Below are 144,179 nucleotides of genomic sequence, written 5' to 3'. Positions count from 1 at the left end.
TTTATCCCCAGAAAATGGGTTTTTCTTTTTTACCACATGGTCAGGCTGCACATTTTCCAAACCTTTAGACCCTGCTTCCATTTTAAAAATAAGTTCCAATTTCAAACCATCTCTCCGTGAGCATATATAACTATATGCTTTCAGGAAATGCCAGGTCACATCTTGAATGCTTTGCTGTTTAGAAATTTCTTCTGCCATATACCCTAAATGATCTCTCTCAAGTTGGAAGTTCCACAGATCTTTAGGGCAGCGGCAAGATGCCACCAGTCTTTTTGGTAAAGCATAGTAGCAGTGACCTTTGCTCCAGTTTGCAATAAGTTCCTCATGTCCATCTGAGACCACCTCAGCATGGACTTCATTGTCCGTATCACTATCAGCATTTTGGTCAAAACCATTCAACAAGTCTCTAGAAGTTCCAAACTTTCCCACATATTTCTATCTTCTTCTAAGCCCTCCAAATTTTTATGACCTGTGCCAGTTACCCAGTTACAAAGTCACTTCCACATTTTCAGGTTATCTTTATATTAATAGCAGTGCTCCAAACACATGGTACCAATTCTCTGTATTAGTTCGTTTTCACCTTGCTATAAAGATACTACCTGAGACTTGATAATTTATAAACAAAAGAGGTTTATTTGACTATTTGACTCACATTTCCACATTGCTGGGGAGGCCTCAGGAAACTTACAATCATGGCAGAAGGAAAAGGAGAAGCAAGCACCTTCTTCACAGGCAGCAGGAGGTAGAGAAGAGGAAAGCACCAGACACTTATCAAACAACCAGATTTCATAAGAACTCACTCCCTATCAGGAGAACAGCATGGAGGAAACTGCCCCCATGACCTAGTCACCTCCCACTGGGTCCCTCCCTCGACACTTGGGGATTACAATTCAGATTACAATTTGAGATGAGATTTGGGTGGGGACACAGCCAAACCATATCACCTAATCCGTACAAATTGATGGGTATAATGTGATCTTTGTTTTAGTGATTCTCCAAACTCAGCTGCATCCTAGAATCACCAGGAGTACTTATACAAAATGAGGACCTCATTGGTTTAAATTGAAGCCTGAGAAGCTGTATTTAATAATGCCTCTAGCAATTCTGATGTAGGTAACCATGCTTGGGAACTATTTGACTTTATATATACTATTCTCTCAAATATTGACTGTCTGAACCATTTTCATAATAGGACATTGGATGTTTTTTGCATAGATCCATCTGCCTTTGCCCTGCTCTTCTCTGGCTCTCATTGGTGTGTGTAGGAGGCTGGGGGAAGAGTTGACTCTGTAGGCTCTTTTTCCTAGGCTGCTGTTATCTGGCTTCCAGACGGGTTTAGTGAAGGGGAAGTACTAGTAGGATTTTTGATAGGAGGGAAAAAAGAAAGGCCAGGGTATTCCTACCATCACCACCACCACCACCATCCCTACACTTCTACCACGCTCCTGTACTCCCACCCATCACCCCTGCCTGGGGTTGCATTTGAAATGTTGGTCTTGTCTCTTTCATGGCTCCATCTCTATGATGGGCAGCCCTTAGTAGAGTGCCCTGACTTCTATGGTTTGGTAATTGTATCTCATTTCTTTTCCTGGACTTTGGAGAGCCCTGGGAATAGAAGTCATTTCCAGCTGCTGTTGAGCTCTTGGTTGTCTCACATTCCCCTGTTTGGCTTCCCAGTCTTCCATAATCCATGTGACTGATTCTCTGTATTAAATTATTTCAATTTAAAAACCTACAGTGAAGTTCAACCATATCATGCCTGATGCTATGTGATTAATTGAAAGGAGACCAGTATATTTCAGATAACAGCCACATATGTAATAAAATTGACATTTCAGATAACAGTTGAATAGGTAGCAAAGGTGCCTATAAATATATATAAAGATGACTTGTAATTTTCACCATTTAGAAGGCTACCATAGTGCTGTATTAGAGTGGAGATGAGTTTCGTTATTGCCTAGAGATATAGTAGACTATACTAAGAAAACAGCTTTGTATTGGCTCAAATGTTTTAACATGTTTGGTAAAAACCCATTTTCTACATGATAATATGTAGAAAAGTTAGTTTGGCCTAAAACTTCTGATAGCAGAAGTTATCAATTATTTTTATCATAAAAGAAGTTTCGTTTGGTTCCTCTGGGATAGAAAAGTTAGGATCTTCAAAACACACTCACAGATCACTGAAAGAGTTTTCCAGGATTATTTCATTTGGGCATAGTCGATATAGTTGCTATTACTGAGGAGTAATTATCCAATAAATTTGGTTAGGTCCTAAGTTACTCCCAGAATATGAAAAGCAGCACACTATTATTAAAACTGTACTGAAAAAATATTTTTATTTATATTGAATGCAGATATTTGAAAAAAACCTTTCATAAGAGAAGAAACAGAATACAGATAAGGACTTATTTGTGTGGCAATTCTAGGAGGTTATCTTTTCTCCAAATATTCTCGTGGTTGCCATCACTGGTTATTAGAGAAGATTGGGTGATACTGTTAGCTAATTACACTAAAAGATTGACTACATATATACTCATTAACAGCTAGAAACTTAACATAGAACTTTTCACCCAATTAGCAACATTAACTAGGTACAATAAGACTCTACTGGAGCATCTTCTCAAAAGAATGTTTATTACACGGCACTACACTCGTAAGTAACTGCTACTTTCCCTGTTAGAATGAAAACTCCATGAAGGCATAAACTATTGCTATTTTATCTCTAGTCACAGTATTTAGGACAGTCCTTGGCACAGAGCAATTGATGAGAAAATACTGGTAGTGTAGAAATTAATTAAACTGAACTGAATTGAATTGAGAGAATTGAGTTTTTAATTTATATTTTGTACTAAAATCTTTCTAGATCATAATGAAAGCTCTTAATATAAACAATATTCTCTCCTTCCTTGTCCTGGAGAAAAAGAGAGAGTATGAGACTCTCCAGCTTTCCCGTTGAGGTCAGGAGACCAGGAACGAAATGGTAGCCAGGCCGGCATGTGTGGCTTGCTCAGTGGTTACTGAATTGATTCTCTGCTATCCTTACCTTTGATTGCTGTGACCAAAAAGAAACACCATTTCTTAAAAATACCCCTTTTTAAAATACCAAATTATTTCTCACAAGTAAATGATGAATGAGAAAGAATACATTATTAGAAGTAGCCGTACACCTGACAGTTATACACACACAGATATCCTTTAAATTTAAAAGTACAACACATTATTTAAATAATTTGTAGCTACAGATATAGTTCACAAAATAAAATAATATGTAGGAGTGGGTGTGCTAGATCATCCCATTGTCAATTTCATAGAGCTGGGAACTATGTGATTCAGAATTCCCTTCCCTATATGGTTCCAGGTTCGAGTTGGACACAAGAGGAAGCTGTATCAGATTTGAGATGCAAAAAAATGGAGTAATGATGTCTAAGTCTGCTATAACAAAATATCATGGACTGGATGGCTCATAAACAATAGAAATTTGTTTCTCACATTTCTGGAAGCTTGGAAGGCCATGATCAAGCTACCAGCAGATCTGATATCTGGTAAAGACCTGCCCTTTCATAGATGGTCATCTTCTCCTTGTTTATTCACATGACAGAAGGGATGAGGGGTCTCTCTGGGGCTTCTTTTATGGCACTGCTCCCATTCATGAGGGCTCTACCCTCATGGCCTAATCACATCCCAAAGACCCCACTTCCTAGTACCATCACCTTGGGTTTTGGAATTTCACCATATGAATTTGAGGGGGATGCATATATTGTCTATTGCAAATAGCCATTATGCTCTGAAAGATCCCAACGTCTTAATACTATAATGGATAGACACAGAGGCACACACCTGGGTCCAGTGTGCCATCTCTTTCCTCCACTTTGTATCCAGCTTTTTATTCCCAACTGATGGCCAGGCTGAAAAACAGCAGCCTCAGCCCTCCCCGAGATGCTTACCTGTTCACCCGAGAGGTATTAACTGCATCGACACCAGAGCTATCCATAGCCCAGTGTCCCCTTGGCTGCACCCATACTGCAACTTGTTTGTCAGATATCTTGAAAGGTCCTACTTGTCCACCTGTGCCAGTGATCTTCCAGCTCCCTCATCTAGAACTTTGCTTTTTTAGCTCCCCCAACAATTGTATAATTAATCGTTTATCACACATCACCCCTAGTGCTTCTGCTTCCCTAACTGGACTCGACTGATACAATAGATTTTTGATGTCAAACATTATTGTTAGGATATCTTTCTTCTCCAGTTTCATCAAATTAGATATCAATACCTATTGACAACAGTAATCTTATCTTAATTTTAAAAGATTTGTGGAATAAAATGTGCTATTCTTTTACAAAGAGAACAACTGCATTTATATTCAGATACTATGTAACTTCTACAGAACCTTCATAATATTTTATATTAGTAATATCATAAGTAAATTGACACCAAGATAATTCTAATTATTTATATAACAATATCAGGACATTATTTGAAACTTTTTATTTTCATTTTTTTAGTATTTGTCATTAATATATATTAATATAACTGATATCAGGAGAAAAGTGCATGTTTTATCTCTTCCTCCTTTTAATGTCTCACTGCATAAAATTATGTCCAAAATTATAAAGAAGTGTTTAAGGAATCAGAGATTATTTGACCTAAAAGAGGCTCAAAAGCTAATTCCCCATACCTTTGTTCCTATTCTTGTGATTTCACTTAATCATTTTATATAGATACATATTATTGACTAGGCTGTGAGTTTGACAGCAAATTTTCTTGAGAAGAAGAATTGCATCCTATCGACATTGGAATACCCAGTGACTAGCATAGTATCTGACACAAGTTGGCATAACATTTTTGAATAAATGAATGAGTGAAATATTTGGCCACCCCTGCCTTCCGTCAGGTACCCTTTTCTACTTACTATAATTGCATAACAAATTATTGTAAAACTTATTGGTTAAAAACAAAAAGTCATTTAGTATATCTCATTGCTTCTGTGGTTCAGAAATTAATGAGCAGCTGAGCTAGCTGGTTGGCTCTGGCTTAGCGTTTCTCATGGTGTTATAAACAGATGGTAGCAGAGGCTGGGGTCATCTCAAAAGTTTCTTCATTCCTTTGTCTGGTGCAGTGTTAGGAATACTCAAACAGCTGGGACTGGAACACTCGGGGCTCTTTGCACATCTTCTCTCTGTGTCTTCATAGTGTCTCCATATGATCTCCATAACGTGGTGGCTTCGGTTGTAGCCAGACTTCTTGAGGATGGCTCAAGACTCCCAATGTCTCTAAAAGAGAGGCAAGCAGATGCTGTATTGCCTTTAATGATCCAGCTTAGAAGTCATGTGGTATGGTGCCATTTTCATCCCTTTCTATTCACTAGTGAGTGACTAAGGCCAATCTACATTCAAGGCAAGGAGAATTAAGCTCTTCCTTGTATGGCAGGAGCATCAAAGAACTTGCAGGCAGGCTTTAAAGCTTCCACATTCCTTATACAAATTCACACAAATGTTTGATGCTTTCTTAAGTCACACCGCTCAGCAGTTTTGATACTCTATTAAAAATACAAAAAAAAAAAAAAAAAAAGCCAGGAGTGGTGGCGTGCACCTGTAGTTCCTGCTACTTGGGAGGTTGAGGCAGAAGAATTGCTTGAACCTGGGTGATAGGGGGAGGCTCTGTCTCAAAAAAAGAAGAAAGAAAGGGTCTATGTTTTCTTAACAATAGCTTTCTAGTATATTTATAAGCTCATAAAATGGTTATCATGAATGTAACAGTGGATTTCACTTGCATCACGTTCTAACTTTCCCTTCAGACCACCAATATCCCCCTAAATGTCAAAGCTCTAACTTCTGTTTTGAGGGTGTTATAATACCCAGGGCCATCGAAAAGCGGAGTTTCCACAAGGGGCAGTTTATATAGGGCTCATCAAAGTTGTAAAGCACAGACACTTCTGCTGGATGGTTCATGAGAGTAATGCAGATGTCTGTTAAAAAAAAAAAAAAAAGCCTTCACCAGAGAGTAAAGAGGATATTCCAGCAAGCTTGGGAGCTTATTCCAATGGTTAAGATTAACTATCAGTCATTGGCTCCCCTCTGCGTGATTCCTCAAATTTGGCAACATATACTATGTTGGGTTGTCTCTCAAAACTTACTTCCTGTTTTTTATGTGGTCCTTCCCTGTGTCGTCTCTGCTTAGGCCCAATGGGCTTTCCATCTCATGCACATGAGCTCCTAAATACGCCTAGAAATTAAATTCCCACAGAGTGAAATAATATGACTCCAACATTGGAGTAATCCAACATTCTCTTTTCTGTCTGTTTTTGCAGCATAAACTCTATGCCCTTCTTATTTCAGTAGACTTTACTTTTGATAGCCAAGGGGCTTTTCATCCAATAAACAATTATATATTAATCACCTTTTATATACCACACACGATTTTACATATTTAGGATATATCAAATGAGCAAAACAAATAAATGTCTCTGCTCTTGTAACTCTACAATGAACATAACAAATGAATTATATAATGAGAAGTGCTGTGGATAAAATATAAAATAGAGCAGAGAAAGGCTGATCAGAGCACGAAAGGGGAAGGCAGGTTGCATACCAAAAGCTTTGCTTTCACCATCACTTTTTTTTTTTTTGATATATGCTTTAAGACAAGGATATTTCAGAAGTACAAAACTAAACTTCTTTCTTTTTCATTCCTGCAACTCCCCTAATGTCCCTCAAGGCAATGTATTATCTCTGCCTGCTAAAGGCAAAGCTGTTTTGCAGAAGTGTGGAAAAGAAAGGCACACAAATTAATATTTTAGAATGCTCTCTCACTATAGCAATATTAGAGCCTACACATTCCAGAGACAAGAATCTTCTTACAAGTATTAAATTCCTCACTCATTCTTACTAAGATATAACTATTATTTTTAAATAACTCTCTTCAAGGAAGAGAGAAAAACCATAAAATACGCATGACCAAAAATATGCGTGATTACCAATCCTCTGGAAATGAAAAAATGCCTTTTAATAAGCTGACTACGTGTTCCTATCAACCCAATCACTTAACATTGCAACAATGCATCATATAATGCCATCAACATAAATAACACCCTGTAGGAAAGATCTGAAATCTGCCTTGAACTTCTGTAATAAAATCATTCTGAAAAATAAGCAAAATAAAAATAAAAACACAGAAAAACTTGAGCAATATAAGAAATCAAAGATTAATTTTTAAATTTAGCACTTTCTTTGGAGATTATTGTAAGCTACAAATGCTGTGACTAAAAAAAAGTATTGAAATAATTAAACGTTTTTCCCTTACTTTCATACCTCACCCTATTTATACCTTGTAAGTCTTTGTCTTAGACACATGGAATGATAGAAAATTATAAAGAATCTGAAGTCAAAGGTACTTGCTGTGTTTTTAAAAAAAATCCATAGTCTTTTGACAAGATAAAATTAAGAGAGAGAGAAAGAGAGAGTGTGTGTGTGTGTGTATTGTGTCTGTGTGTGTGTGTATTGTGTTTGTGTGTGTCTGTGTGTCTGTGATTGGGCAAAGAAAGGCTTTTGGAGACAAAGAAAAATGATAGATTACTCCTGATGGGAAAGAGAAGAGAGATCAGTGGGTGGTGTTGTGAGAGTAAAAGTTTTGACGATATATGATAACAGCCCAGAAATCAGAAAGAATGGCTGTAGGATGCACGCTGGAACCAGATTTAAAGGAAAGGGTCTCAATATCACCAAAAATGTTATGCCATCAATGTAGAGTGTGTCAAAACATATGACAAAGCAGATTTAAAGAATGACAAAGAAACTCATACACATATAGGCAATGAAAAACAGAGAGAAAATTCTAGAATAAAATTGCTAAATTACAAAACCATTGCCCACAATGAAGGTCAAGCAGTCTTTTTTCCTTTCCTTACTTACAAATTTTTATTAATTTTTTCCACAGGTAGAAATTGTAGACCCATTCATACTAAGGGACCAGCTACAGGATGATATACCATGGGCAGGTCCACAGAAAGTATCTAATTAAAAATATCTAGATGGATACCTGGAATCATTGACACAATCCTAGGAGCAGGAGGAAAGGAAAATCCAAATGACTGCAGTTAATTTTTCCATCAGCTAAGCAGGATGGGGATTTGGACATAGACTTGGCAAAGAATAATAATAAATGTCATGTTTTTGCACAACATAACATGATATGTAGAATGTATTCTCAATAACAAATAGCACAATTAGATTATGAGATGCCAAAAGTTCATAAGAAGAACACAGGAACCCAAAAGAAAAGCAACATAAATGATCTATCCTTTGTCTCTCTTAAAAATAGCTATACTTACTATACGTTGTGGTGGTTACAGTAATAGCATGGATGGAATGGGAATGAATTGAAGAAAGCATCATAATATGATAAAAAGCTGTCAGCTTAATGAGATTGTGAAATGTTTGCATTTTTAATTTTGGCTTAAGAAATCATAGAGCCTGGCCCTATGATAGTGGAGAGCAATAGGCTGTTATGCATTCTTTATGTTTCCACTGACAAGATCAGCTTGATGCCCCTCTATCTGAATCTGAAGTCAGCGAGGGAGCACAGCCACAAATGATGTCCTGGTATGATAACAGCAAACTGTTACTCTGGTCTCTTTCTCTATTTCATCCTGTTGTGTTAATGGGCATGTTCAGAACTCCTTTTGCTCCTTTCCTACTTGCTCAACTATGAAACCTTAGCAAATCACTTTTCTCTCCAGACAGAGTGTATCCACCTATGAAGTGACAGATCAGATTCCAGCCTCTTTCCAGCTCTCACAGTCTATGCTTCAACATACCTACCCACCAAGCTCTTTATTAAAATACGGCTAGCCAGCATTTGAAACCTGGACTGCTGATGATCACAACCAAAACCTAAGGCAATACTGATAAATGTCCATTTTTTAAAAGAATTACTTAATTACCAACATAATTTAATCATTTAAAATTATTCAAAATGAAATTATATCCAAGTGCCCAAAATCCTACCTTTGTAGAAACCAAAGGTTAGTTGCAAAAAGAAAATTGTGCCAACAGTCTCAGAAAAAATTTGCTAGATTCAAAGGGAAGAGTGTTTCAAACAAACACACCACACATACAAACCTGAAAATTCACTTAAAGCCAAATACATCAACTAAATAAGTGGTTTAAAAAAAAAGAAAAGGAAAAAAAGAAACATTTGGATGGAACTCAGGAAATTCCAAATCAACTACAGACAAACAGGTAAACAGGGTGAATGACATTGTCTCCATCCAGCCTGACTTGAATCCCTCTTTTACAAGTCCCATGTGTTGTACACACATCCTTGTATTCTGGATACCTTGTTTACAACAGGCACAGACTTCTGTAGGGAGCACTTATATTTTTTCCCGATATTCATTTGCAGTAAATAAAAGTTCTCTTCCATTGGGGTTGAAAGGCAACAGATGAAACAGCCTGCTCACCTTTCAATATTCCTGACTGCAAAGGATCTTCTGTAAGCATCAAAAGAAAAGTCTTCCTGGAATTCAGTAGAAAATAAACAATGAAGCTCATATTTATTTTGCAACCCCTGGAGAGTTTCCAAGAACTGGGTAATCTCAGTCATTAAAGAAACTGCTGGCCTATGGGGCCAGGCCTCAGGAGTGCAGATCTTCCTTGAAGAAACGTGAGATTAAATGATAGCTCTCCATAGACAGAGGAGCTTAAAAAACAAAACACAAAACCCTACCAGTACTCATATTGACTCTCGGGGTATATTTTCAATGTAGTGTGCAAACAGTTTAGCTACCTGACTGCCACTGATGTCAATGGTGGCTGCAGAGTTAAATCCTAATCTGCCACTTTCGATAGGGACCCTACCGCTTTCTTCTCTTGCTACCACAGAGTTTATTTTGTTGCTGATAAGAGGAAAAAGAATAAAAGAAATCATTTGGCTTGTAGCATCAGGTATCAGTACACTCAACTAGTGTTCATTTGAAAACTTTGAGAAGTCAGTTGTCTGCAAATTTTGCCAAGACCAAACTACATGTAAGGTGATAGTCATAATAAGTATCATGATTTAATCATCATGTAATTCATATATGCATGCAAACATCAAACTGTACCCAACAAATATGTTTATATTAATCTATATTATTTATTTCAGTGCTTTTTCATTAATCCTTTTAGGGTTCTTTGCTTCTTATATGTCTACTAAGAGCAGTAAACTCTTTTCCCAGAAAGAGGTACATATATTCAAATTTGTTAACAAAGTTACACAGGGTTTGCAGAGTGCCTGATGCCCACTCATGGATATGACCCCCAATTCAAGAATCCCTAATCTAGCAGATGCACCTAAATACCATAAACCACTCTCTGTGTTTGCTGTATAGGAGCATTAAAAGGAAATTTTAGGTATTTGAAGGAATGGTTCCAAATAAAGCTACTGTGCTTTTCATTGCTATTGCTTTATTCATTTAATGAAGAGAACCTCTCAGTATCACCATGTTGCCTATGTTGTGGTATATGATACATACTTGAAACATGGCCATTCTAATGAGTACTCTGACAGCGAATTCAGTAACAACAACCAGCAACCAGTTAGCAACTATTTGTTTCATTCAGTTAACTCACAAAGGCTATCTGTTCTGCATACCTTATGTTTGGTGAAGCTAATTCATATTTTTGAGGAGCTCACTGCCAAAATCATTCTCAAGATTTTAATCTCTTAGGAAATAGTAAGGAAGCGGTACTTCCCTTCAAACTTTCTGGTAACAAACCAGTCCCTGAAATGACAATAGCAGTAACTTACATAATTCTCAGCTTGTATACTATGCTATGTCAAAGGCAAGCTCTTAATACCTCATTAACATTTGCCTTTGACTGAATTCCTACATTATTCAGGGTACTCCATGGAGATAGAAATGGAAGTAGAAAACTTGATTTCTTCCTCAAGGGTCTTTACAATCTGGTTAGCAGATAAAAGAGAGACGGACATGGCCAGTAGAAATATAAATACACATCTACAAACGTTTAAGTGCAGTCATTTCACAATCTACTACCACTGGACAGAGTATTGTCACACAAAGGTTAAGAAATTGAATTGGGAATCATGACAGGAAAAATGATACCATACTGAACAAGTATCAAGAGCTTTGAAGAGAATAAGAGACATGATTTGGAGAGGAGCAATTTTGAAAGCATTTCATTTAAACTTTTATCTGAAATTCCTCAAAGTTAGAGAAGTTTTTAAGTGGCTGAGCAATGTATATTTGAATAAAAATGAAAACATCGTTGAGGATGCCACTAGAAATTAGGACATTTAGAATCTATCAACCATAAAGGGTCGTATATCTGAACAGAAATTGTCCTATCCACGTACGATTTTTTGGATGCTGTTCTGTCCACACTGAGCACTCACATATTGAGAGAAAATATTGACTAGGTCTATTAGGTCAAACACCTCTACTGAAGTCAGAAAGCATTTTTACTTGAGACTTTCTATAATCAACTAAATAATTAGTAAATCAGAACTTAGTCCACATTGTTGATTATATTCATCAGTTTATTTTAATATATGTAAGTGCTAGGAAGGGAAGGCCGTGACCCCTGGCTAGGGCTCCACGCCTGGGCCTGTGCCCACAGACCTAGGTGAGGACAAGCATTTCTGTTTTCCTGCCCAAATGTTGCATTTCCCAAGACCACCCTGGCCCGCCACGGCCCCCATCCTGTGCCTATAAAACCCTACTTCAAGCCCCTAGCAGGCAGGCACACAAGCAGCTGGACATCAAGGAGAACACATCAGCAGAAGAAGACACAAGCAGCTGGACGTCGAGAGGAACACACTAGCCTAAGAACTCAATGGAAGACACCAGCAAGCTCGCAGGCCATCGACTGGTGGAATGACACAGAGTTTGGCCATGGCAGTCGGAGGAGAGCCCAGGCTGCTCAACTGACCGACTCCATGGAAAAACTACCTTCCCACTCCATCTCCCTTCTGGCTCCCCATTCTGCTGAAGAGCTGCTTTCACTGAATTAAACCTTGCACTCATTCTCCAAGCCCATGTGTGATCCGATTCTTCTGGTACAACAAGGCAAGAAACCCCGGGATACAGAAAGCCCTCTGTTTTAGCCATAAGGCAGGGAGCCTAATTGAGCTAACACAAACTGCCTACCAATGGCTAAACTGAAAGAGCATACTTTTGCCCCTGTGCTACCTCCTGCTCTGAATGTGGGTCACTTTATTTGCCCCTAAAGTCCACCAAAAGACCAAGGGAAGCCTGTCCAAAATCATGATCTGTGGTCCCAGGGAAGACATTCTGTGTGATAGAAGTGAGCTTCCTGCGAAGTAGCTGGGATACTTTCTTCATTCTTATGACAGTCAGGGCTGCATCCTCAGTGAGTAATAACCACTATGTAAATAAAGTTACTTCTAAGCAAAGAGTTTAAAATCTAGATAGCTAGGTGTTCTCAGTAGAAGTACTTACAGTAAGAAAGTCATTTTTCATTACTAAACCCTATGTGTAATAGGTTCTTTGCTATGCAGGAAACTTAATTCTTGGCTCTAAAAAGAATCTTAATAACAGCCCAAATGATATCAACACCAAAGGTATGTATTAATAATGTCATTACATGGAGCAGATGAGTAAATTACAGTTAGGCAATCTCCCAAATATTATTATGAAACACCCATAATAATTTTCCAAAGGTAACTGATTTTTCTTTTTACTAATAGTCATAAAATGTTTCATGGTATTTCAGATTTATATTATAAAAATGAAGTAATATCTCTATTACTGATTAAGAAGCAACGTACAGTTCATTCTCTTTTTAGGAATTTGCCCTGTCTGGTCTTTATTCAACAGAAGTAAAACATACAGAAATTCGACATATCAAATTCATTCATCAGAATATAAATTGCCTCACAAATGGTCTCACTGATCTTTTGATTGGCAGATAGTACCATGCAAGGAGGGCAGAACTGGTGATCATCAAATGTCAGGAAATTGAATGATATTTGAAAAAGACTAGATTCTTTAATTTTATTAAATTCCCAGAAGGTAGAGACCATATCTTATTCATCTCCTAAAAAACCCATTCCTGTGCTTTGTCCCTTAAATATTTGTTTGAGTTTTCTTCTCAAGGGAGACTAATGAGACTAATCAGTTTTTAGACCACATTTCCAATGAAAGTAGTGTCACTGCAGCCCAAGGAAGAAATGAAGCCTGCTATCCATTGTAAAATAAATACAATCAGAGAGTTATTAAAGTGATCATTTATAATAATAATGATGAAACATCTGCCACATGAGTCAAGATTTATTTGGATGTAGATAAATTAGAATCATAGAACAGTCTGAAACAAGAAAGAAAGGGTATAATGGGTAATCTGCTGATCATTAACAGAAACAAAATGTTAGGTTTTCACCTTGACCCAAATTTACTATCTATCATTTTTCCCATTGGAATTAGGGGATTAAGAATTATTAAAACCTAATGAGAATTTTTATCCTTTTTTGACTTGTGTTTTCATACTCATTTCCTGGTGGAGTATTGACTAAAGCTAATTGGGAAGTATTTCGATGAAAGACAAATCCTTTACAAACCCTAGTATCTATAAAAATCAACAAGTTTCCTGTTAAGAATATAGTTTGCTGAGCTCCACCTTCACAGATTCTAATTTGGTTGTCTAAAGGTATAGGTCTAGAAAATTTTTAAAGCAATTCCCTCTAAATAGATGTTTGTATCAAACACACTGAGAAACATGTCACAGAAAACAGCTCTTATATATTGGCTATGTGTAAATACAGAACTTTTTATTATATATTTTTAACTGACAAATACAACTGTATAGGACTTAATGCAAGTAAATGCAATACTCACTTTTAAAGATTTCCTAGGCTTAGACTGTCTCCCAACCTTCATAAACTCCTCAATAGGGAGAGAATAAACAATAAATTCCAATCTATGGAAAAATCAACATACAATTCTATTTCTTTACCTTCATGAAAAAGTTCCATTTTGAATTTTCCCTAATAGATATAGTACCCAAAAAGTGACAATATGATTGATGTCATCATGAAAACAAACACCTAAAAAGAAGTTGTAGCCATACACATATAGACATCACGTTGCTTTAAGAAACCTTTTCATCATTCTGTACCTATTCCCAATAAGAGAGAAGATATGATGTGAAGGGAAAAAAAAAGTGGGGACATAGGTTTTTTTAAAAAAAATCTAGGATTAGAATTTCCCCATGACATATACCACCCACATTCTTTTTAATAGAGTATAACAAGCATTAAAAGAAAAAGAATTGTTTCATTTAAGTTAGCATAAAACAGTAGGCAATAATAGCCTTGAAAGACTCAAAATAAAGGCAATAACAGTCTAGATGGACCTCCAAAGAATAAGAGCTATAAATAAAATTTGTACAGTGTATCTTATTATGCATGACCTCATTTGATTCTCACAATAATTCTGTGAGGATAGAAATATTTGTATTTTATCCTATTACAAAAACTGAAGTTCACAGAGATTGGGGGCTTTGCTCATTAGCACATAATTAGTAAATAGAAGAACAGAGAACTGAATCTACATTTCCTAGCTTCAAATTTTACAGCAAAAACCCAACTCCAGGTCTTGAAATTTCCAAAATTTCTAAAGCAATTTTTCTTAAGTACAGTATGGATGTATTTCACGAATTATTTGTTATTTATTTATTTATTTGAGACAGGCTCCTCAGCTTCCCAAGTAGCCAAGGACTACGAGGCACATGCCACTGTGCTCAGATAATTTTTTTTAAGTTTTTTGTAAAGATGGAGTCTTGCTATGCTGACCAGGCTGGTCTCCAACTTCTGGCCTCACCTTGGCTTCCCAAAGTGCTGAGATTACAGGCATGAGCCTCAGTATTACACACCTGGCCTCAATAATTTACTTTTTAAGATAATTATGTAAGATTAAATGTTTTCTCATTTATAAGGGTAGATTTAATTGCATACATGGTATGTTTTCATTATTGGTAGAAGAAATGCGGACATGCAGGTAGAGTGCAGGGAATTGCAGACATCCCAGATCAAACATCCTAATGTGTCACTATAAGGTACAGAACAGTTGCCCAAATATAGCCTGCCTCAGATGTCCAATTAATGTTTAGACTTCAGCACTTATAAAATTACCACAAAAATAGCTCAAAGCTCTAACTTTTGATTCAATGAATAACTGATTAAAATAATAATAATAGTAATAAGCCTAGTAAAACAGAAATAGGAGGTCTCGCCTCATTTTAGGTTACCTTCTGTCTTTAAAATCTTGGGCATGACTCTGGCAGCATTTCAAAATTTCTTCTCCTACATTTCCCATAAAACACTAGAGCATCTAGAAGAATGTTTGCCACATAGTAAGTGTTCATTAAATATGGGTTAAATTATTCAGAGAAAGATTTCATGGACATCTTAAGGGATAGAAAGAGGAGAAAGAAGATATGGGTGTTGTTATCTTCAATTTATGTATAAAGATGCTGAGCCTTGAGGAAGTTAAGGTCACATAGCTTTAAGGCATGGAGTAGGAATCTGAATCCACACCAGTGCCACACACCAGAGTCCACACTCTTAACCACTGCATCACATCATCTTTTTGTGTATTCTTCTCTTGCTCTCTGAATTCTTTAAACTGACATAATGCCCCCTAAGGGAAAATATGAGGGATAGCTCTACAAGATTTCAAGTGGTTTTCAAAGAACAGAGTCTAGTCAGAAAATTACGGAATATTACAAAGAACCTCAGATATCATCCAGTCTTGTCCCAAGAACATTCATTTTGGAGCCATTATATAAAAGAGCAAATATTCTTCAATAAGTTAATCTTCATGTTCAATATCCTAGACAAGTCCATGGCTGCACTGGAATTCAGAACTCAGGTCTCCTGATGATTTATTTCAAATCACTATCCTCTGCTCTTCACGGACCTTGATTTACATACTAGCAGCCATGGATCCAGTATGGTGCTTAGGTGTATATCAAGGACCTTCACGTTTCTAACCCCATCTTTAGTTGCTCCTACTGGCAGTGGTGTTGGCAGATGTGCTTACAATACAAAATCGTAATCCCTGTCTCCAGATTGTGAGGGATTCCTAAAAATATTAATATCTGTCTCTCTACTTCTAATAATCAAGACAAGTGTTGATCATTTTCTCCCAGAATATGCTTAGGAAACTGTTCTCAGCTTTCATCCTATTAAGGAGAAAGCAGAGACATCAACCCCTGACTCCTTCACCATACCTAACTGTCCTTCTTCCCACAATATCCTAGGACCACGCTACATGGGCATTCCATGAAGCAAAAATTACTAAGACATGTTCTCAGTTTTCTCCATCCTTGGCTCATTGTAGAATTTTATGATGATGTCTCTCAGGGGTAGTTCTTCATATACTCATGAAAGCCAAATGAATATAGAAAATTATCTTCTCTCTCAACACAGCTGATTTTCATGACCATGAACTTGAGGACTCAAAATACTACTCTGTATATTAAGAACTGAATATGAACTTTACTTGTCATCCCACTAATACAATCCCAATCAGCCCCCAAGTTGAATAGATGCCTCTGGGAGATCAGGAACAAATAAATTTTTAAAAGCAAAAGCAAATTTATGTATTTCAGAAATAGTATCTTTTTATGACAAGGAATTAGCTTAAATTTCAGGCTATAGTCAGTCACTATGAGGAGCAATCATGCCTCAAGCCAAATTTCATGTAGCTTGCTCTAAAAAGCCATGAACTGACTCAATAGCTGTTTCCTGTGATGAAGAATTTATGTGTAAATTTGGAGACGACCTAGACAATTCCTTGCTTCCTGACCTCATTGGCCCCTCAGCTAAAGAGGATGGAATCCTTACCTTGTACCTTTGCCAAATCTCTTAGACCTGAAGGAGGCTTTTACATCTGGGTCCCAGAAATGAATAATCTGCAGAAAACCTAATTTTACTCTTCAGCTCTTCAGATGAAATATAAAATTTCTACTCTTACTCTGCAAAATATAAAGATATGTAAGTCTCTGTATAAAAAAATCTCCATTACCCAGACTCTTTTTTTCTGTTTTTTTGTTTTGTTTTGTTTTGTTTTAGGTGGAGTTTCACTTTTGTTACCCAGGCTGGAGTGCAATGGCACAATCTCGGCTCACTGCAACCTCCGCCTCCTGGATTCAAGAGCGATTCTCCTGCCTCAGCCTCCCAAGCAGCTTAGATTACAGGCATAAGCCACCATGCCTAGCTAAATTTTTTGTATTTAGTAGAGACGGGGTTTCACTGTGTTGGTCAGGCTGGTCTCAAAGGCCTGACCTCAGGTGATCCACCCACCTCGGCCTCCAATAGTGCTGGGATTACAGGCGTGAGCCACCGTGCCCGGACTACCCAGATTTTCTTTGCTATCCATTAGCATGTTTCAAACACGGAAATTGGAGTTTAAATGAGTCAGAGCCCTCAAAATTCCATCATTTGATTTTTTTTAAAAACTGCCACATTTTGTTTTGTTACAAAAAGAGGAGTAAGTAGGATTTCCCTTGTGTTTTATATGAAAGAGAGCAGGTTATAGATTCCATTTTGCCTACTCTTTCCTTTGAGAATTATCATGGCAGTTCCCTTTCCTTTAATAAAAATAATTTAATTTTATAAAATAAACTTTTGAGGTAACAAATGAGCTATATGAATGTTTCCTGCATGAACACTTTTAGTAGGAAAGATTTACTTAAAACTTGTATACGGAAATTCTTCCATGTTTGAGCTCAAGGTTAGAATTTCCAGTACTGACAGCTATCATTGGTCTGCTGATCTAATATTTGAGGCCTGGTGTACATCCTCGCATTTAATGAAGGTAACACTAGGCCAATTTCAACATCAATGATCCTTCATAAATTCATAATAAACCATTTTGAAACAAACTTATTGTATTGTAATATCTGCTTTGTGACTATAACATCAATATCTGTTTATTATATGAAAGTCAGGACATATGGGAAAACATATAAAAGTAGACAAATTGAAATACTACTGCTCTACAACATAACTTTAATATTTTGATGTATTACCTTCCAAATTACATATATAGTCTGTGTTTATATACACATAGTGTATTAGTCTGTTTTCACGCTGCTAATAAAGACATACCCAAGACTGGCTAATTTATAACGTAAAAAAGGTTTAATGAACTCACAGTTTCACATGTCTGGGGAGGCCTCACAATCATGGTGGAAGGTAAAAGGAACGTCTTACGTGGCAGCAGGCAAGGGAGAATGAGAACCAAGTGAAAGGGGTTTCCTCTTATAAAACCATCAGCTCTCATGAAACTTATTCACTACCACAAGAACAGTATGGGGGAAACTGCCCCCATGATTCAAATACCTCCCACCAGCTTGCTCCTACAACAGATGGGAATTATGGGACATACAATTCAATATGAGATTTGGGTGGGGACACAACCAAACCATATCACATAGTTTTTAAATAACAAAAGATTATATAAATGTATTAGTTTTGGAGTGATCATAGATCACTTCCAACTGCACATGCCACCAAAACTGACAAAGAAGTCTGTATTTGTTATCACCAATGTTAAACTTCCCCAGCCTTCTCTGGACTTTCATGACACTGCACAGTTGGAAGAAAAAAGGTGATTTGCTTTAGAGAAGGCACAAGCACAAATCTGAGGCTAAAATGAGCTGGGAAACAGCCTCTACCTAGAATGGGTGACCAAGCACCAGACAGTTGGAAGACATTGACAATTGGGATATGTACGAATGAGATCTTGAAGATTTTTTTCTTTACATTCAGAATGTGCATTCCACATCAGTCTCGTCTTTGGAATTGAATTATAATTATTCTATTGGATCTCTGTACTTTCAACCAAGAAGGCTCAAAGTGGGATGAATGGGGCTCATCTATTCAGACTACATATCATTTTGTAATCTTATTTTTTCTAGTTAATATTTCGTGACCGCCTTTGTCAATAAGCATAATACTTATTATTTTATAAAGTTGCACAGTATATATGTAAATATATCAATAATTATTTTGACATATTTTAAGTTGTTTCTAATTTTTATAAAATACAATTTTATATACAAAAGTGTATAATTTTTTAATAATTCTGTTACAGTGACTTCTTAGAAGTATAATTTATGTGCCAATGGTAATACACTTACTTAGTGTTTTGGTATCTATTAGCTAATCAACCTCCAGAAAAACTGTATGTTCCTATAAAGTTTCCCGCACTGACACAATTAGTACTGACACCAGTACTAATTATCCTCAATTTTGTTTTTAATTTGTTTGTAGGATTGGAGAACAACAAAAGTGATATATATTTTTAAATCTTATTGATTGATAGTGACATAGGACATCTTATCATAAGTTCACTGATCAAAAATGTATCATTGACATTAGGATGCTCTGAAGAGGACAGTTATTCTCATTGCAAATCCAGGAATAATCTTATTGATTGCTTAAATTATTTAAATGAAAACCTGGTTAAAATAACTTAGAAAATATACCAAAGAGCACAATAAAATCTAATAGAATGCTAACCCTTCCAGATGAATAGCTGTATATTAAGTGAATGCTTCTTTTATATATACTTAATCAATTTTACCAGAATGATAAAAACCCTTTAAATGAATGTGTATGAAGAATAAATAGTATAATAATCAGTTTCAAAGTAAATTCCCTTGAAGGTCAGATAACTACTTTGAAAAGAACATACTTTTTTACAGGGGCACAAAATAAATGCTTTCAATATATCGCTTTAGCAAATGGTTCTACTTTACAGTTTTACAAAGTCCACTATTTTTTTTAACATGGCCATTACATAGAAGTAAATACTTTTCTAATAGTTTTATCTATAAAAATAATCCATCTAATTTTCCCTTTTCTAGAAATTTTAAGCCCTCATCTGGGTATGACACAGTTGGGGACCACATATTTTGACAATACTGTCTATATATGATGTCATCTCCTCAAATATATCATTATTTCAAGACGTGAAAACATTATGCTTCGCTTTCAAAGGCTCATTATTTGTTCTATTTTCCATTTTTAGAAGAAATGATAGTACTACGTGGAACATATACATTTTCTAGGAACTATAACATACAATTTTTAACAATTGCAGCTGTCCCATAATGTTGATATTATTTAGGATTCTATTCTTGATCCTCTGTTTCTTTCACTCCACAGTGACCTTACTTAAATTCTATTCAGCACAAGCTCAACATGTTCGAAATGAACTCATTATCTTTTTACCACTACCACCCCACAACACACACACATACAAATCTGCTCTTCTTCCAATATTTGTTGAACAGTTGCCCTGTTACAAAAAAAAAAAAGTCATTCTAGACTTTCTTTTTAACTTCCAACATCAAATCAGTCACCAAGTCCTATTGATTCCACTCCCTAAATAGCTCCCCCATTCCTATTGACACACCCTTAATTTAGGTCTTAATTATTATTATGACATTCTAAGTTTTTTTCTCTGCTTCTAACCTTATATAAACTTTAGCCATCTCCTAATCAATTGTCCTTAAGGCTATCAGAAGAATCATCCTAAAATGCTGATGTGATTATATCGCCAACATTCTAAAAAGTCTAACTATAGATTTTCAAAACCCCTTAGCTTCACACACAAATCTCTATATATTCTGATGCCTGCCTGCTCTGCAGTTTCACCACTGACTGCTCACTGCTCATTGGCACATATTCTATACAGTATGTCTGCAATTCAGAAGGGTATGATGTGCCCTGAATTTACCTCTCTCTTCCTTTTGTCCATTTCTCTACACACCTCTCTTCCTATTCTTCATGCCTCCTGATCAGAAAATGTGTATCTTTTAAGAAAATTAAAATTCACCTTTCCCAAACAAGTCTTTCCTAAAACATGATGCTGAATTGGATAGTCTTCTGTATAATTTCACAAAAAGTACCATTTTACTATGTTTTCTTGACTTAAGGGAGAGCTTCTTGATAAAAAGTCCTTCTCCTTCCACACATGTGACCCCAATACCTATCACACTGCCCAGTCAAAATAATGAATATGTAAGATAAGAAGCTCCTGTCTTACAGACATATAAACATGGACTGGATTTCCACCTACCAAGGATGCTTTAGAAAAGGTTGAATATGGTCATATCTATTTAGAACACATACAGTCTATTGTATATAAATTAATTAACAAAATTAATGAAACTGTGAATGTATTTACTTATTGTCAGTATATCCTTGTTTGTTTGTGTTGCTATAAAGGAAATCTGAAGCTGGGTAATTTATAAAGAAAAGAAGCATTTGGTCCATGGTTCTTCAGTCTGTATAAGAAGCATGGCACCAGCATCTGCATCTGATGAGGGCCTCAGGCTGCTTCCACTCATGGAGGAAGGAGAAAGAGAGCCGGTATGTGCAGTGATCACATAGGCAAGAGAGGAACCAAAAGGCAGAGAGGAAAGAGAGGTGCCAGGCTGTTTTAAACAATCAGCTCTCACAGGAACTAATAGAATGAGAACTCACTCATGAGCTCCCCACCCAGCGAGAGTACTTATCTGTTCATGACAGTTCCACTCCAATGACCCAAACACCTTTTATTAGGCCCCACCTCCAATATTGGACAACAAATTTTAACGTGAAATTTGGAGGAGACAATACCAAATTATAGCACAGTATCAAGCAGTTCCTTGGGGGTGGGCCACTTGAATCTCCCATCCATAACCTCCATTACCCTTCAAAAGCATCTTAAACTAAATATAGACCAAGTAAAAATATTATACTTTACAGATGATATAGCTATTGGAAGTCAATTCTCCATGGGTTTTCCATGTTTTTACACTTCTTGTGAGTAAGGGCACTGCCAATCTTTGCTCCAAACTATCTTTCCAAGGCTGTTTGTGTAGCGAGCAGTTATAAAGATAGACACAGTGTCTTCCTGTAAAACAAAGAGATGTTTTACTGCCAAGTATAATAAATATAATGTCCCCCTTTGAGACAAAGAGCTGGTTTTCTTGAAATCTATTATAAAATATCTGAGTTCCCTAAACTTGAGTTTCTTTAACTGTGATGAAACCAACCACATGTGCAGCATGTTCCCTATCCCTTTCCCATCACCTTCATGGGATTGAGAGACAAGGAGAAATGATACAAACATGTATTTCATGTGGCTTTGTTGCTTCTTTCAGTGTCCATGAAAGAGTAGGCTAACTTGTTAGCCTGCAAGTACAATTCATTTCAGGCCCATCAGAGTTGTTAAGAATAGCTGTAAGATAAATCCTATCCTTCAAACCAGATTGCCATTGCAAAACCCATCTTTTGAAAAAATTCTGGAAAAATTTCCATTCACAGATTACCATAGAGAACATTTAGTTAACTAGCAGTGTATTCAGACCTAACACCCTAAACATCCAAACACAGATAATAATCATGCCAAAACTAGTTATTTTTATCAAGAATGGTAGTCTTGCTCTACTGCCTCTTTGTAAATCAAAAACCATCCTTCTTATGCTTGATCCCATCCAAGTTATTCACATTCAGCCTCACTTAGTTCATTGCAAAAGGACTTCCTTTCTTCTGCTTTCCCAAGATTATTTATAAGAATAGGTAGCAGCCTGTGCTCTTGGAGGAGAATATAGCTGATTGGACATAAAAATTGTTAATCATATTCAGCATTCGTACCTCACACCTTCAACTCTGGCTTGATTAAATTTTTTGGAACATGCCTGCAGCCTCATTTATGCCAAAAGCATGAATTAGTACCTCTTTAGTTTCTGTAGTGCATAATAATGCCTTACCATTAGAAGGTACAAGTTGAGTGTCCCTACTCCAAAAATCTGAAATCCAAAACTTTTGAAGCATGAACACAACATTTAAAAAAAAAAATGCTCATTGGAGAATTTCAGATTTGTGATTGTTTTGATTGGGGATACTCACCAGTACGTACAATGCAAATATTCCAAAATCTGAAAAAAACCCAAAATACAAAAACTTTACAGCATTTTGGATAAGCGATATTTAAACTGTATTGAATAAGTATTTGTTCAAAATAACAAGCAAAATTAAACCAAAAGACATTTTATTTCACTAAGGAGTATATAAGCTTCTTTAGGAAAAAAAGTAAGTCTTCTTTGCAAACCATTTGGCTTCCGACAGATACTGAATACTTACTGATATGTTGATAAGCAAGCAGTCTACCACAGTGGATACCAAAACTAAGGACACATCAGAATCACTCAGGATGCTATACTTATTAAGTCATAATCTCTGGAGGCAGGGCAGGGTAATCTCTAGTTTGGAAAAGCTCTCCTAGCAGAGTCTGAGATGTGATAAGAATTTGAAAGAGGTTGATAGATGATTGTGACCATGAAATCTTTTGGAAATAATCATAATTATAGCCTATTTTCAGTTAGTGGCTTGCTAAACAAACAACAACAACAACAAAAAAAACGGATATTTTACATGGTCGTGATTAGTTTCCAAAGTAAAAATTAAATTTTAGAAAGATGATTCTCATATATAAATGCTCCTTCTTAATATCAACAGAATTTGACTGATCCTAATAGTTGTGGTTTTCTCTGACACTAATTGAATGATACATAATAACTTTTATTATTAATGTAGTAGATCCTTTTTAAAGTTTTATTTATTAATAGCTCAATGGTATCTACATATATTTGAAAAAGTATATGTGTATATGCGTGTATGTGAAAGAAAAGCGTGTCTATTCAATCTACAGATTATGCTTGTTCTACCTAGAAATTCTCTGACTACGTTGGATATTTCTTCCTGCTCCTTCTCAAGTTTCTGGATACCATACTCAGAGCCAGAGCAACTTTTTTGGAGGATACAGCCCAACTTTAAAAATTGAAACTTTGGGCAGTTAAAAATTACCAGGACATTAACTGAAAAGTCATTATATAATAGTATACTTTTCTTACCAAAATACCTAAGTATTGAAACTTTTCATACATTATCTTTTGATTTCTCATTATCATGCCCTCAAGATAGACACTATTTACCCTCATCTTTTAATGTGGATACTGCGATATGGAGAAGTTAAGTGATTTGCTTCAGGCTTCCAGAAGAGTTAGAATTCCAAATCTCCTGGCTGGCAGTTTCTTGTCTGATACATGAGACAGCACTGCCCCTCTAAGGCAGCTGAAGGTATATAGGAATCAAGCTTAGAGGCAGGATTTACTGTTATTTTCAGCCGAGGTTTATAAGAAGCTGAACAGTCTCTAGGCAGCTAAGAATTCAACTGCTGAGTCATTTTTTTTTCCAGCCATTCAAACAGTTTAACATGCCTTCCTCTCCATAAATCAGAACACAGAGTTCTAATTCCAGGATGATGAAAGCCTGTCGCTTGATGGTGGGGGGTGTGTTTGATGAATATCACAAGGTAATAGTACATATCTCTTGCTGATGAGATCAAATGAAATTGTAGATTTAAGAGGTAAGTGTGGTATAGAAAAAAAGAAGATTAAATCACATTCAGAAGAAAACAACGTTTGGGAGAAGAGGTCTAGAGACCAAAATTGTCAAAAGTTTATTGTAAGGCTGTGAAAAATGAACTTAAGAAAGCAAAACAGGTTATTACGATATATTGAAGGCTATTGTAATGTAATTATAACTGTAAACAGGTTATTACAATATACCATGAAGCTTACCCATTTGTAATGGGTTGAATTATGTCCCCCCAAAATCCGTATGTTGAATCCCTAAGCCCAGTATTTCAGAATGTGACTATGTGTTTAGAGATAGGACCTTTAAAATGACAATTAAGTTAAAATGAGGCTCTCAGTTGGGCCCTAATCCAGTCTGATTGGAGTTCTTATAAGAAGAGGAGCTCTGTACATACAGTCTATAGGCGAATGCGTGCACAGAGAGATGATTATGTGAAGAAGGAGCAGAGAGCAGTGATCTGCAAGACAAGGAGAGAGACCAGAGGAAACTCACCCTGACAACACCTTGATTTTGGACTTCAAGTCTCTAAAATTGTGAGAAAATAAGTTTCTGTTATGTAAGCCACCTAGTGCATGGTATTTTCTTATGGCAGCCTTAGTAAAATGAGACACCACTGATTTTGTGAATTAATCCAGAAAGGTCAAGGAATGTGCCTAAGACCACACAATGGTACACTTGTCCTTGGTCCACTGCTGCCCTTCTGGGGCCTTTTCCTGACCCACTCACCTGCAGCACAGGGTGTCAGTGCCTTACCCATTGACTCCTGTGATTTGCCTCTACACAGGATCACTGTCACCTATGACTGTCTGAGGCTCTGTTTCTGACTGAAGGTTCCTGCTCAGCCTTTACACAGGGTAGGCACACACAGAGTGCTGGACAGTTAATGCCCAAACAAAGGCTCTCCATACATAATGGAAAGGAATTTGGTGAATACATATCCCAGCTTCCTTACTCCTTGGTCAGGATAACTCTGGGGCCTCTTTCTATGCTGTCTCCCAGAGTTCTCCAGTGACGCTAACCTCCGATTGCTCACAGTAGTAACTGGTTTAACAATGTACCTCTTTAGGGGGTTCATTTCCTCTCCATTATATTTTCCCACTCCTCTCCCAATAATTCCTAGGATTACCTCCCAAATAAACTACTTCCACTCAAATTCTTGCTTGAGATCAGCTTCTAAACCCAAACTAAAATTCTGTCTCCATGTTCCTCTCATTTAAATCATCATTCCAGTTCATAGATTTGAGATTAGGCTACAGATTATTTGAGAAAGACCTAAAAAATTTCTAAAGCCTTTTTTAAGACAGATTAAAAAATACAAGAAAAGTGCATGCCTCCCAATTTTGTAATAGTTCTAGAATTTACATTAGTTTTCAAAGGGTCCCCCCTGAAATCACTTCTCTTTGAAGACATTTTACTCTTGCTCTATAAATATGCTTATATGTGTCCCCTTAAAAAATTAACACTTCCTTGACTCTGGTTTCCTCTAGTTTCTGTTGAAGTCACTGAAACATTTCTGGTGAAAAGACCCTGTAAGAACACTGCCGTATCTAATGAACACCTTTCAATTATTACCTTACATAGAAGTTTTAATGCAGTCTAATTTTTAAATTTTTTATAGCATAAGCTTTATAACATCTTTTCTTACCCCAATATCAGAAAACCATTCTCCTACATTTTCTGCTCAAGGGATTAAGCTTTGATTTTTACATTTAGATCCTATTCTACTTGGAATTTATCATTAAAAGACCCTCATCTATATGATATATTTTATCACTCACTTCTGAAATCCTTCCACACCAGCTTCTTTGACTCTTCTCGTCAACTGACCCTTTTAGATTTCTAATCATTCATTAATGGTTGGTTTATATATTCCTCCTCTTGTGCCTACTCTGGGAATTCTCCCAGAGCCTGCCTTCTGACCAGTCATTTTTTATTACATATTCTTCATAGTATTCATATCCCCAGCTTTATATTTATACTCTTGTTTTGTATTTATGCACTTCTTACTGAACCTTTAAATCAACAAATTCAAAAATTAATCTTATTTTTTATTCTACCAATTAAACATCCTGTTTTCCCAGTATTCTATTCTACTCTGATTAATTGTACTATCATCCATCCAACTGCTCATTTCGGAAACCCAAGGGTAGTCCTATATTCTCTTAATTATTGCCTCAACTCACATTTCAATAAATTGATCATCAAGTTCCAATAATTTTAATTCCCAAATATTTATCACATCATTGCTCTTTTCTTGGTCCCACCTACATCTTTACAAACTGGTCAATACATTCATCGTATTTTACCTAGTTAATTTAGATACCTTCTGTGTACTGTACTGTACCACTCAAACACATACTCCCCAAGGCCCCCAGAGAGGTGTGACAGCAACAGAAATTACTACTGCTCACCAATATTTCGAGGTCTTATCTCTTTTTGCATGTAGAAAAACTTCAACCTTTTCAGATCTCTTACACTTAAGTAGGACCATATGACTTCTTTGAGCAACGGTTTGTGTAGGGAAGCAATTATTTACAGGTGGAGGTGATGAAAAGTCTGTATGTGACTTTCCATTCTCTATTCCCCTGCATCATCCACCAAAAAGATGGTGCAAACCAGTTAGCCAGGGTTTGAGTGAATATTTAGGTCTGAAGACCCTACTTCTTCCAGCCAAATTGAAGATTTGTAGGTTAATTTGTTATCTCAACTTAAAAGCCTACCATTACTGATACAATATCTAAAACAAAATTTTGACTATGTCACATGCCTAAATAAATCCTCCAATAGTTTGCTTACCATTCTTGAAATATGGTCCAATAATTTTACACGGTAAAATAAGGACTTTTATAAGTTATCCTCCACTCATCTTCATCTCATGCTCAGTACTTTCATTTTATGCTCTAATAATATACTAAGTGCTTATTCTTTTTGTATATTCATATCTTCACACACTTTTTTTTCTGAAACAGAGTCTCACTCTGTCACCCATGCTGGAGTGCAGTGGTGTGATCATGGCTCACCGCAGCCTTGACCTCCTGGGCTCAGGTGATCTTCCCACCTCAGCCCCTGGGGTAGCTAGGACCACAGGCGCCCACCAACACATCAGCTAATTTTTGTTGAGGTGAGGTTTCACCATGTTGCCCAGACTGTTTCAAGTGATCTACCTGCCTAGGCCTCCTAAAGTGCTAGGATTACAGGTGTGAGCCACTGAGCCCAGCCGTATCTTCATACTTTTTTTCCTACTTTTATCTCTACCTTGAGTTCTTGTCCTCCTATTATTTAATTGGATAACTTCTACTCAAACTTTGAGACTCCATTTAGGTGTCAGCACCTCCAAGAAGGATTTCTTGAACTTCAAGCTGATTATAAACTTCTCCAGGGAATGTGTGATATTTATCTTTTTAATCCCCATCTTCTATCACATTGCCTTTTACTTAAAAGGCATCTCAATTGATGTTTCTTGAACTCTCTTCACAAAATAATTCCAAGACAAATAATCAAAAGACTTAATCAAAGATTTAATCATTTTAATCAACAAGGTTTTCTCCACAAGACTAGATACATCATTTTTAATTCACAAATGAATTGATCATCATTTTTAAATAAAATGAAATATAACTAACAACATAACACAACATGTTGTGTATTTGTGTCTCTGGTTTAACTATTTATTAAATATATATTTAGAAAGAAAAGATAACCTTTAAGGAATCTCACTAAGCATCGGGAAAAAGTCATCTCTTGGCTTGATAACTTGAAGAAAAAGTTATTTTCTTCAGTGAATTCTTTATTTGATCCCAATTTATATCTTTTCCCTCTTATTCTCTATCTTCCAAACAGCAGCCTGTTATTCTTTAAAAATAATTGACTACCTCTCTCCATGTTCAATGACTTTCAATCTTATCAGAAAGCCGAATCCAATATCCTTATTATATTGCATCATAACACACCTTATTTTAACCTCTGACTTCATCTCTTTCATTTTTCCCTTGCTCCCTCTGATTAATATCCTTTCCCTGACATCCCTCACACATACCGAGGTTACTGATACCTTTGTATTTGCTCTTTCCTCTGCCTTAAACAATGTTAACCAAAATATCTGCATGGTTCCCTATTTTTGTCTCTAATTTGGTCTGTGCTCAAACATTAATTTATCACATGGATGTTCTCTGACAAACATCTATAAGGTTATACCTTATTATTTTTATCTCCTTTAGACTGTTTTATTTTTCTTGATGGATCTTTTTACCTCTTTATATATGCCTATTTATTTATTTTTGGTATTTTGACACTAGAATATAAGGTCCTTTCCTACTGTATTATGTTTTTCTATGACAGGGGCTTTGTATCTTTGTTTATTACTGTATCTCCAGGGTGTAAAACAATATCTTGCATATAGTATAAACTGAAATATATTAGCAGACCAAATACACGAATTAATTAGACAATTTTATCAAAGGAATTTTAACCTAATGGATAGGTGCACAATTACAGTAAAATAAGTTTTATAAATATCCTATATGAATAAAAGCAATAGGCTATGCTGGAAAACAACCATAACCAATATAGTCTAACTCATAGATCTTATTACCTAATTGCTATCAACTGCATGGATGTAAATGGGAGTTCTTCTCACTTCTTTTTTCCTTTTTCATCTATTTTCTTTCTTGTAATCTGACAGTTATCTCTAATTTTGAATAATATCCAGCTGTTTTACCTGTTGCTTTTTTATTACACTACATTAATTTTACTCTGTAAGTTGGACAAACTATGCTCATAAGAACTGGAATGGAGAAAAATTCCTCTTTCAAAATTTCCATTATACTGAGTTGCAATTCTTAGCCTCTAAATATATGATAATACATATTATCATGACATTTGAGACCTAAATGAATCTTGAGATATAGCCACACCAATGCAAGGAAAGTTGGCACCAGTGAATTCCGACTCTGTACCAAGCACCATAATAAGGACCTTATATACAAACATTTCAATTATTAACCTTCATGACAACCATGTATATTATATACAAGTCCTTAGAGAAATATGTATGTTTGCCTTCTTGGTTATCAAAACAACATGCAAAGAAATAAGACATTTAAAGTAATAATCTTTATTTAGAAATATCCTTCTGCTTGGCTGCAGAAGTAGGTTTTACAGTAGTCCACAGTCAAGACAACTCTCACATCTAATGCCAAAATTTACCGGCCTTATCTCCCCTACTAAGTTGAAGTTGGGGGTATGGAATTGGGTGTAATGTGGAGACACAGAACTCTGGGCATTGGACTAGAGCAGACACTAAGATCCTTACCTGGGGTACAGTGTAGCCCATCTGCAGTTATGAGCCATATAATAGCATTCCAGTCAACTACAGACTGCATATACAACAGTGATCTCATAAGATTAGAATATCATATTTTTACTGTACCTTTTCTATGTTTAGATATATTCAGACACACAAATAATTCCCATTATGCTTACAGCTGTCTACTGTATTCAGTACAGCAAAATGCTGGGAGGTTTGTAGCCTAGGAGCAATAGGCTATACCACATAGCCTAGATGTGTAGTAGGTTATACTATCTGGATTTGTGTAAGTACATTCTGTGATGTTTGCACAACAAAATCGTCTAATGAGGTGTTTCTCCAAAGGTATCCCTGTCCTTAAGCAATGTATGACTGCACCTCCCTCACTCCCTTTATGAACAATGTCTGCAATTTCTTATGCTCTTAGATTTGGTTTATCCTTTGACCTTCTAATTAGATGTTTTTTGGCTTAATATAGTCCCACCCTGTTTTGCTATGCATTTTTTCTAAATATTATATATTATTAATTCCATGATGTTCCATTTCTGGGAAGAAACTAAGACTCTGAGGAGTTAAATAATATCCAAAGTAACCCAGTTCTTCAAGTAGCAGTTCTTTGACTCATGTCTGACTTCGCACTATTTTATTCTGCCTAAGATTAAAGATAAAATATAAACTATAGCCAATGTCTCTTGGATGCAAATCAGTGAAAAGAGGTTTGTACACCCACAAATGATTCACAACAAACTAAAAAGAACTCTATTTATCCACTCCAGCCTGTATCAATTTTACAAGGTTCTAAGCATTAGTGTTCATAACTAAAAATAAATCAAATTAAGAAATCTTTCTTTTCTGACTTTATAAAAGGATTATCTTTTAAATTATTAATATGCCAGCTTATAAATCTGGCTTTAACAATCAATCAGATGTCTGTCTATGTTGAAATATGCTATTTTTTATATAAAGCAAGATAATGAAAATTTGACTTTGTTATTTTACCGATGTGTTTTCCTTGGATCATATTCCAAGAATGTTGGGTTTCTCCATTAGAGGGGACTGTGAATAAGACATTTTATTAAGTGATCTATGTATATTCACCCATAATATCTAATTTATTGCCAAACTATGTTGATATTTTAAAGTATTGCTTAGGGAATCTTTTCATCTTTCTGCCATCACCCTGAATCAAGTTCTTATTATCTTGAGTACAAGTCACTGGGGTTGGAGTTGTTGCAGAAGTCAAGTATTGCTATGGGCCCCAAGCACAGACCAAAGAATAATAGAATATTGGAATATATCTTACATCAGAAAACAGGACTATTTTCAAATACATATAGCTATGACGAATAACAAAAAACTTACCTAAATATTACTTAATTTATAAAACTTCAACATTATGTATTTTAATGTATATTTAAAGATCAACTATAATCATACAGGGGCTATAAACTGTTTCTAAAAATAGAAGAGTACACACTGAAAATATTTGGAATGACTTATGAGAATTACAGTTAGTTCCAAAGTGAGCTCTTTACCATTTCTGTATTACAATTCCTAAATTGATAACAAGCAAAAGTTTAGCAACTGTAGGGTGAATAAATAAACTGTGGTATACTTATATAATTGGATACTATTATTCAGCAATGAGAATGAACTCCATGCACAACATAGGTAGATATCACAAATATAATACTGAGCAAAAGATGGAGACTCAGAGTACTTTTGCAAGATTCCAACTCTCTGGAGGTTTGGATAGTGGTCACCTTGATAGAAAACAGGGCTAGGAGAAAGCAAAGAGAGAGTTTCTAGAGTGCTGATAATATTTTAACCCCTGTTATTGGCAATAGTTACCTAGATGGGTCCACTTCCACAAGTTGTATTCTTATCTGTATAAACCTAGGTTTTAAGAATCAATTAAAAAGATTACTAACAAAAGTTACTGACTGCCCTAAGCTTAAAGTACCTCTTGGGTCATGTTATTTAATTAATATAAAAAGACTTACTAATTAATCTTCCAAATCAAGACATGTCTGAGAGTAAATAGGGATGCCATTAATAGTTACTCCAGTACCATCCCATACAAACCACCTCAGGACATGTGTTTACCCTGTTAAATTTCTTGAATGGTTCTTTCTTTTCTTTAGTTCTGCCATAACTATTTATGAACAGAATTTATCAACCTTTTACTCACCCATTTTAAGCTTTTTGAGATTTGAGGTGATGTCATAGCTACTCTAAATGCCCTAGAATAGCTAGAAGAGTAAAACTGATAGTGTCAAATTTAGAAATTTAAAACAGCAACATTTGCTCTATTAAGATTAAAGCAGGCTTTGACATTTAAGAATGTTCAGAACTGAGTCATCAAAAAATATTGATTGGGATTATTAAGAATATTGGTCATAATTCAAAGAGCAGGGTAAGACAGAAAGCAGAAGAACATGATGAAACCCATAGAGTAAGGGAGGCCCATAGCAGAAAGAAAAGGATGGTCCCATTGTAAGATGAAGCTGCTTCCAAAGGAAAGACAAAGCTATCTTTCTGCACATGATTTTCATATAATAAATGAGCCTGTGAAAAATTAGAAATCTCATAGGAGACCATTAATTCTTAGGGGTATGTAAGAATTACAGTTTACCTACTATCAATCTAAAGACAGTAGGATACGCAATGTCAGTGGAAAGAATAACTTTTGACCAATTTTTCAGTTATTAATTTCTCATGCATTTTTTAAAAACATGAGAAGTGATGATGGAAAGAAAAATAAATTCCTTTTTTGGTGGTCTAATAGGATCATTCCAAAAAATTCAAGGCAAACAATAGATTAAAATGTGTATAGTTCTCTATTATCTGGCTAATGTATGCTGTGGGGATTGAAGGATGATAAAGAGATAGGAAGTTCTCAAAAGTAGGTGACAGCATGTTAACTTACTATGACACACAAACAATTAACATATGAGAGGGAAAAGGCAGCATTAGAAGATCTGGCTGGGTAAGGTTTGAAGCTCTTGTTCTTCCTCATCAAAATATTGTGGTCCCCAGTGTCACCTCTCTGATACCAGTTCCCAGTCAGATGTGCCCCAGAGGGTGCTTCCCTCTCCAAATCCTCTCCTTCTGCCTCAACAGTCTCAGCATCTAACCCTCAGCACTGAGACTGCTCAAGTTCAATTTAAAAAAAATAATGGTTCAATTGATCTCTTCATAGTTGATGTGTTGTCTTCTGAAGTTACTTTAAATTATTATTACTCTGGACCCTTTTTCACCCCTGCCCTTCAGCATGCATCACTCTTCACATGATTTTCATCATTTCCAACGTAATTGGAACTAGAAAACGTCCAGCAGGAGCAAAAGTCCATCCACAATAGTAGCTTTTCAAATATCTATTTACTGCTCACCCATGCAAAGGGGAGATTTGAATCTGATTATGAAGAATCCAGAAAATCCCTTCATTTTTCACCACTTACACAAAGTAATACAAAAATCCCTCAGGGGAAACCTCCAACAGGCCTTATCTGTTTCCACAACTTTTATCTCTGTTGATCCCAGGCTCAGTTACATCAGAATATTTTACTTTTAGAGACATTGCTTATCAATTCTTTCCAGCATGAAAAGTATGTATTAAAGTGATCACCTGAGTTATGCCCCAAGGCAATATTAAACATTCCCTTTCCTACCAAGTGATTTTCTGTCAACTAGTGTATTTGGTACTCTTGGGAAAGGCAGAGATTCATTTATAAAGAATTATACTACACAGTCATAAATTTAATCCCCCAAATCAATAGCATTTAGATTTTTTAAGACGATAACCAACGTGCTATCAACAATAAAAAAGTCTCTGTTCTTTACAGTCAGATTATTTTCACAAACGTTATTTGACTATTGGAAAACCACAGTGTTATAATGCCTATCTAGTGGGAGACTTCCCCACTGGATATGTTACAGCAGGAGAATGTAAAGCTTCAGAATGTGTCAGTCAGAAAATTTCCAAGAATGATTCATCACCACTCTCATGATATGACGTTAAAGATAGTTTATCTCTACACACCAGACATGTAGAAAGTGGCCCTAAACTGGCTGAAGCGATGATCAGATAATATGGTACATTCACTCCTCTCTGTAATGAATCACAGAGTTTTATACTATCCACTTGACATCCCCCTGCATTTTACAGCCTAATGTAGGAATGTCAAACATTTTAATTCACCAAAGGACAAATGAATCATAAATGTTACAACCCAGACACAGATTTCACTGTTTATAGACATACTGAGGTGGCAGAGACATGACACCTTCATTTAAAACTAGGATTGGATTTCTGACTGATGCAGTTTTTGACAGAGAACTAATGTGTTTCGGTGCTAGAAATGAAAAATTTTCTCTGTCACAGGTGGTTGAGAATGGCCAGTTACAGAAGCCTATCTTAAAGCTGTTTCTTCATTCTCAAAGATTTCTTGGCCAGTTGGGTTCTCAATCTTAGGACTACTGTTTTAGATACATTATGGTACATTTGGGCACAATGACAAGGAGTGAGAAAAATTGTTTCTTAGCTATCAGTAAAGAAAGTTCTTCCTTCCGGGGCTCTGGTCCATAACTCTACACTGAGATTTGCAGTATCTGCAGCTACGCGTGGAGTTTGGGTGAGGAAGATGGATTGTGCCATTAGAAGAGTTTAGGCAGGAGTACACATTACAAATTAAGCTAAAGAAATTTCTGTGCAACTATCTCTAGGTGAAGAGTGATAGTAGCTGCTAGGTTCATAATTTACATCCTTTATTTGGAGTCAGATAGCTGCAGGTTTTCTCCTCAGTAAACTGGGGATAATACTAACATCCATTTCAAAATATCACTGAGAATTAAATAAGAAAATGTTTGAGTGTTTATTTAAAAGAAAATCTGACATACTTTTTCCTACAAGAAATGTAAGTTTCTACCACTGCTATCAATAAAGGCATTAACCAGCTCAGCTCTCAAGTATCCAATTTCTTATTTCTATAACATCTGTTGTTTTTTTCTCAAAATGCTATTTTAAGAGTACAAGTGCCAGCAGCAAACACGCAGCACTAAGACTCTGTCCAAGAACTTCCATTTCCATTGCAAGTGGATTTTGACAAACTATGATACAAGTGCAATTAAGAAAACTGTATTTACTTACTGAAAGTCCAGAGAGTCTGTCAAATCCATGTGAAGACATTATTTTACAGATAAAGTGAGTTCTCATCAAGTTCATATAATTTGAAAAGCAGAGATGAAAGTAGAACTTGAGCCTAGAGCATCAGACTGCAAACCCACATTTAATCTAAAGTAACGAAACTCTTCTAATCTATGTACTGTGATAAGCAGTTTGTGGGGGGAAAAGCATCCTACATGTTCAGTACTATAAAAAATTTAATTGGAATTGTTAAAAGAAAAGAGAGAAGAAATTCATATGAAACTTGAAAGTGCAGCTTCAAATGAATGATTGCTTGGAAGTGACAAAAGTGGGAGTCATCACGATGACACCAATTATTGATTTAATCATTCATCATTCACTGTGTTATATATGTGAACTGAGCATTTATAGGCTCCAGACTCTGCTAAGCTCTACTGCACAGTTAAGAAAGAGAGAGGGGGACAGGGGGAACTCTTGTGGCTAAGGAGCCCACTTTTTTTATTTTGGCAGGACAGAAATATTTAAACAAACAATCGTTACAAAGAATATAAGTTCTGAGATAAAAATGTAATGCTGGGAAAATGCCAGGTGGAACATATCACTATGTAATACATTCAAGGGGAATCAAGGAAAGCTGCTTAAAAGGAGGGAGGGTCTAGAAGGTAAAAAACTGAGCCAAAAAAAGAAAGAAATGAATATTAGGTCCAAACAGGTGCAAAAGAAGTGTGCCAAGCAGAACAGTGTGTGATTTAGGGAACCCGTACAGCATTTGGTATGAAAAAAAAAAAAAGAATGGAGTTATTCAAAGCAGAAAGGGGTGAAGTTGGAGGAGACAAAAAAAAAAGCAAATTTCAGCTAAGGATACAAACAAGTACATGCCTGGGGAAAGAAGAATGACAATAGCTGGAAAAGACTTAAAATTATCCAGCAATATCTCTCTCATTACGTGGCTCAGCTTCAATGAAGACATAAAAATCTCTCTGATCAATCAGCGTAAAAGAGCACACAATTATCTGTCTAATATTTAGATACAGGAAAGATGTGCAGTAATGAAAATATCACAAGCAAAATCCAGTTTGAGAGCAAAGATTGCTAAACTGAATATTATCTAAGTTTCTGTCAAACACCCAGACTTGGGCACAAGCACATTGCCTAATCTCCCCATATGTACACCATCGATCTCATAACACACTCCATCTGCCAAACTCCATCAGCACATTATTGAAAAAACACTGATTAAAGGAAAAAAGTAAACCTAAAGTTATCACTAAGAAAGTTTACATAAAATGAATACCTCTAAAGATAAAAATTGAATTTTTGTTCAAAGCATACAATTTTAAAGAAAGCTTCTGCCAGTAAATATTTAAATTACCTCTCCTGATTTCTGACTTCCCTTCTAACATGTAAAGCACTTGGAAGTCATCAGGTTCATTCTTTTTTATTATTATTATATTTTAAGTCCTGGGATACATGTGCAGAATGTGCAGGTTTGTTACATAGGTATACAGGTGCCATGGTGGTTTGCTGCACCCATCAACCCATCATCTACATTAGGTATTTCTCCTAATGCTATCCTTCCCCTAGCCACCCACCCCCGAATAGGCCCTCATGTGTGATGTTCCCCTCCCTGTGTCCATGTGTTCTCATTGTTCAACTCCCACTTATGAGTGAGAACATGTGGTGTTTGGTTTTCTGATCCTGTGTTAGTTTGCTGAGAATGATGGTTTCCAGCTTCATCCATGTCCCTGCAAAGGACATGAGCCCATTCATCCTTTTTTATGGCTGCATTGTATTCCATGGTGAATATTTGCCACATTTTCTTAATCCGGTCTATCACTGATGGGCATTTGGATTGGTTCCAAGTCTTTGCTATTGTAAACAGTGCCGCAATAAACATATGTGTGTGTGTGTCTTTATCGTAGAATGATTTATAATCCTTTGGGTATATACCCAGTAATGGGATTGCTGGGTCAAATGGCATTTCTAGTTCTAGATCCATGAGGAATCGCCACACTGACTTCCACAATGGTTAAATTACTTTACACTCCCACCAACAGTGTAAAAGTGTTCCTATTTCTCCACATCCTCTCCACCACCTGTTGTTTCCTGACTTTAATGATCGCCATTCTAACTGGTGTGAGTTGGTATCTCTTTGTGGTTTTGATTTGCATTTCTCTAATGACCAGTAATGATGAGCTTTTTTCCATATGTTCCTTGGCCACATAAATGTCTTCTTTTGAGAAGTGTCTGTTCATATCCCTCACCCACTTTTTGATGTTTTTTTTTTTCTTGTACATTTGTTTAAGTTCCTTTTAGATTCTGGATATTAGCCCTTTGTCAATAGATTGCAAAAATTTTCTCCCATTCTGTAGGATAACTGTTCACTCTGATGATAGTTTCTTTTTCTGTGCAGAAGCTCTTTAATTAGATCCAATTTGTCAATTTTGGCTTTTGTTGTCATTGCTTTTGGTGTTTTATTCATGAAGTCTTTCCTGATGCCTATGTCCTGAATGGTATTGCCTAGGTTTTCTTCTAGGGTTTTCATGGTTTTAGGTCTTGACATTTAAGTCTTTAATCCATCTTGAGTTAATTTTTTGTATAAGATGTAAGGAAGGGGTCCAGTTTCAGTTTTCTGCATATGGCTAGCCAGTTTTCCCAATATCATGTATTAAATAGGAAATCCTTTCCCCATTACTTGTTTTTGTCAGGTTTGTCAAAGATCAGATGGTTGTAGATGTATGGTGTTACTTCTGCAGCCTCTATTCTGTTCCATTGGTGTATATATTGGTTTTGGTACCAGTACCATGCTGTTTTGGTTACTGTAGCCTTGTAGTATAGTTTGAAGTCAGGTAGCATGATGCCTCCAGCTTTGTTCTTCTTGCCCAGGATTGTCTTGGTTATGCAGGCTCTTTTTTGGTTCCACATGAAATTTAACGTAGTTTTCTTGCAATTCTATGAAGAAAATCAATGGTAACTCAATGGGGATAGCACTGAATCTATAAATTACTTTGGGCAGTATGGTCATTTTCATGATATTGATTCTTCCTATCCATAAGAATGGAATATTTTTCCACTTGTTTGTGTCCTCTCTTATTTCCTTGAGCAGTGGTTTGTAGTTCTCCTTGAAGAGGTCCTTCACATCCCTTGTAAGTTGTATTCCTAGGTATTTTATTCTCTTAGTAGCAATTGTGAGTGGGAGTTCACCCATGATTTGGCTCTCTGTTGGTATGTAGGAATGGTTGTGATTGTTGCACATTGATTTTGTATCCTGAGACTTTGCTAAAGTTGCTTATCAGCTTAAAGAGATTTTGAGCTGAGACGGTGGGGTTTTCTAAATATACAATCATGTCATCTGCAAACAGAGACAATTTGACTTCCTCTTTTCCTATTTGAATACCCTTTATTTATTTCTCTTGCCTGATTGCCCTGGCCAGAACTTCCAATACTATGTTGAATAAACGTCCATTCTTAAAACAAGAAAAGCTGGGAAAACTGAAAATCAATGACTATGTAAACCTATCAGAAAACTGAGGTCACAGGACCAAAAAAAATAAAAAAAAATCCCCAATCTAGAGAGACAGGTGCATCCAGAGAGATACAGCAACAGTAATATGCTTTGAAATAGAAGCCCCTGGAAACATAAATTTAGAAGAACGCATTAATTTTAATGGATTCCAGGAGGCCAAATATGGATCAATGTAAAAGTAAAAAACTGCATATAATTGCAGTTTGAAAGGGATCCCCATACTTCTGTGGACCTTACCATCAAGAACCCACCAGATTCTCACGATGAAGATCCAAGAAAGAGTTCCTCTGGGTCTTAGCAAGGAAAAAGAATCTCGTTTATAAGACATGGCAAGAGCCTTTTTCATAATAAAAGCCTTCACTCCACAGAAAAGTATTTTGCCAGAATATAATTTTGACATCTTATCACGGCTGGGGGAAGGGAATTCCTCCCCGGTAGAGATCCCTGCAAAATCCTTTTACTCTTCAAAGGGAAAAAGTACATAGTTAACAGGGGATGGTGTTTCAAGGAAATAGATTAGGAACACTGAACCCACGAAAGAAATTAAGAGGCAGGGGTGGAGAGGGGAGGAAGTGCATCAGTGGAGAAAAACTGGTGAAGGTCACAGCCACAAGATGCAGGCCAGCTAAAAATCTGAAACATCATCAAAAGATTATAAAATGCTCCTCCTGCCCTATACCTTCACATTCCAGCAAAAAAAAAAAAAAAAAAAAGATAATGTAACACTGTAAGAGTGGAGTAGAGCTGAAAAAAACTGCAAGATCTATCAAAAAACTATAAAAAGAAAAAAAACTAGACTATCTCTAAATAGTATTTTCAAAAGCCCAAAGCCAAGAGGGGAGAAAAATATGACATTAGTGGTATTAAATACCTCTATCTGGCCAGGCACAGTGACTCACACCTGTAATCCCAGCACTTTGAGAGGCCGAGGTGGGTGGATCACCAGAGGTTGGCAGTTTGAGACCAGCCTGACCAACATGGAGAAACCCCGTCTCTACTAAAAATACAAAAAATTAGCCGGGCGTGGTGACACATGCCTATAATCCCAGCTACTCAGCAGGCTGAGGAAGGAGAATCGCTTGAACCTGGGAGGTGGAGGTTGCGGTGAGCCGAGCTCGTGCCATTGCACTCTAGCCTGGACAGCAAGAGTGAAACTCCATCTCAAAAAAAAAAAAAAAAAGCCTCTATCACCAACAGCTACAGCAAGCATTAAAAACAGCCCAACTCCTAATAGAATAACATATGATCTCACACTCAGGGTCTATTTACCTTACTTCCTATCTATATCCTGCTCTCCTCTTTCATTTCTAATTTTATTTATTTGAGCGGAATTATTCACAATAGCAGGTTACAGAAACATCCTAAAGGTTTATCAACAGATGATTAAAGAAGTTGCCATATATATATGTGTGTGTGTGTGTGTGTGTATACATATATACACACATACACAATGGAATATTATTTAGCCTTAAAAAAGAAGACTCTGATATTTGTGACAATATAAATGCACCCAGAATTATGCTAAATGTAACAAGCCAGACACATAAAAAATACTGTATAATCTAACTTATATATGAAATCTAAAAGACAGAGGAAAGATAAAAACTGAAATATATGGAATCAGAAATTATATAGGTAGTAACCAGTATTGAAGAGGTGGGGGAAATATACGCCAAAGGGTACAAAAATGCAGTTATTTGGATAAATAGGGCTAGAGATCTAGTTTACATCACAAGGTCTATCATTAAGAATATTATATTCTGTATTGGAAACTTGCTAAGAGAGTTGATTTTAGGTACTCCTACCCTTACCCCAAAACAAAACAGGTAGCTCTGTGAGATGATGGATATGTTAATTTACTTGACTATAGTAATCACTTCACCATGTATATGTCAAAACATGAAGACTTCTATGATCATGTGTTGGGGGGTGGTTTCTCTCCATCATCAAGTGAGCAATCAATTCTGCAGCAGACACCAGCTGGGTATCCTCCAATTCAATTCTGACATTATCTACCTAAAGACAGGATCAGATCACACAGATTAAGTGCCGATCCAATACTGCCTCCAACTTCAGACAATGGTCACAATTCTGAGCCTCTGAAACTTCTGACCCTCTAGTTTCACGTTGGGGTTCCCATCACTCCATCTTTTGGTTCAATTAATTTGCTAGGGAGGTCGCAAAACTAAGGGAAACACTTATGTTTACCGTTCAGTATAAAGGACATTACAAAAGACAGAGAAAAAGAGATGCATAAGGCAAAGTATGGGGAAAGGAACAGGGAGCTTCCATCCCCCCCAGGGTGTGCCACTCTCCAGGAAACTTATGTGTTCAACACCCAACTCTCAGTAATGCATAGATCATCCAGAGAGAAAATCAACGAAGAAATATTGGAGTTAAACTACACACTAGATCTAACTGACATTTACAAAACATTTCACCCATCTGCTATAGAATATCCATTCTTTCCATCAGCACATGGAACTTTCTCCAGAGTAGATCGTATCTTAGGCCACAAAACAAATCTGAAAAAATTCAAAAAAGTAGAAATTATATCAAGTATCGTTTCTGACCACAGTGGAATAAAACTAGAAATTTTTCTAGAATAAAAAGAGGAACCTCAGAAACTTTATAAACACATGTCAATTAAATAGCATGTTCCTCAATGATAAATGGGTAAATGAAGAAATTAGACAATAAATTTTAAAATTTATTGAAACAAATGAAAATGGAAACACAACATATCAAAATCTATGGGATACAGCAAAAGCAGTACTAAGAGAGATGTTTATAGCAATATACTTCAAAGAACTACAAAAACAAGGACAAACCAAACCCCAAATTAGTAGAAGTAAACAGTAAAGATCAGAGCAGGAAAAAATATAACTGAAACAACAAAACATACAAAAGATCAACAAAACAAAAATTTGGTTTTCTGAAAAGATAAAATCAGAAAACCTTCAGCTAGACTAATTAAAAAGAGAGAGAGAGAAGACCCAAATAAATAACATTTAAAGCAACAAAAAATGATAAAACAACTGAGACGTCAGAAATACAATGAATCGTTTCAGACTATTATGAACTTTACACCAACAAACTGGAAAACCTTGAAGAAATAAATAAATTTCTAGATACATAAAACCTACCAATACAGAGACATAAAAAAATAGAAAATCTCAATAAACCAATAATGAGTAATGTGATTGAGGCTATAATAAATAGCTTCCGATTAAAGAAAAGCCCAGGACCTGACGGCTTCACTGCTGAATTCTAACAAACATTTAAAGAGCTAATGCCAATTTTACTCAAACTCTTCAAAAAAATTTAAAAGCAGAAAATACTTCCAAACTCATTCTATGAGACCAGCATTACCCTAATACCAAAATTAGACAAGGGCACAACAATAAACACAATTACAGGCCAACATCACCAATGAATGTAGATGCAAAAATCCTACATTCAGATTGCTAGAATACTAGCAATCTGAATTCAACAACACATTAAAAAGACCATTCACCCTGATCAAATGGGATTCATCCTAGAGATGAAAGGATGATTCAACATATGCAACTCAATTAATATGCTACATCACATTAACAAATTTCAAGAAAAAAAGTATGATTCTTTAAAAAGATGCCAAAAAAAAGCATTTGATGAAATTCAGCATCCCTTTATTGTAAAAATCCTCATCAATCTGCATATAAAACAACTTACCTTAAAAATAACAAAATCTACATATGACAAACCCACAGCTAATATACTGACTAGGGAAAAAACTGAAGGTCATTTCTCTAAGCTCTGGAACAAGAGAAATATACCATATAAAAGACAAAGATTATCAGGATGGATTTAAATAAAGTGAAAAAAAAGAGACCTAAATACCTGTTGTGTAGAAAAAGAACTTTAAATACAAAGACTAAAGTAATTTAAAAGTAAAGGAATGAAGAAATATATACCATGCTAATCACAACAAAGCTGGAGTACCTATGTTAATTTTGAGACAAAGCAGATTTGACTAAAAGAAAACTAATCAGGGATAAAGAAAGACTAAAACATAGTAACAAAGAGATCAATTCTCCAAAGGACATAACAATTCTTAATGTATATTGACCTAACTATAGTGCATCAAAATATGTGAGGCCGAATAGTCATCAAAATATGTGAGGCCAAAAAATTATCAGCACTCCTCTTTAGTTTATAGAACGAACAGGCAGAAAGTCTGTAAGGACATAATTGACCTGAACAACACTACTAATCAACTTGATTTATTTGATATGTATTGTCATTGTTGTTGAATACTTCACCCAACAACAGCAGAATACATGTTATCCTCAAGATCACGAAGAACATTCATCAAGGTAGACTATTCTGGGCCATAAAACACACCATAACAAATTTAAAAGAGTGAAAAGATACACAAAGTGTATTGTCTGATCACAGTTAAATAAACAAGATATCAAAAACAGAATGATAGCTAGAAAATTTGTACATTTGGGAATTCAACAACATGCTTCAAATTTACGCACAGATCTGAGAAGAGTCCAGAAAACCTTTAAATGTTCTGAATTAAATAAAATGTCAATTCAACTTATCAAATTTTGTGGGATTCAGCAAAAGCAGTGCTTTGAGGGAAATTTATAGCATTGATGCATATATTTAAAAAAAGATTTAAACTAAATAATCTAGAATTTTACTTTAGGAAACTGGAGAAAGAAGAGCAATTTAAGCCAAAAACAAGCAAAAAAAAAAAGAAATAATAAAATTAGAGTAAAAATTATAAAATCAGAAACATAAAAATTAGAGAAAATCAACAAAATACAAGTCTGCTTCTTCAAAATATCAATAAAATTGGTAAGCCTCCACCTAGGCTAATCAAGAAATTTTAAAAATTCACACCTTATTAATATAGAAAATGAAAGACAGATTATGACTACTGATTCCATGGTCACTAAGGATAATCAGGGAATGCTGTGAACAATTCTCTGCCCACAAATTTAATAACTTAAATGAAATGGAGAAATTTATTGAAAGACACGAACTTCCAATACTCATCTAAGAAGAAATAGATAACCTGAATAGGTCTATATCTATTATTGAACTTTGAATCAATAATTAATAACTTATTTTAAAGAAGAAAGCACTAGGCCCAGATAGTTTCTCTAGTGAATTCTCCCAAACATTTAACAAAGAAATGATATCAATTCTCCATAATCTAGTCTAGAAAACAGAAGCTGAGGAAATGCTTTCTTACTCATTTTGTGGGGCCAGCACTACCCTAATACCAAAAACAGATAAATTTTCATTATGAAGAAGAGGAACTACAGATCAATATGTGCTATGAACATAGATGCAAAAATCTTTAACAAAATATTAGCAAATCACATCCAACAATATATACAAAGAATTATAGATCACAATGAAGTGGGATTTGTTTCAGGTATAAAAGGCTATATCTATTTTTAAAAATTAACCGATTCAATTATCTACCATGTCAATACACTAAAGAAAAAAAATGAACATATCAGTTGATACAGAAAACAAATCACACCCATTTAGGATAAAAAAGAAAACTCTCAACAAATTAGAAATAGAAGATTTCCTCAATTTCATAAAGAATATTCACAAAAAAACATTAGCTAATATTATACTTAGTGATGAGAAGGTGGGTACTTTTCCCTTAAGATCAGGAACAAGGCAAGGATGTACTCTCTCACTACTCCTACCCAACATTGTACTGAAAGTCAAGAAAAAGAGAAATAAAAAAATACAGAAGAAGAAAGAAAAAAGCTTTTGTTTACAGATATAACTGTATATGTAGAAAATCCTACATAATTGATAAAAAAAAATCGCCTGGTAGAAATCAGCAATTATAGCAAGTTGCAGGAAGGATATGAGTTAATACACAAAAGTCAATTGCTTTACTGTCTTGAATATGCAGAAATAAATAATTGGAATTTGAAATTCAAAAATCAATTTGAAATTACAGTTGTACTAGCAAAATAAAAACAGTATAAACCCAAAAAATATTTTAAAACATTTACAGACTCTAAGACCAAAAACTACAAAACTATGATAAAACATTTTAAATATCTAAATAAATAATCCATGTTCATAGAATGGAAAACTCAAGTTGTTCAGATATTAGTCCTTCCCTCTTGTTATATAGATTCGATGCAACCCCATTGAATCTATATAACCTATTATTCTATATCTCCAATTATCCTGTCTACCACACATATAGATATCCAGTTATTCCAATACCCTATGCATTGCCTGTACTCCTTTTTAATAGTAAGTTGAACATCTTCATGTGGGTCTATTTCTGGGCTCTTCTCATACCTATGTGCTTATTCTTTCACCAGCACCGTTCTGTCTTGATTACATAGCTTTATAGCAAGTCTTAAAATCATGTAATGTGAGTCCTTCAGCTTTGTTGTTTTGTTTTGTTTTGTTTTTCAGTATTGCATTCCCTATTCTAGGCTTTTTGCCTTTTGTATAAACTTTAAAATCAGTTTATTGATGTCTACAAAATAGCTTGCTGGTATTTTTTTGCCTTATGTGATAAAAGGGACCCTGTGGATGTGATTACATTGAAGATTCTGATATGGGATGTTATACAGGATTATCCCGGTCAAAGTAAGCAATCACAGTGTATTATGAAAGGGAAATAGGAGGGAAAGAATGAGAGAATAAGATGTGACAACAGAGGCAGAGATTTGAATATGTCACACTACTGCTTTGAGGATGGAGGGAGTGTCCATGAGCCAAGAAATTGAGGTGACCTCTAGAAGCTGAAAAGACAAGGAGACAAATTCTCTCTTAGAACCTCCAGAAGTAACACAGCTCCCAAAACCCATTTTGGATTTCCGATTTCAAGAACTGTAAAATAATAAATTTGTGTTGTTTTAGGCCAGCAAACTTGTAGTAATTTTTTACAGCAGTGATAAGGAACTAATACTTTTATAAAATAATGGATCCTAATGCAGACCTTATACTGTCATAAATATTAAGTCAAAATGAATCATTGAATCATAAGGCTAAATAGAACACAGCATATTGTAAAACTTATAGAAGAAAACACAGGAGAACATCTAGGTGATCTTTGGTTTGATTATTAATTTTTAGGTACCATACCAAAAGCAAAATCCATCAAAGAAAATTTATAAAATGACCTTTGTTAAAAGTTTTAAATCAACTTCTTTTGGAAATAGGCTACTAAGAGAATCAAAAGACAAGTGTCATATGTTGAATAATGGCCTCCAAAGATGTCCACATTCTAATCTCCAGATCCTATATGTCACTTTACATGCAAAAGGAATTTTGCGGATGTGATTAAGGATTTTGAGATAGAGAGATTATCCTGAATTATCTGGGTTATCCTAAAGTAAACACAAGGGTTCTTATAAAAGGAGGCAGCAGAGTAAGAGTCATAGAGAGAGACTGCAAAATACTGTACTGCTGGCTTTGAAGATGGAGGATGGGGCCATGAGCCAAGAAATGCAGGCAGCCTCTAGAAGCTGAAAGAGGGAAGGAAACGAATTCTCCCTTAATGCCTGTAAACAGAATACAGCCTGGCAATACCATGTTTCTGAGACTTCTGACCCCCAAGAAATGTTAGTGGATAAGTTTGCATTATTTAAGTCACTGACTTGTTATAGCAGCAATAGGAAACTGAAATCCCCAGCCACAGACTGGGAGGAAGTACTTGCAAACATATGGCTGAAAAAGGATTCGCATCCAAAATACGTCACGAACTTTGAAAACTCCACAGTAAGAAAACAAAAACTATTTTCAAAAATGGGCAAAAGGTCTGAACAGATACCTTACCAAAGAAGATAATCATATAATTTTTAAAGCATATGAGAAGAAACTCAGCACATTAGTCATCAGGCAATTGTAAATTGTATTATCACACAATCTGGCAGCTGTGCTCCTGGGTAATTATCCAACTAACTGAAAAAATGTATGCCCAAATAAAAACCTACATATAAGTGACCAGAGCAACTTTATGTAAAATAGCTAAAAACTGGAAGCAAAAAAGATGCCCTTCAATAGGATAACAACAGTAGTATAAACAAAAGAGATACAATCATACCGAAAATACCTGAACAAAATACCTTGAAATTACTCCTCAAAATTGACAAAAATCTTCAAAGATGAGGAAAATCTGAAAATGTCAATCTAGAGGAGCCAAAGGATACAAGACAACTAATTATAATGTGGTATCCTTGACATGAATATGTGTATATATATGTACATAGGTATACACACGTATATCAGATGGTCAGCATTACATTTTTAATAGAAAAATACTGAGTTAAAGCCACTAATAAGTTATAGACAAAACAGCAAAATTTTAAAACAAAATAAGAGGTGAAATAATACTTACCAAAAATACAAGAAATTAAAATAAAACCACTAAAATTATTCCACTGAAGTGTCTAGATATAAGAAAAAGTTATTTTCACATTATAGAGGGAATCAGAAAATATACATGGAAATATATTTTAGTCACATGAAAATATGTAACATAATCCTACAAAAAATTGTTTGATCTATGTAAATAAAATAAAGGGAGAGAGAGAAGAGGTTTATACATAAATTAAGTATGCCAAGCACTGCACTGGAATTTCACCTTCAAAATAATTCAGTAAGATAGGTATTATATAACCACTACTGATGTGGATAGTCAGGCTCTGAGTAACTAACTTGCACAAGGTCATAAAATTTGAAAGTGTTTGAACAAGAATTCAAATCTTGAACTGAAAAATGCCAAGGTCTATGTTGTCTCACAGCCTTGTGCTACAGAAGTTAAAGTTTTCTCATCGTCTGTTCATATTAAGCTATCCCAATGAATGAGAATTCATTTTATTTTTTTTTTACTATGTTGGTGGAAAACAAGGAGCTTGTTGCTTTTGTGAATGCCTACTTTCCAATCTTTGTGGATGTATTCTGCAGTTAAAATCCTAACATTTTCTTGACCTTTTTTCACATTATAAAACTTTAAGAAATTATTCTAATAATTAAGTGTGTATATTATATTCTTTCGATCCATTACTTCATTGTCCTAGTAGCTCTATTCTGTTAGGCATTCAAGAAGGTTTCTGAGATTTTTTTTTATTCTCTTTATAGAACATCTTCTGTTGACATCTTGTATTAATACATGGTTTAGAAATCTTGAGTTTTAATATTTAAAATGAAAAACAGCTGTATGTTCCTTTTCCCCCTAACATTTAATGTGGAGTAGTCAGACAGGAATCTGGTTTTTGTTCTTTTGTGTTTAAAGTGGACTTATTCTTGTGGGATTCATCTATGCAGTTTGAATATTTTTTGAGATTTCACATAATGGTGTTTTTTTATTTTAAGCTTTGCTTAAAATAACATGTACTCTATTTCAAAATTTAAAACTTTATTTAGATTTGGAAAAGTTTTATTAAGTGTTTTTGCATACTAGTTGCAGTGCAAGAAAAGTAAAAGCAAGAGGAAAAGAATAAAAATGAGAAAAATCAAAAACCAAAAGGTTTAGAACAAAAATAAGTGATTACTTGTAAGTTCCAGTTCTGCCCCGTTAGTTGTGTGTTTTAGAGAAAGTTGTGTAATTCCTAAACTTTATTTTCCATAGCTATGAGGATTATAATCCCTGCTCTATGAAATATGTGAATTAAATAGGAAACCAGATATGACAGTGTTTAGCATACTACCAGGTCTGAATGTCCAACCATTAGTGAAAAGGAGAAGAAACGACATTTTAAATATGACCTATAATGAAGAAAGAATTTTATATTGGGAAATTCAGTATTGTTAGAGGATTGCTGAGAAATCTGTGAGAAAAATTATATTAACAAATTGTTTAAAATCCAACCTTTATTCTGCTGTTTAAGACCAGATCTCATTTTGCTCTCTGAGATCTTATTTGGTGTATGACCATATTTTACCCTCACAATTCAATTATTATATAAGCATATTTTAAAAGAATTTCTGCCTTTTTTAGGGAACAATAGTTATTTTCTTCCCTGTGAAATATAAACTCAAGTGTCCTTCAAGCCTCAAACATAGTGCAATGATTTGGGTCCCACTGTCATTCTCACTTGTCTATACCTATAGGAGGCAAAGCTATTTTCATTCAAAACAACAGGAGTACAAATACACCAATCCCTGATATCTGGTGCTGTCATTTTACATTGCTGCAGTCTGAATGCACTGTCATTTAAAAGCACCAACTAAATTGATCTCTATTTTTTTTATAATTCAAAAAAATTATACTAACAGGGTTTGGATCCATGAAGAATTATAGTTCATAATGACCAATTTTAACATGCTTTACAATCCATCAAAATGGGAATAATACCTTAGGGTACAATTTATTTTTCCTTATCATAAAATTCTGCCATAGTTAGAATGGTCATACACATTTAAAGAAATGAGTCCCTTGCAGAGGTAATGAAAGGAAACCCATTCGATCTTCTTTCTGATGTTTTATTCTGGCTTTTTTGACAGCTGAAGATAACAAAGTGCAATCAAATGCCCTTAGCACGGTAATGAAAAACATAAGCTTTAAGCAAATTTGTCCACATGAAATAATTGACAGTGGTACAAAGTGATTCAGTTCAGTAGTTTATAAAATATAAGAATCTGATTTAAATTAATTTGGAATGGCAACCATGAGAAACATATGCTACACGGCAAATGAAGGAAATGGATTTATGTGCTTTGCCTATATTCGTTCCCATTTAAAAGAAATAAAAGCATAAAGCACGTTATGATTCTTAAAGAATGTTCTTAGTTCTTCTTCTCTGGTATTCTATAGAAGTATATAAACGATCCTGCTCTCTGAGAACAAACAACCTCATATATAAGAAGCAGGAGGCCAAAAAAGATATAAAATAGAAAGACATAGAATATTGATTGACTGAACCACTAGATTTAAATCAGCCTTTCCTGAACATTCTTTCATTATAATTCAACACAAATACTTATTTGTGCAAAAAAAAAAAGTTATTTGAATGTAGGCATGTTTATTTTAAAAGTTTGGTGTTTTTCTTTGAATAGCAATTTTTAATACACTGATATAACTCAGAATGAAGATTTAAAAAACAATTTTTAAATGATACACAGAATAACTACAGTATGCTAAGAAAATTAACTTTTTTAAGCCTAGGACTTTCAACAGGATGAAAACAACATAAGTCTGTTTGTACCATGGGATTTTAGGCACAATGAATATACATAGAATTTTATATATGTGCAGAATTATGTGCTGTGGATCAAGGTAACTAATTTCTCTGTCTGCCAAAAATTATACTCACTGTAAAAGCAGAAGAAATTTCTCAACCAAAATTGATAAAACACTATAAATGATTTCTGCTCATTTCAACAAGATAAAAGAAAAAGGCATAAATATTGAACATGATGCTTGAAAATATTTTAAAAGTCAAATTAATATTTTATTTGCAACATAAAATAAAACACCTGGTTATTTCATTGTTCACTGTTGAGACAATAGCAAGTGGCTGATATGGAAAATTTCAATGAGTTCTTCTAGTAACCCATCTGTCTGCAGTGTAGCTATTACACAGCTTTTCTTTATTGGCATTTTATGTCAATGTCAAATATGTTTGAGGACTATTTAAGGTTTCATTATTACAAAGTTTCCCAATATTTCTTTGATTTAAAATCTTCTATCATTTGCATGATTCATTTATATGTCAGTAAGATCCTAATTAATTTCATTATTTGACCTAGGGGTATAACAGATGGTTTTTGTTGTTTGTATTTATTTACTTGCTTTCCTGATAGTTCTTTTAGAAATTATTTAACAAAAATTAAATATTTTAAATACTTGCTTATTATTACACCCATCAGATTTTTTTTTTTTTTTTTTTGAGATGGAGTCTTGCTCTGTTGCCCAGGCTGGAGTGCTATACCCACCAGAATTTTTAACATAGCTTTTTACTTCAGCAGTTTGTAAGTCTTGAACAAAACACAAGGAAACATGAACTAATGTTTATTGAATAAAAATTTCTAAAAGTTAGAGATTTTATATGCATTGTAATTCATCACAGTAATACAGGACAGTTTTTATTTTATTCCTGATTCATAGATGATGAAACTGAGTATCAGAGAGGTTAAGAAACTTGCCCGGGATAGCATACAAGAAAAGGTAAGAACCAAGGCAATAGCCCAGATCTACTTAGCTTTAAAGATTACATACTTAATGTAGGCAATACCTTAGTCGATGAAAGAAGAAAAGCCATATTATTTTTTATTTCAATAGGTACAAAAAGATTTAATAAAAATGAATAGCTATTTTCGATTGTTTTAAGAAGAACTGTTAGGAAGACTAGAAATAGATTAAAATTTTCATAACCTGATAATGTACATTTATCATAAGCCTACAACAAACATTATATCAAATGGTAATGAATTCTATAAAATCAAGAACAAAATAAGGACTTCTATCACATTTCTATTAAATTTTGTCCATAAAATACCAGTCAGGGAAGTAAGAAAATAAAAATTTATAATAGATACAAAGATGGAAAAAGAACAAAAAGTGTCAAGGCTAAAAAGAACCTATAGACAAACGAAGAATTAGTAAGGGAGTTCATTAAGTTTACTAGACACGCAATCAAGAATCAGAACATTAGTGGCTATTCACAACAGCAAAGACACGGAATCAACCCAAATGCCTATCAATGATAGATTGGATAAAGAAAATGTGATACATACACACCATGGAATTCTATGCAGCCATAACAAAGAATGAGATCATGTCCTTTTCGGGGACATGAATGGAGCTAGAGGCCATTATCCTTAGCAAACTAACACAGAAACAGAAACCAAATACTGCAGATTCTCACTTATAAGTGGGAGCTAAATGATGAGAACACACAGACACATAGAGGGGAACAACACACGCGGGGCCTATCAGAGGGTGGAGGTAGTGGGTAGAAGGAGGGAGAGGATCAGGAAAAATAACCAGTGGCTACTAGGCTTAATAGCTGGGTGATAACATAATCTGTACGACAAACCCCTGTGACACAGTTTACCTATGTAACAAACTTGCACACATACCCCTGAACTTAAAAGTTAAAACAAAAACAAAAAAATCAGTGGCAGCTGTATATACTAGCTAAACACAAAATATAATGCTCAAATATATCATTTACTATGACAATATAAATATACACATTAATTACCTATGGAAAAATTGGCTAAAAATGTTCAACACTTTACACAGAAAATTATGGCACTGTACCAAAATATGTCAAAGAAAACTGGATGTGTTCATAAATAAATGGAGAAATATATCAAAATCATAGATTTAAAAAGTTGATCTCATATAAATGTCAATTCTCTCCAAATTAATCAGTATCATTCCAATAAAAATCCAATCAGATTTTTATAGAATTGTTAAGCTGATTTTAAAATCTATATGGAAATGCAATGACTCAAGAATAACAAGAGAATTTTTGGCCTAGGAAATGTCAAACATTATTAAAAAACAAAATAATTTGAGCATCTTGGCACTGGTGTAAAGATAGATAAATTGAACAGAATAGAGCACAGGTCTGCAAACTACAGCCTGGAGGGTAAAACATGTTTTTGTAAATAAATATTTTTTTAGAATATAGCCATACTCATTCATTTATATATTATCTATGGCTGCTTTCCCACTACAAAGGCGGTGTTGAATAGTTACAAGAGAGACCGTAGAATCACATAAATGTATAATAATTGCTATCTGGTCTTTTAACTTAAACATTTGGCATACTTCTAGGATACAGAGTCCAGAAGCAGACCCATGTACTCATCAACATAAGTGGGATAAATGTTATTGCAGATAGGTGGGGGGAAACAGACTTTTCTCAGACCATTTTTAATAGAAAATATAAAAAATTGGTTGTCTATGGACACATTAAATACAATTTTAAATGGATTAAAGACCTGTAATTTTTAATAGAAGAGTATCTTCATGAAGCCCGAATAGAAAACAATTCCAAACAAGACTTCAAATCACAAACCATAAAGGGAAAAATTTTGTTAATTTTGACTATATTAAAATTAGTAATCAGAAAGACTACAATGTGCCTTTGCACATGCTGTACTTGCAACTTGAAATTACCTTCTCCTAGATATCTAAAGGTCTAAACTCCTTGTATTAGGTTCTCTCTGAAGCAAACTCCAGAAGATAGAATTCAGAGCAAGTAGTTTATTTGGGAAGTGATCCCAAGTAGCACAAGTAGATTAGTTCCTTGAACAGGAAAGTGAAGGAAATCAATAAAGTTGTGTAAACGAACAGGTTGCTGCTATTGAAAACTGGGGCTCAAGCCTCTTGGAGACCTCTGAGAGACTGTGTGGAACAAAGAAACTGGGGACATTATCCACTAATCTCAGCCAGCATTACTTGAAGGCTATTTCTGGGGATGTTATCACTGCAACACTTCTGGTATAACCCTTATATAGACCAAGCACACTCTTGCAACAAGATAATGCTCACACTCAGAGAGTCCTAGTTGCAGTAAGAAGGTGCCAGATGTACATAAATGGTAATTGCTGAGGGGACATTGATGAGGCATGCTCAGTTGGAGCCTCTGCACAAATATCAGCTCATCAGAGTGGATTTGCCTGACTATCCCATATAAAATAGCATCCCAGTTCTATAGGCGCTATGCTCTTACTCTGCTTTGTATTTATACATCTCTGTTTATTTTTAGCCACTTCCACTAGAATACGAATTTCATAGAAACAGATGTTTTAGAAAGTGCTTTATAGGCAGGCGCGGTTGCTCACGCCTGTAATCCTAGCACTTTGGGAGGCTGAGGCGGGTGGATCATGAGGTCAGGAGATCGAGACCATCCTGGCTAACACGGTGAAACCCCGTCTCTACTAAAAATACAAAAAATTAGCTAGGCGTGGTGGCGAGCACAGGTAGTCCCAGCTACTCCGGAAGCTGAGGCGGGAGAATGGCATGAACCAGGGAGGTGGAGCTTGCAGTGAGCCCAGATTGTGGCACAGCACTCCAGCCTGGGCGACAGATTGAGACTTCATCTTAAAAAAAAAAAAAAAAAAAAAGAAAAGAAAAGAAAGAAAATGCTTTATCTCCCACATCTAGCATAATGTTTGAGACATAGTAGGTATTATGTGCTGAATGTTTATGTCCTCCCAAAATTCATATGTTGAAGCCCTAATCCTTAATAGATGGTACTTGGGGGTGGGGGCTTTTGGGAAGTGATTAGGTTTAGATGAGGTCATGAAAGTGAGGCTTCCATATCGATCTCTCTCTTCCTGTCTCTCCATACACCAAGGAAAGGCCTTGTGAGAACATCACAGGAAAAGGTCTCTCATTAAGAACCCACCCAGTCGGTGGTAATTTGTTATAGCAGCTGGAACTGACTAATAGGTGTTCAATTACTTTTTGTTAAGTGCATAAATTAGATGCCACTTCATACCCATACAAAGAGCAAAAAGTAAAATCTGAATATATCTGTTATTGTGAGGAGGTTAGGTAAAGAAAATTCTTATACATTGTAGTGTAAGTGTGAAATAATCTAAGAATTTTAAAGACCAATTTGGCAACTTTAAGCATAATGAAAAGTACACTTACCCTAAGACCCAGTTACATTAATGATGTAGCAAAACTCCCATTTCTGGCTTTAATTTGCAGCAATTTTTGCCCATGTGCAGAAGACATATAGAAGGATGTTAATCACAGAGAAATAGTATAAGTCTTTTTTTAATCTTGAAAGTCCTTTTATAAATACCAAGCACTATATTTTTGATGTCTTGAATTTACAAATTCTCCTTTCTCCTCCAACTAATGGAAATACTCTTGGCTCTTGAACAACATGGTTGTGAACTGAAAGGTCCAACTATATGAGAATTTTTTTCAACTGAACGTGGATCAAAAATACTGTATTTGTGGGATGCAAAACTTCCACACATGAAGGGCTAACTTTTCATATACGCAGGTTTCACAGGGCTGACTGAGGGACTTGAGTATAAGCAGATTTGGGTATACTTAGGGGTCCGGGAACCAATCCCCCAAGTATCCTGAGGGGCTGATATAGATATCATCACAAGAACAACAACTTAGATTTGTAAAATATTTCAGTTTGCAATGCACTATTCCACCGGATCCTCATAACAATTTAATGGCATTCTTGGTACGAAGGATAGACTGTAGACACAACCTAGCCTATGTTATCAAGAAGCTTACTCTGCAAGGGTTGAATAATCTAGGGAGGAAACTATGAGTCTATTTTACAGGTAAATAAATGCAATCTCAGAAAGATTAATTGCACTGTCCAATATTAGTGCCAGTAGATGGCATAGTCAGAATTTAAATATAATTTCTCCCACTCCAAATCCATGCTCTTCTCATTGTTGTAAATTAGCTATATTTTAGTAACAGTAAAATAAGTCCTCAAATAATAAAAATATTTAAGTAATGACGGAACTATTTAAAACTCGCTGGTGATTTCTATACAATTATGGCCAAGTGAGAATCAGAAATCTGTCTTTATAAAATATAAAAGGCTTGGACATTCATGTAAAATAAAGAGACAGAAGCCCAAGTTTTCCACTCATGAAATTGAAAATACATGTAAAAGTATTCTACACTCCAGAATGTGTGTGTGTGTGCATGTGTGTGTGTATGTGTGTGTGTGTTTATGCATAGTTTTTAGTTGGTAATATTTATGCAATATGACTTCCTTTTTCTTTATGTGATGATATCTGAGTAAGTACCAAATTTTTAAAAGGTTAAATTTAAAAAGTAATTACACCATTAAAGAAAACAGGTGTAGCCACTGCTTTTTTTTTTTTTTTTTTTTTTTTTTTTTAAGAATCTCTATTTAATTCTAAATGTGAGAGAAGGTAGTTTTATTTTTCTGTAAAGGTCAGTCAAGGATTAGAGGCTTGAGTTGAAATTCAAAAATTTCTTCCAAGATTGAATCTAAGATTTTTTATTTCTGGAGGCACTAGATAAAAACTTTGTTACAATAATTAGTCCAAGTTATCACAGCTAGAAATACTGTCTTGCATTTAATGCCACATAATGTAGTTGCTTTATTAGTACTCTTCAAGAAGGATCACTTGCTATTTCTAGAATGTTTTGAATCTTTTAGTCCTCTAAATGTGAAATGTGCTAAGTTGAAGCTACATTGCAGTAGACAAGCAAGGGTAAAGGAGAAGTAGAAAAAAATATAAAATATTTCTTTGGGCATCAAAAAACCTCATATTTTCATCCATATCTTTCTTCCACTAGTTCTGTGGCTCTGGATACATTTACTTAAATTTACTAAATTCTATTTTCTCATTTATAAAATTGAAATGACAATACCTAGTTTATCCATAAGCAAAGTCTCCTATTAGCATTGGACGAGTACTACATGTGAATGCATTCTTAATTTATACAAATCTTTCAATATTCATTGAAAATGTTATTATAATAATACAGAAAGCACACCTCATAGAACATCTTGTAAATTTTCAGTAAGCTAATGAGTATGAAATTCTGTCATTCATTCATGAATGCATTCAATCAACCAATGTTATTGAGCACCTGAAGTAAGTTGGATCTTATGTTAGACACCGGAAATTTATAAATCAGGAGAGTATGGCTTCTTGAACACAAAGTCTAGCATGAGAAAAGCAAGCAGATAATAATAAAAAGCTTGCTAAATGGACTGGTTGCTCTGGAAGCATTTAATGCAACTGCGAGATTTCACATAAGAGATGATGACTGAGCTGAATCTTAAGGAAGAGGTTTAGGCAGGCCAAGAAATAGAGAAAGGTCAGTTCACTTGCAGGAAACAACAAACACAAGATGACATGTGGCAAGAGAGATGTGGTATCTTCTAAAGAAACCACATAAAATTTAGTGGCACAAAAGGTATCTGTCGAGAAGGAAAAAGAAATAAGCAGGAACTAACTTGTATATCATCTTGCATGTTACGAAAATAATTTAAAGCTTTACCTTGAAATGATAAATTGTTACTGAATAATTCTAAAGAAAGAAATGATAATTTGATGTGTGATTCTAGTAATCGCCTCTGTGCAGTAGGAAGGATCAGCTGTGCAGGAAGAAACCCGGAGTTTTAAAACCAATTTAAAGACAACCGTAATAAAGCGAAACATAATGAACTTCTAAACCAAAGTGTTGGCATTGAGAGTAAAGAAAAGAGGTAAAATTATAGAAAAATCAGGAAGAAGAATCAGTAGGGACTAATTGGATTGAGGAAAGAAAAGAATCAAGGGTGACATAAAACCAACCATAAAAAGATAAATGAGTATGATTGAATCCATCTTGATAGAATGAACTATGTTTAATTCACTGATCACCTAAAACCTAAACTGAACTATACATATAATTATAATGACTGCATTTGGTTCCAGTGATAGCTACTACTTCCTTCTTACTGCAGATTAGTTTACTCAGATTCATGAAGATGTTCCTGCTCAGGACCTATGAGACTCACAGTAGTTGTTCCTTCCACTGACCTTTTTCTACCTCATTTCCTGATTGTTTTATTCCGTCAGTATGCAAGTCCCATGCTGGTTTACCTTAGAATGGTGACTTATAAAAATTTACTTACTACTATTTTTACAATTTATATTACATATATCCAAATAAAGTTTTAAAATAAATATTTTCTTCTCTGCAAAAAAAAGTTCTGAGAAATATTAACTCTACCACACTATTCCAGAAATGGCTCCTTTGCTACCCATGTAATCAGATTTGTTCTGTACCACTGTGACATATAGTTCTTCCTTAGAAGAAATTTTATTTTGCACCTTGACTCTTTGCAGAAGAAGGATTTCCAGTTTAAGTATGACCTTTAAAAGTCTCTACCACTACACAAACATCCTAGGCATCACAACTTAGCCAATGATGTGATTTTAAATGTTCTCCCCAGCTGCTGCCTCTTAGACTTTTAAAACTTAATAGGTTAACACTACAAGTTGAGGTAGCAATATTAATACTATTTTATTATGAGTAGTTTCTGACACAGAAGCACTTTACATAATCAACAGTACTAAATATACTTAAGGTAGTATTTTGGTTGCTATTTCAATCCAGTTTAATAGTGTGGTAAAATTACTAGCACATAATTGCATGATAAGTATACATTGAATAAATTCATTATTGAGTAAATGCCAACGTTGTAAAACAATTGGTCATTTTTATTCAGACAATTTAATATATGTCCAGTTGGCACCATGTAGACATGATTTTAAAATCATAATGGCATTTATCACAGTTCCTGCTGATGAGTAAAAGATACCAACTCTGATTATCTTAAGCGGTATTCACAGAATCAAAGGCAGGCTTAGCAAAGGAGATGGAACTAAGTCAGCTCTGGGGTGAGCCAGCAGGAGGAGTATTCCATCACTCTAGGTAACTCCTATACTGTGTGCCATTATCCTTGCTTAGCGCAACCACTGCTACTGGATACTACTGCTGTATCTCACACTGCCATCGCAGGCTATCCCAAGATTTTGTCCATTCTATTCTCTTTGTATCCTTCACCCAAGGAGATAGGAGAGAGGGAAAGTTCTCTGGGGAGAATTTGATTGGCTGAGAAGTCAAATGCTCAAATCCTGACTGGCAGGATTTCTCCTTTCATGTTCTATGGTGGAAGGTGAGGCATTGCATCCCTTCAGAACTACACACAATAGAGATGACTTCACAAATGGGAGAAAGATAGTATTGTAGGATGCAAGGAGATAGTATATAAGGAAGTAGTAGTTATACGGTGCCATGTATATATATGGGGCACAGGTGTTAGATCTGGTAGACATTAACAGGACCATAAATCATCCCTGAAGCTTATTGCTTTTGTTATAGTGGGGTATATTAAGGTATGTATCTGTCTCCTCAAGTGAGTTTCTTTAAATCAGGGAAGATGCATAGATACTTTAAAAAGTTATATTAATTAATACTAATATTAATTATCAATAAAATAACCTGTTTCTCCTGTACTTGATGTACAATATGTGCCCCATTTTATATAAGAATTCACAGTTACTTCCAAGACAGCTGAATAGGAACAGCTCCGGGCTACAGCTCCCAGCAAGATCAATGCAAAAGACAGGGGATTTCTGCATTTCCAACTGAGGTACCTGGTTCATCTCATTGGGATTGATTGGACAGTGGGTGCAGCCCACAGAGGACAAGCTGAAGCAGGGTGGGGTGACGCTTCACATGGGAAGTGCAAGGGGTCAGAGGATTTCCCTTTTCTAGCCAAGGGAAGCTGTGAGTGACTGTACTTGGAGGAATGGTATGCTCCTGCCCAAATACTGGGCTTTTCCCATGGTCTTTGCAACCAGCAAATGAGGAGATTCCCTCCCATACCTGGCTCGGTGGGTCCCACGCCCACGGAGCATTGCTCACTGCTAGCGCAGCAGTCTGAGATTGACCTGGGACACTGGAGCTTGGCAGGGGTAGGGGCGTCTGCCATTGCTGAGGCTTGAGTAGGCAGTTCTATGCTCACAGTGTAAACAGAGCTGCAGGGAGGCTCAAACTGGGCGGAGCACACCACAGCTCAGCAAGGCCTACTGCCTCTCTAGATTCCACCTCTGAGGTCAGGGAATATCTGAACAAAAGGCAGCAGACAGCTTCTACAAACTTAAACGTCCCTGCCTGACAGCTCTGAAGAGAGCAGTGGTTCTCCCAGCATGGCATCTGAGCTCCGATAATGGACAGACTGCCTCCTCAAGTGGGTCTCTGACCGCCGTGCAGCCTGATTGGGAGATGCCTCCAAGTAGGGGCGAAAAGACACTTCATACAGGTGGGTGCCCCTCTGGGACGAAGCTTCCAGAGGAAGGATCAGACAACAATATTTGCTGTTCTGCAGCCTCCACTGGTGATACCCAGACAAACAGCGTCTGGAGTGGACCTCCAGCAAACTCCAACAGACCTGCAGCTGAGGGACCTGTCTGTTAGAAGGAAAACTAACAAACAGAAAGGAATAGCATCAATATCAACAAAAAGGACATCCACACCAAAACCCCATCTGTAGGTCACCAACATCAAATACCAAAGGTAGATAAAACCACAAAGATGGGGAGAAACCAGAGCAAAAAGGCTGAAAATTCCAAAAACCAGAATGCCTCTTCTCCTGCAAAGGAACACAACTCGTCGCCAGCAAGGGAACAAAACTGGACGGAGAAAGAGTTTGATGAGTTGACAGAAGTAGGCTTCAGAAGGTCAGTAATAACAAACTTCTCTGAAGCTAAAGGAGCATATTCTAACCCATTGCAAGGAAGCCAAAACCTTGAGAAAAGTTTAGACTAACGGCTAACTAGAATAAAGTGTAGAGAAGAGCTTAAATGACCTGATGGAGCTGAAAATCATGGCACGAGAACTTTGTTAAGCATACACAAACTTCGATAGCCAATTTGATCAAGTGAAAGAAAGGGTATCAGTGATTGAAGATCATATTAACAAAATAAAGCTAGAAGACAAGATTAGAGAAGAAATGAACAAAGTCTCCAAGAAATATGGGACTATGTGAAAAGACCAAATCTACATTTGATTGGTGTACCTGAAAGTGATGGGGAAGAATGGAACCAAGTTAGAAAACACTCTTCAGGATATTATTGAGGAGAACTTCCCAATCTAGCAAGGCAGGCCAACATTCAAATTCAGGAAATACAGAGAACACCACAAAGATACTCCTTGAGAATAGCAACCCCAAGACACATAATTGTCAGACTCATCAAAGTTGAAATGAAGGAAAAAATGTTAAGGGCAACCAGAGAGAAAGATCGGGTTACCCAAAAAGGGAAGCCCATCAGACTAACAGCGGATCTCTCGGCAGAAACCTTACAAGCCAGAAGAGAATGGGGGCCAATATTCAACATTCTTAAAGAAAAGAATTTTTAACCAGAATTTCATATCCAGCCAAACTAAGCTTCATAAGTGAAGGAGAAATAAAATCCTTCACAGACAAGCAAATGCTGAGAGATTGTGTCACCACCAGGCCTGTCTTACAAGAGCTCCTGAATGAAGCACTAAACATGGAAAGGAACAACTGGTACCAGCCACTGCAAAAACATGCCAAATTGTAAAGACCATCGATGCTGTGAAGAAACTGCATCAATTAATGGACGAAATAAACAGCTAGCATCATAATGACAGGATCAAATTCACATATAACAATATTAACCTTAAATGTAAATGGGCTAAATGCTCCAATTAAAAGACACAGACTGCCAAATTGGATAAAGAGTCAAGACCCACCAGTGTGCTATATTCAGGAGACCTATCTCATGTGCAGAGACACACATAGGCGCAAAATAAAGGGATGGAGGAAGATCTACCAAGCAAATGGAAAGCAAAAAAAAGCAGGAGTTGCAATACTGGTCTCTGATAAAACAGAATTTAAACCAACAAAGATCAAAAGAGATAAAGAAGGCCATCACATAATGGTAAAAGGATCAATGCAACAAGAAGAACTAACTATCCTAAATATATACGCAGCTAACTATCCTAAATATATATGCACCCAATACGGGAGCACCCAGATTCATAAAGCAAGTGCTTAGAGATCTTCAAAGAGACTTAGACTCCCACACAATAATAATGGGAGACTTTAACACTCCACTGTCAATATTAGACAGATCAATGAGACAGAAAATTAACAAGGATATACAGGACTTCAACTCAGCTTTGGCACAACCAGACCTAATAGACATCTACAGAACTCTCCACCCCAAATCAACAGAATATACATTCTTCTCAGATTGCACTTATTCTAAAATTGACCACATAATTGGAAGTAAAACACTCCTCAGCAAATGTAAAAAAAAAAAAAAAACAGAAATCACAACAAACTGTCTCTCAGACCACAGTACAATCAAATTAGAACTCAGGAATAAGAATCTCACTCAAAATCGCACAACTACATAGACACTGAACAACCTGCTCCTGAATGACTACTGAGTAAATAATGAAAGGAAGGCAGAAATAAAGATGTTCTTTGAAACCAATGAGAACAAAGACACAACATACCAGAATCTCTGGGACACATTTAAAGTAGTGTGTAGAGGGAAATTTACAGCACTAAATGCCCACAAGAGAAAGTAGGAGAGATCTAAAATTGCCACCCTAACGTCATAGTAAAAAGAACTAGAGAAACAAGAGCAAACAAATTCAAAAGCTATCAGAAGACAAGAATAACTAAGATCAGAGCAGAATTGAAGGAGATAGGGACACAAAAAACCCTTCAAATAATCAATGAATCCAGGTGCTGGCTTTTTGAAAAGATCAACAAAATAGACCACTAGCAAGACTAATAAAGAAGAAAACAGAGAAGAATCAAATAGATGTACTAAAAAGTGATAAAGGGGATATCATCACTGATCCCACAGAAATACAAACTACCATCAGATAATACTATAAACACCTCTACACAAATAAACTAGAACATCTAGAAGAAATGGACAAATTTCTGAAGACATACCCCCTCCCAAGACTAAACCTAGAAGAAGCTGAATCTCTGAATAGAACAATAACAGGTTCTGAAAAGGAGACAATAATTAACAGCCTACCAACCAAAAAAAGTCCAGACCAGATGGATTCACAGCCAAATTCTACCAGAGGTACAAAGAGGAGTTGGTACCATTCCTTTTGAAACTATTCTGATAAATAGAAAAATAGGGAATCCTCTCTAACTCATTTTATGAGGCCAGCATCATCCTGATATCAAAGCCTGGCAGAGACACAACAAAAAATGAGAATTTTAGGGCAATATCCCTGATGAACATCAATGCAAAAATTCTCAATAAAGTACTGGCAAACCGAATCCAGCAGCACATCAAAAAGTTTATCTACCACGATCAAGTCGACTTCATCCCTGGGATGCAAGGCTGTTTCAACATATGCAAATCAATAAACATAATCCATCACCTAAACAGAACCAATGACAAAAACCATATGATTATCTCAATAGATGCAGAAAAGGCCTTCAACAAAATTCAACAGCCTTTCATGCTAAAAACTCTCAATAAACTAGGTATCGATGGAACATATCTCAAAATAATAAGAGCTATTTATGACAAACCCACAGCCAATATCATACTGAATGGGCAAAAACTGGAAGCATTTTCTTTGAAAACTAGCAAAACACAAGGATGCCCTCTCTCACCACTCCTATTCAAGATAGTATTGGAAGTTCTGGCCAGGGCAATCAGGCAAGAGAAAGCAATGAAGGATATTCAAATAGGAAGAGAGGAATTCAAATTGTCTCTTTTTGCCTATGACATAATTGTATATTTAGAAAACTCCATCATCTCAGTCCAAAATCTCCTTACACTGATAAACAACTTCAGCAACGTCTCAGGATACAAAATCAATGTGCAAAAATCACAACTATTCCTATCCACCAATAACAGACAGAGAGCCAGATCATGAGTGAACTCCCATTCACAATTGCTAGTAAGAGAATAAAATACCTAGGAATACCATTTACAAGGGATGTGAAGGATCTCCTCAGGGAGAACTACAAACCACTGCTCAACAAAATAATAGAGGACACAAACAAAAACATTCCATGCTCATGGATAGAAAGAAACAATATCGTGAAAATGGCCTAACTGCCCAAAGTAATTTACAGATTCAATGTTATCCCTGTCAAGCTACCACCGACTTTCTTCACAGAATTGGAAAAAACTACTCTAAACTTCATATGGAACCAAAAAAGAGCCCACATAGCCAAGACAATCCTGGGCAAGAAGAACAAACCTGGAGGTATCATGCTACCTGACTTCAAACTATAATACAAGGCTACAGTAAGCAAAACAGCATGGTATTGGTACCAAAACAGATATATAGATGAATGGAACAGAATAGAGGCCTCAGAAGTAACACCACACATCTACCACCAACTGATCTTTGACAAACCTGACACACACAAGCAATGGGGAAAAGATTCCCTATTTAATAAATGATGTTGGGAAAACTGGCTAGTCATATGCAGAAAACTGAAACTGGACCCCCTCCTTACACCTTATACAAAAATCTACTCAAGATGGATCAAAGACTTAAATGTAAGACCTAGGACCATAAAAATCCTAGAAGAAAAACTGGGCAATACCATTCAGGACATAGGCATGGGAAAGACTTCATGTCTAAAACACCAAAAGCAATGGAAACAAAAGCCAAAATTGACAAATGGGATCTAATTAAACTAAAGAGTTTCTGCACAGTGAAAGAAACTACCATCAGAGTGAACAGGCAACCTAGAGAATGGGAGAAAATTTTTGCAATCTAGCCATCTGACAAATGGCTAATATCCAGAATCTATAAATAACCTAAACAAATTTACAAGAATAAAGCAAACAACCCCATCAAAAAATGGGCAAAGGATATGAACAGATAATTCTCAAAAGAAGACATTTATGCAGCCAACAGACATACGAAAAAATGCTCATCATCACTGGTCATTAGAGATATGTAAATCAAAACCACAATGAGATATTATCTCACACCAGTTAGAATGGCAATCATTAAAAAGTCAGGAAACAACAGATACTGGAGAGGTTGTGGAAAAATAGGAACGCTTTTACATTGTTGGTGGGAGTACAAATTAGTTCAATCATTGTGGAAGACAGTGTGGCAATTCCTCAGGGATCTAGAACTAGAAATACCATTTGACCCAGCAATCCCATTACTGGGCATATACCCAAAGGATTATAAATCATTCTATGGGCCGGGCGCGGTGGCTCATGCCTGTAATCCCAGCACTTTGGGAGGCCGAGGCGGGTGGATCACGAGGTCAGGAGATCGAGATCATCCTGGCTAACATGGTGAAACCCCATCTCTACTAAAAGTACAAAAAATTAGCCGGGCGCAGTGGCGGACACCTGTAGTCCCAGCTACTGGGGAGGCTGAGGCAGGAGAATGGCATGAACCCGGGAGGCGGAGCTTGCAGTGAGCCGAGATTGCGCCACTGCACTCCAGCCTGGGTGACAGAGCGAGACTCCAACTCAAAAAAAAAAAAAAAATCATTCTATGATAAAGACACATGCACACATATGTTTATTGCAGCACTATTCACAATAGCAAAGACTTGGAACAAACCCAAATGTCCATCAATGATCGACTGGATAAAGAAAATGTGGCATATACACCTTGGAATACTATGCAGCAATAATAAAGGATGAGTTCATGTCCTTTGCAGGGACATGGATGAAGCTGGAAACCATCATTCTCAGCAAACTGTCACAAGATCAGAAAACCACATACCGCATGTTCTCACTCATAAATGGGAGATGAACAATGAGAACACATGGACAGAGGGACGGGATCATCACACACTGCGGCCAGTAGGGGTGGGTGGGTAGGTGAGGGATAACATTAGGAGAAACACCAAATGTAGGTGACGGGTTGATGGGTGCAGCAAACCACCAAGGCATGTGTATACCTATGTAACAAAACTGCACATTCTGCACATGTAACCCAGAACTTAAAGTATAATTTTTTAAAAAAGAATTCAGATATATATGATTTTAAGATGTTTTGGCATTTTCTATCCAATTAGCTTTATAAGATCCTACAATAACTCATCAAAAGAGGCTTAAGAAAATTGAATAATTTTATTTTATGAATTCCAAATAATTTACATCCCAAAATGTCTTTGCATCACAAACTTCCAGAAATCTCAATATATGAACCCCACATTAAAATTTTACCTGGCAATCATTTGAGTCTTAACATTGGAAGCTGATATTTTCATCCTTTAGCTCTGATGAGGCTTCACTGGGCTCTGTTTTTTAAATTTTTTTATTATTATACTTCAAGTTCTAGGGTACCTTTTATTGTTTGTTGTTGTTTTTAATTGAAATGCATCAACCTTACTTCTCAGTAGCACTCTTTATAAATTGTCTGTTGTTTTATATTTGTGGTCTGTTTAAAAGGAAACAGATTCAAATTATATTTGAGAGCTGAAAGTTCAGCCAAGAATTCAATTATGTAAATTAGAAAACAAATGCCAGTGAAAAGAAAACTAACCACTCCAGTGTTCCTTAACTCAGGTGGGGGCTAGAGGGAAGATGTAAATAAGGAGAGGGAAAGAGCTTTGCTCTAGCACTGAGAGGAAGATAAATATTTTTTCCATTCAGTCTTATAGCAAGTAAAGACCATCATCTACGGTATCTTCCATCCTAAACATATCTGCAGCCAATCACTTGAACCATTGAACTGCAAGTGTGCTTTATACTCTCAGGTGACTGCTTCACAAAGGGCGCTGTCCTCTCATTTGTATGGGCATAGATCTGTACTGCTGAACAAACAACACAAGGCAGTAAGCAGTCAATGTACCCTGGGGAGCGGGGAGGGTTTGAAACATAGACAACTGGATGCTTTGGCTTTGGTACACAGGCTGGAGGGTATATCTCAATGAATGCACACCTTCACATTGTAAAAGATCCTTGGAAAATTAGTTTTGGAAGGAACCTAGAGATACCTATTTTTTCTTTTCCTTTGTTTTAGTATTGGCTTCTACGGATTCTATGAGAGTGTATAAATGTGTCTCGGGCTGCTTCAGGGGATGGAAACAAAGTAAGCTGGACTCAGGGGTCTCTCAGGGGATGGAAACAAAGTAAGCTGGACTCAGGGGTCCTCATCACCTTACCTTAGCCAATACAGCTTTTCTTTTATCTGTTGATCACTTTTCCCACTTAATTTAAGAATGCATTTCTCTGTTAAGAAATTGTTTTTAAAATCACCAGTCTAGTTCAAGTGAATACTTCATTTTACACTTAAAGGAAGAGGCCAGAAAGATTAAGTGAGTAGACCAAGGTCACACAGAGGTATTAACAGAGCTGAGACTAAAATCCTATGCCCCTTTCCTAACGTGTGTGTTTACCACCAGGTCACATTATTGATCTTTTATTCAATTCACTAAATTCTAGACTTTCCATCCTTGATAGCCAGTCAAAGCACTCCCAGCACACAAAATTTCAAAAAGAGATTCTGAACTCAATGATTTTAATCCAAAGAAAATAACAGAAAAATTGATAAATGTATAATTATTAGTAATTTTCAAAGGATGTATCGATATGTATGAAACTCTTTTGTTAAAATAAGCCCCCAATGGCTCTCAAGTTTGCCTCAGTGATACTCTAGGGAGAGCTTTATAAAGAATGGGATATTTCTAAGAATAAAGAATGGGTAATTAAAAGAAAGGCAGTTGCCGACAGAGGAAAGAGCATACAAAGATAGGTAAGCATATTAAGTACATTGATGTATTTATAAATGAGAAAATAAATTATATTCAGTAACTCAGCAAGATAAATGTGTGTTCAGAGGACATGGACAGATGCTATGAAATACAGTACGTGATTCATATAAGATAAGATACTATCTTACTGAACTAATGCTGACATATAAGGAAATGGTAAACTCCCAGAACGCTTTTTTTGCATTCAGGTTAACAGCCGTGGTCTTGCTGTATAGGAAAATGTTTAAGTGAGCTTTTGGAGACTATGTTATTTCCTTAGTATAACCATAAGGACTATAAGCCATTTGCCACCCTAGAGGACAGTTTATGCCTCTGTCCTCTCTAAATAGCATGCATATTTTACTACTAGCTCCCGCCAGTCTGGTTCATCTCAATAACTGATGAACAGAAGTAACCATGCCACTCAATTTTAGTCAATCAGGCTCTATTTTCATCCCTTCAGGTCACATTTACTTTATTTAATGCAGCTGTGTTGAATCAGCTGCAATGCAAAACATTCAATGGAAGCCTTAAGCATGTGACTAGAGCTTCACATAAATATCTCTAACTCGAAGCTTTAATATTAAGCATTGCATGTATACACACATTCAATCAGTAAACAGGTTAGAAGCACTGCTCAAGTAGATAACAGTTGTCTGTGTGGTGAATTAACACTGCTCTTTATTCTGATTAAGGGCAATCCTAGAGAAATCATAGCATTTTATCACAGATTCTCCTTTTTTTAGGTAAATGATTACAAGCTAAAAAACAGTCCTGGCTAATAAAAATAAACCTAACTTTAGGGTCCTTCCATTTTTCCTCACTAGAACTATGCCAGATCCAACAACTAATCATCTAAAATAACTGAGGAGATAAGCAGAAAAAAAATCTAATGGCCTATAAGAATATTCCAGTAGTTTAACATATTGCAGTTGCTTAAATTATTAATACTTGTGTGTCCTGAGCCCATATACTGAAATTAAAAAGCATTGCCATGACATGGAGGGTGAAAAACAAAACCTAACATAGAAGATCCACATGAGACTTTTTTTGATCAAGCAGTTAGGATTATCAGCCCTCTGATATCAAACTGGGGCATGATGGTAGCACAGCCAAAAAGCCAACTCTAGCAGAGTGGAAGGTGGATCCAGGGTACAGGACTACGAGGAAACTAATTTAGCAGAAGCCAAGAAGAACAGCATCCAGAGATGGTGATAAATTTGATATATGCCTAAAAGACAGAGATAAGAGGGGACTTTGTGGTTTTTGTACTTTGTTATTGATCTGCTAGCTGGGCTATTTAATGCATCTGGTAATAATACATTATTTCTCCAGCTTCAGACTTAAAATGTGATAGTAAAAATTAATAAAGACTATCTTTCTCCTTTCTTGTGCATTTTTACTATACTACATTTGTCATGAGAATAGTAAGAAGTTACACACATTAAATAGCTCTCTTATGAGCTATGATGATTAGTAGTTTGAGCATCAGCAAAAGGGTGTGGATAATCCTAACAATTCAGTAGAGAGCCTTAGACTACTCTCTTGAATTCTAAGCACCCTTAACTCCATGAATTTGTGATGCGAACATAGGCTTTGGAGTCAGACAGAGAAAACTTAGGCAAGTTATTTAACCCCACTGAGCTCCTCATAAAATGGAAATAATGAGACAGAACTCATAGGGTCATTGGATGTATTATAAGAATGGAATGTTGCAGGGAAAGTCCTTAACAAGTACCTGACAAAAAATAGTATTCATCAATATTCCTTAAAGGAGCAGATCATAATGAATAAGTTTATATAAATCAGTGTTCTAAACCCTGGCTTGCATCAGAATCAACTGTGGAACAATTTTACAATAGAGATGCCAAACCCTATCTTAAGAGATATTTATTCAGTATGCACAGTACAGTCTCTCCTATTTAAGAACTCCATGGGTGATCCCTATGTCCAGCCAGCACTGATAGTCATCACTCTTATAAAAGTATTTTTCATAGACAAAGAACTTGAAAAGTTGAAAATGAAGAGGACTTTAAGAGTCAGCAACTCTTCTGCCTTTTTCCTATTGCCATCCACCATTGTTTACACCATATAGAAAAGTGTGTGTATATACAGACAGATGCTATGATTCTATAATTTACATATAATTGCATGACACAAAGGGATATCTCTAAGAATAAGATAAACTATTTGAAAAATCTTCCAGGGAACTAAGCAAGTTCATCTCTACATGACTCTGAGCATTGTTAGGTCTGGTTGGAATGCCGTCCAAGATGAAAAAAAAACCAGGAGCCTGAACTCAGACCGTCTGGCCTGTGCTTCTGCCTTGGATTCGAGAGTTGTAAAATATGATGGTGCAAATTATTCATGCATACCCAACACACGCTGCCTCTCTCCTCCTGCATGACCCTCCCATTATGTTTCAGAATAGCATCTGGAGCCTGACCAAGTTCATAACCATGATCCAGGTAAAGAGAAGCCAAAATTGAAAGGAATCCAACTGTGAATCAATATTAAGCTATATGCTGACAAGCCTCTTAGACTACAACAATGGAACCCATAAGAGCTGAGTTCAGGATAGTGGATCTGGACAGGAGAACTTGGAGCAGCTGAGACCAACTCTATGATTTAAATCTGAATCAAGAGATATTCAAACAGATTAGGGTAACACTTATATTTTTCTTCTGTGTATTATTTTACCACATGAAATGAAGGAAACATTTCAATTTGTTAAATATTACTTTTTGGATGCTATTACAAAAAACATTTGATGAAACCACTAACATAAACATGTCAAAACCAACCTGTCAGTGCCTTATTAATGTTCTCTATTCAATTATTAATAAGAAAAATAGCAGCAATAATTATACAATGTTTACTACGTGTCAGATGCTGTTTCAAGTGCTATTTACACATTGACTCAATCTTACTGACCACTTTATGAAGTAGGCAATTTTTTACACCCCTAGGTGGTATGTCACCTAGATTCTTCTTAAGGAAGGAGGACATTCCCCTGGCTCCTGGGAGTGCTGCTGGAAGTTGGCCTACAGCTTTCAGATGGATGGATCAGGCAGCCCTGATCAAATGATTAATCATCATGTGGGTGTCAAGTCTGACCCTCTTGCCCCACATTAGGAAAACTGCAAGGCTATCTCAGTTTTAGATCTCTTCATGGGGTTGTCTGAAGACTTCCTCGGAATTCCATCATAGCTCAACTTCTCCCTCTGCCCTATCCTGCTTCCCACCCTTCCTACCCACATTCTAAAGAGGACTCCATAATAAATGTCCGGCACCCTAATCTCTGTTTCAGAGTCTGCTTCCCACGGAGTGCAATCTGCAACAAGCCACTTATGCAATTTGATCATCTTGAAAATCTCTCAGAAACAGGTGTCATACTCTAATATGTCAGTAACACATTCTAACTCAGCGTTTCTCATCTACTTCTCACTCCATTTTAAGCATATCACTTCATCTTTTACTACCTCTGTGTTTATTGGTCTCACATTCAGAACTCTTAATATCTGACTAGTTACTTAGTTAGCATCCAACAAGGTTTTTCTCTATAAGTAGACTACATCTTAGAGAGTCCGGATTCCCTATTTCTAGCCTGTAAGTAATTGCTGATGCTTAGAATTCATATTTCTCAGTCCAGTGTATCCTGGCCAGGTTAACAGGAACATAAACAAGACAACTGAGAATTTATGCCTAAGTAACTATCCCTAGCTACTTAGTGCAAAGAAAAGACTTTAGATATAACAGGCATTGAGATTTTCATGAGTTCCCTATCTTTTTTTAATTTGGAGATTGTCATGTGATTTTTATTGTTTTCCACCAATCTTCCAAATTCCGAACAATTATAAAGTATAAAATTCTGCATAATCTCTTCCATTGACTCCTGTTGTTTCTCCACCCAGTTCCCTGCCTTCTGCTGAATCTTCTTTGGGTGAACTGCTTCTCACTCATTTGTCAGCCATATGGTAGTGGTTGGGCCACCATGTTATTATATTACCCCATCTCCCCGGCTACAATGATGACAAAGGGCTGATCTCTGGGAAGCCAATAAGATTCCTCTTCAGCATTCTCCTAGCTGGAACTGAGAAAGAACATTATTGCAGCTCTAACATAGAGCCATCAGCCAACAAATTCCTCAACTTGTGGAGCTTACTAGTTTGTTATGCGAGAGACTAGAACCCAAGAAAACAAGAGAAAGTATCAAAGATGATGACCCTAATTCCAGTTGTTTCTATGGTCCAACTCTGGCTCTCTTTTCAAAGTTTATTTATTCAACTTTGCTTTCATTAACACTCCCATTACCTGTAGGATTAATTCCAAGCTCCTTACTATGATATATACAAAGTCTTTCACAACATTAATCTAACCTACTACAGTCTAACTTCATCTTTACAAACTACATGTGCTCTATCCTTCCCTCCACCATACTCAGTGTTAGAGTGATATTATAAAGTGCCTGAATGGTGATTCAGGACATAACACACACTGTGCCTTTTTGGAAAAACACTCCCCAATTCCTCCTGTCAGGATTAGTCATTAATTCTTCATGTCCTAATGACCCTAGCATCATTCATTTGTAGTTCTGTGTCCTCTACTATTTTATGAGTCATAGAAAGTGTGAAGGTAATGTTAAATCTGAATGGAAGAAAAATCACAAGGAAAAGATGTCTTGTGTATATTATCTCACAGGCTCTAAGGATAAGCAAAAGATACATAGAGTTTTTTCAATTTGTGCAAAGGCACCAATAATAGAAAAATGCTTAAACTAACACTAAAAATAACACCTACAATAGTTCAAATGTTTTGTCATGCCAAAGAGCTGCTTCATATCTACTGTGACAACTCCAGTTTTTATCAAAGCAGTCACCTGGGACAACTGCTTATTGATATCATGCTTTCTCCCAAATGTTTTTGTTTTGTTTTCTTATGTTTACTTTATGCTTAATTTGTATTACTTTCTTTGGTCTCTTAAGGTGAAAGCTTAGGTTATTGAGTTTAGATTTCTTTTTCTAACATGCATTTAAAGCTACAACTTTTTCTGTAAGAACTTGATTTCTCAATTTCCACAAAATTTAAGTTGTATTTTCTTTTACATTTATTTTTAATTTCATTTGAGACATCTTATTTGACTCAGGTGTTTAGAAGTGTTCTGTTTAACCTCCAAGGATTTGTGAATTCTTCAAGTATCTTCTGTTTTGGTTTCTAATATAACTTTAATGTGGACTGAGATTATTTCCATTTTAAAAAATTTACTAAGGTGTATTTATAGCCCAGAATGTGCTCTATCTTTATGAATGTCCTACACAAGCTTCAGAAGTATGTGTATTCTACTGTTGTTGAGTGGAGTATTTTACAAATGCCAACTGAAGCAAGTTGACTGATGCTTTATGTCTCTATATGCTTCCTGACTTTCTGCCTGCCTGATCTATCAATCATTGACAATGGGGTGTTGAAATCTCCAACTATACTAGTGGGTTTGTCTATTTCTTCTTTTAGTCTACAGTTTTTGCCCCCACATATTTTGATGATGCATTGTTAGGTGCAAACAGCTAGGATTATTATGTCTTCTTGTAAAATTGACCGCTTATTATTATAATGCCTCTCTTCCTGATAATCTTTCTTTTTCTGAAATAGGCTTTGTCTGAAATTTATATAGCTACTCCAACTTTCTTTCGATTAGTGTTAGCATGATATACCTTTCTCCATCTCTTTTTTTTTAACCATCTGAATCGTTATATCTTAAGTAGGTTTCTTTTAAATAATATGTACTTGGTCTTTTCTTATATCCATGTTTAAAATCTGCCTTTAGACCATCCATACTGAAAGCGATTGTTGACATATTTGAATTAATATTTGTCATGTTTGTAACTATTTTCTACTGGTTGCATTTGTTCTTTTTTTTTCCTCTCTTATCCAATTTAGCTTGGTTTGATTGAACATTTAGTTGAATATTCAATTAGTATGTGTCTATGAATTATAATTCTTTTTGAAAATTTCTGAATAATTTCCTTACAGTTTACAATATGAATTTTTAATTCATCAAATTCACCTTCAACTAACATTATACCACTTTACTTGTAGCATAGATGCTCTCTCCCATCCCTTGTGACATTGCTGCCACTCATTTCACTTATTCACATGCTTTAGCACACAATACAACATTACTATGATTACTTTCAACAGTTTTCTTTAGAGCAGTTAAGAATAAGTGAAATGTTTTGTTTTGCCATTATTTATTCTTTCTCTGTCATGCTTCCTTCTTCTAGATCCATATCATTTTTCTTCTCCATGAATAACTTATTCTAACCTATCTTTCAGGGTTTTCTGCTAGGGATGAATTCCCTCAGATTTTGTTTGTCAAGGAAAAGTCTTTATTTCACTTCCATTTTGGAGGATAATTTCAGGAGATGCAGAATTTTAGGTGGGTGAACTTCTTCTTTCAAGACTTTAAATATTTCACTCCACTCTATTCTTCTTCATGATTTCTGATAAGAAATCCATGTTTTTCATAGATAAGATTCACCACCAACATTATGACATCATCAAGATTTCCTCCTTTTAACTTGGTTTTCTGTAGTTTGAATATGATATGTCCAGGTATGACTTTCTTTGGTATTTATCCTGTTTGGTGCTCTCTGAACTTCTAGAATCTTTAGTTTGGTATCTATTAGTCATTTTGGAAAGTTCTCAGGCATTATAGCTCCAAATATTTTTTGTCCTTCCTCTTCTCTTTTTCCTCCTTCTGATATTTCAATTATGATCATGCTATATCTTTTGATATTGCCCATTGTTCTTGATATTCTGCTCTGTTTTATTCATTCTATTTCTCGTGGCTTCACAGCTAGGGGTGTTTCTATTTGCCCTATCTTCAAGTTACTGATTATTCCCTTAATCATTTTCCAGACTATGATCAACCAACCAATGGGATTCTTCATTTTGTTTACCCTGTTTGTGGTTTGAAGCACTTCCTTTTGATTCTTTTTAGAGTTTCCCTCACTCTGTTTTCACTACCAACCTCTTCCTGCATGCTGTCTGCTTTTTCTATTAGAACCCTTAACATATTAAATACATCATTATTTTAAATTGCCTGTCTTCCAACATCTGTATCCTATCTATATCTGGTTCTGATGATGGCTTTGTCTCTTAAGGCTGTGTTTTTAATTGTCTTTTGGAATGCATTAAAATATTTTGCCGTTGTTGAAAACATACATGTTGGAATGAGTAATAGGAGCTGAAGTAAAGTGATCTTTCACATGAGGGATTATGTTAACCTGGTAGGAGTTGGGCTGTGTTTAATGTTTGCTATAGCTGTAAGTGCCAGAGTCTTCAAATTCCTCTAGTGCCTTTGTTTTGTCTCCGCTTGACTTCAGGCTTCCTTAAGTCACTCTCTTGTGGGAAAGTCTGTATTTCTCAGCTTTTTCAGATGTTATCCACTGTTGTAGTACATTGTTGTTGGTATGTAGTAGCAATCTTATACCCTTACATCAGTATTTTTGTGAATCTGTGCCTTGGAGCTTTGACCTTAACAATGTTTCCCCAGTAGAATAGATTTTCCACTTGCCTCCTACTTCTATCTCTGACTACAATGTTTCTAGGATTTTTTTTTTTAATTTCTAACTCCCGTTTACTACATTTCTTTCTTCCTGCCTCAGGTGAAAAAGGAAGGCTGGAAGTTCCTGGAATGGAAGGAAATCCCTCCCTAAACTGGGATAAATCTTTAGCAAAATCATTTTCCCTGGAGAGTGGGCATTTTTTATGGAGAAGTCTTCAGACATATTTTATAAGGATAATAGTTGTCCCTCAGTATCCATGAGTTCTGCATTCCTGGATTCAACCAATCATGGATTGAATATATTTGGGGAAAAAATAAGGATAATTATCTGTAGTAAACATGTACAGACTTTTCTCCTTGTCATTATTCCCTAAATGATACAGTATAACAAGTGTTTACATAGCATTTACATTATATTAGGTATTATATATAATCCAGAGATTAAGGTATATTGGAAGATGTGCATAGGTAATACACAAATACAACATTTTATATAAGGAACTTGAGCATCTGTAGATTTTGATATCCACAGGGGTTCCTGGAACCAATGCCCCATGGATACAGAGGGACAACTATACTATCCCTTCCCCTTCCCAGATTCATAGGGGATTTTTCTTCAACCTGGTATGGTTACCAGTTTTAAAGCCCACGAGAGTGTGAGAACTATTTTTAATAAATAAGAAAAGTTAATAAAAGTCTGCTTTTAAAAAACCCACAAAAGTTGATACCAGTGATAATACTTATTTTGTCTAAAAAGTCTCCTGATTCCAAAATAAGTATCAGAGAGGGTTTTGAAATCAACTGGCCATTAAAAGTTTCTGTAATGTCACAGATAATAGGAAATTAGGTGTGGTAATTTTCCTCGGGGTGATAATTTCATGTCCTTTAAATATCAAATTGCATCCTAAATTACACAACTTAATACAACAACGATGTGCTATCAAAGTTTGCACTTGTTATTTAATATAAAAATAAATTCCATTTGATATATTTTTGTGTACATGAATTCTGTTTTTCAAGTTTTTAGAAAACTTTGACAGTATATCTTATTTATTTATAATAAAATATCACCATCTGATCATATAAATTTCAAAATGCAGGTAAAAACCCTGTGGGGTCTTGCATTTAATAACTATTTCCTGAATGCCTCTGCATTCTTTCCTACAGACCCTGTGCTAAGAACTATTGCTATAAAAATAAATAAAGGTCTCTCCTGTTGAGTAATTTACACTGTAAAAATTAGACATGTAAAAATATTATACTACTATAAGTGCTATAATAAGAGCTTGTAATATAACCTGTTCATTAACTGGTTCAACTGATATCTTTTTAGCACCTACTATTTATCACGCATTGTTCTAAACACTGGGAATGCCTTATTGAATAAATAATAAATATGTATGTAGGAAAACATATAGGAAAATTATACAAGAAATGGGGATAGAGATTGCTAAAGATAAGAGTGAAAAATTAAATAGAGTGATGGTGGAAGACTATGTTGATAACTTTGGTAATATCTGAGCAAAGATCCAAAAGACATAAGAAAGTGAGACCTACAGCTATCTTGGAGAACATATGCCAGGAAGAGGAAACAGTAAATGCAAAAGCCCAAAAGAGAGAGCTTCCCTGGCATGTTTCAGGAAAACATTGACCCATTCAGCTAGAATGCAGTGAGCAAGAGGCAGAGAAAAAGAATGAAATTCAGAGAGGAAATAGGAAAGATGGAATATATAAATCATGAAGGTCATTTAAGGACTGGATTGTACTTTAAGTGAGATTTAAAACCATTGGGATATTTTGACGTGATCTACTACATGTTTTTAAAATGGCTGCTTAGACTGCTATAACAAGAATGAAATATCCAAGAGAATACATATTCTTCCCAAGCGTACATGGAACCATGGAACATTCTCCAGGGTAGACAACATATTAGGCCACAAAACAAGTCTTAAAAAATTTAAGAAGATTGAAATCATATTGAGTACTTTTTCTGACCACAATGGAATGAAACAGACATTAGCAATAGGAAAAATGTTGAAAAACTTGCAAATGTGGGGAAATTAAATAATGCTCCTGAACAACCATGGGCTCAAAGGAGAAATTACAAGAGAACTTTAAGAATATGTAGATACAAACAAAAATGGAAGCAAAACATACCAAAGCTTATGGGACGCAGCAAAAGAAATCCAAAAAGGGATATTTGTAGCAATACACACACCTACATTAAAAGAAAAAAAAACCTTGAAAAATAACTTTGCATTACACCTCAAGGAACAAAGTAAGCCCAAACTTAGCAGAAGAAATGCAATAACAAAGATCAGAGCAGAATTAAACAAAATAGAGCTAGAAAATATAGAAATATAGACAATATCAACAAAAACTGTTTTTTTGAAAAGACAAAACCAACAAATCTTTAGCTACACTAACAAAAAGAAAGAGAACACAAATAAGCAAAATTTAAAATAAAATGGAAAACATTACAACTGATACCACAGAAAAACAAGGTATCATAACAACTGATACCACAGAAAAATAAGGTATCATAAGAAACTATTATGAACAACTATACATCACCAAATTGGATAACCTAAAATAAATGGATGAATTCCTAGAAAATGCAACCTACCACTGAATCAGGAAGAAATAGAAAATCTGAACAGACAAATAATAAGTAAGGAGATTACATCAGTAATCAAAGTCTCCCTTCAAAGAAAAGCTCAGGACCTGATGGCTTTACTGCTGAAATCTACCAAATGTTTAATCCAAACTAATACCAATCCTTCTCAAATTCTTCCAAATATTGAAGAGAAGGGAATACTTCCAAACTCATTTTACGAAGCCAACATTACTTGAATACAAAAGCCAGACAAGGACACTACAAGAAAAGAATATTGAAAGCCAATATATCTAACAAACACAGATGTAAAAGTCCTCAACAAAATCCTAGCAGAACAAATTCAACAGCACATTAAAATGATCACTCACTGGGCCAGGTGCAGAGGCTCAGGCCTGTAATCCAAGGCCAAGGTGGGCGGATCACGAGATCAGGAAATTGAGATCATCCTGGCTAACACGGTGAAACCTCATCTCTACTAAAAATACAAAAAATTAGCTGGGCATGGTGGTACATACCTGTAGTCCCTACTACATGGGAGGCTGAGGCAGGAGAATAGCCTGACCCCAGGAGACAGAGGTTGCAGTGAGCCAAGAACATGCCACTGCACTCCAGCCTGGGCGACAGAGCAAGTCTCTATCTAAAAAAAAAAAAAAAAAAAAAAAAAAAAAAAATGATCATTCACTGTAATCAAGTGGGATTTTCTCCAGGGATGCAAGATGGTTCAACATATGCAAATCAATAAATGTGATACACCGTAGTAACAAAATGAAGGACTAAAACCACATGATCATCTCGAGAGATGCAAAAAAGTATTTGACAAAATTCAAAATGCATTCATGATCAAAACTCTTTAAAAAAAGGTAGAGAAGGAATTTACCTTAACATAATAAGGCTCTATAAGACAAGTCCACAACTAATATTCTCAATGTTGAAAGGTTGAAAACTTTTTCTCTAATATCAGAAATAAGAGAAAGATTCCCACTCACCACTTCCATTCAATGTAGTACTGGAGGTCCTAGAGAAAGCAACAAGGCAAAAAAAAAGAAAAGAAAAAAAAGAAATGAAAAATATCCAAAGTGGAAAAAAAAGAAGTGAAACGGTCTGTTGGTGATGATCTGATCTTATATATAGAAGACTGTAAGGACTCCTCAAAAACCTATTAAAACAGAAAACCAAATTCAGTAAATTTGTAGGTTATAAAATAAACATACAAAAATCAGTAGCACTTTTTATACACTAACAACAAATTATCTGAAAAGGAAATTTAAAAACAATTTAATTTACAATAGCATCAAAAATGAAATATTTAGGACTAACTTTAATAAAGTGAAAGATCTATACACTGAAAACTATAAAATATTGATAAAAGAAATTGAAAAAGACATAAATAAACAGAAAGCTATTCCATGTTCACAGATTGAAAGAATTGAAGTTGGTTAAGCGTCCATACTACCCCAAAGGATCCACAAATATAATTCAATTTCTATCAAAACTTTAATGTGAATTTTTATAGAAATTTTTAAAAGTCCTAAATTTGTAATGAACCAGAAAAGACTCCAAATAATCCAAGCAATTTTGAGCAAAAAGGACAAAGCTGGAGGCATCCCACTCCCTGATTTCAAAATATAGTATAAAGCTATTTTAAGCAAAACGGTATGGTATTAATGTATTAGTCTGTTCTCATACTGCTATAAGTACCTGAGACTGGGTAATTTATAAAGAAAAGAGGTTTAATTGGTTCATGGTTCTGAAGGCTGTACAGGAAGCATGGCAGCTTCTGCTTCTGGGGAGCCCTCAGGAAATCTACAATCATAGCCCAAGGCAAAGGGAAGCAGACACGTCTTACATGGTCAGAGCAGGAGCAAGACAGAGAGCAGGTAGGTGCTACACACTTTTAAACAACCAAATATCGTGAGAACTCACTATCATGAGAACAGCAGCTAGAAGGATGATGCTAAACCATTCATAAGAAACCACCCCCATGATCCAATCACCTCCCACCAGGCCCACCTCTGACATAAGGGACTACAGTTTGACATGAGATTTTGGCAGGGACATAGATCCAAATTATATCAATTGCCATGAAAACAGACACATCAATCAACAGTTTACTAAACAAAGTCTCTTTAATAAATGACATTGGGAAAGCTGGACATCCACATGCAAATAAAATACAATTAGACACATATCACATTATATACAAAAATTAACTAAAAATTTGACAAAAGACTACTATGTATGAACTGAAACTATAAAGCTACTAGAAGAAAATATAGGGAAAAATCTCCATGACATTGGTCTGGGCAATGTTTTTTGGATTTGACCCCAAAAGTACAGGCAACATAAGCAAGTATGGACAAATGGGATTGCATCACACCAAAAAGCCTCTGCACAGCAAAAGAAACAACAGAGTGAAGAGACAGCCCATGTATTGAGAGAACATATTTGTAAACCATACATCTAATAAGGGGATAATTTCCAAAATATGTAAGAAATGTAAGCAACCCAAATTAAAACTACAATGAAATATCACCTCATTCCACTTAGAATGGCTACTATCAAGAATACAAATGATAACAAGTATTGGCAGAGATGTGGAGAAAGGGGAACCCTTGTACACTGCTGGTGGGAATGTATATTGCTACAGCCATTTTGGAACATAATATAGAGGTTCTTCAAAATTACAGAATTACCATATGATTCTGTAATCCCACCTCTGGGTGTATATTCAAATAAACTGAAGTTGGTATGTTCATATCTTCACTCCCATGTTTATTTCAGCATTTTATTCACAATAGCAAAGATATGGAAACAATGTAAGTATTTACCAATTAAAAAAATAGATAAAGAGAATGTGGTATATAAACACAGTGAAATATTATACTGCCCTAAAAAGAAGGAAATCCTGTTATTTGTGACAATATGGATGGAACTGAAGGAGATTTTGCAATGCAAAATAAACCAGACAAAGAAAGACAAATAAATACTGTGTAATCTCACACATGGAATCTAAAAAGTCAATCTCATAAAAACAGAGAGTAGAAAGCTGGGTTGAGGAGGAGTTGGGAAAAGGGAAGGTGTTGATCAAAGTGTACAAAGTCTCAGACTGGAGGAATACATTTTATGGATCTACTGCACTATTGCCCTGCATGGTGACCAGAGTTGATATCAGGTATTGTATATTTCAAAATTACTAAAAGAATAGATTGTTAAATATTCTCACAGCAAAAAAAAATGGTAAGTTGGTGAGGTGATAGGTATATTAGCTTGATTGAGTCTTTCTACCCTATTCACAGAACAAAACATCACATTGTACTCCATAAATATATGCAATTATTTGTCAATTAAAAAATTTTTAAACAAAAATAAATAACAAAATAAAATTTGAAACTGTAAAAAAAAAAAAAAAGAATAAAATACGGGAAAGGCTATAAGTAGAAAGGACCTTTAGGACAGGAATACTCAAAATACTAGTTCACAAGTAAGATATTTATGTCAAAATGTAAACCAAAGCACCACTTCCTGTGTCAAGAAAGTCTTACAACAACAACAACAACAACAACAAACTCAACTGTATGTGTAGTAATAGAGTTCATTTAGATTACGGTATAACCTCTTTCTCTCCTGTGGACCATGAGGCCTTTGATGGGCCATAATTTATGAAGCATTGCTTTACAATATGACTGCAATGAGCCAAGTAAAATAAGATGGCATCTTAAATCCTGGTTGTGTTGTGGGTCAAGGAAAATGACACATTTCTATAACAGGTATATATATGCCCACATCCTCACAGGATTTGATGATGGATTTAATATGAGATATAAGATAACTACAACAAAATCAACAGCAACACCAGTTTCTGAGCCTGAGATACTGGAGTTGCATTTACTGAAATGAGGAATATAGGAGTTGAGGCAGATTTGGGGAAAAGATTGGGATTTTGCTTTTAAGCATATTAACTGTGAATGTCCAAACAGAGATACCAAGTAGGCAGTTAGATCCTGGAGTTCAGCAGGGCCTGAGCTAAGTATATACTACTTAGGTATACGCCATCATTAAATACATGAAATTTAAAGCCTTAAACTTGGATGATGTCACCAAGTGAATGAATGATCTTTATACATACCAGAGAAGTGATCCAAGGACTAATATCTGGGACCACTTGATAATTTAGAAGTCTAGAAGAGGAGTTGGCAAACTATGGCTAGTGGGCCCAATCTTGTCTGCTGTCTGTTTTTGTGCAGCCCACAAGCTAAGAATGTTGTTTTTACATATATTAAGTGTTGTGAAGAGAAAGAAAACAAAAGAATATGCAACAGCAACCATAGGTAGTCCAAAAAACCTAAATATTTTACTATGTAACTATTTACAGAAATAGTATGCTGACTACTGGTCTAGAAAATATGATAGGTGTGATCAATAAAACAAAAACCAGGGGAGTGTGGCATCCTGGAATTCAAGTGAAGTCAGCATTTCATAGAGAAGGGAATAATATTTTTGTCAAATAGGGATGATAGATCAAGAGCAATGAAAACGTAGAACTGACTACTGGATTTAGCAATATGGAGGATACTGATGGCCTTGACAAAAGAGTAGTGTTCAATAAGTTATGTCAATCAAGGCATAACTGGGAAAAGACAGACTGAGAACAAAAATAGAGACTACCCTTCCAAAGAGATTTTCTGTAAAGAGGATCTGAGAAAAGAGGCAGTGCATGGCAGGGTGAATGGGTTAAAAGGGGTTAAATGGTTAAAGTAGGCATAATGAAAACTTGTTTTTTATGCCTATAAGAAAGACATAAAATGAATGGGAGTTTTCATGATGCGATATTGGGAGGGGACTGTTACTGCAGAGATTCTCTTAAGTAGGTGAGAGCCAATAGGATCTAGTGACAAGTACACACTTAGATAGGGGCATGGGGCAGTCCCTCTACAGTAACATGAAGAAAGGGAGAGAACAATCTGGAGGCAAGGATACTGCCAAGTAGGAAAATGCTGTGACAGGAGCTTATGAAAATATATTCTGATAAATTCTATGTTTTTAGCAAGTGGAAGAAGGATCATTAACTGAGAATGAGGACTAGAGAAGAGATGTTGGAATTTTTAATAAACAGCTGAGAAAAATATTTGTTCCCAAGAGTAGGAAAGAGAATTTGGTGTTTTTGCCACCCAGCACTAAATGTTAATCTAAGGGAACTGGTCATGGATTGAAAGGTAATACAGTCATCAAGGTTTACTATGAAGGAGTAGGAATGGAGCATGATTTAATCAGAACTGGGGTTTTGCCAAGTGCACATAATAAATCTAGAGGGAGCAAATTAGTTGAATGTGATGAAAAAGAGTGATTATAATGATGGACCATGGACTCTAAGCCTAGTAAAGAAAAAGCAAGGACATGGTGGAGTCTATAAAAATCCATTGAGTTATAAATATATGCTATATGCAATTGTTCTACATGTTATACCTCAGTACATGTTTACCTAAGTCTTAAAAAAAAGAAGACTCTGGCAGGATAAAATATAAGTACAAAAGAGAAAACACTGATTGGAAGCATACTAGTTGAGTTATTAGAAACAGACCAAGTGAGGGACATTAAGCACAATGGGGAAATAGGTTCTACGGGAGAACGTTAAAATATAAGACTAGAAGACTGACTGCAGAGAGTAACTTAATAAAAAAAGTCTCCATTCATTATAGAAATTGTACATATAATATAGTCAGCAAAAGTATTTATATTATAATTCACATAATGACTTTGAACTAGTAGAATGGAAACTGATTATATTTCTTATATTTGCAGAATTCAGAATAATCATGGTAAGATACTTAAGAATTAGAATTCAAAATAATCATAAGATGCAGAGAAGTTATAAAACAGAAAATTTTGTATTATGCTAAGTATCCTTGGGAAGTAAAACCAAGTGCACAAATTAAAAGAAAGGAAAAGGTGGTTTTATGACCACATGGTGAAAATGGTCTAAAGGCCCAAAGTAGATGAAAGTTGAGTCTTGTCTCACACATAAGATGCCCTTGTACAAGGTAAGGTATAAATCTAAGAACACTCACATTGAGTTCAAAGTAGATCTGCAACCCCTGATTCAGTGCTATCTGGAGATTAATATGTGGTCATACAACAGGAAGAAATGAGTAAGTTCTATCTGCAGTGCATGCAGCATAGGCCATGGGTGTGATAAGGATATTATCCTTATCATGGATTTGTTTTTGGTACCACACAGTATGGAGGGAACACTGATGGGTTCACATTTGGCTACATAACAATAAGAGAGGGGTCATGAGCGAAAAGCTAAAGAAGCTGATTTATTCTTCTAGGAGACTTTTAAAAAGTATTACTGAATATTGATTATTTAATATGAAACATGCAGGCTCTTTTGAGCCTTTGTTTATTGATTGAGTGCCCTTTATAAAGATAAGAAAATAAATGAATTTGAGCTTCAGTTTGTAGAATTAAGTACAGATTTCAGAATAAGTAGAAAAGATAGAGAACAGCCACATCCTGATAGAACAAGAGCTGCCTCCCTTTGTGTCTTTCTACTTCAGCTTATAATACAGTTACCTATGACTAGAAATAAAAATGAGAAAACTATTGTGTCATCAACAAGCCAGAAATCAGTTCCTCCTGCCCTAGCCAAGTTCACAGGCTGTTCCAGAAACAATGGCTGCAGCGCTACTCATCAGGAGTTTTATTATGTGGGGCCTCATTTTCTTTCCTGCCAGGCAATGCTGAGCTTCTCCTGCCAGCATAGACTTCTCCCTGCTGCTGTTTCTCTGCTTTGGGCACCATTACATTGCTTTACTCTCCACTTCCACATGAATTTGGAGCTCTTCTTCTTCCTGTTTCCTATGGCTTGCTGGGTCCTCACACATATCCTTGAATACTTAGGACATAAACAACACAACAGAGGAGAATGATGAAGCCACCTAGAGAAGATCTATAGTCCAGCAGTTGCTGTGAGTAAAACTTCATTCAGCCTAGAGCTATGGAGAATATCACAAGTTTGTAAATCTTTCCTATAATAACTCATTTTTGAAAACCAGGAAAACCACAATCCAAGTTTTACAAAGTCAAAGATGTCTCCTAGATCCTTGCCAAGCTGAAGCTGGCACTAAAGAGGCCATTGTCTCGCTTCCACTTGCTTTCTATCTCCTCTAGTTAGAGTCATTCTGCACAATAAGTTTATAAACTGTACACTTCAAATCTACTTCCCTTCTTATCTAAGAATCTACAGGTGACAAATAAAAGTGAATTCATACACCTGATAATTTTTGTATTTCTTGACATTATTCCCAAAGACTTGTGGCATTCCCTTGCAATAAACACCTGATTAAGCCCTGACCTATAGCACATCTAACTCCCAAATAGTTGTAGAAGGGAATTTCCATTCTAACTCCCAAATAGTTTTCTCATTTTTTTATCTTCCAATCCCTGCAATCATCCCCCTAAATAATTCCCCTGGGCTTTTCATGTTAAATAGGCTCAGATTTCTAAAAAAATTTGTTGAATGCTTATTGTTTGCCAGATTTCATGCTAGCACTTCCCCACACATTATTTGATTTCATCTTTAAAATAACCTATGAAAAACAGCACATACCATTATAATCATGCCCTTTCAGATGAGAAAAACTGAGTCCTTCATAACGTTTAAGTGATTTTTATCAAGGACTCACAAGTACCAGAACCCGGGTCTTCCCAAAAAGGCACTCCTCTCTCCTATAAATTTATTTAAATTCTTTATAAATATATTTAAATTTTATGCATGTAACATCCCTTGAGAGAGTAGGTTCTTAATGTGTTTTTTTTTTCTTTTTATAAAAAAAGTTCTTTCATGTATTTATAGCTTGCCACCTTTAAGGTTCTATTGTTTTCCTGAAATTCTTTCAAACATATGCTCATTCTTTATGGTATTCTCAAAGCCACGAATGTCAGTATTACAGGTCTTCAATTGCTAAGAAATGTGAACTTCTTTGCTTCTTATGGTCAGGTCTGCATGAGTGAGAATCTGCAAAGAATAATAATTCTCTTCTGGAATACAAGAAAGATAACTGAGCACAATATTCAGTAAGAGGAAGATCATTTTACTAATGATATTAAAAACCAGAAGCTAGTCAATCCAGGGAGGATTGTACAGTTTTACATTGAGGTTTAAGCATTTTATATTATGTCTTACACCACTTCTAAATTTTATAAGGGATTTAGGATCAAATAGTTTAATAGTACTATTTATTAATCTTTTATGTACCCAAGAAAACTAACTAGAACAAGATTAAAGATATCAAAGTAATAAATAAAATAATACATTTTTTAAAAGAATGTAATTTATTTAACTGCTACAATGAGTAAGACATGGATACACCATTCTTTAGTAATATCCAGCAGGCTGTAGTTACTATGAAAATATTTTTCCCTTTGTTTTCCAAAATATTCTAAATGTAGTCAAAATGTTAAAGTATCTTAGTCCATTTTTGCTGCTATAACTAAATACCAAAGATTGGGTAATTTATAAGAAACAGATGATTACTGGCTCACAGTTCTGGAAGCTGGGAAGTCCAACATTAAGAGGCCAAGATCTGGTGAGGCTCTTCTTGCTGTCTCATCCCAAGGCAGAAGGGCAAAGGCAGGGGAAATAACTTGTGATAATGTCATTAATTCATTCATGAGGGCTCCACACTGATGACCTAAACACTTCTTTAAGGTGCCACCTTTTAATACTATTAGAATGGCAACTAAATTTCAGTATGAGTTTTGGAGGGGACAAACATTCAAAGCATAACAAAGTGGAATATTCAGTCTAAACTAGAATGATGTCTAGCAAATGAAAGATACTCTCTGAATCTAATATACTTATTATAGTTTAATAATGTGACTTTCTAGTAGAAAACTGTTATAAACTGTAACTTTTTTGGTAAAATGTGTTTCCACAGCCATCTAGACAAATCAAACCCAAAGTCATAGAATTAGGTACAATTTTAGTGATTTAGATTAACCCCCTTTTTCATAAGTGAGGAAAAATGAAGGTCTGAATCATTCAAGTCTTTTGTTCAAGGTCAATATTGGTTAGTAGTTAAGTACAGGTTAGAACAAGTTATCTAATGTAATGTCTAAGGGTGGCTCAGTTAAAGGCTATTCTTAACTCATTCACTTACAGATTCACTCAACAAATAATACATCAAAAAACCAATACATGCCGAATTCTGGCCTAAGGACTTGGTATCATAACAAATAAATAGACACAACACTGCTATAATAATAAATAAATAGACACAACCCTGCCTTCAAGTAATTTTTAATTTGGTGGGAATATAGACATTAAATAACTAATAATGTACACTTAAATAACAATTGTGAAAATTTATCCAAAGGAAATATGCAATGTGCAATGAGAGCAAATACTGCAAGAATCTTAGAAGGCTGCCCCTAAGAAGTGGCATTAGAATGATTAGTAATGTCCAGAAAGAAAGCAGGGTAGGGATGAAAGACAGAAGTCAGAAAGTGAGAAAACCCAGGCTCACAGAAATAAGAAAACAAGAGTTTGTCTGAGGAGTCTGAGCAAGGAAGGAGCTTAGTAAGTAAGAAAAATGAAAGAGGCTAACGTGACTGGAATCCCATGGGCAGGGGGACATGTAACATAAGATAAGGCTAAAGCGATGAGCAGTTATCCTTTTGACTGTGACCCCAGTTATGGACTTGGGAAATTATTCTAAGTGCTCTGGGGAATCCATTGAATAGTTATCAGCAGGGTAATAATAAGATTATATATTTTTTTAAGAAAAATTTGCCTATTTTCTTTTATGGGCAAGAGGTTATGGAGATTCCAAAATTTATGACGCAAAGCCAGTTACCAGAATCCAAAATTCAAGGAAGAATCCAAGAGTCCAAGGACAAAGTGATAGTGGCTTTGATTAGCAGAATGTTTGTAGGAATGAAGAGAGGTAAAAATCCAGGGAATTATTTGGAATTTACAATATTCCCTTCTAAAACTATCTGCAAGTTAGAATAAATATTGTTTGATTTTTAATTAGGGTCTAAGAAATATTAATGTGCCAATTCTGGCTTTCATGCCTGGAAGCACAATGTTACCAATTATTGGAGGTACAGAAAAATTGTTAAGTGATTTGTTGTTTGTTATATTTTGGGGGAGAATGCCAAATTTGAGCTAACTCGGAGACATGTACAAGGAAATATCAGTTGAATATATGGCTATGAAATTTAAAACAGGTCTGAACTGTAAATTTGGCATAGAGGTCACATTTCAAACATGGAAGTAGAAGAGATTTCCCCAGAAAGTAAATATAGTTAACAAAGATTGAGCCCTGAGAATGTCCAAAATTTAACATTCAATTAGAGGAAGTAGAGTTGAAAATGAGTCTAGAATGATCAGTTAAAGAGGAGGGAAACTAGAAGAGTGTAGTGTCATGAAAGTCAGTGGAAAAGAGTGTTTAAAGTGTTTCAGCAAGGAAACCATGAGCTAACAATGTTAAGTTATGCAAGTGAGATGAGCTCTCTAAGGTTCTTACCAAAAGACATTTCAGTGGCATGATGAGAGCAGTCAAATTGCAATGGATTGAAAAGTAAACAGGAGAAAGTTAAAATAACTCCAGAAAAATTGGTTGTGGCAGGAGGAAAGAAATAGGACAGTAACTACAGGAGGCTATGGAGGCCATAAAAGGCTGTTTTAGGTAAGTTCTAGAACATCTTAAATATAAGGGTTCTTCAAATAGATCACAGAAAATGCATATTATCAAAAAATTATAGGTGGATTTCAAGAACTTTTTGTACCAAAATAAACTTGTATTAACGTGTTACGGTATGTCTGAACAGGATCTAGTTTGAGGCATTAAGAAGGATACGACATCAGTTTGAAAAGAACCTCTATCAGAGCAACATAAATTTTATTAAAACTGAAGCAAGAACAAACATCAAATTTATGGTGAAGCTTGGGTAAAAGAACAATAAAATCATTGATGCTTTATGAAAAGTTTATAGGGACAATGCCCCAAAGAAAATAGCCATTTACAAATGGATAACTCATTTTAAAAAGGGATGAGATGATGTTGACGTTGAAGCCCATGGTGTCAAGCCATCCACATCAATTTGTGAGGAAAAAAAATTAATCTTGTTCATGCCTTAATTGAAGAAGACCTACAATTAACAGTAGAAACAATAGCCCACAACATAGAATATCTCTATTGTTTCAGCTTACAGAATTCTGACTGAACATGTTGAGCAACCCTTCCACTTGATGGGTGCAGAAACTATTGTGTCCAGATCAACTGCAGACAAGAGCAGAGCGTTCAGTGGAAATTTTAAACAAGTGGAATCAAGATCCTGAAGCATTTCTTCAAAGAATTGTAATGAGAGATGAAACACGACTTTACCAGTACTATCCTGAAGACAAAGTACAATTAAAGCAGTGGCTAGTGAGAGGTGGAAGTGGTCCAGTCAAAGCAAAGTGGTCCCGTCAAGAGCAAAGGTCATGGCAACAGTTTTTTGGGGAACACTTAAGACATTTTTCTACTTGACTTTCTGGGGCCAAAGAACAATAGTATCTTCTTAGTATGAGAGTGTTTTGAGAAAGCTAGCCAAAGATTCAGCAGAAAAAAATTCCTAGGAAATTTCACCAGAAGAGTCTTTCTCCACCATGACAATGCTCCCGCTCATTCCTCTCATCAAGCAAGGGTGATTTTGTGACACTTTAATTGAAAAATCATCAGGCATGTATCTTAGTGTCCTAATTTGGCTTCTCCTGACTCCTTTTTCTTTCCTAATCTTAATCTGTAAAGGGCACCCATTTTTCTTCAGCTAACAATAAAATAAAATATTTTTTAAAAGATTGCATCAAGGGTCCCAGGACCCTCAGTTCTTTAGGAATGAACTAAATGTCTGGTACGTTGCTTATAAAAGTATCTTGACCCTGACAGAGCCTATGTTGAGAAATAAAGGGGCTTTTTTCTTATTTTTATTTTTTAATTCCATTTTTCTATGAACTTTTTGAAGTCCCCTCCTATTCTTTCCCATTTTATCAGATTATTCAAAATCAAGCCAACATCATTTTTAGTTCTGATTTCTGGTTTCTCAGTTCTAATCTCTAGGCTCCTCCTTGTTCCTGGGATGAAAAATCACAACTTATTCCCCAGTTCTAAAAATTGGATATCATTTTGTTTCCAGATATCATGATAGTATCTTGTTTTATTATGTACTACTTTTAGTAACAGAATCTCCATTCACTTCAAATGAAGACCAATCTGTAAAAAAAGATATTCAACATGGTAATATACGAGTTTATGCTTATCCATCACTACATTCTGAAACCTCTTTCTTCCTCATTTGTCATCTCCATTCAAATTCCTTTAGCCTACGGGCCCAAGAAATTTCTTCATTGAACCTCTAGGATTCTATAAACACTTTTAAATAACTACTGCCTGACTCCATTAGCTTGAGACTTTTATTCAACTGTTCTGCAGTGGGAACTATATCTACAAAGTGGGGAAACATGAGGTGATCCGTTGGATTTAGGAATGAAATTATTAAACCTTTTATTTAGTTGTTTCATTTATCATATATTTTCAACAAAAGTAAAAGAGAAATGATAACTTAGGAAACAGAGGGCATTTTTAATTCCAAAGTGTCAACAATGGCATTTCCAGAAGTCTTAGCTTATGTAAGAATTTCTATTTTTTTTTTATTTCAGAGGCATAGAAGGAACAAAAGAAAAATAGTAACAATCTGTCTGTTTCAAAACCACTTCTTCAATATATTTATTTTGAAAGTTTTAAAAATATAGAAATGTACTCAAATTATAAGAATACAGCTCTGCGAATTTTTACAATGGAAACCCAGATCAAAAAATAAAACATTAACAACTAGAGAGAAAACCCCCCACTTGGCCTCTCCCAATCTCTATCGATACTTCCCAACAGGGTAATATCTAAACCAACTTATTATATATTAATTTGATGATTTGGGGATTTTTTTATTAATAAAATTAAATATATGTACTTTTTAAGTACTTGACTTTTTTTGCTAACATTTACGTTTGTGAGATTTATCCACATTATAGTTTATTGCTTGGTAATGTTATTACCAATGTTATATTAATTGGCACTATGAATTTATTCATTCTACTATTGATAGAAATTGGATTCCTTCCAGTTTTGACTATTATAAGTAATGCTTCTATGAGTATTCTTATGTCTTTTGATGCATATATGCCTGGATTTCTATTGAGTATAAAGTTGGGAGTTGGAATACTGGATCACTGATTATGTATATGTTCAGTAGAAGTTGCAAAATATTTCCCAATAATTAAAATAATTCATTCACCATCAACAGTGAGACTTTTAGCACTTTCTCAACAATTCGTATTAGCAGAACATTGTATTTTAGCAATATTGGAAGGTGTATAGAGGTATCTCACTGTGGTTTTAATTTTTATTTCCCAAGTGACTAATAAGATTGAACAAAATTTATATATTTACGGAAATTTGCTTTTTTATTGAGGTGGCCAAGATGGCCGAATAGAAGCAGCTGCAGTGAGTGACACACACGGACAGAAATGAAAGAGGTGAGTGAATACAGCACCTTCAACTGAAATATCCAGGTACTCGCATTGGGACTGATGAGGAAACAACTCAACCCAGGGAAAATGAATAAAAGCGGGGGCAGCAGGGAGCAATAGCCCACATGAGAAAGACAGAGAGCCAAGGGAACCCCCACTCCACTGCCAAAGAAGCAGTGAGTGAATGTGCAACACCAGCAAAAACCACGCTTTTCCCAAAAATCCTTGCAACCCTCAGATCAGAAGATCCCCTCATGAGTCCACACCACCAGGTCCTTGGGGCCAACACAGAGCTGTGTGGAGTCTCAGCAGAGCAGCGGCTTAGGCATGCACAGAGACCCGGGAGCTTTACATACTCCAGCCCCAGAATCCTGACAAAGTCACTGAAACTCAGGCAAGGCAGGAGGGTCCCTACACACCCCTAGGAAGGGAGCTAAAACCAGGGGGCTGAGACATGTGTCTGTAAGCTCCACTTCCACGGCACCTCGTGAGACCCACTGACTTTGAATTCTAGCCAGCCACTTCCAACAGGGTGGACCCTGCCCGAAACAGACAGAGCCCCCGAGGGGAGGGGCAGGCCACCATCTTTGCTGTTTGGAAGAATCCACCAAACCAGCCTGCGGACTTTGGAGATTCCAAGCTGACCAGGGCAGAGGTGATTCCCCAGCACAGCAGGGCTGTTTTCCTGAGGTGTGGCCGGAATGCTTCTTTAAACAGGACCCTGATCCACTCCTTCTCACAGGGAGGGACCTCCCAGCTGGGGTCTTCGGCCACCCCCACAAGTATTCTACAGAGTTCTGATTTCTATCTGGAACGGAGTGCCCGAGGGGCAGGGCGGGCCGCCACCTTTGTTGTTGGGGTGTCTCACCCAGTCCAGCCTGCGGGCCTTGGAGCAGGCTGTCTAGCAAATGAAAGATACTCTCTGAATCTAATATACTTATTATAGTTTAATAATGTGACTTTCTAGTAGAAAACTGTTATAAACTGTAACTTTTTTGGTAAAACTGATGGGGGCTGAAGGGATCCCCAGCACAGCACAGCTGCCCTACCAAAATGCAGCCAGACTGCTTATATAAGGGACCTCTGATCCCATTCCTCCTGATTGAGTCCCTGAATATACCAGTAATGAGTTCTGAAATTGAGGCATTAATAAATAGTCTACCAGCCAAAGTAAAGCCCCAGACCAGACAGATTCACAGCTGAATTCTACCAGAGGTCAAAATAATTGCTGGTATGATTCCTACTAAAACTATTTTTAAAAACTGAAAAGGAGGGACTCCTCCCTAATTCATTCTATGAGGCCAGCATCATCCCGATGCCAAAACGTGGCAGAAACACAACAAAAAAAGAAAACTTCAGGCCAATATCCTTGATGAACACCCATGCAAAAATCCTCAACAAAATACTGTCAAACCAAATCCAGCAGCACATCAAAAGGCTTATCCACCACGATCAAGCAGGCATATCCCTGGGATGTAAGGTTGATTCAACATATACAAATCAATAAATGCAATGCATCACGTAAACAGAACTAAAGGCAAAACCACATGATTATCTCAATACATGCAGAAAAAGCCTCCAATAAAATTCAACATCCCTTCATGTTAAAGGCTCTTAATAAACTAGGTACTGAAGGAACATACCTCAAAATAATAAGAGCCATCTGTGACAAACTGACAGTCAATATAATGCTGAATAGGCAAAAGCTGGAAGCATTCCCCTTGACAACTGGCACAAGACAAGGTTGTCCTTTCTCAACACTCCTATTCAACATAGTATTAGAATTTCTGGCCAGGGCAATCAGGCAAAAGAAGGAAATAAAGTGGCCCGGCATGGTGACTTACGCCTGTAATCCCAGCACTTTGGGAGGCTGAGGCAGGCGGATCATGAAGTCAGGAGATTGAGACCATTCTGGCTAACACAGTGAAACCCCATCTCTACTAAAAATACAAAAAATTAGCTGGGCATGGTGGCATGCACCTTAGTCCCATTAAAAAGAAGGCAAAGGATATGAACAGACACTTCTCAAAAGAAAACATACATGCAGCCAATAAACATATGAAAAAAAAGCTCATCACTGATCATTAGAGAAACACAAATCAAGGCCACAATAAAATACTATTTCACACCAGCCAGAATGGCTGTTATTAAAAAGTCAAAAAATAATAGATGCTGACGAGGTTGTGGAGAAAAAGGAATGCTTTTTCACTCTGGGTGGGAGTAAAAATTAGTTAAACCATTGTGGAAGGCAGTGTGGTGATTCCTCAAAGACCTAGAAGCAGAAATACCATTCAACCCAGCAATCCCATTACCAGGTATATGCCCAAAGGAATATAAATCATTCTATTATGAAGACACATGCATTTGTATGTTCATTGCAGCACTATTCACAATAGCAAAGATATGGAATCAACCTAAATCCCCATCAATGATAGACTGGATAAAGAAAATGTGGTAGATATATACCATGGATTACTATGCAGCTATACAAAGAAACAAGATCATGTCCTTTGCAGGGACATGAATGGAGCTGGAAGCCATTATCCTCAGCAAACTAATGAAGGAACGAAAAACCAAACACCACATATTCTCACTTATAATTGGGAGCTAAATGATAAGAACACATGGACACATGGTGGGGGAACAACACACACTGGGGTCTGTTAGAGGGCAGGAGGTGGGAGGAGGGAGAGGATCAGAAAGAATAGCTAATGGATGCTGGGCTCAATACCTAAGTGATGGGATGATGGGTGCAGCAAACCACCATGGCACATGTTTACCTTATGTAATAAACCTGCACATCCTGCACATGTACCCCTGAACTTAAAATAAAAGTTGGATATTTCAAAAATGAAGTTTGAATGTGGACAGTTAAATGAACTTACAGATTACATTATTTGGTTTAATGTAACCATTACAAAAAGGAATTTAAATCCAAATGAATGAAGAATTGAAAGTAATATTCATAAAGCATCAGAGAAAACTAAGAAAATGGCAAAGACAAATACAGGCTCTTCCTAAGCTACATATCAAATATGAAATAATGATTTCATCATATCTAACAAAAAATCTGCAAAAACAAACCATCAAGACTACCTAAAATGTGGATTAACTGTTACTATTTTTAATGACGAACTCCTACTTTAGTATACATTGTGCCATTGGATATTAACTAATTCCTATCATTAATATTTATATTACATAAACAAATATATACATATTGAATGTGAATGCTTGCTTTTGTTTTATTGTTAGTGGTATACATTCAAAAAATGTTTAAAGATCTCTGAACTATGGTGTTGTTGCACACCATACGATATAGATGGGGCTATCTCTGCTATCAAACCTCTTTGATGTTGATCGCAAAGCTGAGTCCACCTTTGCAAATTTCTTGCTTTTAGGCTCCTCAGTATGATGCTCATCCCTCCATGCCTTTCCCTGTTATTAACCTGTTCTCTGTCAAGGCTACCAAGCAGCCCCTAGCAGGTTTCTCTTCAGATGCCAGGCTCCACTGGCATGACTGCACTTTGTCCCCAAACCTGCCAATGAGTTTACCTCAACATCCATATTTCTCAAATGGACATGTCACATTTTTAGGTTAGTGTTCCCCTAATAGAGCCTATCTAACTCAGTTCCTCAAATGCCTGTTCCAAAACCCTAGAACTTAGATGACATTTACAAAATACAGTGAAAATAACTTATTGACTTCATGAGAGCAAAAGTATACCCATTATAGATATTTAACTCCATAAAATGAAGTGCTAAAATGAGGAACTGCATTAGCCTATTATTGTTTCTTCTTTTCAGTTGAAGTTATTTCTCACATCATCAAACGTTATAACTCAAAACATTAACTTTTAAATGGATCAGACCAAAACGTGTATTTTAGAAATCAAAACTTACTTGTCAAATTCCTATGTGCTTGCTAAATATTCTACTTTTTTGTTGGCCATTGTTTAATTTTAAATATTCTATGTTGTAAAGCTGCTATAATTATGACAATACTTTTAAAAATTTTTTTAAACCCTAATGTGTTTTTACCACTTGATTATACCCCCTTTTCTACTAGTGGCAATGTATGATTTCATCTCAGAGCACATTAAATAATCCCCATTTAGTCTAGCTTTTGAATTTAATCTTAATTGAAATACTTGCAAAAATACCTCACAGTTAATTTTGATTTTTCATTAATAATTGAATTTGAAACTGGCATTGGGTCAACAGAGGGAAAATGCTCTGCATTTGTCACTGAAATGAACACAAATAGAATACAGTCCAAATGCACTAATTTAGCTCTGTGCATAATATAATACTTTCCTAGTTTAATGTGATCCTCCATGTAGACACAGTTTATTTATAACTTTAACCCACAATTATGGAAAAATTAGACTTTCCTCTGAAACTATTCTTCCCCTAAAGTAGTTTCTGGTTGTGGTAGGAAAAACTATGATGAGTTCTAAAAGACTCGATTCCAAACATTCAGGGAATATACACTCAGATCTTCCTGTTAGGAATCTTTAAAAAAGTTTTGCTGAATTTTCATCGCAAATAAGAGATGAATCAGACATTGTTTCTTTATAAATAACAGAATAGGTTGCAATTCAGTAAATACGTTTATAATGTCCTTTATCACACACCAGAAAGCTGATATGTGCAGAGTTTGACTCCCTCTCCCATCCATTATCCACGAAAGACAGAATTGTTGAATTACACTTCTTTTTATCAGCCATAAACTCTTAGTTTTCAATTGGGGGCATAATTGGGAGTGTTATAAAAGATTTTTATGATCTTTTTCCCCCAGTCTCAGAGCCAATTATTGTGCTATTTGTATATGCAGCAAATTATTCAAGTATTAGTCATTTCCCTTGTTACTTTCTTCCTGCTCAAATTGTGTTACAATAAATTCAGGCTGCATTTGCAGTTAGAGTATTTACTTTTATTTTTCATAATATACCTATAAGTAGCCAAACTCAGTTGTTTAAACGGGTGGCAGTATGAGAGTGGAATATTATTCCTGAGAAAGGGTAGTCTTGGGCCTGATGTCAAAGTGTCCATGGTCAAGTTTGAATGGGGCAAAAGTTTCCTTTGGGGCAGTAACCAAAGACAGAGAAAAAAAACTGCTACATCAAATTTTAAATAACCTTAAATGCCAAAGATAAATGAATGCTAAAAGGCTTGGGATTACTGAAGTCGTCCCATATTTGCAGCCCAGGTAAGCATGTCTAATTTTGAGAGGCAGAGAGTTCAATTATGAATCTTTCAATTATCTAGGCTTGAAATATAGGTATCTAGGCCTGGGTGAAAGTAGTTGGAACAGAAAGGAAGAAATGGGTATAAGTGTATTAAGAAATTTTGGCAACTGATTCCAGTGGGGACTGTGATCAAATGTGGCTTCCAATTTTAGAGGTGTAGTGCCTAAAAAATTATGTACTAACATACATAAGGGAACCAGAAAAGAACAGAAATAGGAGGGAAGATGGTAAATTTGCCCTAAAAGTTAAATTTGAGGTAGCCCTAAGATATACAAATAGGAATATCAAACCAGGCATGTAAGGGAGTTGGAGAGGACAAAAAAATAACTAGGAAAATTTCCTCTTCCACCTTGATTTTCAGTACACAAAGAACAAAACTATAAAGTAGGAAAATGTGTTTATGCAAGGCTACCTTCCTTCGTCAAGCCTTTCAGTGAATGCTTGAATTAGGGTCACGATATTCTCTAACTGAGGGGAATCCAATCTTTTGCCTTCCCTAGGACACATTGGAAGAAGAATTGTCTTGGGCCACACATAAAATACACTAACATTAATGATACCTGACGAGCTAAAAAAAAAAAATTGCAAAACAAAACCCATAATGATTTAAGAAAGTTTACGAATTTGTGTTGGGCCACATTCAAAGCCATCCTGGGCTGCATGTGGCCTGCAGGTCGTGGGTTGGATGAGCTTTCTAATCCATTCATTCTTTGATTCAAAATGCATTTATTGACCACATGTTATAGATCAGGAATAAGAATGGTAAAAAAGAAACATACTTAAGAAGTAGTTAAGGGGTAGAAACAACAGAATTTGTTACCAAATCTATAGTAGGAAAGACTTTCTAAAAATTCTAGACTTCTTGATATATAGATTAAAATAAATTAGGAGGTGACAGAAAAATACATCAAAAAAAATATTATTTGAGTCCTGGGGAACAACCTTTCCAGAGCTCCTCTGGCTCTGGATAACAGAGGAATATCAGAGTTCCTCTGTTATCATGACACCCTGAGAGGAACAAATGACCTCTGGCAGCCCAATGCTTACCATGGAGACTTTAGGGAATTTCATGATATCAAAATAAAATGACTCCACTCCAGTCATTCATTTATTTATCCATTAACAAATGTTTATCTTATGCTCACTATGTGCGAAGTACTGTGCCAGGTACTAGATGTGGAGCAGTAGATGAACAGATAGGATCTCTTCTTAGTAGTGTTGACAATGTAGTATTGAAACGGGAAAAGTTCCCTCGTCCCCCTCGCAGGGCATGTTATGGGGGTGTGGCTCGCTTCTTCAGTGCCCCACCATTCAAACTTCTAGGGAGCATGCAGACAGGCAGGCTGTGGGGCTCCGACCCCATGGCAGCATCTAGGGGTGAATGTTTACAGCTGAAGCCCCAGTGGGCATGTGTTATAGTATGTTCTTTAAGTTTAGCCATCTGTAGACAGCTTGTGGTAGTCAGTTCAATTAGGCCCCCTGCCTTATCACTAGGAGAGAGGGCTTTCTGTATCCAGGGGTTTCTTGCCTTGGTGTACTGGAAAAATCACATCACACGTGGGCTTGGAGGAGTGCAAGCTTTTATTGAGTGGAAGTGGCTCTCAGCAGATGGGGGAGCCAGAAGGCAGATGGGGTGTGAAAGTGGTTTTCTCCCGGAGTTGGGCCGCCCAGCAGCCCAGGCTCTCCTCCAACTGCCCCCACTAAACTCCGCCTCATTCCACTGGTTGATGGCCTGCCAGCATCTATCGGTGGGTGTGCTCTTACACTGGTGCATTCCTGTCGAAGTCCAGCCGCTTGTGTGTGTGCCCGCTAGGGTCTCAGGGGGTTTTATAGGCACAGGATCGGGGCATGGTGGGCCACGGTGGTCTTGGGAAATGCAACATTGGGCAGGAAAACGGAAATGCCTGTCCTCACTAAGGTCCACGGGCACAAGCCTGGGGCTGGAACCCTAGACAGGGACCAGGCCTTTCTCTAGCCAGCACTTCCCTGACCCCTCCCATATCAGTATTTTCACCTACCGCAGATGTAACCCACTCTCAAGAGTCTTTCCAGACTCAGCTAGTCACTGGGCGCTGCCTGTTATTTCTTTCGACTATCTGTTTCCATCTTCATCACCTTAACCATTATTTAAATATTTGTAGATATGCCAACGCCCGATAGTTAATAATTATTTAAGTTCTCCAGAGGCTTGGAATTCAAGATACAGTACTCAACATACTTGAGATAGATGAGTATGCTCTGCTTAATGTATTTGTTAGAAATAGAAGAACATTGTAAATTTCATACTGTTAATCTGTTAATTTTTAAAAATATTTAAATAGTGTTTTGTTGATAAAAGATTAGTTTAAATGGACAAAATTGCTGTGTAAAATAAGTATTTTCAAAATACATTTCTATAGGTAGAGATTATCCCTTAGTAAAAGAGCAATTATCTATTATCAAAAGTATACATTTTGATTTGAGTAGCAAAACAAAAGAGGATTAGAAGTATAACAGTGGAGGCCCTCCTACCCTGCATAATTATTATTAGGTGACAGCTTGCCCTAAGTAGTACTTTTACTCAAACACACAAGCCTTACATTAACCACTTGCACATGCTTTTTTTCTTCTTTACAGATTTTGCTAGCAAAGTTAATTTTTATTAATTTGTTTCTCAACAGCACCTTTTACAGAGGTTACATGAGCTGAAATATTTTTGTTTAAAGCAGATTTAATTTTTAAGCTTTCAAAGTTTCAAAAAGGTAAGGACTTTGCAAAACATGCAGTTTTATTGCAGGGAGCTTTCTTTTCCTACCCAAATTGCTAGGAATGTATTTTTAGGTTTCCGAATGAAACTATACTATAGAAGTGTTCTTTTCCTCCTTTCTGAAAACTCACTTATGTATCAGAACTAATTGAAGACAACTGTCCACGGACATTCTGGCCAATGTCTTCTCTGTTTTTAGATTGGACCTAAAAATAACTAAAGAAAGTAATTTTTGCATGCCTGTAGGCAAAAGATCATCCTGTTCAGGAGAAAAGACCACTGGGTAAATTCCTTTATCTTTTAATTGATAAAATTCCCAACTGTTTAGATGTGGTATACCCTTTTTAAAGGTTGGAACTTCCATCTGTCTATCCTTTTACATGAGACTCTGGGAAGTCTCAGCTGCAGATGTGGCAGTCCCAGGGCAAAATGAGGGCAAGCTAAAAGTTGTGATCTTCCCAGTCAAAAAGAAGACAGCATTTTCTGTCCTTTTTTTTTCCAGGCTATTTTTTTCCAGCCAGTCTTTCACAAGCATCTCACTGGTTCCATAAATAAAGAGCAGCATCCTCTGTAGGCTGGGCTTTCCTGTAGATGACCTTGTAAGAATGTCTCAAAACAGCCCATTCTCTGATTTGTGCATTTCTTGAGACCAATCAAGATCTTTTTTCCCCTTCCATTTGAGAAAGTAATGCTTAAATGACATCTAGATCTTATTGCTGAAATATTTTTTTACTACTCCATTTTCAAATGTTAGAAACTGATTCATTTGATGCCCAACTATGCAACTGCAGAAAGTATGACTTCTAAACTCCAATAGGAGAGAGATGCTCCTTGGTTTAGAATTGTCAAATGACTAAGCCAGATCACATGGACTACAGATCTGGCTTAGACTTCCTCTTTGCTGAAGAGGAGAAAGATGAGATGGGGTTGATATTGAATAGAATTAATCAAGATTTTAAATACAGGAAGAAAACATATGAATAATTTACACTGAAATATTATTGGAATGGCATTTATCAGTTGTTAAGGACCTTGAAATTAGAGACTGTGTGTATTTATATTCTGTGTGGCTAGCACAATAGTAGGGATTACGGTAGTAGTGGCTTAATGTTAGTGAAAGAGCAAAAGGGACAGATTATAAGACCAAAAGGGACAGAGCAAAAGGGAGGGGATTATAAATGCCATTACTGTCTAGTGAAAACAAAAAAATGCCACCATGTAAAGGAACACAGACACTTTGCAATTATGGCTATAGAGAGAGGCTATCCTTACTAAGACTGAAGATCACAGAAAGCTAGTATTAGAAAAAAATGGACACATAAAATATTCCTGTGGTAGTGAGTGTTCCTTCCATAAAAAATAATAAATTTATGGTTGTTTTAAACAGTAGTTGCAATTGATACCTTTGCTTTCAGAAATGTCTAATAGGAAAAATAACCCCACAGAATTTGGAAAGATGGAACAATATCTTGGTAACAAAGTAGAAATTAGAATAAGAGAGATGATGTGTTTTGTAATAAGAATCACAAAGAGACATGGTATCCTCATTCAATAGTCCTAATACTTACTAAGGGATGTTGGTGATTTGAGAAAAACTGAAAATTTGGAAAAATTATATTCAGATTCAACTTATTTGGAATCAATTAAAGTGAATAATTCTGGGCACCCATGAAGAATCAGACGAAGTTAAATAACATAAGTATGTGCATATTCGTTAAGAAAAAAAAAAACTTTCAAAAGATATACAGACTAAGAAATTTTGACTAAAAGAAAGATAACAGCAGAAGTTGAAGAATTTCTAGGCACAGAAAGTCAAGAGTACAGGGGATTCAGTGGTACTTATTAGCAAGCACATTATGAAAATGGCTTACAAAGTGGAGAGAGACTGTTGAGTCCAGAGGAGTAATAAATTAAAACAATAGCCAAAAAGTGCTGTGAGTGTAGAACATCGCTATTCATTTGTACTGAGTAAGTAGTAGAAGTAAGAGGCATAGAAGTGGTCATAAAAAGAATGATAATAGAGCTTAAAGGTTGAGTGATTCTAAGGACTGAAAAATTTATGTACACATATTCTGAGTGCCAATATTTACTAAGGATTTATACAACATGCCAAGCTTTTTGCTATACTCTTACCAGATAATTTTTCACTTAGTTCTAACAACTATATTATGAACATACTCTAAGTAAATCCTACATATGTAGAAACTAAGGTTTATAAAGGGCAACTTTCCCAAGGCCATGTAGGTAGGAAGCAACATTTTCTAATTTATATCTATTAATTTCAGAGTCAATATTCTTTAACACTAAGCTTTGTTCCACTCTCTAGAGTTATAATTGTGAATGTCAAAAATGTAATTCTATAATTGTAAAATGGTAGAAAATATTATTGATTATGATAATTTTGAATACTTGCCCTGGCATAGATACATAAAGTATAAGGCTAGAGGGTTCAAACGGTCATCAACACACAAATGTTAAAGGCTAATAGCAGATAGAGAAAAAGTAGGAAATTGTGAAAAGGGAAAGAGGGAAAAGGCAAGATACGACAAAAACTAAAAATAGATGCCATAGGCGAGGAATAACAACTGAAAGATAATAATTAAGTCATATGGCAGAACAATGATCCAAAAGTAAACATAAAAAAATAACAATTATTGGCCAGGCACGGTGGCTCATGCCTGTAATCCCAGCACTTTGGGAGGCCGAGAAGGGCAAATCATGAGGTCAGGAGATCGAGACCATTCTGGCTAACATGGTGAAACCCCATCTCTACTAAAAATACAAAAAATTAGCCAGGTGTGGTGGCGGGCACCTGTAGTCGCAGCTACTCGGGAGGCTGAGGCAGGAGAATGGCATGAACCCAGGAGGCGGAGGTTGCAGTGAGCTGAGATTGCACCACTGCACTCCAGCCTGGGAAAATGAGCGAGACTCTGTCTCCAAAAAGGAAAAAAAAAAAAATTATCATGGGTTCCAGAAGGCATGGGGCAAGTGATCTTTTTTGGAGAAATAAACAAGATAAAAAGGAAATGGAGAACCTAAGAATTTCTTTCTTTTTTTTTTTTTTTTTTTTTTTTAAGATGGAGTCTCACTCTGTCACCCAGGATGGAGTGCAGTGACGTGATCTAGGCTCACTGCAACCTCCGCTTCCCAGATTCAAGCAATTCTCTTGCTTCAGCCTCCTGAGTAGCTAGGATTACAGGCGCCCACCACCATGCCTGCCTAAGTTTTTTGGATTTTTAGTAGAGAGGAGGTTTCGCCATGTTGGCCAGGCTGGTCTTGAACTCCTGACCTCAAGTGATCCTCCTGTCTCAGCCTCCCGAAGTGCTGGGATTACAGACATGAGGCACTGCACCCAGCTGAACCTAGGGATTTCAAAGAGGTCATACACCATAAAAGAGGGGATCTCAGGTACAAATAAAGAAGCAATGAGTGGGTGTGTGTGGGCTGAGGAGAGGAGTGAGGATGAGTGGGAGGATGGTGAAAGTGTGAGCTCATGGCTGATCTGTGAAGCCCTCTACACTACTTACAAGTCCTGTGACCTTGTGCCAGTTACTAACCCTCTCCTTTCTCCTGTATCCTCGTAGGTGACAATAAATAGTAATAGTACAATCCCACAGAGTTATTGTTTAATCTCTGACTCTGATCTCATAGCTATTAATCTATAACCACCACATTCTAGAAAGATGGAACATATAATATCAGAACCTATACCTTTGACCTTTTGATTTTCTCAGTGTCCCACCATTCAAATTGTAGTCCTCTAGCATCCAGTTTCAGGAGGATGGTGGCACCTAAGTTTTACTGTGCTATGGTCTCTACTTTAGCATATGTATGAAATTTTTCAGAACATTTAAAAGTTCTGAAAAAGTTTTAAAATACCTAATTTTCTGGAATTCTATAAACAGCAATATCCTCTGGAAGAAGCTGCCTAGCTCAGATTTTTCCCCTGTAAGAGAAAGAAAACCTAATTTTTTATTTTACAGTTTTCCAGAAGGGGTAGTTTTACAAATGTCCTTGCTAATGTATTTGCTCTCAGTGGATACCATTGTATGAATCATAATGAAAGAAAAATGCTGGGGGTGCCAAAAACCTGAAACCAACTGTCCACTGCTAAGATGCTAAGTAGGCAGGATTGCGAATTCATTCTGCTGCCTTTGCCTTTATAGAGGTCACCATTCAGGACAATCCAGAAAGAGGTGATACCTACTAGTGAGTAGTGATTATTCGGCGTCATAGTCAGCGCAAAAGAACACATACAGCATGTGAACGTGAGCCAAAAGTTGCTGATTAGAGGATAGTATAAAAATAAAATGGGTCACAGCCAAAAATATCTCAGCAACCTAAAGAATAAAAAGAACAAGACAGTGCCTCACTTTGATGGCATGGTCCCTTAGTTCTTTCAAAAGGAAAATGTTCTTTTATTCATTCATTCCACGAGTCAGTCCGATAATCACTGATGAAATGCCTTGACACCATTCTAAGTGCTACACTGAATTACACTGATGTGATGCCTGATATCGAAGAAAAGAAATTATCTTTTAGACATAAAGACAGACATTAAACAATATGCTGCTGTGATTTGAGGAAGCCCAATTACTAAAATGCTTTTCCCAGTGCTACTTATGAAATGGTAGAGAAGTAGATACGGAGTGAGACTGGTGGAGGTGGAAATGCCAGCTCTCTACCTGCTATTCCTGGTACATCGGAACAGATGACTTATTAATACTACATCCCAGAATCAGGCATGAACTTACCCTGGCATAGGTAAAGCAGACAACAATCACAGGCTTTCCTAGATGTCCTCCCTACAAGATCTGCCCCTGAAAAATTTGTGGCAAGGAGTAATAAACCATAATCCTGGAGCTTACTAGATAATGCAATAATTAATTGCCAAAATTATTAAATAAATTACATGAGTGCCAGCAGGATAGGAGAACTCCCACTACAGTTTATCCTCCCAAACACTGGGTATGATATACTGATTACAAAAATTGTGTTATTCAGCACCTTTCACTGCATCCATGTTCTGTGCCATATGACTTTGCAGCTCCACCTATCAAAATCTATTTCTCTCTTCCTTCCGTAAAGCCTGGATTTTTTTGTTTGTTTTTTGGTGTGTTTTTGTTTGTTTGTTTTTTGAGACGGAGTCTTGCTCTGTCGCCGGGCTGGAGTGCAGTGGCGCAATCTCGGCTCACTGCAACCTCTGTCTCCCAGGTTCAAGAGATTCTCCTGCCTCAGCCTCCCAAGTAGCTGGGATTACAGGTGTATGCCACCATGCCCAGCTAATTTTTGTATTTTTAGTAGAGATGGGGTTTCACCATGTTGGCCAGATGGTCTGGATCTCTTGACCTTGTGATCTACCCGCCTCGGCTTCTGAAAGTTCTGGGATTACAGGCATGAGCCACCATGCCCAGCTAAGGCTGGATTTTAGATTTACTTCGACCAAAAGAATTTTACAGAAGTGATTGTGTGCCTTTTCCAAGCCTAGACTTCAGAGGCCTTGTACGTTTCTGCCTTTTTTTTTCTTTTTTTTAGAAACGCTGATACTTCATGAGAACAAGCTCAAGCTAACCTGCTAGATGATGAAAGATGGTTCAGAGCAGACATGAATGTGTCCTGATGCAGCCAGTCCCAGCCAATTTATGAACTGTTAGCTGACATGTGATGAACTCAGGAGAGATCAGCTCAACTTGGGGCAGATTAGCACAAGAACTAAGCCAACCTCACAAGACTAGAGTTAAGCCACTAACATTTTCAGGTGTTTTGTTATACAGAAATATCAAATACCTTGATACCATGGTGTTGTCAGACTTACTCTCCTTGATTAATTAAAATCTGGTAGCTCTGAAATGGAACCACTGTACATGTGCACCAGAAAACATGAATAGAAACATTCATGCCATAATTGTTTCATAATAGCAAAAAACAATTTTTTAAGTGAAAACCAAATGTTAAAAACAAGGGACAAAAAATGTGTAGTATATTGCTACAATTGGAGCATTGCTCATCATTAGAAATGGATAACTACAGATACAGGTATCATCATGGATAATTTTCAAGTAAACATTAACCAAGTAGGACTCCTTTTATATAAAAATAATAAAATTTTAAAAATACTGTTAAGAGTATTTAAACTTTAAAAATACATGTTACCTACATGCATAGTAACATTATTATTTTATTACATAAAAATAACAAAACTTTAAAAATACCATTAAGAGTATTTAAACTTTAAAAATACATGTTACCTACACGTGTCGTAAACTATTTTGAAGAGGCAAAGAGATACTTAAGACAAAATTCAGGATAGTAGCTAACTTCTAGAGTGGTGGGAAGCAGAGACAAGATGGCCAACTAGATGTAACCAGGAAGCACTTCTCCCACCAAGAGAAACCAAAATATCCAGTGAACTAACATACTTTGAAAAATCTTTTGAGAGAAAACACCGAGAGCTGATAGAGAGGTGATGCAGACCGGGAGGCTGAAGAGGGAGAAAGCTGCGAACCCCACATGAACTTGCTAAATGCCAGGACTAGTTCCCAACCCTGAACAGCTCCTAAGGAAGGGGTGAGTGAAGTGACAGCAGGACAGGCAACCCACTCTCACTGCGGAGCTCTGGGATCTTAGCTGCAAGAGATCCCACCACTCCCCTGTGGTCTGGGAGCACTTCTGTTCCCCCAGCACAGCCAGTGCCCAACCCCAAGGGGCCAGAGGACAAAACAGCAGGCCCAGTTGCAGCACCTAAAGGGTTAGGGTATGCAGCTCTGGGGTGCAAAGCTGAGATGTGTGGCTGGAACTCAACACGGAAAGAGCCCTTACTCTCAGAATACTGAGAAGATTGTGAGGCACAGGTTCCTGGGCGGGTATGCCTTCCTGGAGCTGGGCATGCCTCCCTTTACAGGGCTGGTCCAGGAAAGATGTGGCCTGCCCACCAAGCTGCAGCCTGTACCTGAGGCAGCCCCACAGTGCCTGGAATGTCTAACAGGCCAACAATTTGTGTGCAGAAGACTGGGGACAAAACTCGCTGTGCAGGCCACATATTGGAGCAGCCACCAGAATGAGACTCGGTTGAGGGAGAGCAAGCTGGGTGGTCTGCACAGCTGCCTGCTGGGCAAAAAGAATACAAAAAAATAAAACATACAGCCCTAGCCCCAGGCTGTGGGCACCTCATTGGCTGCATACCCACAGCAACACTGCCCTACCAGGTGATACCCCACCTTTGACCTAATGCATCAACACACCACCAGCGGACATACCCAACAACCTGCTCCAACTTTGCCAAGTACAGAAGACCAGTGGGCCTCTGGAGTGCTGTGGGTCTCCTGGTAACCCCACAGCACTCCAGTAAGCTTGGGTAGCCCAAGTAAGCTTGGGTAGCCCCTAAGGGAGAGGAGAGCACAGCCCACCAGGGCACCCCTTGTGGCTAAGGAAGTGTGGGCTTGGCACCAGTGATTGGAGGGGGCTTCCCTGAGGCCCAATAATGGACCTGGCAAAGGGATCATCTTTTCCCCCCTTGCCCTCCCTCCCCATCTCCCCCATCAGAAAGCACTGTTATAAACACACTGAATTACAAAGAGCCATGTGGCTGAAATCCTATCTTCTGGCTCTTACTTATAAAAGTCACCTACTAGATCACATCCTGAACACCACCACCAAAAAAAGTCTAGCATATGTCACCTATGAAATCCAGCGCAAGAATCTAGCTACAAATGAAGATCCCATAAAGAGCCTTGGCCCTCTGAAAGCACCCAGAAATGAAGCCAAACAACTATACTCAATTTACACCACAGTCAAACCCTCAAAGGAAATAAAGAATATAAAAACAGAAAGCCCCATCCAAACAACAGCAAATTCAAAAAGATAAAGGAGTACCAGCCCTCTCAGATGAGAAAGAATCAGTGCAAGTACACTGGCAATTCAAACAGTCAAGAGTGTCTCCTTACCTCCAAATGACCAGACTAGCTTCCCAGCAATGGTTCTTAACTGGATTGAAATGGCTGAAATGACAGACATAGAATTCAGAACCTGAATGTCAAGGGAACATATCAAGATTCAGGATAAAGTTAAAACCCAATCCAAGAAATCCAGTAAAACTACCCAAGAGTTGAAAGACAACACAGCCATTTTAAGAAGGAGGCAAACTGAACTTTTGGAATTGAACAATTCACTACAAGAACTTTATAATACAATCGGAAGTCACTAAACAACAGAATAGAGCAAGTGGAGGAAAGAACCACAGAGCTTGAAGACTGACCCTTTGAATCAATTCAGTCAGATAAAAGTAAAAAAAAAAAAAAAAAAGTATTTTTAAAAATGAACAAAATCATGCAGAAATATGGGATGACATAAAGAAACCAAACGTATGACCCATTGGCATTCCTGAAAGACAAAGAGAGAGAGTAAGCAACTTGGAAAACATATTTGAGGATATAGTGCATTAAAATTTTCCCAATCTTGCTAAAAAGGACAACATGTAAATTCAAGAAATTCAGAGAACACCTGTGAGGTATTATGCAAGATGTCCATCCTCAACATACATAGTCATCGGATTCATCAAGGTCAAAGTAAAAGAAAAAAATCTCAAAGGCAGATAGAGAGAAGGGTCATCACTTATAAAGGGAACCCCATGAGGCTAGCAGTAGATTCTCATCAGAAAACATACATGCCAGAAGAGACTGGGGCCTATTTTTAGCACCCTTAAGAAAAAAAAAATCCAACCAAGAATTTCATATCCTGCCAAACTAAACTTCATAAGCAAAGGAGAAATAAAATCCTTTTCATACAAGTAATGGCTAAGGGAATTTGTAACCACTAGACCAGGCTTACAAGAAATCCTTAAGGGAGTGCTAAACATGGAAATGAAAGAACAATTACCATCTACCACAAAAATACACTTAAGTACATAGTCACAGACACTATAAAGCAATTACACAATCAAACCTGTATCAAAATGATGACAAGAGCAAAATCTCACATATCAATATTAAACTTGAATGTAAATCATCTAAACACCCTCTTAAAAGGAATAGATTGGCAAGTAGCATTAAAAAAAAAAAGACCCAACCATATTTTGTTACAGGCTCAAAGTAAAGGGATAGAGAATCATGTACCATGCAAAGGAAAACAAAAAAGAGCACAGGTCACTACTTTTCTATCAGATGAAACAGACTTAAAGCAGTAACAGTAAAAAAGGACAAAGAAGAGCATTACATAATGATAAAGCATTCAATTCAATAAGAACACTTAAATATCCTAAATATATATGCACACAGCATCGAAGCACTCAGATTTATAAAACTAGTTATTCTAGACCTACAAAAAGACTTAGACAGACACACGGTAATTGGCAGAGAGTTCAACACCCAACTGAGAGCATTCGATAGATTATGAGGCATAAAATTAACAAAAAAATTCTGGAATTAAACTTGAAACTTAACCAATTGGATCAAATAGATATCTACAGAATACTATCCCCAACCCACAAAATATACATTTTGCTCATCCACACACAAAACATACCCTAAGATAAACCACATGCTCAGCCAGAAAGCAAGTCTCAAAATATTTTTTTAAATTGAAATCATACCAGGCACACTCTTAAACCACAGTGCAAGAAAAACAGAAATCAATATCAAGATGACCTCTCAAAACTGCACAATTACATAAAAATTAGACAACCTGATCCTGAATGTTTCTTGGGCAAACAACAACAGTAAGGCAGAAATCAAAAATTTCTTCAACATTAAAACATACAAAAGTCTGTGGGATACAGCTAAAGCAGTGTTAAGAGGAGAGTTTATAATGTTGAATGCCAACACAAAGAAATTAGAAACATCTCAAATTAATACTCTAACATTCCACCTAGAGGAACAAGAAAGGCAAGAACAATACAAACCCAAAGCTAGCAGAAGAAAAAAAATAACTAAAATCAGTGAAGAACTGAATGAAACAGATGCAAAAGTCCATACAAAAGATAAATGAAACACAAAGCTGGTTCTATGAAAGAATAAACATGATTAATAGACGGCTAGCTAGATTAACAAAAGTGATAGAGAAGACACAAATAAGCAGAATCAGAAATGAAAAAGATGACATTACAACCAATCTCACAGAAGGACAAATGATCCTCAGAGACTACTATAAACACCTCTACAAACACAAACTAGAAAATCTAAAAGAAATAAATAAATTTCTGGAAACACACAACCTCCCAAGATAGAACCAGGAAGAAACTGAAAACCTGAACAAATCAATAATAAAAAATCCACCAACAAAAAAAAGTCCTGGACTAGACAGATTCACAGCCAAATTCTACAAGACATACAAAGAACTGGTACAAATCCCACTGAAACTATTCCTCAAAAAATCAAAGAAGAGGAACTCCTCCCTAACTCATTCGATGAAACCAGTATTGTCCTGATACCAAAATCTGGCACAGGCACAAAGAAAATTAAAAACTTCAGGCCAATATTCCTGATGAACATAGATGCAAAAATTCTCAACAAAACACTAGCAAATCAAATCAATTAGCATATCAAAAAGTTAATTCACCATGATCAAGTAGACTTTATTCCTGTGACACAAGGTTGTTTCAACATATGCAAATCAGTAAATGTGATTTGCCAAATAAACAGAATTAAAAACAAAAACCTTTGGTCATCTCAATAGTCGCAGAAAATGCTTTCAATAAAATCCAACATCTCTTTTTGATTAAAGAAAAAAACCTCAACAAACTAGGCATCAAAGTAACATACCTCAAAATAATAAGAGCCATTTATGACAAACCCACAGTCAACATCATACTAAATAGGCAAAAGCTGGAACCATTTTCTTTGAAAGCTGGAACACAAGGATACCTACTCACCATTCCTACTCAACACAATACTGAAAAGTCCTAGCCAGAGCAATCAGGTAAGAGAAAGACTTAAAAGGCATCCAGATAGGAAAAGAAGTCAAACTATCTCTTTTCACTGATAATATGATTCTATACCTAGAAACACCTAAAGACTCTGCCAAATGACTCCTGGAACTGATAAATGACTTCAGTAAAGTTTCAGGATACAAAATCAATGTACAAAAATCAGTTGCATTTCTAAATGCCAACAATCCTCAAGCTAAAAGTCAAATCAAGAATGTAGTAGCATTTACAATAGCCACAGAAAGAATTAAACACCTAGGAATACAGCTAACCAAAGAAGTAAAAGATCTCTGCAAGGGGAACTACAAAACACTTCTGAAAGAAATCAGAAATGACACAAAATAAAGAGAAAAACACTCCATGCTCATAAATTGGAAGAATCAACATAGTTAAAATAGCCATACTGCCCAAAGCAATTTACAGATACAGTGCTATTCCTTTCAAACTACTAACATTATTTTTTACCGAATTAGAAAAAAAAAACTATTCTAAAATTCATGTGGACCTAAAATAAAGAAATAGCCTATATAGCCAAAGCAATCCTAAGCAAAAGAAACAAATCCAGAAGCATCACATTACTTGACTTCAAAATATACTGTAAGGCTACAGTAATCAAAACAGCATGATACTGGTACAAAACAGACACTTAGACCAATGGGACAGAATAGAGAACCCAGACATAAAGCTGCACAGCTACGGCTATCTGATCTTTGACAAGGTCAACAAAAATAAGTCATGAGGAACAAAACTCCCAGTTCAATAAATGGTGTTGGAATAACTGGCTGTTTGTTTGCAGAATAATGAATGAACTCAAAACAGATTAAAGACTTAAATGTAAAACCTCAAAGTATAAAAATTCTAGAAGATAGCGTAGGAAATATCCTTCTTGATAAAAGCTTTTGCAAAGAATTTGTGGCCAAGTCCTCAAAAACAATTGCAACAAAACACAAACTTACAAATCGTATCTAATTAAACTATAGAGTTTCTGCACAGAAAGGGAAACCATCATGTTAGTAAATAGGCACCCTACAAAATCGGAGAAAACATTCAAAAACTAAGCATCCAACAAAGGTGTAATATCCAGAATCTATAAGGAACTTAATTCAATAATCAAAAAACAACCCCATTAAAAATAAGGCAAAGGACATTAACAGACATTTCTCAGATTAAGACATATGGCTGGGCTTGGTGGCTCACACCTGTAATCCCAGCACTTTGTAAGGCCAAGGCAGGCAGACCTCTTGAGGTCAGGAGTTCGAGACCAGCCTGGCCAACATGGCAAAACCCTGTCTCTACTAAAAATACAAAAACTTGCCAGGCACTGTGGTCCACGCCTGTAACCTCAGCTACTCGGGAGGCTGAGGAACGAGAATTGCTTGAACCCAGGTGTCAGAGGTTGCAGTGAGCCAAGATCACATCACTGCACTTGAGCCTGGGTGACAGAGTGAGATTGTCTCAAAAAAAAAAAAAAAAAAAAAAAAAGGCAAAAAGGCATACAAATACAAGTGGCCAAAACATATGAAAAAATGCTCATCATCACTAATCATCAGAGAAAAGCAAATTAAAACCACAATGAGGTACTATCTCACACCAATCAGAGTGGATTTTCTTAAAAAGTCAAAAAATGATAGATGTTGGTGACACTGTGAAAAAAAAGGAATGTTTATACACTGTTGGTGGAAATGTAAATTAGTTCAGACACTATGGAGAGCAGTTTAGAGATTTCTCAGAGAACTTAGAACTACCATTCAACCCAGCAATCCCATTACTATGTATACCCAAAGGAAAATAAATAGTTCTACCAAAAAAGAAACATGCATATGTATGTTCATTGCAGCACTATTCACAGTCACAAAGACATGGAATCAACCCAGGTACCTAGCAGTGGTGAACTGAATTTTTAAAATGTGGTACATATACACATAGAAAACTTTGCAGCTATAAAAAGGAATGAAATCATGCCCTTTGCAGCAACATGGATGTAGCTGGAGGCCGTTATTCTAAGCAAACTCATCCAGAAACAGAAAATCAAATACTGTATATTCTCACTTATAAGTGGGAGCTAAACATTGGGTACACTCAAACATAAAGATGGGAACAACAGACACTGGGGACTATTAGAGGGGGATAGAAGGAGAGGGTCAAGGGGTGATAAACTACCTATTGGTTACTACACTCATCACCTGGGTGACAGGCTCAATTGTACTCCAAATCTCAGCATCATGCAATATACCTTTGTAACAAACCTGCACATGTACCCACTGATTCTAAAATAAAATATGAAACAAAGAATAGAGAGGTGGGAGGAGGAAGAGATTGGGATGGAGCACACTAAGGCCTTCAAAGGTACTGAAAATGTTCTATGATGCAACGTACATATCCTATATTCATATGGAAGTAGTATTTTGGCATAGTTCTGGAAGGATAAATAAGAAGCTGAATACAGTAAGTACCTCCTGGGCAGGGAACAGTGACTGAAAGACAAAGGAAGGGGACATTTTGCTATATGTCATTTCAAATAATGAAAGAGAATGGATGTTCTATCATGAACCTATATTAACTACTTTAAATAAAATTAACATTAAAAGTTACAAAATCAAAATATTGGCATGTGATTTTGTATCTCTTGGCATTTTTCAAATTCTGTATAATGAACATGAACAGCTTAGCTTTGTATGTTTTAATATGGGACTGGATTTACAATGCCTACTTCACCTCTTAGAGGAAACTGTGTAATTTCTCTAAGTCTCAATTAGATCCCTTTGTAATATGCTCCAATAGTGTAGTTTTATTACCTTCACCACACCTGTAGATAATCAGTCTTCTCTGTATTGTCTATCAGACTACAAAAGCTTTAAGAAGGCAAGAATAGTGTCTGGCTTATTCATTGCTTGATCTCTAATGCCTAATACAGTGTTTGCCCACTATAACCATTGTTGGTAATTATTACATATTTACTATATTTAATACTAACTATATGTAATATATGGTAAATATGTAACGGAGTACATATAGTAAATATTAAATATAGTAAATTATATGATAGCATGTTATTATATTAAATTAAATTATATTAAATATTAAATATAACATGCATTACTGTATGTAATATAGTAAATATTAAATAAATCACTATATTACTATATTTACTATATATTTACTATATTTATACATATTTATTATATGTAATATAGTAAATATTAAATAGGTAATATAGTAAATATTGGTAAATATTTACTAATATTTGTAATACTAATAGTAATAGTAATATTACTATATGTAATATGGTAAATATATAGTTAATATTTACTATATGTAACATAGTAAATATGTAATAAATACCAACAATTATTTATATGTACATATTGCATGTAACTGGACAAAAACAAGTCAGGCAATTGAAAAATATTTATACTTATTACATCTTTAAAAATATTTCACTTCTAATATAAATATTTTAAAACACAAATTGAAAGTATTAGAAAGCTTTTTACAATTTTATCAGGTACTCATAGGGTAAACTTAAATTTGGGGTTTTTGTATAAAGGCTTCATAGATGTTGCATCTCTTTCAAGGATAGAGTAGACTAGTTAGGTAATGATTTTAGGGATTTATTAGTTTGTAAAATTATACCACAATTCTTTATTTTTAAAAAGTTAAAAAAGCAAATAAATTGAAATACATACTTCATGCTAGGAAATCTATTCCTGTGCATGCTTTTGGTTTATTGAGTGACATAATAAATCGGTTAGTAATAATTTATACTTGAATCATCTGAACTTTGTACATCACAAAATCAGTTTACCATAAAATTATATAATTGGTTACAAAGAGGCTTAAACCAAAAATAGACATCAGTCAAAAGCTACAGATAATTGAAGCATTTACTTCTTTCCCATGAAATAAGGTATTTTCCCCATGGCACTGTCATCTGAATTATTTAATAATTTTAAATCTAGGAGTAGATAAAGCATCAAACTTAAGATTAGGTATCCATGTTGCTTGCCTCTCAGTTTGACTTATCCCAGGTATGGAGTTTGGGACTAAATCAATCCCCTGTATCCTGTGATGACTACAGAGATTTCCTCCACCAAAAATCAGATTAAAGCCTTGTTTCTTCAGAGCTGTGAGCACACTACAGCTCTAAGAAGCATATTCTGTACTATTTTCTTCCCCTCTTCCAAATGTTATTGCAGTTATTTGGCTGCGGCTTCTGTCTTGCTTTCCAGTCCTTACTTTTCATCCATCACATTTCCCATTATCCCAGTTTCTAAATGACTAGTCCTGTACTCTAGGTTCCTGTTGGAGGCCCTGGCCCCTGCCTAAGTTTTATGTACACTTCTCGCTAAAGTTGAGTCTCTACTTGGACCTCTTGGACACTACACCGGACCCCACTGGGTGTGAACAGATGTCTCTTCTTCTTCCTACAACAGGATTATCACATGTTTATTTGGTTGTATCTTGAACCCTTTCAGCAACAGAAAGCTCAAAAGCAGGTCATTCCACTGTTAACTATCTCTAGCTCTTTGAAAGTTCTGCAAATGGACTCATATTCTGACTTGCAGTTCTACTCTTTAGGATTACATAAAAACTGAATGTGGAGATATTTAGAATAAGTAAGTTCAATTTTCGACTGATGTGATCTGTAGAGACACTGGTTATTGTTATTTGTCCATGCTTCAGGTTCTCAGTATTTTCAAAATGCGGTGCATGGGGCACATTCAGAAGTGGAACTGTTGATTCAAAGGGAAGATGCAATTTTTATTTAAAAAAAAAATAGTTTCATTGTTTTCAATACTCTTGCATCAGTTAATACTCCCACCAGCAATGCATAAGGTTTCTTAGTCTCCATACCCTTAATAACTTAGTGTATTCTCAGAATTTATAGTGTTTGCCATAAAAAATAAATAAATAAATGTTACCTTGTTTTTCTAATATTATGTATTAGGTTGAACTTTTTTTATTTGTTTAGAATGGAATTTATTTACATTGACTGATGAATCTTATGCCCATTTAAATATTGAGTTAAAGTTGTCATTCCTATTGGTTACAGAGAGCTTGAAATTAATCAGATAAAGTAGACATTTGTTTATGATATTAAGTAAAAATATGTTTTCTCAGACTTCTTTTTCTTTGGTAATGGGATTTCATGTAATGAGGAATTCTTTTTCAAATTTTTAAAGATTCATTTTTATCAATCTTTTCTGGCCTGTAACTTTTATCTTTTACTTAAATAAACCAGTCAGTTATCAGAATATTAAAAATGACTCACCTATTCTTTTTTCTAATACTTTGGTGATTTTTTTAAGTTTTTGAGCCATCTGATAATTTATGTGAAAAGTGAGAAGTAGAAATCTAACTAGTTTGTTAAAGAGGAGAATTATTAAAATATTATTTTTCTTTTTTTATTATACTTTATGTTCTAGGGTACATGTGTACAACGTGCAGGATTGTTACATAGGTATATATGTGCCATGTTGGTTTGCTGCACCCATCAACTCATCATTTCCATTAGCTATTTCTCCTAATGCTATCCCTCCCACCGCCCCCCACCCCACAACAGGCCCTGGTGTGTGATGTTCCCCTCCCTGTGTCTACATGTTCTCATTGTTCAACTCCCACTTATGAGTGAGAACATGCGGTGTTTGGTTTTCTCTCCTCGTGATAGTTTGCTGAGAATGATGGTTTCCAGCTTCATCCATGTCCCCACAAAGGACATGAACTCATCCTTTTTTATGGCTGCGTAGTATTCCATGTTGTATATGTGCCACATTTTCTTTATCCAGTCCATTACTGATGGACATTTGGGTTGGTTCCAAGTCTTTGCTATTGTGAATAGTGCTGCAGTAAACATATATGTGCATGTGTCTCTATAGTAGCATGATTTATAATCCTTTGGGAATATACCCAGTAATGGGATTGCTAGGTCAAATAGTATTTCTAGTGCTAGATCCTTGAGGATCTAGGAATAAGCCACACCATCTTCCACAATGGTTGAACTAATTTACACTCCCACCAACAGTGTAAAAGCATTCCTGTTTCTCCACATCCTCTCGAGCATCTGTTGTTTCCTGACTTTTTAATGATTGCCACTCTAACTGGCATGAGATGCTATCTCATTGTGGTTTTGATTTGCATTTCTCTAATAACCAGTGATGATAAGCATTTTTTCATATGTCTGTTGGCAGCATAAATGTCTTCTTTTGAGAAGTGTCTGTTCATATCCTTTGCCCACTTTTTGATTGGGTTGTTTGTTTTTTACTTGTAAATTTAAGTTCTTTGCAGATTCTGTATATTAGCCCATTGTCAGAGGGATAGATTGCAAAAATTTTCTCCCATTCTGTAGGATGCCTGTTCAGTCTGCTGATAGTTTCTTTTGCTGTGCAGAAGGTCTTTAGTTTAATCAGATCCCGTATGTCTATTTTTGGCTTTTGTTGCCATTGCTTTTGGTATTTTAGTTATAAAGTCTTTGCCCATGCCTATGTCCTGAATGGTATTGCCTAGGTTTTCTTCTAGGGTTTTTATGGTTTTAGGTCTTACACCCATGGAACCCAGCAAGCTAAGATCCATTGGCTTGAAATTCTAGCGCAGCAGTCTGAGATCAACCTGGGATGCTGGAGCTTGGCAGGGGGAGGGGTGTCTGCCACTGCTGAGGCTTGAGTAGGCGGTTTTATGCTCACAGTGTAAACAAGCTGCCGGGAAGCTTGAACTGGACGGGGCCCACTGCAGCTCAGCAAGGCCGACTGCCTCTCTAGATTCCACCTCTGTGGGCAGGGCATATCCGAAAAAAAGGCAGCAGCCCCAGTCAGGGACTTCTAGATAAAACCCTCATCCCCCTGGGACAGAGCACCTGGGGGAAGGGGCAGCTGTGGGCACAGTTTCTCCAGACTTAAACATCCCTGCCTGACAGCACCGAAGACAGCAGTGGTTCTCCAAGCACAGCGTTCAGGCTCTGATAATGGACTGACTGCCTCCTTAAGTGGGCCCCTGACCCCCGTATAGCATGAATGGGAGACATCTCCCAGTAGGGGCTGACAGAATCTCACACAGGAGAGCTCTGGCTGGCAGCTGGTGGGTGCCCCTCTGGGAAGAAGCTTCCAGAGGAAGGATCAGGAAGCAATATTTACTGTTCTGCAGCCTCCGCTGGTGATAGCCAGGCAAACAGCGTCTGGAGTGGACCTCCAGCAAACTCCAACACACCTGAAGCTGAGGGTTCTGACTGTTAGAAGGAAAACTAACAAACAGAAAGGAATAGCATTAACATCAACAAAAAGGACATCCACACCAAAACGCCATCTGTAGGTCACCAACATCAAAGACCAAAGGTAGATAAAACCACAAAGATGGGGAGAAACCAGAGGAGAAAGTCTGAAAATTCCAAAAACCAGAATGCCTCTTCTCCTCCAAAGAATCACAACTCCTCGCCGGCAAGGGAACAAAACTGGATGGAGAAAGAGTTTAACAACTTGACAGAAGTAGGCTTCAGAAGGTGGGTAATTACAAACTTCTCTGAGCTAAAGGAGCATGTTCTAACCCATCGAAGGAAACTAAAAACCTTGAAAAAAGGTTAGATGAATGGCTAACTAGAATAACCAGTGTAGAGAAGAACATAAATGACCTGATGGAGCTGAAAAACACAGCACGAGAACTTCATGAAGCATACACAAGAAGAAAACCTAGACAATACCATTCAGGACATAGGCATGGGCAAAGACTTTATGACTAAAATACCAAAAGCAATACACCAATTGAACAGAACAGAGCCCTCAGAAATAATGCCGCATATCTACAACTATCTAATCTTTGACAAACCTGACAAAAACAAGAAATGGGGAAATGATTCCCTATTTAATAAATGGTGCTGGGAAAACTGGCTAGCCATATATAGAAAGCTGAAACTGGATCCCTTCCTTACACCTTATACAAAAATCAATTCAAGATGGATTAAAGACTTAAATGTTAGACCTAAAACCATAAAAACCCTAGAAGAAAACCTAGGCAATACCATTCAGGACATAGGTGTGGACAAGGACTTCATGTCTAAAACACCAAAAGCAATGGCAACAAAAGCCAAAATTGACAAATGGGATCTAATTAAACTAAAGAGCTTCTGCACAGCAAAAGAAACTACCATCAGAGTGAACAGGCAATCTACAGAATGGGAGAAAATTTTTGCAATCTACTCATCTGACAAAGGGCTAATATCCAGAATCTACAATGAGCTCCAACAAATTTACAAGAAAAAAACAAACAACCCTATCAAAAAGTGGGCAAAGGATATGAACAGACACTTCTCAAAAGAAGACATTTATGCAGCCAAAAGACACATGAAAAAATGCTCATCATCACTGGCCATCAGAGAAATGCAAACCAAAACCACAATGAGATACCATCTCACACCAGTTAGAATGGTGATCATTAAAAAGTAAGGAAACAACAGGTGCTGGAGAGGATGTGGAGAAATAGGAACACTTTTACACTGTTGGTGGGACTGTAAACTAGTTCAACCATTGTGGAAGACAGTGTAGCGATTCCTCAGGGATCTAGAACTAGAAATACCATTTGACCCAGCAATCCCATTACTGGGTATACACCCAAAGGATTATAAATCATGCTGCTATAAAGACACATGCACATGTATGTTTATTGTCACACTATTCACAATAGCAAAGACTTGGAACCAACCCAAATGTCCAACAATGATAGACTGGATTAAGAAAATGTGGCACATATACACCATGGAATACTATGCAGCCATAAAAAAGGATGAGTTCATGTCCTTTGTGGGGACATGGATGAAGCTGGAAACAATCATTCTCAGCAAACTATAGCAAGGACAAAAAAACCAACAACTGCATGTTCTCACTCATAGGTGGGAACTGAACAATGAGAACACATGGACACAGGAAGGGGAACATCACACACCGGGGCCTGTTGTGGGGTGGGGGGAGGGGGGAGGGATAGCATTTGGAGATATACCTAATGTTAAATGACGAGTTAATGGGTGCAGCACACCAATATGGCACATGTATACATATGTAACTAACCTGCATGTTGTGCACATGTACCCTAAATCTTAAAGTATAATAAAATAAATAAATAAAAGAATTTTCAACCCAGAATTTCATATCCAGCCAAGCTAACCTTCATAAGTGAAGGAAAAATAAAATCCTTTACAGACAAGCAAATGCTGAGAGATTTTTGTCACCATCAGACCTGCCTTATAAGAGTGCCTGAAGGGAGCACTAAACATGGAAAGCAACAACCGGACCAGCCACTGCAAAAACATGCCAAATTGTAAAGACCATCAACGCTATGAAGAAACTGCATCAACTAACGGGCAAAATAACCAGCTAGCATCAGAATGACAGGATCAAATTCACACATAAAAATATTAACTGTAAATGTAAATGGGCTAAATGCTCCAATTAAAAGACACAAACTACCAAACTGGATAAAGAATCAAGACCCATCAGTATGCTGTATTCAGGAGACGCATCTCACTCGCAAAGACACACATAGGCTCAAAATAAAGGGATGGAGGAAGATCTACCAAGCAAATGGAAAGCCAAAATAAGCAGGGCTTGAAACCCTAATCTCTGATAAAACAGACTTTAAACCAACAAAGATCAAAAGAGACAAAGAAGGCCATTACATAATGGTAAAGGGATCAATGCAACGAGAAGAGCTAACTATCCTAAATATATATGCCCCCAATACAGGAGCACCCAGGTTCATAAAGCAAGTCCTTAGAGACCTACAAAGAGACTTAGACTCCCACACAATAATAACGGGAGACTTTAACACCCCACTGTCAATATTAGATCAACGAGACAGAAAATTAACAAGGATATCCAGGACTTGAACTCATCTCTGGCCCAAGCAGACATAATAGAAATCTACAGAACTCTCCACCCCAAATCAATGGAATACACTTTCTTCTCAGCACAACATCAAATTTATTCTAAAATTGACCACATAATTGGAAGTAAAACACTCCTCAGCAAAAGTAAAAGAACAGAAATCACAACAAACTGTCTCTAAGACCACAGTGCAATAAAATTAGAACTCCAGATTAAGAAACCCACTCAAAACCACACAACTACATGGAAACTGAACAACCTGCTCCTGAATGACTACTGGGTAAATAAGGAAAGGAAGGCAGAAATAAAGATGTTCTTTGAAACCAGTGAGAACAAAGACACAATGTACCAGAATCTCTGGGATACATTTAAAGCAGTATGTAGAGGGAAATTTATAGCACTAAATGCCCACAAGACAGAGCAGGAAAGATCTAAAATCAACACCCTAACATCACAATTAAAGGAACTAGAGAAGCAAGAGCAAACAAATTCAAAAGCTAGCAGAAGACAAGAAATAAGATCAGAGCAGAACTGAAGGAGATAGACACAAAAAAAACATTCAAAAAATCGATGAATCCAGGAGCTGGTTTTTTGAAAAGATCAACAAAATAGACCACTAGCAAGACTAATAAAGAAGAAAAGTGAAAAGAATCAAATAGAACCAATAAAAAATGATAAAGGGGATATCACTACCAATCTCACAGAAATACAAACTACCATCAGAGAATACTATAAACACCTCTATGCAAATAAACTAGAAAATCTGGAAGAAATGGATAAATTCCCGGACATATACACCCTCCCAAGACTAAACCAGGAAGAAGTTGAATCTCTGAATAGACCAATAACAGATTCTGAAATTGAGGCAATAATTAATAGCCTACCAACCAAAAAATGTCCAGGACCAGAAGTATTCACAGCCGAATTCTACCAAAGGTACAAAGAGGAGCTGTTACCATTCCTTCTGAAACTATTCCAAACAATAGAAGAAAAGGAAATCTTCCCTAACTCATTCTATGAGGCCAGCATTATCCTATTACCAAAGCCTGACACAGACACAAGAAAAAAAAGAGAATTTTAGGCCAATATCCCTGATGAACATCGATGCGAAAATCCTCAATAAAATACTGGCAAACCGAATCCAGCAGCACATCAAAAAGCTTATCCACCATGATCAAGTCAGCTTCATCCCTGTGATGCAACACTGGTTCAACATACACAAATCAATAAGTGTAATCTATCACATAAACAGAACCATCGACAAAAACCACATGATTATCTCAATAGATGCAGAAAAGGCCTTTGACAAAATTCAACTGCCCTTCATGCTAAAAACTCTCAATAAACTAGGTATTGATGGAATATATCTCAAAATAATAAGAGCTATTTATGACAAACCCACAGCCAATATCATACTGCATGAAAAACTGGAAGCATTCCCTTTGAAAACCGGCAGAAGACAAGGATGCTGTCTGTCATCACTCCTATTCAACATAGTATTGGAAGTTCTGGCCAGGGCAATCAGGCAAGAGAAAGAAATAAGGGGTATTCAGTTAGGAAAAGAGAAAGTCAAATTGTCTCTGTTTGCAGATGACATGATTTTATATTTAGAAAACTCAATCGTCTCAGCCCAAAATCTCCTCAAGCTGATAAGCACCTTCAGCAAAGTCTCAGGATACAAAATCAGTGTGTGAAAATCACAAGCATTCCCACACTCCAATAATAGACACACAGAGAGCCAAATCATGAGTGAACTCCCATTCACAATTGCTACTAAGAGAATAAAATACCTAGGAATCCAACTTACAAGGGATGTGAAGGACCTCTTCAAGGAGAACTACAAAGCACTGCTCAACGAAATAAAAGAGGACACAAGCAAATGGAAGAACATTCCACGCTCATGGATAGGAAGAATCAATATTGTGAAAATGGCCATACTACCCAAAGTAATTTATAGATTCAATGCTATCCCCATCAAGCTACCACTGACTTTCTTCACAGAACTGGAAAAAACTACTTTAAATTTCAGATGGAACCAAAAAAGAGCCCATATAGCCAAGACAATCCTGGGCAAGAAGAACAAACCTGACATCATGCTACCTGACTTCAAACTATACTACAAAGCTACAGTAACCAAAACAGCATGGTACTGATACCAAAACAGATATATAGACCAATGGAACAGAACAGAGGCCTCAGAAATAACACCACACATCTAAAACCATCTGATCTTTGACAAAGCTGACACAAACAAGCAATGGGGAAAGGATTCTCTGTTTCATAAACGGTACTGGGAAAACTGGCTAGCCATATGTAGAAAGTTGAAACTGGATCCTTTCCTTACACCTTATACAAAAATTAAATCACAATGCATTAAAGACTTAAATGTAAGACCTAAAATATTATTTCTCACACTGTTGTGAAACACACTGTACCAAATTTCCATATGTGTTTAGGTTTACTTATGAATTTTAAAATTTCATAAAACTAGTCTGTTTATTCCTATGCTGGTACAAATCTTTAATTATTATATCTTTATAATATGATTTAATATCTGAAATGCTAGTTTCCTCTAATTATTCCTTCTTTTTCTAAGGTTCTTCTGTCTATTCTTCTATGTAAACCTTAGAATTGTCTTTAGTTCAAAAAAAAGAAATCATGTTGGTATTTAGGTGTACTTATATGATTAGCAAATGTATAATAAGTCATAATGAAATTTTCATATGAATTTAAAATTCTAAAGTAAGGAGAATATATCTTTTTATAATATTGAGACTTTTTATCATACAAAATTTGTCTCTCCACTACATCATGTATGCTTTTATACCCTTCAATATCATTTTTACCTACATAGAGCTTCAAACACATTTTTCAGGTATTTTATATGTTGCTTACTTAAGTTGACCTTTGAATAATGCAGAGCCTGGGGGTACTGATTCCCACACAGTTGAAATCCTTTTTTTTTTTTTTTTTTTGAGATGGGGTCTCACTCTGTCTGCCAGGCTGGAAGTGCAGTAGCACAAACTCAGCTCAGTGCAACCTCTGCCTCCCAGGTTCAAGGGGGTCCTCCCAACTCAGGCTCCTGAGTAGCTGGGATTCCAGAAACACACCACCATATCTGGCTAATTTTTTTGTATCTTTGGAAGAGACGGGGTTTTGCCATGTTGCCCAGGGTGGTCTCAAACTCCTGAGCTCAGTAGATGCACCTGCCTCAGCCTCCCAAAGGGCTGGGATTGCAGGTGTGAGCCACACCATGCCAGCCACTATGTATAATTTTTGACTCACCCAATAACTGCTATTAACCTATTGTTGACCAAAAGCTTTACTGACAACACAAAGCCAATTAACACATATTCTGTATTTCATATGTATTATATATTGTATTCTTATATTAAAATAGAGAAAAGAATTGTTATTAAGAAAATCATAAGGAAGAGAAAATATACTTTTTATCAAGTGGAAATGGATCATCAAAGAGCTTCATTCTCTTCATTTTCACATTGAGTAGGCTAAGGAGGAACAAGAGGAGGGGTTGATCTTGCTGTCTTGGGGTGGCAGAGGCAGACGAGGTAGAGAAGTTGGGAGGGTAGGCAAGAGAGGCAAGCATACTCAGTGTAACTTTATGGAAATACATCATAATTTCTAACTTTTTTTCCTTTCTCTAAAAATGTTCCTATACTTTATAAATTTTTCTTTCACCATGAGAAAAACTGATTTAGTTTTTTCAGTGCCCATATCATGGAAGTGTCCATGTTGTAAAAGAAGTCAAAAGCAGTCTTGAATAATCAGAACCATTCTGCTAGACTGTCTAATGTCAATTTGTTTTCTGAAACTGCTTCATCTTCTCATTTCAGAAGCACTCATCTCCATCAAGTCATCATCTGTTAATTTCTCTGATGTGGTGTCTATTAGTTCATAAACTTCTCCAAGATCCACATAGTGAAATCCTTCACCTCCACTCCCCAACTTTTTTTTCTACAATATCTACAATCTGTTTCATGATATCCTTGACTGGCTCTGTTGTAAATCCTGTGAAGTCATGCACAACATCTGGACACAATTTTCTCCAGCAGCAATTTATTGTTTCAAGCTTAATGGCTTTCACAGCTTTTTCTATAATAATGACATCTTCAGTGGTGTAATCCTTCCAGCCTTTCCTAATGTTCTCTATATTCTCTGTACCAGGGTTTCTTTTTTTCATAGCATTGACAATCCTTTCCATAGAGTACCATGGGTAATGCACCTTAAGGTCCTATGAGCCCCTGATCTAGAAGTTAAATTAGAGATGATGTGTCTGCCGGTAATTAGATCACTTCAACACTGTTGGTGTTGAACTCATGGGGTTCTGGATGGCCACGGGCATTGTTCAATATCAAAAGAACTTTAAAAGGCAATCCCTTACTGGGCGAGGGACTTCCTTACTCCAGGGACAAAGCATCAATGCAAAGGACTCAGAAAAAGGGTTCTTATTGTCCAGGACTTATTGTGGTACAACCAAAAGACTGGCAGCTGGTGTTTATCACTTCCCTTCAAGGCTCAAGACTTGGCAAATTTATAGATAAAGGCAGTCCTAATCATAAACCTAACTGCATTCAGTCAAAACAGTACAGTTGGCCCATCCCTTCCTGCCTAAATCCTGGCACTCACTTCTTTTCCTTACACGAATAAATGTCCTGTGTGGCTTTTTTTTTTTTTTTTTTTTTTTTTTTTTTTTCCAGAATAGGGTACTTTTGTCTTCATTGAAAACCTGTTCAGGTGGATATCCCTTCTCCTTGATGACTTTTTTAATGGTATCTGGGAACTCATCTGCTGCCTCTTCTTGGTCAGCAGAAGTTGCTTCTCTTGTTATCTTTACATTTTTTTAAGCCAAACTTCTTTCTTAAATTATCAAACTACAATTTGCTGGCATTAAATTCTCCAGCTTTTGATCCTTCACTTTCCTTTTGCTCTCAATTGTCATGTAATGACTTTGCTTTTTATGCAATCATATTGGAGTCTATATGTATGCCTTTCTGATAGCAATTCTGCACCAAAATAAAAGCTGCATTATCAATATGAGAGAAGAATGTATTTCACAAAAAGCACAAGGTTTTGCACCTGCTACTATAGCTGCAGCAATAGCTTGTTAATTTCTTTTTTTTTTTTTTTGTACAATGGTCCTTACATTAGATTCATTTATCTTTAAATGGTGGGCAACCGCAGCTGCAGACCTTAATCTATAGTAGATATTAAGCAATTCCACTTCTTGTAATGTCATGACTTTGCTGTGCTTCTTGGGAAAATTCCCAGCATCACTAGTGCACTTTGTATGGATCCTATGGTGTTATTTAAGGTTTACTATATAGCACAACATACAATGAAAAACTATGTGAGAGCTGTGACTGATCACTTTTAACAGATATACAATTTATTGCAGAGACGAATTATGTGAAGATGATTAGCATCACAATGTGTTTTAAAGGGATACTGGCAACACTTGAGCTCACTGCCATAGCAACAGGAGATGACTATGAAATTATTACAGTAATACTTTATGTACTATAGTTAATTTTATGCAGTTATGATTTAATAGCACGTCTTTACATTTGTTACATTTCTCTCGACTGTGAATGAGAGTGCAATGTACAGGTCTACAGGTGTTTGTGCGTGTATGTTTTAATAAATTTTAACTTTTTATAATAGATTTGTATATATTTTATGGTAGTAAATATAATATCTACATATATCTTCTGCATTCATGACTTTTTTTGATATTTCTGGATCATGTGGTTCTTCTGAGAGTTTTTCAAATTGTTGCAAATCTCCAAAAAATTTTACAATATATTTATTGAAAAAATATTGCATATAAGTAGACCCATGCAGTTCAAACTTGCATTCTTTGAGAGTCAACTGTACTTACTGAGAATTTTTGTTCTAAAATAATTTTGTTCTAAAATAATTATTTTTTTATTTTGTTCTAAAATAATTATTTTCGTGTTAATTAACTTGACGGTGGTGAAGATTTCATAATATTTACCAAATCATCAAGTTTGATGATATCAAATCATTGAGGTTGTACATCTTAAATAGACATAATTTTTAATTGTTGAGAAAGCCTCAATAAAATTAGGAAAATAAGAAAATAAAATAATTATGGCTAAATTGATTTTTATATAGTTGGTATCTGACTTGCTTTGATATTTGATTTAATTATTTGATATTGGATTTTCATTAGTTCTAATAGTTTTCAGTTACCTCTCTGTTTCTAAGAAGGCTTGTTAAATACTGTAAATAAATATAGGTATCTACATATTTTTCTATTCAGTGATTATAGTTTATCATTTTTGTTTCATGACCCAATGCACTGATCATAACTTTTAGAGTCATAGTAAAATAATAGTGATCACAGAGATATTGTTTTCCTTTTAAATTTCAAGAGAAATATCTCTGATACAATATAAAGTATGGAATATGTAAATAGGAACATTATTACATTGTAGAAATACTCTTATTACTAGAATGCTAATCTTAATTTGGGAAAGAATGTTTAAGGTCTTTGCTCTTGTTTTGTTTTCCTTTGTTTTTGGACATCTAGTAAGAAGTTATGTTTTCTCCCTTACAAATCAATGTTATAAAAGAAAATAATAACTGAAAGTAAAAAGGGATTTATGAACATTTTATGTTAGTTTGGTTTGTCACAATTAATTGATCATTCCCTCTACAAATATTGATTTCATGTATATCAAGTGTCTGCATTCATTAATTACCCAATAATTTTCAATGAAGAAAAGAGTTAGATATTGTTTCACATAATTCCATTTCATCTCAATTTTTTCACCTCCCTATTGCTCCTAAATACCTCCCTTAAAAGTATTAAGTAAGTATGATAGTTGGTATATGTGTTGACCTTGTGCATTTTTTAATAAGTAAATTCTTATTGATTGAACCCTTTTGTGCATGAAAGTATAGCAGAATGAATAAGCAGAAAAGCTCTAGAAAGAGAGTGCCTGGGTTCTAAATCCTAGTTCTCTCACTTACTAGATGTTATTATATTTCATCAATTTAAGGATTCACATTTTTCACGTTTTGACATCTCAAAGTGATTGTCTTCTTGACATACATGGCATAGTCATAATTTAACTCAGTGTTTTCTCTCATAATGTTCAGATAAAATAATTATGTATCTTATAATGAATGAGATAAACAATAAGTTCAAATGTTGACCTTGGATATGTTATGTAATTATATGTTACAATTTAATTAATACAATAATCACTTACAGACTTACAATAAAACATTAAATGTATTACATGTAAAGACATTTACAACTGTATCGGATCTTTAGTAAGTTCTCAATACTATACATTTGTTATTGCTTGAAAATTAAAGATTAGTCATACCAAATGCCCACTACTGCACTTAAACTCTAACAAGTGTCAAACAAGAATGAGCTAGATACTTTTCTATATTTTCTCACATTTAGTCCACACAACAGCCTAATACTTCTAATATTATCCCCATATAATAGATAAAAAAAGTATATAGCCAATTACTACCTCAAAATCAAATAATGAAAGTAGCAAAACCATGAATCAGTTGCAGATTTTTTCTTTTTTTTTTTTTTTTCCTTTTGTTTTGATACAGAGTTTCCCTCTGTTGCCCAGACTGGACTGCAGTGGCGTCATCTTGGCTCACTGCAACCTTGCTCAGCCTCTGGGGCTCAAGTAATTTCTCAAGCCTCAGCCTCTGGAGTAGCTGGCACTACAGGCACGCCACCAGGCCTGTCTAATTTTTTTGTATTTTTAGTAGAGACAGAGTTTTGCCATGTTGGTCAGGCTGGTCTGGAACACCTGGCCTCAAGTGATCTACCCATCTCGGCCTCCCAAAGTGCTGAGATTACAGGTGTGAGCCACCAAGCCCAGCCAAGTCATAGATTTTTTTTCTGACTCCAATAGTTATACCCTTTCACATCTTAAAAAAATATATACCTAAAAATTTACAGTATAATGATTACAACTAAAGGAATAAAATTATTTCATGTGTTTTATAATGTTATTCAAGCTAATTAGAACAGGAATAATATAAACGCCTAGAAGTTATAAACACCATTAACACTTTGATTCCTTCATTCTCTAATATCATATTCATAGCTAAAAGATTAATTCATTTAAGATAATCTTTGACAAGTTCCCAATTAAATCTAAATAACATTTCTTTTTTAGCACTTCCCAATTTCAAAAATATTTACACCTGTAATCACAGCACTTTGGGAGGCTGAGGCAGGACAATCACTTGAGGCCAGGAGTTTGAGACCAGCCTAGGCAACATAGCAAGAGCCCATCTCTACAAAAAAAAAAGTTTTAATTAGTTGGGGTGGTGGCACATGCTTGTAGACCCAGCTACTTGGGAGGCTGAGGCATGATGAAGCCACTGCACTCCAGACTAGGCAACAGAGTGAGACCTTGTCTCTAAAAATTATATATATATATGTGTGTGTGTGTGTGTGTGTGTGTATCATAAGAGTATTTCAAAATATACATGTATATTACATTCTAGTAAGTGAATAAAAAAACTTCAAGCAACACTGAAATATAAATGCTGTTAAGGGAAATTTCCTTTGATTTCATCGACATTATCAATTTGACAGATCACAAAATAGATTACAGAAAAATGTCAGCTGATTGCCTTTAATATATGAATCTTGATAAAAATGGTATCCGATTTAATATATCAAGTTTACCTAAAATGCATTTGTCTGCTGACACATTGTGAAATAGATTGCTGGGATCAATAAGAAGAAGAACTGCTGAGAGGCTGAGTTCCTGAAACCTCTGAAATATTCATCATCAATTTTTTTTATCAGTTATTTAGTAATCAAGCTTTTACATCGTGATATCCAGACTGAATATGTAATTAATGGGAAAATGAAATGTCAAGGAAAAATGCAGCCAATGAGTTGCTTATTTAAATATACTGTTTCATTAAAAAGAGACTCTTTAACACTTGTTTATAAAATTCTAATAGAGACTGTCCTCATCTTAATAGCCTCATATTTGTTTTCTAAAAACTTATCTTCTCCTAATAAATCACTCTTCAAGAGCCCTGGCATCTAATTACGTATTTAAACTTATTTGTTATATCAACTTATAATGAAGATGAAGCCTGTTAGAGAAGGCAGTTCAAGTTCAAACAATGAGCAACCATAATTCAGGAATTCAGCAAGCAGAACTGATGCTCTAAAAGTGATGAAAAGCAATCCAAGTTCATGCCAGTACATAGTATCCTAAGAATATCTTTGAACTTTCCCATTTAAGTGCCAAATTCTGAGTCAGGGTTTTAGATCTTTTCAAATTTCTGCTTTTATACTTCTGCTAAAAGGAATTATCTACCCACTAAGTAAAAGCAATAATTGCACAAAATAAATAGTGAGATAATTAATTAGTATAATAAACAGTAAGTGATTGCTTTAACACACTGAAATAACAAGGGAAGCCAGTCTGTCTCTTTGTTTCTTCCTAAAGGCAGGAGAGAGACATGCCTTCAGTGACATGAGTACAGATGGGCATAATTGTCTGATGAAACTAAACCTTACCACTGGAATTGACTATCCACACCACTGAGATTTTCCTCACTGTGAAGGAACTCCCAGTGAATATATTTTGCTTCTGCTAGTACTCTTCATTCCTACGTAACTTGATAAAAAGTCTCTACATCTGGGAGAAAGATTCCATGCATTGAAATGGAATTTGCAATAATTAGATTTTATTAATATAATCTCTGACACCCTAAGCATGTGCCTAATCCGATTTAGATTTTATTGTCTTTGGTTTGGCTCTGTGTCCCCACCCAAATCTCATCTTGTAGCTTCCATAACTCCCATGTGTTATGGGAGGGACCCAGTGGGAGTTGATTAAATTATGGGTGCGGGTCTTTCCCTGCTCTTCTCGTGATACTGAATGGGGCTCACAATATCTGATGGTTTCAAAAAATGGGAGTTGCCCTGCACAAGCTCTCTTTTTGCCTGCCACCATCCAAGTAAGATGTGACTTGCTCCTCCTTGTCTTCCACCATGATTGTGAGGCTTCCCCAGCCACGTGGAACTGTAAGTCCAATTAAACCCCTTTCTTTTGTAAATTGCCCAGTCTCTGGTATGTCTTTATCATACATACATACATACATGAGAACGGACTAATACACCGAGTGATTAGAAATGAGAATTTCCCAGCTTCTTGCAATAATCAAAAAGAGGGCTACAATTCTAGTCTAACTTCTGAAGGAATACATGGTTAAAATATAAAGACATTCAAGAGGCAGAGAGCATCGGAGCGTAAACCTGGATAATAAGTACTGGCCACAACAAGGAGCTGGGGCTGAGTCCCAACCTGAGATTGTGACATTTTCAGAAAGGCTAAGGGATGAAAGAGATCTTAGAGAATTCAAGAACGAGCATCACCTTCAAAACCAGAAGATGCTGAGTCCATTTGAGAAAAGGAAAAGTCATTAATACTGGGCCATTGTTAATTTTATATTCTGGGCAAACAGCAATGTAACTCATCCCTGTGTTATCAGAACCAGCCTCTAGCTCTTAGAAGTGGATTATCCATGTATTCCTCAATAGTTTACTTAGATAACCCTGTAGAACAAGAAGAAAATCTTTAATTCTGCTTTTCTTCCAAATACCATTAATGTTTATAGGGTCTTTTTACCTACTCATACCTTTACAATCACATTGGCTCAGAGACTTAATTTATTTTCCCTCACAAGAGACTGCGGATAAAAAAAGAATTCTGCCGCAGTGAGTATTCACAGTATAAAGGTCAGGTTTCCAGTTCAGGAGAGCCATTATATTCAAACAATAATATGGAAAAATTCTTTATTTATTTAACATGACAGGAAAACAATTCATGAAAAGGGTTCAGTGAAATTGACAACTTTAACAAACAACCTGGGAAATCTGTGTTTTTGAGAAACTTCTTTTCTCTGTTTTGTTTTTTAAATTATATGCAGAACACTTCAGAAATAACAGGAATAACTTCTCTTTCACCACTCTGAGACTTTCTGAAGTCTATAAAAGTATTTGATAAAAGGTTATCTTGCATCTGTGGCAGTAATAGGACAAATACCGAACATCAAAAGTGAGAATGTGACAAATATTTTGACACAATCGTACAATCACAGTGACATATACAATAAAGTATTAGAAATAAAGAAAAATACTCTGACAGTATGTCAAGTGCAGACACTTTCATATCAAAGAGACAACAAAATACAATTACAGTACAGAAAAAAATAAAAATAAAAAGGAGGGGAGAGAACAGATAGATCTTGGAACCAAATGCTGAGATTTCAAAGTGAATTTAACAGAAAACAGCACTGATATGCCTTTGGCTGCCACGATGACAATGGCATAATTGACACACTCTCGGGAAAAGAAAATAATTGGTTTCATCAAGCAGAGGAGAAAAACTGTCGTCTATCAAGCAGTGACAGAAGTCATGGCAGATGCCCAGTCATCAAGGAAGAGCAAGGGCCTGCTCTAGCTCTGTGAAGGGGCAATCCAGAAAACACCATCACCTAACACATTGCGAATCCTTTTCAAATCAGACACTGAATGTATTACTTCATTTTCATTGGATGCATTTTGCTGGGAATTAAATATCACAGTAGTTCCTAATAGAAGTTCATTGCTAGACAGCAAAAATAAAGCTTACATTTTGACTTGGCAGTTTTGTGGGAGCTAATCTATGGAGCAGTAACAAAATCATTTTTAGGAAAAAAAAAGTAGTTTTAGCAGTTGGCATACTGGAGGCAATAATTACAGGCCTTTGATTTATGAGTCTGAATGTATTTGATAATAGGAGACTAATTATACTTGAATCTGATGTAATAAGTACAAATGTTACATTCCACTCCCTGCTATAAAAAATTGCCTATGTGCATGGTGGTGCATGTCTGTAGTCCCAGCTACTCAGGAGGTTGACGCAGGAGAATCGCTGAACCCGGAAGGCAGAGGTTGCAGTGAGCCGAGATTGTACCACTGCACTCCAGCCTGGTGACAGAGAGAGACTCCATCTTAAAAAATAAATAAAATAAATTTAAAAAATTGCCCATCTGTAATTTTTGTAGTCTGTATAATCAAGGACATGGGAGCAAGAAGGTTAAGCAAGAAGGGACACCATCAAATAAATTTAATATCATAATTGTTCTGATAATTGTACAGATGATAGATTATATCAATATTTAAAAAAAATTATTGGTTATTAGAAAATCATTGAGAATGTTTTTCATGCTGAAAAATGTGTGCCTTACAGTCAGTCACCTTCTCTAGTAAAATGCTAAGTCTAGGTCTCCACTCTATTAGGGCTAAACTAGTTTGAACTGGAGAACTGTAAGATGGAGAAAATTACAAATACAGTGATCTAGCAAACTGTTAATGGGATCTTAAAAGAATGAAATTGAAAATATGTAAAGTCACTGGAAACCCAATAACAAAATACTTTCACTTACAAGATAATCATAATCACTATTAGAAAGGTGGCCAAAATCAATGAGTACTATTTCTTTTCACCTCTGTTTCATTTAGATTCAAATCAATAAGTACACTGGCTCTCCCTCCTCTACAGTACATGTATCTTGCCTTTCTGCCCATGAGTCATTAGAAAGCATCAATTCACCATCAGAAAGAATCCTACCTTTCTTGGAGCTAATCAGAAAAACTTGAAGTCGAGAAAAAGATAAAAACGTTTCTTTATTCTTCTCCTCATGTTACCTTTCTTTTCTACCACTCCCACCTGCAGGGCACCAGCTTCATCTTGCCATTGTCCCATATACTTCAACTGGCACACCCCATTCCAGCCTGGATATTCACGTTCCTTAAAGTGGATTACCACATGACAAATAGCCTTTTCTCTTGCTATTATTAAGGAGCTTGCATAAAATTCCTTTGATATCTCATTATGTCTTAAACCACTTGGAGTAGGATTTGAAGAGACAACTGAGGGAAACAGGCAGACAACTTCATATTTATCTACCTCTCACTTGGCAAGATGGTGTCATGATTAAGACTATGGACTCCGAAAGCAGCCTTCCTGAGTTTCAATCAGTGCTCAGCTTTTCATTATTTGTGTGAATATTTGTATTAGTCCATTTTCTCACTAATATAAAGATACTTCCTGAGACTGGGTAATTCATAAAGAGAAGAGGTTTAATTGACTCACAGTGTGGCATGGCTGGGGAGGCCTCGTGAAACTTACAATTGTGGCGGAAGGTGAAAGGAGAAGCAAGGCACATCTTACATGGTGGCAAGAAAGAAAGAGAGTGCACAGGGGAAACTGCCACTTTTAAAACCATCAGATCGAGTAAGAACTCCCTCACTATCATGAGAACAGCAAGAGGGAAATTGCCCCCAGGATCCAATCACCTCCCACCAGGTCCCTTCCTCAACACATGAGGATTACAATTAAAGATGAGATTTGGGTGAGGACACAGGACCAAACCAAATCAATGTTCTTTGTTTCTTTCTCATTATTTACCAATTCCTGGCCTGAATTTTCTCATCTATAAAATGGAGGTGATAATAGTGTCTACTTTAATTAGATTATTGATAAATGACATGCAAAATGCCCAATGCTAAGCCTGGCACTAAAGAATCTTTGATAAAAATTAACAAGAGGTTGCATATGACTTTTATTGTCTTAGATTTTGAACTGAGGTTTAAACGGCTGAGAATATTATCACGGATGCTCAATATACCATACCCTAAAATGTGGTACTAGACCTTCACAGACTAAATAATGATGGAAGTGGTTCTGATAGTACCTGGGATATATAAGGGAAAGTAAAGGACCTTTCAGGAAGTTAAAGTGAACTGTAGCAAAAATTTCTTTAGAGAGAATACACACAGGGCTGTGGCTGGGAGAGGGATGCTTGCCTACACTAAGACTTATGAGGGGACCTGCAGAGAAACATTTAGAGAGTTTGACATATGTTCCTGGGCTTTGGAGACATCTGGTTGTATACAGTTGTACCTGACTTATGACTGAAGGCACCTAAAAGGTAAGAGCTTGGATGAAGTTGACATAGAAGAGCAAAGTGTCCATTAATTGATGGCAGAGCTAAGGTGCCAAAGGTGAATCCCAGAGTAGGGATGGTAGTGATCTATCCTAAACATTGCACCTATCCAATACAGCTGCCTGCCTGGGGTGAGGTGAGCTCAGCAGAGGAGACAGGAGGTGAATCTGAAGAGCCAGAATCGAAGGCAGAAGCTATGACAGTCAGAAAGACGCAGCACACCTGTGCCAGAAACATCAGGGAAAGATCCCCGGGGTTGAGACAGCTGCTCTAAAGGTGCTCCATGCAAGAAAAACCCAGCAAGTGTGCATCTACCATTCTAAAAGCTTTAGTGCCAAATTACAATTGTGCCCATTAGTTATAAAATACATTTTTACTTTTTCAAATAAAAAATATGGGCAGGTCAGTAAATATATCCTAGAAAATATCATGGCTCAAATATAACTCAGCTTACAGAGTCAAAATACTATAAACACTGAATCGATCTGACAAAAATTACAACATAACTACGTTGAGAGAATGGGAATGGAAAGATTCCTCTTTTTGTAGCAGGGGCTGATGAATGAAGTGTAAAAAAGGAAAAAGACTATATCATATTTTATAGTGGAAAATCAAAATAATCTAATTGAAAAAATCAAGATGTCAATATAAGCATGTTATTTAGAGATTTAAAAATAAAAGCCAAAACATTAGCCAAATGAAGTGAGAGTTCTACCCTGGGTAGAGGAAGAGCCACAAGTTGTGGTGGCACAAGGTGAGGTGGGGAGTTGGGGGGAGTTGATTGGTAGTCAGTGGTGAGAGCTAACAGACTGAAGATTTTTATAATAAGCTTAAAACATTTGTTGACACCTTATAGAGTACGTGTGTATAACTTTGGTAACAACAAAAACCATAAGGGGGAGGAAAGAAGAAAAGAAAGGAGGAAGGAAGAAAAAAAGGCAGGAAATAACAGAGGTAGGGAGGAAGGAAAGGAAGTTCAAGAATCTAGCTATTTGTGCTGCTTATTTGTAATTCATTAAAAAAAGATTTTAATTTTAAAATGATAAAATACCCTGAGTTACCCTCAAAACTCAAAATCCACGTTTAATTTTTTTTGTTTTCCTGATGCTATTAAGAATTATCCCCAAAATAAAAATATTTACTCAGCAAACACTATCCCTGAAAGTGAACTCTCATTGCTCGTTGCTTCTCTACCCATCTGGTGCATGTCAATTCAGGTTAACAGGACTTGTGCAACTAAAATCTCCATCAGAAATTCCATCAGCAGGTGTTACATGTGAAGAGCATGATTTCACCTCTAATATCAATACCTTGTGGCAGACATTCCTTCTCCCAAATGTTTCAATCTCAGAGGCCACTAAACTGAAGAACAAATGGGCATTAACTAAGGAAGACACAGCACCTCTGTCCAAGCTGAAGACAAACACTAGCAAAAGTGAAAAATAAAATTGTTTGGGAGCTGCAAAAACTGCAAATAGATATTTTAAAATCTGGTGAATAAATGACAAATAATCTACTCTGATTATGTAGCTACACATTCCATGGAAGAGCCAAGACTACAAAACACAATTCCAATGAACGCTCTTCTCAAAGCAAGCAGTACATATACTCATTATCACTCCCAAATTTTCTATTTTCTGTGACTAATCTTATGAGCTGTACAGAAACAAACCACCATCCTCAAGTTCACCTTTAGACTGGAGCTCAAATCCCATGTGTGCTGGTATAAAAATTAAGAGGGCAGCAGAGACAAAAGAGGAAACAGATAAATTTTTAAGAATTTTGCATTGTCTTGAGGATATTTAGATCAAGAAGGAGAAATCCACAGACCGTAACACCATTTGCTTGCAGCATAAATACTAATGCGGCTCAGCCACTGATACAGTATTCCATCTGCCAGCTGTGAGGAGGGAAAGGAAAGCAATTAGGCATATTATAAATCATGGCTTGAAGTGGCAGGTTCAAGCACTACATGATTCATGATACGTAAAGAAAAATCTAGATAATGTGTTTTTTTCTTAAAGTGAAAAATAAGTGAAAGAATTTAGGATTCTTTAAGTTTTCAATTGATTTATGGGATAGAATAGCTGGCCACTTGATTAAAGAATTATGTAACAAATTTATAGGACTGGAATTGCTTTTCCCATTAACACACATGCACTGTTAATAATTCTTTCACTCTCTCCTTTATATACCACCACCTGCATATTCCTCCTTAACCACCCTCCCATCACTCTCACAACGACAATGATGAGAAACTTTTGGATGAAACATCTAAAGGAGAAGAATTTGTAGAGAGAGAATGCTTTTCTTATGATTAAACACAATTATTATTACTATGGTCCACAAAGCCCTATATTTTCTAGCCTCTTTTTTTTTTTTTTTTTAGCTCCTCAAAGGTTCTAATTCCTAATTCTTTTAGGACCAGCCCATGTGCTATTCTTTGGTGTAAAATGCTACTCCATGTCCTCATCTCTTTTACCTAGCCAACTTCCACTAACCTCTAGCCTTACATGTTGCCTTCTCGATGAACAATTTTTAATATCCCCAAACTAAGTCTCTTTATGATGTAATACCATAATTCCCTGTGTGCCTCCTCAAACCATTTATAAAAACTATAATTCAATTGCAGTTAAAATTATAATTAAGTATATTTTTATATCAATTATAATCAAAGAAAAGTTTGCCCTTTTTTGGTATAATACTCGTCCTCCAATAAGGTAGCTATTTCCATCAAATAAGGATTTTTTTAAATTTAATCCCAGTGATTGGCTCAATGTTGCATATGTGGTATGTAGTCAGGATAAAACGACTTCAGACTTTTGTAGAGGGCTGACTTCTGAACTTCCTGAAATTTGAAGGAAAACAACATTAAAAATTAAAGCTCTAGTGTAAAGTTGATCAGAGAAAAAAACTCTGCTGAAATATTAGCTAGTAGGCTTGGCAGCAGTGTATTTTGAGAGTCTAATCTGTGAACAGAATACTTCTAGATATGGAATTGATCTGTATAGTTTCTGACCTCTGGACTCTGCCAATCAATTATGGGAGGTAAATGAGCAAATATAACTAACACATAAAGCCTCCAACAGAGAAAATGCACACATGAATGTAAGCTAATTTGACTATTGTAGAGTTTGGTGATAAAAAGCACACACCCTAAAGCCAGAGGGCCTCCTTCAGAATCTACCTTCAAAACTTTCTAGCCAATTACTTTGAGCCTGTTAACTCTCTGTCTCAATTTTATTATCAGTAAAATCACTTAAGGAAGGCATATCCTATAGAGAGTTATATAAATTTTTTTAGCACACATCTAAAGTGCTTGAAGAGAGCCTAAAATAAAGTAAGCTAAGAACTCTGTGTGTGTTTCAGCCTTGTAGAACTCTGTGTTTAAAAAAAAAAAAAAAACCTAAGAAAATGCTATACAGTTAAGGAATTAACCACAATTTAGGATAGTTCATCAGAGAAAACAATAAGACAGTGAATTTCAAGGAAAAAAATTCTGAAGGTGGATGGAGACTGTAGGGTAAACACACCTGACAGCAATAACTTAAGCATACCCTTAGAACAACACTCTCTGGCAAACACATCTGAATGTGTTTATGGAGCTAGGGAATCCAGGTGAGGCCAACCTGGAGATTCATTCCCTGTCCATGAGGAACATCTGAGTCACTGGCCCTTCCCATGGAACATGGGCCATACAGGGAATTGAAGCCCTGAGTTTCAGGTTAAGTGAAGGTTGCCAAGTGGAGGCTGTTAGGCGAAGGGTGTTAAGTGAAAATGTTGTATAAAATGCATGATATTTGCAGGTGGTTGCAGTTTTCCTGTCCAGCCCACCACCCATGGGCCATGTGGTTATGCTGGCCACTGCTGGACAATTTCTGTACATAAGGTAATTCTCCTGTTCAGCTTGCTGCCACTGGCCTCTCTCTCCTGTATGTAAACACCCAATACAACCCCATGTCTTCCATACTGGCTCTGGGTCTCTTCTGCCTCTTGAATCTGGTTCCTTCCTTATTGAGGTTAACCACTTATTGGGATTCAGCACAACAGGGATAAAACTTCGTATAATGGAAAAAGAGTACCTACTTAAAAGGAGAAAAAAGAAGCCTCAAACCTCACAGACAGAAGTGAGCCAAGTGTGTTTGAAGAAAAAGAAGGTTTATTCTATCTGAATGTGTATCATGGAATAAAACCAGCATAAATGAGCAACAGGAGTTGAAGGCCTTGGGGGCAGGTGCTGAAGAGTTTGATTCAAGAGCTAATTAGGAGCTACAATGGTTTCCTGTGTAGGGAGCAATCTGATTAAAATAATTTAGGGAAACAATAATCGTTGCTTTAATTAGAATGGATTAGAAAGGAAGAGAAATCGTCTGCTATGATTTGATCATCAGCAGGGCACAAAAAGACGACTATGAAAGTTGAGAAGGTATATTCCTTGGAAGAGATGGGGTTGAGGGGAATTAACAGAATTGTATTACAGATTCTAAATGCATGTAACAGGAAGAATGTAACCTAACAAAAAGGATCAGAGTGCATCATTATGCTTGTTTGTAATGTAAATACGTACATTATTAATATTTAATACATTTTATAAATAATGTTCTGAATTTTTAAAAAAAGAAAAATCTCATCAGACCTGCGTTAGTTGATAACAGGAATGCTTCTCCCTAACTGTCCACCCCCAGTTCTTTTTTTTAGCCAAATTGCTAGACTAGCCTGCAATAACTGGTAACAAATCAGACCTATCAGATATATCTGCTAATTTGAAGACGTTACCGTTAGGATTTCAGCTGACTCACCAAATTCATTTTACATAGCTTACCAAACAGCTGTCAGGCTTCAATCGATTTTGTGTCACTCGAAAAACCAAGAACTTAGAAGTTAAAAGAACCATATCACAAGGTTGACACCTTAATCTTACTCACCTCTGGTCTTGTGACTGACATTATTAAGAGATTAATGAGTACTTGTTCAATGATATATTTATGCCTTATGAACACTGTGTTCTCTATCAATTCTAGTTTATCATCTGTACATTTGATCATTTTCAATCATCAAGTGACCTATATTCATAAAAATAATCTATACTTTGAGTATCTTATCTATAGGATGGATAAGAATCTGATCTTCTGATGATAAGCTATATCTAGATACCTCTCAGGAGAAAAGAGGGGAAAAGTAACTTGTATTAAGTACAATATGTTGAGTGCCAAGATCTGTACAAGTTGCTTCACATTTTATCTCATTTAATCCTTTATTGAATTCTAGAAGATAAATATAACTATTGTTTTTCTCAGGTAAGGAAACAGAGGCTCAGGAAGTCTGGGGAACATAAATGTCAGAGTTAAAACATGGTATCTGCTTTGTAAGCCTTGGGTGCCTTCATATCACTGTCTTTCTTGGTCTTTTCACACAGTCCAACATTCCTAATCCTCAGATCATGATTATACAGTCATACAACACCACGTCCTCTACCCAACTACAACCAGCAGAGACAACCAGCCAAACAGTCAACTAAGAAAACTTGATAAAAAGGGGCAGCAAAAGGCCAGTGAAGCAGAGATAGACTGCCCTCTTCTGCTAAAGAGAAATAGAACTTGCTCTTTTCACAGATTGCATGGCATTGTTACTATTTGCTAAGCGCCGTCCCAACGCTTAGGTGATGCACAGATCAAGATGACATAGTCAATGATCCTAGAGACTTACAATTTAATAGCTAAGAAAAATTGTTTATACAGTGAACCCAGGCAAGAATGACCAAGAAAATTACCATTTTGGAGATTAGAAATGTTTTTTGTAAGAGATGCCTTGACTGAAGAGTAAGATTTTATTCAAATAGCAATAGAATTAAGGGCTTTCTTAATAGGTGAAGTAGACACTAGAAACAACTACCACAGAAGTACAAAAAGATGTGACATATTTGGGAATGATGAGAAATCCAACCTAGATTTCTATGAAGACTTTACCTATAAAATGTGTGTGTGTGTGTGTGTGTGTGTGCGCGACATAATCTGAAAATGACTAATTTCATGACCCTGAATCCATACTATTTGAGCTTTAACCTTCTTTCATGAGGGCAGTCACTGAAAAGTTTTATACAGGATAGTGACACAATAAGTACTATATCATTATTATCATTACTAGAATTGTTATTACCTATAGCAATAATATTAATAAATAATAACAACATAAGTTAAATGCTTATGAAACTCTAGGTACTTTGCCAGGCACTTAATATTCATTTTTCATTGATTTCTTAGTCTGGTCTTAAAAACTAGAAATGGTTTTATTCCCATTTGATAATGGTAGAAATCAAGCCTCAGAGAAATTGTCATTTTCTCAAGTTTTTACTGATAGTGACAGGCTGCTCCTGGTATCAAACCTACTCTTGGTTCTCCCTAGAAATATTTTCTTAACTACTACACCCTACTGTCTCTGCATTTCATATGAAAAATTAGGTGCAAAAAGTGGGCAAGCTGGATCTTAGTGAGACTTGTCAGAGAAACCAGTTATTCACCAATTGGTAACAGGCATTTTCATTTCCTTCCTGTCTTGATAAAAATTATTGCAAAAGCAATTTAAGCCTTTGCCTCTCCTTTCTGTAGCTTGATATTCATTTCCTTGGTTTTCTATGTATTGCCACACTGAGAAATACACATTCCTGAGAGAAGGGAGGTTAAAAAAAAAATTGAGATTTCTGATATTTTGCTTTCCAGTAGCATCTAAGGATCTCAAAGCAATTTACCAACAGTGCCTCCTTTATTCTTACTTTTGTTAGTGACAGACAAGGAGCAATGTTGCTGATTAAAGAACAATGTTCACAGTACAGAGGTTTTTAAGCAAATTAAAATATAACTACTATATAACCCAACAATCCCTTTTCTGGGTATATACTCCCCCAAAAAAGGAAATCACCACCTCATAAGGATATCTCTATTCCCATGTGTATTGCAGCATCATTCATGACAACCAACGTTTGCAAATAAATGCCCATTGACAGATGAATGGATAAAGAAAATGTGTACACACACACACACAAATATTATACAGCCTTAAAAAAGAAGACCCTGTCATTTGCTACATGGATGGAGCTGGAGGATGTTATGCTATGTGAAATAAGCCAGACACCCCTGCCCCCAAAATATTGCATAATCTCACTTGTATGTATATTTTAAACCACTGAAATACACAGAAATAGAGAAAAACAGTGATTACCATAGGTAGGGTGGAGGAGAGAAAATAGTGAGCTGTAGGTCAAAGAAAACAAATATATAGGATGCATACTTCTAGAGGTCTAACGTACAACATTGGGACTAAAGTTAATAAAACTATATTGCTTCAGGGATTTTAAAATCTGTATTTTTAAAATTAGTAATTTTAGCTACTCTTGTCATATAAATATTAACTATGTGATAGATATGTTAATCTGCTTCACTGTAGTAACCATTGTACTATCTATGTGTTTATATGTATCTCTGTATTCATATGTATTTAATGACCTCATGTTGGAAACCTCAAATACACACAATATAATTTATTTTTTAAAAAAAGAACAATTTTCTTATTAACCACATTATTTTGGTGGCTGAAAGAAGACATAGACCAAGAGATGCTTTAAGGTATGGTTAAAATCAGATACATTACTGAGTTTAAACCCCAGGGATAGTAAATTGCTAGCCAGAGCTTTGACTTATTTGATACACAGGAAAAAAGTCACTAAGTTGAAAAAGAAGAACAGTGAAATAATGTTCTGCTCAATTCCTAAAAGACATAATTTTATTTTTTCAAAAGGTTTCTCTTTTGTCCACATTTTCTTTTGAAACTAGATACTTAAGAGAGTGTCAGGATGGGAATGAAGACTAATATTCTTAAGAGTACAAGGAATAAAAGCTTCAGTTTTAACCACAGATCTGCCACTTACTGACTGTGTGATCTTGAGAAAGTCATCTAACCTTTCTCATCTTAGGACAGCACTGGTCTGAGGACACAAACATTAAATGAAGGCCAATCATTTCAAATTCTTTTTTGTTCTAACAGTCATTTTATCAATTATGTTATAAATTGCTTTTCTGGAAAAATGACTAACAATCTCCTTTTTTCCATTAATTTAAATTTAAGAAATATGCAGCCCAAATGTCAGTATTCTAAAATGTGCAGGGCAAAGCAGGTAACATAAATGAATGTTTCAAGATGGATAAAATTTAATAGGGAATTCATGGTCTCCGCCTTCAGGCACTGAAGGCTACATTTTTTTCAAAGGAACATAATGTGATCCAAACAAAAGACATCTGCAGGTTAAAACATGTTCATGTTTTTCCTATGAAAAAGTAATCTATTTCATTTGACCATTCAGCAGCCACTTGCATCATGCCCCCAGATTGCTGCATCCTGTCTGTTGTTTTCAGCTAAACTTCTTGAAATTATCATATATCTCTCTAAATAAAACTTAGATTCATCTTATTCCAGATTTCTTCTAATCAGGAGTATTGCCTTTACTCATGTCTTTTCTTGCTAGTTTCTTCTACTAAATTTGACCATGGTGATCACTCTCACTTCTTTGCACCTCTACTCTTTGAGCCTCCATGAAACCCATCACCCTTACCTGTCCTACTGTCACTTCCTCTAGCCCTCCTCTTGGGGCTTCACATCCTCTCTGACCAGCCCTTAAGGAATGGTGCTTCCTTTGGCTCTTGTTTTAGCCCATTAGCCTCTCCTCTGTATGCTCTCCTTGGAGATCTCAAACACTCTTATGTGGATAACAACACCACCTACATTAAAAGCCCTGAGATTTTTCAGAACACCGTATCTAAAGGTTTGCTAATTATCTATGTTGATGTCTTATAGGCACCTTAATCCCAATGTCCAAAACTATACTGGTTATCTTACCAATTTATCTCAGCTCCAAATCTACTCTTCTTTTCCTTGCTTTGTGATACTAGGGTGTGTCGAATAAACATCTTTCCTTTGCCAGACAATTTGCCGTTAGGCTTTGACAACAGAGGGTAATGGAGTAATACCATTACTCCATTGACAACAGAGGGTAATAACTGTAAAGCCATTACAGAGAAAACTTCTTTTCCAGACACCAGAGTGCTGTTTTGTTTCCCGCAGATTACATGCGAGTGGCCCAGTAGTATTGTCCTTAATGAGCCTCACAGAACTATGGCCTCTACTCTCCAGCAAGCCTCTCCAACCATCCATCTGGCTGATTCTGTATACCAGCTCCAGCCAGCAACCTCTGGAAACTGTTTCCAGCCACATGGAGAACCACACTTATGAACCAACTCTGGCCTGTAGTCTCTGGCAAATTTCTTTGGCACCATCAGGCTATGTTTTCCTGTTTCAGCCATCCTCTCCAAAAAGGTTTGAATCGCAGTCTTGGAGTAAGAGAGATTTGCTAAGCTCTTAGTCTCTTTACTCACCATCTACAATCCCAGAGGAAGCAGCTGCTTTCTGAACTTGCTACTTCTATACCACCTAAAGTACTCCATTACACTTTTAACTAATTTTACCAATTAATTTTTCTTATACTGAATTTTCTGTCTCCAAATTATTGGTGTGATTTTCTATGACTGGACCCCAGAAGATACAAAATTGGTACCAAAAGTAGTCCCAGGAGGCAGACACTCAAAGGTGGGATTAGGGGATAGGACTGGTCCTTCCCTTGAAATTCAATACAGCCCTGAGTTACTACTTGCCAGTGCAAAAGGGTATGCTGATAATTCATGCCAAGCAGTGGCATCACAATTAGTCATGTTATTACATACTTAACTGTGATGACGTTCCAACCGAAATAGGTGCCTTGGATACCCATGTGACTACTGCACTTATCTGCAGTGAAAATGACTATAAGGACCATGTTTTGGAACAGAATATCCTCAGTATATTTGAGAGCTAATAGGAAAAACAAACAAAAACCCCCAAAATAAATAAAACAAAAATAATAGAGATATTTTATTGATTATATTGCCAAAAAATCAAATACTAAATTTAGTTATGCAGGTTACAGAATCAAATATCAGTTAAATTTACATCCTTCGCAAGTTTCACATGTGAGCATTAGGACATTGATTTAAAAACATCGCATATTCTCACTCATAGGTGGCAATTGAACAATGAGAACACATGGACACAGGAAGGGGAACATCACACTTCGGGGACTGTTGTGGGGTGGGGGGAGGGGGGAGGGATAGCATTGGGAGATATACCTAATGCTAGATGACGAGTTGGTGGGTGCAGCGCACCAGCATGGCACATGTATACATATGTAACTTACCCGCACATTGCGCACATGTACCATAAAACTTAAGTATAATAATAATAAAAGAAAAAACAACAACAACAACAACAACATGCCACTACAATTCTCAATGAGGACATCCTGTCGGACTCAAATGAAACAAAGCATCTCAAATCCCTGAGGCACGTTAAACCTCCCTGACCAACGGAAGTAGCTTTCACTCCTGTGTCTCAAAAGGCCTTCCTTCCTTCCTTTGCTTGAAAACTCTGTGATAACCTCCACCTGGGGCAGATTCCTGGTAAGGATATTCTCCACATGTCAGTTACACAGCTTGGCCCAAGAGGAAAGAGATTATACTCCAAAGAGTTGCAAAGTTGTGTAGTATCTGTCAGCAAAATCCTGGGATATGTGTTTTGTAGTTAATTCTACAGCTATTAAACCGAGGAAGGTGGAATATAACACCAGATCAAGGAAAATGCATTTATATGAGTGCAGTTACTCAGTAATCTGAATTTAATGAATTTGCTGATGCACCTGGAAGTGGTTCTGATGTCCTACTTGGTTGGTGGACTGAAATTAGGACTTAATGGTGGGATATGTTTAATAAGGAGGAGCTGTTAGTGCTTCTCTGAAATGATGAGCAGGAATGAATTCAAAATTTATGAAGATGGGAACGTTGGTGTGGATTAACC

The sequence above is a fragment of the Pongo pygmaeus genome, chromosome 9 (assembly GCF_028885625.2).
Source record: "Pongo pygmaeus isolate AG05252 chromosome 9, NHGRI_mPonPyg2-v2.0_pri, whole genome shotgun sequence".
NCBI lineage: Eukaryota > Metazoa > Chordata > Mammalia > Primates > Hominidae > Pongo > Pongo pygmaeus.
This window is presented reverse-complemented; position numbering follows the sequence as displayed.